Source organism: Myxocyprinus asiaticus, chromosome 12, assembly GCF_019703515.2.
Source record: "Myxocyprinus asiaticus isolate MX2 ecotype Aquarium Trade chromosome 12, UBuf_Myxa_2, whole genome shotgun sequence".
Taxonomy (NCBI): domain Eukaryota; kingdom Metazoa; phylum Chordata; class Actinopteri; order Cypriniformes; family Catostomidae; genus Myxocyprinus; species Myxocyprinus asiaticus.
Genome location: NC_059355.1, coordinates 15,229,507 through 15,373,685, shown reverse-complemented (window position 1 = coordinate 15,373,685; position 144,179 = coordinate 15,229,507).

The following is a 144,179-nucleotide window of genomic DNA, read 5'->3' as shown; positions in this document are numbered from 1 at the left end:
TGTACCTTTTTACAATAAATCTCCAATTTAACTTTCACTTTCAGATGTAAAATTGAAAGTGGAGATTTAGAGTAAAAAAATTACTTTTTGTCTGTTTATCACCCACACCTATCATATCGCTTCTGAAGATATTGATTTAACCACTGGAGTCTTATGGATTACTTCTATGTCTCCTTTATGTGATTTTCCCGTGCTACAAAGGTCTGATTCACTGGCATTGTATGGACCTACAGAGCTGAGATATTCTTCTAAAAATCTTTGTTTGTGTTCTGCTGAAAAAAGAATGTCATACACATCTGGAATTTACTGGGTGAGTAAATGATGAGAGAATTTTCATTTTTGGGTGAACTATCCCTTTAAGGACTGGCCCCATTCACTTCCATTTTAAGTGCCTCACTGTAACCACTTCTTAATAAACAAGGGGTATAACTAAGACTATAATAGAATATTAAGAACTATATCAGACGTTACAAATAAAAAAAGGAATAATTTATTGTTTAGTATTTGCCCCCATATTTTGATGGGCATTTTGTCTTTTGAAGGCATTTTGTCTTAATTTCCCCTTAATTTCTAACCCTGTCTGATAGCATTATATATTACAACTTCTGATTCAAATCACAATAACACCAGAAAATAAGACACAAAAAAGTGCCATTCATTGCCTTTCTATATTCACTTCAAATTCTCGTGTTTGGATAGTGAAATGTGGTTGGAATTTAAAAGTGCACAATAATTGCAGTTGTCTCAAATAATTGTGGTCAGATTAAATAATCGCTATCAAATGATTACTAAATTATCGCAACAGGCTATATCAGAATCTCTTCCTCCACAGACAGACCCTCCCGTCATTGTGATCTGTGATCAAGCCCTTCAAAACCATAACCTCAGCAAACTTCATAATGGAGCTGAAGCCATGAGAGACCACACAGTCAAGTGTGTACAGGAAGAACACCAGCAGGCCTAAAACAGAGCCTTGGGGGACGCCGATGCTGAGTGTGAGGGTCAACGATATTCTTCTGCCCACCCTCACCACCTGGATTCTGCCTTACAGGACGTGTTTAGACACAGGTCCTCTGAGCTCGTTCACAAGCCTGGAAGGAATGATGATGTTTAATACAAAGCTGTAATCAATCAATAACATCCTCACATGGGTCACTGCAGTGCAAAGGCTGGTATGCATGTCAACATTTTTAAACATTCCGTTGTTTGCAGAATGAGATGGTTTGTATACAGTAAATGCCATTTCAGAGCCACACTGGTTAAAGGTGCCAACCTGACATTTCCTGTCTGTGTGTTTGGAATCCTGTTGATTGTATCAGCAGTTTATGTTAGAGTAAAAGAGAAGAAAGTCAGGGGTTTGTTCAGAGTAAACTTCACCATTCCACAGCTGTTTAAAGTTTACCTGCTGTGAATAAACTCTGTTAACACACACATACTCATGTCCTCCTCACTGCGGTACCTATCATTGGCCAGTCGAAGAAAATGCAAGAGGCCGCATGTTCTACATTGTTCAGCAGTGTTTCATTTCTACAGGTCAGATAAGTGTAAAATGTGTGTATGTGTGTGCAGAAAACTTTTTTTGTATGTGTGATGGTAGTGATTATTTTTTGTCTACTTTTCCAGAAACATTTAACATCCTTAAAACAAAATGCATTTACTTGAGAAACAAAATGGCATATTATATTAAGACTTGTTCTCCAAGGAATCTACCAACATTTAGTGAGATGTATTTTTAAAATAAAAAAAACAAAAATAATAATAATAATTGCCAACAGGTTAAGAAAAATTGTTTGTTTTATGGAAGTTTTGATACTTTTACTGGAAATTAAGATGAATACACTGAATAAGAAAATGATGGAGTGTGTTAAGAAATACTTCACCCAAAAATGACAATTCTGACATCATTTACTCACCTTTACATAATTCTTAAGCCCCACAGTCTTATTTCCTTTAAAACACACAAGGTGAAATACCTCGGCTGGTCTTTTTCATATAATGAAAGTTTTGAAAGTCATGTTTTACGTTTGGTCACAAGACAAGTGACTAACAATGATGTTTAAAGACGTTGACATTAAACCTGATGCGGAAGGTGCATATTAGATTAGATATACCTGTGGATAACTCAAATTTCAGTCCATTCTTCATACAAACTAATATATGGAATTTTACACACTTGGATCATAGCACACAAGTTATATAGACCACTTTTATGATATTATTATTATTTTGTTTATTTTTTTATTTTTATTTATTTTATTTTTATTTTTTTGCCAAAATGCACCAAAGCATCCAGGGTATTCTTTCAAAAGTCACATTTATGTGTTATAAGAAATAAAAGACAAATTATGACAGAATTTCCATTTGTGAGTGAACTCTTCCTTAAAAACATATGATACATCAGCAAACTCAGGCAGTGCACTCTGTGTGAGTGAGTGTATGTGTGTTTGTTTGCAGGAGATGAGATTTAGTGATAAGTTATCAGCATAGAAGTATGAAATGTTAATCTGTGTGAGGAACTTAACTGTGACCAATGCAAGTGTTTTTCAAAATTGTTACACAAAGAGTTTAGAGAGTGAGACTTTAACACTCAAATCCCTCAGATAGAGATGAAGAGATCTTTACAGTTTATTTCTGCAGAAGATCTCATCTGATCTATGATCTACAGTCTTGGGATTTTACAATCTTCAAATCCTGTGAAATCTCTTTTTCACACTGAAAACAACTACATAGGTTCATTCAAGTGTTGCAGTACATACACTGCATTGTTTAAAATATTAATTATTCCATTTACAATGGTTGCTACTACTAGAGGTCGACCAATATAATGGCAATGCTGATATTTGATTAGATTTTTAAATTATCAGCATCAGCTGATCAATTTTCCCGTTCGCCTGATTTATTTCTTAAGCTGTGACGGCACCGAGAATCATCTGCTTGCACCTTAAGGAGCCATCTGAGACATGTAAATAACCAATCACAGTTTGTTTTCCAGTTACGTTCTTGTTCCATCGTGTCACTACATAAATAGACCGGTGTGCAGTACAGTCTCATTTAAACGGCCCGCATATCAGAGCAGCGAAAGATGCGTATGAATTGTTTATGGTCTTGTCTGGTCTAATGATAACATGCCAAATATCAATAAAGCTTCTATCAAATACTGCCTGCATGAAACTTGTCCAAATCTGTATTCTTCCATTGGAGCACTTCTTCTTAAGTGCATATTATAATAGCTTGGGTCAAAATGGAGTTTCTTTGTTACATGTTACATGTTTCAAATGTTACATGACAGTCAATCCGTGACACTCCAAGCAGGCAATCCGGGACGAGTTAACTGGAAGTGATAGAGCAATTTTAAAATAAAAACAGTTCATATGCGCTTTAAGTAAGTCATATTCACTGTGCACTGTGAGTGCAATTTGTTTAATTCTGTCTTTTGTTGCTGGACTACTGTTATTTCTTTCTTACTGATATATTACAATTTCTTTGTGTGCAAACAATTACTAAAAGGGAAGGCTAAAAGGAAACCAGGAGAAACTACTAGCTACCATCTAAAACATGTAAAATCTTATTTTTAAAAGTGCTATATGTAAGATTGACAACAAGCATTTGAAATGGGTACTGCAGTCCCAATTCAAAATATTGGAGAGTTGTCTGCCCGCCCCAGACTCGAAGCTCATGCAGGTTGCCAGAATGTTGACATGCAAATTAGCCAACTCAGCGTCCGTTTTAAAGGATTTCTGGGCTTTAAGTAAATATAATGCTAAATATATGTTACTTTATTTTTTAGTTAATGTGTGTATTTGCCATTTAGTATTATATAAAATTGTGTGATATATCGGCATTATATCGGCCACCCTGCTTGCTGGATATCAGCATCGGCCATTAAAAAACCCATATCGGTCGACGTCTAACCATATCAGTAATTATAACAGTGGAAACACTTTTAGAAATTAATTCAGAAGTTCGACCCCCCTCTTCTGAGACATAATTATTATATTTGAAGAGTCTGGTTGTCTTTGCCACATAAAAAGAATGAGAAATGTTGGGAATGCTAACGAATGGTATTTATTCATATTGGTATATTTTCATATTGTTCCTGTGCCACTGAATATACATATAACCAGGGCCATAGTAACACTCCAACCCCCCCCCCCCCCCCCCCATGTAGATGCTTCATGCTGCAACCCTCAATATTGAAGCCAAATCTACGCCCTTGCGTATAAGGCAACATTGTGTAGATGTTTTAATCAGACAGATTAAAAAGATCAGAAGCTTTTTCTCAGGATCATCTATTCCTAACAAGTTCCACAATCTCTTCTAACTCCTCACACACACACACACACAGTACCACCACGACATGAACTCGCTGCATTAACATGCGTGCGTGTGTGTGTGTGTGTGTGTGTGTGAGGAGTTAGAAGAGATTGTGGAACTTGTTAGGAATAGATGATCCTGAGAAAAAGCTTTCCATGGCTCCCTGAAGCCAGAGAATGTCATGGGAATTGTCTCTAAATACAAGAGCTGACCCCCCTCTTAACACACACACACACACACACACACACACACACACACACACACACGAGAGAGAGAGAGAGAGAGAGAGAGAGAGAGAGAGAGAGAGAGAGAGAGACAGTACCACCACGACATGAACTCGCTGCATTAACATAAACAGAATGAGAACAACAGAACACACTGAAAGACCCGCTGTGAGCAAGATGAGAGGAAATGAGCGCAGTGAAGTGTGTGTGGATATGTTCAAGTGTTGAGTACAGCACCATCTACAGGACACATTAATATATGCACACATTTAGATTAAAGGCCTCAATTGCAAACTTGAGATCAATAACAAAAACTTTAACATCATCAGAGTAAAATCAAGAGTTTGAAAAATAATTTAAACACCCAGAAATGAGAAAATAAATCATGCTGTGCTCTGTATAAAGTCAAAATTGGGAAGTACTGTGTATTTTGTTACTGATTGCAAATTTTAAACTTGAGGCTGAACGTCACTAACAAAATGTACCATGGTAATATCATGTTGGAGACTTATCATTGTAGTATCATAGTATTTTTTTAAAGTACAATGTAAATGGATTTACAAAGCTTTTTTAGACACGTACCATGGTGATACCAGGGTTTTGATTTTGAGGCAATTTTTTCTAATATTATCCACTTTAAATTGTACATTTATGTAGCTATTGAGAATCCCTGAAATTATCACATTTATTTTGAGACCAGTTATGTTAAAGGTGATTAAATAAAAAGTTTTTCAATGAAAGGATAGTATTTGGGATAAAAAATTTTATTTATTTTTTATACAATTTGTGACAAGATAAAAGCAAATTTTCTTTGCCTTTAGCCTGGTTGTATAAAGCAACAACTAGAGTACAGGATAGGTCCTGGAACTCTTAAAAACTGAATTATTCTTTTCCATTTTTCAATAAATGTTCAGTGGAAGGAGGTGCTTGAAATTGTTTTTTATTTTTTCATTCGAAAAATGAAAGCACTCAACACTGCAATTTGTGTTGACTTTAAGAAACAAATTATATAAAATAAAAATAAATGTACTTTTTCTGAAAATATTATAAACTGTACTGTTTAAATAGAATTAGACAAATTTTCTTGTCTTTCTGCCTGTAAAAAGTTATGCACACCCTTTAAACATCTCTTAATTTATTTTGTCACTATTTATAAATTAATATATTATTTTTTGCTATTAGTTCCCTTTTTTTTGCTTCCTCCTGTTTTCAATGTCATCCAATTATCATTTTTTTTATTTCTTTCTTTCTTTCAATCTTTCTTTCTCTTCTTTTTTTTTAACTGATTGTTTTGTCTCTGTCATCCTTCCAAAAATTATAAAACAAATAAATAATTGCATCGTGCAGTTACAGGGTTGCATGCAAAATGTGGGACAAAACTCAACTATGTTTTTAGTAATTACAATTATTTAATAATAAATAAATATTTACAACAATGAATTGGGAAGCAACTCAACAGATTTTGTCAAAATTGTGACATTGCTGTATGATTACTATTGATGGTTAGAGAAATTCCTCAGCACTATATTAGGAAACTATATTCATGTTTTAAATGATCTACCTTGTATATAGGTTTATACTACATTGTGGGGACCAAATGTCCCCACAAGGATAGTAAAACCTGAGATCACCTACTTTGTTGGGCCCAGCCAGCGGTCCCCACGAGGGAAATGGCAATTTGTAATTACATACTAAACGTTTTTTTTTTTATTTTATTTTTTTTATGTAAAAATGCAAAAAGGTTTCTGTGAGGGTTAGGTTTAGGGGTAGGGGATAGAAATTATCATTAGATCTGTATAAAATGCATGCAATCTATGGAGAGTCCCCACAGCGATATAAAAAGAAGTTTGTTTATGCTAGGTTCATTTTATGTTAGATAATAGTTTACCTAACATATCTAAGAATTTTCACACCTGAAAATAAGAGACAAAATGTGCTTCTAATGCTTAAAAAAGTGTCCTATTTTTGCTTTGTGGACAATGGCAATTTATAAACTGTAAACCGAGGTCAACACAAAGACAAAACTCTGCAAACACAAATGCTGTGTGTGTATGTGTGAGCGAGCGAGCGAGAGTTGTCTGAGCAGAACTGAGCATTCATTGCAGTCGCTATGCACTTCAGATCAACCTCACTGACACCAAATCAATGCTGCTTTTCCACCTTATCAGTTAATTCACATGTAATTACAACCGTGAACAATCGACTCTGAAATGCCTCCGAGAGGCGGCCGAAGAGGGTTTGGGGGAGTGGCACCTGCAACACCTGATCGGTGTTTGACGCGAGGATCTGCTGCAGGACGAGAGGTCTTATCAGTGCTCTGAACGAGACTTTGGGTGGAAGCCAAAAGGCAAACGCGCGACCCATGAGAGCAGCGCCAAACAGCTGCACTAACCTATTACAGCACATAGAGAATATGCATGTGTGTGTGTGAGTGCGGGAAGCAGATAGGCCAAGCGCAGCGATTATCGGTGCATTACCTGCGTGTCTGTTTACAAACATCAACAATGCAGCTGCACTAATAACCTGCAATCAAACATGACAATTAATACGAGCAGCTAACGTCTACATGAATCAACACCAATGCCATCAAACTTCGCCTGCGTCTGTGCCAGCTCTGCAGACGGGTGCAATGCTGCAAAAGTAATGCGCAGTTTACAGTAGACCAGAGTTTTTCTATCGAGTTCTCTTTCTGGCTCATAAACAATGCTGAATTTTAGATCTCAAGAAATGCAGGAGACTAATATTTACACTTTGGATGCTATTCTAACCCACAAATTAAAATGGTACAATCATTTAGTCACAATCATGTCGTTCCAAACCCGTATGCTGTTGATTTTTTTCTGAGGAGCACAAGAGGAGAATTTCTGAAGAATCTCTACACAGTTTTTTATATAAAAAGACATGATTGTGATTAAATGATTGTACCATTTTAATTTTTGGGTGACCCTGTCGGTTAGTGATGCACCGATATATAAGGCAATTGTTGACCAAATTAAAACCCTCTGTGTATCTGTCTTGAACATGAACATGCCAATATAAAAAAAACATTGTTTATAACGAATAACGTAAATTTACTGCATTGTATAAAGTTTATAATAATTTTTTTCCTACCAAAATAAATGAAATCCAAAAAAAAGCAAAGCATGTCGAATTTCATCTGTGTATTATGATTTTTTATACCACAGGTCTGTTGAATGCTTGATTCTGATTGGTTGACAGACGTTCTAAGGTGTGCAATTATTTTCCAGTAAACGCAGGGCTATGAAGTAGTTCCAGGTCTTGACCGCATAATGGATCCATATCACTTTGCCAAATTATTTCAGTAATTTCAAAGAGTCGTACAGGCAGCAAAATAACCAATTAATACAAAGACACTGGTTAAGTACATACATCGGATAAAGTAAAACTTCCATCTGCGATAAGAATGACAAACAATGTCTGTAATCTAAATTTATTTCAATTTCTGTTGAAAAGCGCCCTCACGCTCCCTCTCTCTCTCTTTTGCAATCATCTCACCCACACTCACACGCGCTGACAATGAAACACATACATACTATATGCGCACACGCACGCCAACACACACACACACACACACACACACACACACACACACACACACACACACACACACACACACACACACACACACACACACACACGTAAATTCACCCGTGCGACTTGATCAATACTACAGTTTCTATCTTATCTGAAATATTTGTAGCACCCTCGTGCTCCCTCTCTCTTTCACTCTTTCACTCTCTCTCACACACACACACACATATACGCATTACTCACACTTACTCGCGGGCAAAAAACAGAGCCGTCATATCAGCGCACACCTGCATCTCGGGTTGAAAACAGTTGTTAAAGTTTACAAAGCTATATACAAAAATGGCGACACTCACTTCTGCTGAGAAGTGTGCTTAAACTTACATCTTGGCGATTTTAAAGTGATGTTACTTTTGACAAGAGCTGCAACAAACAATTTTAATTGCACATGTGATCTTTCTCACTTTGAGTTTCTTTATTTCGATCACTCAAACACAAACTCACACACATACGCACACACACATGCACAAACACACTACCTTGTTACTTCAGTAAGTGCTCCAGTAAAGCAGCGCAATCCTCACAGTCCGTTGCTAGTTTTAAAGTGACATTTTCAAACTTGCAATGAAGGCTGGGACTGTATCAAAGCAAGATGCTGAATCTGTGGCAGAAGAAAGTAGATCCACTCACAAGAGCGTTTTAGGGACGAAATCCAGAAAATGACTTGAGATAAAACCCTGAACGATGTCTTAAGGTGTGGTAACAGTGGTAGAAGTGGAATAATTGACTCCGGCCTGTGGAATTTATGAAAAATACTGCACACCCAAGGTGCTACTCTGCTGTGCATCGTGGCCGCATTACCACCCTAGGTGTGCATTATTTTTTAATAATTCAACGGGCCGGAGTCAATTATTCCTTACATAATGTTCTATCATAATTCGTGAAATATGAGTACAGTATATACTATATACAGTATATATATATATATATATATACATACACTACTGGTCAAAAGTTCTGAAACACTCATTCTTTATTATAATTTGTTTTTTCTCTCATTTTCAAATAATAGTAAAGCCATCAAAACTATGGAATAACATAAATGGAACTATGGAAATTATGTTGTGACTAAATGAAATCCAAAATAAATCAAAACTGTGTTATATTTTAGCATCTTCAAAGTAGTCACCTTTTGCCTAGAATTTGCAGAAATTTACTCGACATTTTCTCAACCAACTTCTTGAGGTATCACCCTGGGGTGCTTTTTAAACAGTATTGAAGGAGTTCCCATCTATGTTGGGCACATATTGGCTGCTTTTCTTTATTATTTGGTCCAAGTCATCAATTTCAAAAACTTTTTTAAATTTTAGTTTTATAATGAAATACATTTATATGGTGGCACAATTATATTTTTGTCTACAAATCTAATTTCAAACATTTAAGCATACGCCTTTAGATCAAACGATTTTTAAGATCATGAGAAACATTTCAGTCAAGTGTTTCAAAACTTTTGTTGGTAGTGTATGAACAAATCTATCAAACTCCAGAAAGGACTTCAAAACACCATAAAATTATCACAATGACTTGTGAGCTATATTCCAAGTCTTTTGAAGTCATTTGATAGGTTTTTGTGAGCAACGACACAACTGCCATGATGTGTTGTGGCAACATTTTTTAATCTGAATGCAAATGAAATTGTAACGTTTTGGTGACAATATTCAGTGAATAGCAAAAACTGAAATTTGGGTCTGTTCCCTATACAAAGGTATATGGATTCAAAAGACTAGGAATATAGTGCACGAGCCTTGTATTCTTTGAAATTTTTCCTTTTGTGTTCCATTGACAAGAGATTGGAATGAAATGAGGATGAGTATATGATGACTAAATTATCATTTTTGGGTGAACTATCCTTTTAAGACATGTTCATGAATGGCCTATAAACAATAGAAAAGATCAATGTATTAATCGTAATTTGATCAGACCTCTAACACTACATATTATATGTTCAGTGTGTGAGTAATGCTAAAGTGTTGGTGCTCCAGACACTAATGATCCCTCAGATCATGTGTCTTGTTGATTAGAGGTGTGCTGTTGCTTTACTAAGAGATCAGACCTACCATGTTATTGTTTGGCGCTTTATACACGCTAAATATGCTTCTCATTTGCAACACAATATTTTCGCAGTGCGATTGAAGAGTGGTTTTCATGCTAGCCATCATGGAACCACTCATGCTGATGATCTGCTCTGCTCTGTATCTCATTGGACATGCGGGGTTCCCTCAATATGCAGTGCAGACCACAAAACTGATGTGACCCATTTGAATTCTTGTGAGAATTTTCTAGTTTAAAGCACTATATAAGTTTCCTCCTGTGTAATATACTGTAGGCATATGTTCTATTTGAATGATGTTTGATATTATATAATAAACTGGATAATAAATATAGAGTCCATCCAGATGCAGTATTATGCTGCAGTAACATTGCAAAATTAAAAGTGTGTGTGTGTGTGTGTGTGTGTGTGTGTGAAGTTATACAGTTGAAATATTTTAACCCTGCTGTTTTTCAAGCTGCCGTTGCCTCATGGACCCTAGAGAGTGGGATAACGCACACATACATCTCCACACCACACTTACACACTTAATTACAATGCACACTTGTTCATATGCATCCACTGCAGTAATATTCCCAGATGGCTTGGTGTGTGTTAGAGAGACAGAGATACAGAGAGAGAGAGAGAGAGAGAGAGAGAGAGAGAGAGAGAGAGAGAGAGAATATGTCTAAAGGATTATAGTCTGTTATACAAAACATGAGCTCATTGATGTCATTAAATCAGTCTGTTTTTTTATTCCAACCATTACTCCTGGCCGGAGTCTTCTGTAAATGTTTATTTCATACGTAGGGTTACGTCCTACCTAAGTTTAATGGTGCAACACTCAAATATTTAGTAGTGCATAAATTGTAACTTAGTGCCCATTTACACCACAACTAGGCTAAGTTATAATTTACGTATGGCTGGTGCAACTGGCCCCAGGGGAGTGAGGTTTACACATACCGCACAGCTATCATGTACCAGCTGGCTTCCGTTACACTCACCCCCCTAAACCTCACTCCCGTCCGGGTCGGCAACATTGTAACCGGTCCTGCTCGACCCGCTCCGAGTGGGATTCGAACCGGCATGGGAGGCAGGCGCACTAACAAGGAGGCTAAAGGCTACAGCCCCTAGTGTCAGTCACTAATGCGCCTCTTGAGGCCAGGAGAGTGAGGTTTACACATACTGCACAGCTATTACGTACCAGCTGGCTCCCGTTACACATGCAACCACCCAAAACACACACATCATGGCAGCGAATTTTGCACAGGTAAGCACATTCACATTCACTCTTCAGAAAATGTAAAATTCTACTTATTATTCAGCCTAATCTCTTGAAAATTACCTGGATGTGGCGGCATTTTTGCAATATGACATATAAGGGAGAGAGAGAGATTTCCGTTGGCAACTGCCAGAAAGAGAGATGAGCTCCTGATATAACATCAAATTTTTTTTTACCAGAGATTATATGTTTTTATGACTCAAACATTGTTTAAATAATTGGATACTACATTAAGAACACTAGAGGCATAAGATAATTAAGATAAGACTTCTAAAAAGTCTAAGACCATCCTAAAAACACCATATATATTCAACAAATCAAGCTAACTGCTAGCCAAGCTAAGATTCCATGGCAGTTAAAACTGTTGTTGACAACAGCCTAAGGCTGAGGCATTTTTCAAAAATGAAGAGGAGTTGGAGATAATTTATCCAGCAGAAGTAAATCTAGTAAAGAAAAGAAGATAAAAGAGATGGTCTTAAGAAAGAACCCAAAGTTGCTTCTCTCTGACTACAGTGGAGCAGAAGACAATAGAGTCCGCTGTAACCTGCTCTTCTTTACTGAAAACCCATAAGCCTGGCACACCACCCTCAGCTCTGCCATGACTTTTAGCAGAAAAGAGGGCAACAGCAAAGACAGACAACCCAATCTGTAATGTGAAAAAGAGATAAAGCTGACTGTGAACCTTTATCACAATGGTACAGTCATGGTCCAGGGGCTAGAGTCCAGCTTTAATGAATTTCAGAGGAATTTCAGACACTTTAACATGGAGGGTCAGAAGCTAAATTCAGATCCTCAGGTGAAGAGTAGTGCAGAAGATGTGCCCAGTGCTACATCATCCACCAGCACCGGCCCCTGCTTGAGCACCCCTCTAGACCGAAGACACACTGACACTCCTGTCTCTCCCAAGATTAAGGCCCTGAGAGACAGCATCACTGAGCTGGAGCAGGATTACTTCCTGTTTAAAGAGGAAACTACCAGCAGCCTCTGCCAGCTCCAAAGCCAGGCTAGCCACCCCAGTATGCAAGTACTTCAGCAGCTCTGCTCTGCTGTCAGACAGCTGGAGGAGACCAACCAAGAACTGCAGCAGGAGTTGAGGAATGTGAAAGAGGAGGTGTTGAGAAGGGAACAGCACAGCCAGGAGTAGAGAGACAGCTGGAGGATATGAGAAACCAGCTACACAAGAACACTACAAACTTCACAAACACAGCACAACATCAGCACTGTGTCAGCACACAAACTCACAGCACCTCCACCCCTGAAACCCCTCAGGCTTCATTGAACCCCAAGAGGAAAGACAGCAGCAGCAGGCAGAGCCATCCACCTACCACAACACCACCCAACAGAGAACTGAGGAGAAAGGACAACATTGTCAACTTCTGTGACTGCAACGGCAACCACCTCGACCAAAGACGACTGTTCCCAGGGAGGACTATGAGGAAATTCTGGTGTTCTACCACCGGCTCCGCTATGAAGCTGCTGAGAGAGGGTGTATTGGGCGCACCCTCTCACATCATACTGCACACCGGGACAAACAACCTCAGCACCAGAAGGGTGGATGTTGCTAAAGCTCTGACAGACATGGTGAAAACAGCTTACAGGATCTACCCCAGTACTAAGGTCATCATCTCTACCCTACTCCCTCGCAGAGACAATCCACAAAAAATAATTAATGCAATTAATACAGAGATAGCTAGTGTTTGTGCACTAATGTAAAATGTGCACATTGCAAATCATCAGCACATCACCCATGAACATCTATATGACCGCCTGCACATTCATCTAGACGGCATTAGACGTTTCTCATGGTAGTTTCCTCTTTGCAAAATCCATCAAGGACGTGGCTCTCAGGAGCCCCCAGAGAACACATCCTGTCAGTGAGGAGAGGGTCACATAGCATCCCGGCAGACAGTCAGACAGCTATGCCACTGTTGTGGCTGGTAGAGGTAGTTCAGACACCAGTGACCTCAGCCAGATATAAAACATGCTGAAAATTATATGTGACAATCTATTAGCTTAATTACCTTCAATGTGAGTTTAGTCAAGCATTTGTAATGAATTTTAATTGATTCACTTTATTTCAAAACAATATTGAGTCACAAAAACATATATTATTCTTTCTGGTAAATAGAACATTTCTCAATGTCTTAATTTAGAATAACATGCTACAACATTCAGGGGATGTTCTCTTCATCTTTTGGAGAGAAAAGCACTAACCCTGATCTTTTCAATATTGTATATATTTCGGATATAATTATATTACTTGAGACATGGAGTCGTTTAGAGTCTCAAACCAACAATCCTTCAAACTACAGAGTTATTTATACCTTCAATCAAAAACCCTCATGTTAAAAGTTGAAGAGATTCAGGAGGAATTATAGTTTGGTTTAAAGAGCATCTTTTCCACTCCACTATATTCAGCCTGTAAAAAATGAGAAAACACATATCTGGATGTAACTTAATAAGGAACTAATGTAACGGGGCCTGGGTAGCTCAGCGAGTATTGAATTCAGGGCATGCTGAGTGACACCAGCCAGGTCTCCTTAGCCAGGGGTTTTCAAACTTTTTAATCCCAAGGACCCCCAAATATGATGATTCCATGCAGGGGACCCCCTTGCCTAAAATATAAATGCAACTATGTATTTTTGAGTAAACAATTTTATATAATGTACAATAAATGTAAATCTGAAATGCTGTTTCAATAACAGTTTTCTTTTATTATTTGGCAACTCACTATAGCCAAAAATAATTCTCACAATTAACAATTTTATATAGCTTCTGTAGTTTTTGTATTTCTGAAAAATGTAAAAATATATTCATTAACTGAACAGGGTGCCTTTTTTCACAGTATTAAGGCACTGGTAGAGGAAAAGTTAAACCTGAAGGGCAGCATTTTGCATTACAAACACGTGAATCAAACCAAACAACACCACATTCACAATATATATATATATATATATATATATATATATATATATATATATTTTTATTTATTTATTTTTTTTCTGTCAAGTTTTTCACAGACCCCCTAGTTCCCTGTTGCGGCCTCCCTCTTGTTTGAAAACCCCTGTCCTAAGCAACCAGTTTGGCCCGGTTGCTAGGGAGGGTAGAGTCACATGGGTTAACCTCCTCGTGGTCGCTATAACGTGTGGTTCTCGCTCTCGGTGAGGCACGTGGTGAGTTGTGTGTGGATGCCACGGAGAATAGCATGGGCCTCCACACGCGCTATGTCTCCACGGTAACATGCTCAACAAGCCATGTGATAAGATGCGCAGATTGACGGACTCAAACGCAGAGGCAACTGAGATTCGTCCTCCGCCACCCAGATTGAGGCGAGTCACTACGCCACCACGAGGACTTAGAGGGCATTGGGAACTGGGCATTTGAAATTGGGGAGAAAAAAAATAAAAAAATAAGGAACTAATTTGTTCAGATGAGGACACTTACCTATGTGCAGTATATATCCCCCCCATATGAGTCCCCATATTATAATGAGGACACCTTATCTACACTACAGTCAGAGATCATTCAGTTTCAGTCTTTAGGCTCTGTACTGGGGGATTTGAATGCAAGGACTGGAAAGCAACCAGACTACTTTAGTTCAGCTGGAGATACATATATTAACAGTACACATATACAGCAGAATCAACTCTATCTAAAGCATGTCAGATCTATGACAACATGATAAACAGACATGTTAATCACGTCCTACAGCTCTGCAAAAGCCTGGGCTTATATATAGATAATGGTAGGACAAGGGGAGATTCTCTGGGTCAGTTTACTTACTGCTCACCTCGAGGCAGCAGCACAGTGGGCTACACTTTTACAGATATAGACCACAATAAGATCAACTACCTCATGGTGATGCCACAGCTTCCTTTCTCAGACAACAGTCACATAGTCATTAGTCTAAACAAGTCAGCAAATCTGCCATCTTCTAATCATAAAATTAAATTGTATTCCCTCCCCACCAAATGGAAAAAATTACTGTCCTGCATGGTATGAAGCTAAGCTCTACAGCATTCATGTTCAGAAAATGCTAGACAAATTTTTCTACACCAAATTTGGGCTAGACAAGAAAAGTATCAATTTGGCAACAGAACAGTTAACTAAAACAATTTATACAGAGGCCAGCAAAGCCCTGAGAAAAAGAAAAATTTACAGAAGTAAAAAAATAAAAAAATAAAAAAAATAATAATAGTTAAAGCTAATTGGTTTGACAAAGCTTGTCAAACATCAAGAAAGGAATTACAATCATTATCAAATTAAAAACACAGAGACCATGCAAACCAGGACACATGAACCACATATCATCAAACCCTATAATGTACAAGTCACTACTAAGAAGGAAAAGAGCTGAACATATGACAGCAAAGCTCAACAAGATCGAGGATGCTGTCAACAAAAATCCCTTTTGGGATTTATGGAATAATTTAGATAAATAAAAAAAAGTCAAATCCATTCCCATTTGTAACCCAAAACTCTGGACAGAACATTTCAGAAACCTCTATTCACAAAATGAACCAAACCTCAACCAAAAACATTTGACATCCCAACAAAATAATCTGGAACACACAATAAAATATCAATTAAACCATTTGGACACCCCCATATCATTAAATGAACTGACTAAAAAGATGAAATCCCTCAAAAATAAAAAGAAATCTTGTGGCTTGGATGGAATATATAATGAGATGCTGAAACATAGCAGCATCTCATTATATGAGCAAGGGGACAAGCACAACCCAAATAACTACAGGGGCATTACAGTAAGCGGCAACCTCGGGAAACTATTCTGTTGCATTATAAATAACAGATTAGTGAATTTCATTCAAGAATACAATGTCAGATTGGATTCATGCCAAAACAGAGAACAACTAATCATATCTACACACTCCACTCACTTATACAGAAATACGTATGTTAATCAAACAAAACAAGGCAAAATATTTGGCTGCTTCAATGACTTTAAAAAGGCCTTTGATTCTGTTTGGCATAACGGACTCTTCCTTAAACTCATCCAGAGTGGAATAGGAGGAAAGACATATGATATCATAAAAGACATGTACAAAGTCAATAAAAGCTGTGTTAAGATTAATGACAAAAGAACCAATTATTTCAATCAGACCAAGGGAGTTCGTCAAGGCTGCAGCCTCAGCCCAACTCTATTTAATATTTATATAAATTAATTGGTCACAACCCTTCAAAAGTCACCTTGCACTGGACTGATCTTAGATGGCAGAGAAATCAAATGCCTCCTTTATGCTGACGACCTCCTGCTGCTGTCACCAAATAAAGTACAGCTACATGAAAGCCTCTCGATTTTAGAAAAATACAGCAGTGATGGGGCCTTACTAATAAACATGAAGAAGTCCAAAGTCATGATTTTTCAGAAAAAACAAAATCGCATTATGAACAATATATTTTTACAATCGGGGAAACAACCCTTCATCATGCCAACTACTACAATTATTTGGGTCTTACAATCTCTGCTTCAGGACAAATTGATTTGGCAATAAAATATCTGACTGACAAAGCCCGTAGGACATATTATAGTATAAGAAAATCATTATTTAAATTCAACCCCCCCATTAAACTGTGGTTAAAAGTCTTTGACAGCATCATCAAACATATACTTCTATATGGCTGTGAAAACTGGGGCCCCAAATATAAATTAAATTATGAATCCTGGGATAAAAGCCCTGTTGAAATTTTCCACCTAGAATTCTGCAAAAACATCCAGGGAATTCACAGAAATGCTCCAAGTCTGGGTTGCAGAGCAGATCTGGGCTCCCTCTCCTCACTGAAATCCAGAAAAGAGCAGCTAATTTCTGGTTTCATTGTCAGATACACCTCCAGATAACTACAATCACTGTGCCTTTTCACACAGGGCTGGAGACCCAGAGAGTGATCCTATGTACTATTTAGTGGAAAAATATAAACTAAATTCATCCATCCAGTTTAGACTGGCAAAACTGAAACAGACAGAAAGAACAACCCAGGAAGAATACATTCATGATTGGCAGCACAAAGTCACACAAGTACATAAATTAAGCTACTTCCACAGAATCAAGACTGAATATAAATTGGCACCATATTTGATCAATTTTAAAGACTGTCGACAAAAAAAGCTACTGTCAAAATATCGTGTGAGTGAGCACAGTCTGTCTGGTCGGTCTGACACAGACAGAACTGGAGGCCCAGAGAGGACAGACTATGTTCACACTGACTGAAGGAGTCGGGGAGGACGAGCTGCACTTCTTCACTCACTGCAGTAAATATGAGACAATTAGAAACACTTACTTTACACAAAATAGCTCAAATTCTACCTAAATTGAGACAAGTTTGTTTATTAGGATAAACCCCTTGAGATGAACCATATCATTTTCGAGGGGTCCTAATATACAACAAAAAACAAAACAATAATTATCATTTCACAGACACAGTACAAATAAGACAATCAACACACAAGTATCAGAAAATGAGTACATTATTAAACACAACCACTAAATGGCCACTGAGAGGCCATGAACATCTACTTGCCCAGCACAATATACATATACATGCAAACATATGTACATAAATACATACACACACACACACACACACACACACACATATATATATATATATATATATATATATATATATATATATATATATATACGCACGTAGAACATTCAGTACATTATATATTATATATGGGCATAGGTATGAATTCAGTTGAAACATGTACAGTGTATCTCAAAATAACAACACAAACCATTTTTAAACATTTGAAATGATGTCAATGAACGTATATTAAAAGGTAAGTTATTCCAGTCAGAGGGAGCCTTAAGCATAAATGCTCTTTTTCCAATTGCTTTTCTGATTGCTGGAGTGAGAAAGAAGTATTATGAAGAATGCCTCAGTTGGTATATCGAAGAATATGGTACCAAAAACTGTTGTAGGTAATGTGGATAGTTGAAGTGTACGCATTTGAAAATGAATTGTAACCAGTGAATGTGTCTTCTTATATTGAGTGGAGGCCAATTAAGTGAGTTGTACAGAGATTGTTATTTGCTCTGTTAAGTGGTAAAAGATTGGTTTTGGATGCAATTTGATAAACTACATCTGCATAATAAAAAATTTGTAAAGTAAGTTGTGAGGCAAGTTTCTATTAAACATTAAGTGTGAAACAGTTTTTAGATCGATATAACACACTAGTTCCATAGTTAATTTTGCGAAGAATGTAATTTTTGTAATTTTATATAAAAATGAGGTTTGAAAGTAAGTTCAGAGTCAAGCCATAAACCCAAATATTTAGTTTGATCAACTATGCATTCCAGAACATAAATGATTTAGACAAACTCTCGTATCTTATGGGAGAGAAAGTAGAGTGGATTCAGCTGGCGGTGCAGTATATGTCCTCCTGTCATCATATGAGGGAGATTGGCTCATGATATTAGAGCTCTATTGAAACTGCTATTTTAAGTTCTTTTTTTCTTCCCTTTCACATTGCTCTCTGTATTTTACTTGTCGTTTATTTGCATTTTATTTTATTATCATTATTATTTATTTATTGTATATACATATATTTTTTATGTTTGTAATATGTTTATTACTCAATGCTTTGGCAACATTGTACATTGTATTCGGTCATGCCAATATAGCTAATTTTCATGTGTGTGTGTGTGTGTGTGTGTGTGTGGTTTTGGTCAGTAGATTCATCTCATCTACAAAATCTCATTTTACACATGGCCTGAACATCACACCAGTTACAAACAGTATTGATCTGTGTGTGTGTGTGTGTGGGCTGGTTTGGGTGGTTTTTATGAGGAAATTTTTTTAGGTTACAAACTGGTAATTACAAGTGTGTTATGCTATAAATGTGGTTTATGAGGACATTTCTAGTGTCCCCATAAGTCAAATCGCTTAAAAAACATACTAAACGATGTTTTATTGAAAATGTAAAAATGCAAAAAGTTTTCAGTGAGGGTTAGGTTTAGGGGTAGGGTTAGGGTTAGGGGATAGAATCTGTAGTTTGTACAGTATAAAAATCATTATATCTATGGAGAGTCTTCATAATGATAGCTGCACCAACATGTGTGTGTGTGTTCATGTGACAGTGTTGTCAGGAGAGATGAGACCAGAGCAGAGTAGCATAGCGTACTTATAAAAATATCTGCCAGCAACACCACACACACACACACAGAGCGAGAGAGAGCGAGAGAGAGCGAGAGAGAGAGAGAGAGAGTCATATCTGTGTATAAGAGCTGCATCACAATAAAAGATTGAATCTCTGATCTGGACGCACGTACTGTATGACCTGACGTGACTGACTCTGTTCACTCTTTGTGTGCTGTGACATACAGTATATTACATTGTGTGAGTGTGCGCGCACGCGTGCGTGCTGGATGCAGCAGTTAATCAGCTTTAGGTGAACACATGGTCCATGCATTAATTAGTAGATGTGTGTGTGTGTTTCAGGTTTCTATGTCTGAGATGCTTCTAACTGTGCCATTATATGGCTTGTCAGAACTAAACCGATATGAAACACAGCACTTTGTGTCACAAATTTTTACATTCAACATAGATCAGAAAAACAGGGCCATCTGTTCGTTGGTGAGGTCAAGTGATGTCATTGTTCCATGAACATTTCCTGCTTGTCAAAACAGAAACCATTTAGCAGAGATGGGCCACTTCTATTAAAATGAATGGAAGAAATTGGAACGCCCAACGGCAGTCAATGGTGTCTTCGTGGGTCCAGGAACGGAGCAGTGAGGGTCTGGCGCGACTTAGATGTGACATGGGATTGGAGCATGCGTCGTGGCCGGGCCGCTTGAGTGAAGCCGGCACCACACGCGCCTTGGACCAATAACATTTTACTGCTCCAATCTTTTTAGTGATTTCGGTCTTTCCCCATTCAAGTAGATAGGAGCTGCACTGTCATGATGCTTGTTTACATAGAAAAATAGCTGACAAACTGAAGAGCGTTCCAAAAACCGAATGGACTGACTTACAGTACCTTGAAAAAAGAGACTTTGTTGAAAGAATCCAGAAAAATTGTTTGGACCATTCTAATTCATATGTTTTTGTTTACATTCTTGAAATGGTCTATACTGGAGAAATTTAGTTACTACTCATACAAGAACTAATGCCATTTTGGTGTCAGGAGCGGAAGATTATCAGTGAATAACACCTTAGATTTAGGTTTATTCTTCACAAAAGCTATTGTATGACTTCAGAGGACTTGAAATGTAGTGCTTGAGTTGTATTATAATACTTATACTTATACTGTATATATACTGTATATATAATACTTCTGTAGTTCCTTTAGGCCATTTTCTTTTTTTTAAATTTTTTTTTAAATCTATTTTAAAGCTTGACAGTCGTGGTCACATTGAACTGGTGTTGTATAGAAAAGAGCTGTGCAGAGATTCTTCAAAAATTCTCCATGTGTTCCACATAAAAAGTATTACAGCATACAGATTTGGATTAACATGAGTGTGAGTAAATAATGACTAAATTATTATTTCTTTATTCTCGCGCACATCCACACTCATTCTCTCTCATCATTTTGAAATGCCCTTTTCCTGCCTTTAATTTCACATCCCGTTCAGGGGAATATATGCCCTGTGTCGCCATGCCGACGGTTTCAGTATCACCATGGGAGCATCTTCTCTCATCCTTCTAATGGAGGTTTGGTTACAAACGTCTGCTGCAACCTGCCCATATTCACCCTCATAAATACTCCACACATTCCCCACAGTGCTGCCTTTAATGAAGCCATTTGCAACGAGAGAGAGAGTGAGAGAGAGTTGTCTGTCTTATTCCCACTGTGTGTTTAATGCATGGACAGAATGCAATGAGTAAAGCTGCACCTGTCAATATCTCTCTCTCAGCTTCAGATGATAATAATTTTATTCCATGCAATTTTAGATCTGTTACTGAAGAAATTCATACATGTGAAAATGTGCAGCTGAGTTATTTCAATGATCTGACTGTTAAACTTTATTGGTGTAATACATGTGACATTTTTGTGATCACATTATTTTCAGGATCCTTAAGCACATTTGATTTTATTCTAAAAATATATATACATTACATTATATTACATTCATATGATATAATATAACATTCATATTATATTATATACCACAAGAATATCATTTCTAGGTTACCTGACAAACCATTATTTACATTTTAATACTATCAACCTTATTTTTTAGTCTTAAATCATCAGTAGAACAGCACAGAAACAGGACAGTATACATACTTTGAAATGTAAGATTGATTTAAAATAATTTGGTTAATTGAGAAATGATATTTTTTTTACATATTTATATATTTATATTTAGCGTATTTATTTATTTATTTATTTATTTTTTACCTATAAAATGTTTAGGTATTATTATTATTATTAATAATATTATTATCATCATCATCATCACTAAACAGCTACTTTATGTTATAAGAATAATGACAAAAGAAGAAAAATTAAGGGAAAAAATCTGGACATTTTTTGCTCTGTAGTATCCTCTGAGAATGTTTTCATTTCTCTTTGATAATTCTGCAGAAAATCAGCCCAGAGAGAGAGAGAGAGAGAGAGAGAGAGAGATAGAAAGCACATCATTAAATGCATCATTCAGTATGCTAAAGATCCAAAACAAATTAATGCAAATGTACCGATCAAAAGTGCTTTCTTACTGGGGGGTGGGGAAGCATCTCTTTTGTTCATTTAATGCCCCTGAAAAAGCTGGTTAAATCTGAGAAATCTGTGTGGTGAGAAGAACTCTAACCATCAGAATGATTCCTGGTGCTTCTCCTTTAGAGGTGAATCTGAGCATTTCTGTTCACTACATTCATACACTCCATGCTGTGAGATGCATTTGAAGAGTTTTGAGCTTTCAGAATCAAAAAGTGCATGATTGGTCTGAGAGACAATGTTGTCTCTGTAAAAAGTGAAAAAGTGCAGTTTTTGCCTTACCTCCCGACATCCCTTCATATTAAATCAAATTTTGGACTTGAATAAAATGAGTTCATTTAGATGTTAAAACATATTTATTATTTATTATAGTATTTGCCATGTATTAATGTAGTTTCTTTTTTAATGTGCTCCTAATTTTCAATGACTGTTACATGCACTATTCAACTTTTTTGTTTGTATATTTTATTTTGTAGATAAGTTCAATCTTAGCTGTGCTATCTATTTATTTAAGGAGTAAAAGGTAAACATTTGGAAATCTCCCTATGACTTACATTGATATACTGTAATATCAGCACTCAAACTCTAATCAATATGATGTCATATTATTTGCATATTGCCATGACGTTTGTACACTGAATTGTAATTGGTCTTTTATTTCTTCCATCTACTGTATTTGAGTATCTATAGCTGCATTTACTCTGCAAAGTCAGTGTTGCATTATATTTTGATTCTTGTGCAAAGATAGAATACAAGACTCTTGCAGAGTGTCATGACATCAACAAAGTGTTTCCAATGCAGAATTTCATGCCAATACCTAAAAAGATCTAAACCATGCATTAAAATGTAAAGCTAAAGTAATTTCTACATCATTTGCATCACCAAACAGAAAATGCTTTCAAACAGATTTCATGAACATCCCCCATCTTACAGTGAAACCCCATTACAGCAGTGCTCACTATTTTTGTATTATTATTATTATTATTAATGACAGGGTAATATACCACAAACTATTACAACACGAATGGCTCACATATAGTTGTCTTTGCATGTTAAGGTGGGATACGAAGAAGTATTTTAACATCCAAAAAAAACTACACACTTCAGCTTTAACATTAGCCTTTTGCATCCTTGCAAGCACTGTTGTTTCCTTACAGGAAATTGAAATCTAATTTTATTTGAATGATTTTGTTCCTATTCTGTAATCATTTGTGTTATATGTCATTTATTGTCATTTATTTCTCTAGCGGTCAGTATGGAGTAGTTAAGTGATCATCTGTGGTCATTCTATGCTGGGAAACAGCCAACCACAACATCTGTCCATCTGAAGTGACCAATAAGTGAGTCATTAACAACAAGATTCAGATGAATGGAGAGCGCTGATGGACACACAAACACACACACATACACACACGATGAAGGTCACCCACCCAACCTCGAGCACTTAGCCAGTGTGGTAATTGTATCTCTTGGACAACTGTTCCATCTGAAGAGTAGAGCGCATCAGCGGTGTGTGTGTGTGCGTGCGTGAGTTCTAACATGATGTGGCATGCAGCGCTGCCATCACAGGTTTTTAATAAATGATTCAAACGTGTCACTCTGAGAGTGGAGGTAATGCGGCTCATTCTGAGCACTCTGATTCACATTCATCTACGCTGCCATCCTCCAGGGGCTGAGAGAGAGGACGCCACGCACAAACACACACACACACGTACACACGCACACACACACACACCGTCCTGACAAATGCATCTGAGAGCTTAGTGATCTTCTCTCAGTCTTTGTGTGATTTTGTGTTTTTAGGTGCGTCTCTGGTGTGCCATGGGGTCTTTTTGAACTTATCCACCCAGAGCAGCTGCGGACAGAGAGCTTTGGTTTAAGGTGGGACTCCTGAAGCGGTTCAGAGTGTGTGCTCTATTAAGAGAAAACAAAATACAAACACACACTGCACTGTGTGCAGGGCTGTTTATTATGCCAAGAGACATGAAAGAGAGAGAAGGTGAGAGAGAGACAGATGTGTCCATATGTAAGTAATAGATTCAGTGTTTTCAGTTGAGGGACACCCAAAAAGAACAAAACTTGAACTTGGGGATCTTGTTCCCTATTACTGAATTGTCAAATTATTGTCCACAATGACACGATTGTTTTTCCAAGTTTTCATAGGTGATCCGAAATTGATTGAAAAAGGAATGTTCTAGACATGGCAAAGTGTGGCATGCACAGTTTAGTGAATCATATAGACACCATTAGGCCACGTCCACACTATTTAATTTTGGTCTGAAAACTTGTAAAAAAGTAATGGAGAGTGTTTTCGAAACATTAAATTTTCAGGGCAAAAATGCTGTTGTAGTGTGGATGAGAGGTGTAAATGTAATGAAATTAATCCATTTTCAGTTTCCTAATGTTGTAATTTTCTAAAGTATGCGTTGATGGAAAGCGTTTTCGAAAGTCTCAGTTTTCGGTGGAGGAATACGCCATTCAAGTATGGATGAAAGGCGTAAATGTAGCAAAATCTATGTTTTCAATCAAAAACACCCACTCGACTTAATCATTTTCCAAAGTATGGTGTAATGGGCAGCATTTTCAAAACGCTCCGTTTTTGGTGGAGGAAAACGCCGTGTGTGGATGAGAGGCGGAAACGTAAGGAAATCAGTGTGTTTTCAAACGAAAAAGAATGAGTGTGGACGTGGCGTAAGAGATATTGAAAAATTCTAACCACCCCAAAGTGCAGCGTTTTCGAAACAACGTAGTTTTAGTGTGGATGAGAGGTGTAAATGTAAAAAAATGAATGCATTTTTAGTTTCCTAACTACCTATTTTTTTTTTTTCCAAAGTATGCAGTAATGGAGTGTTTTTAAAAGTTTCTGTTTTCGGTTAAGGAAAACAGTATTCTAGTGTGTATGAGTGGTGTAAACATAGCAAAATAAACGTTTTTTAAATGGATTAGTGTGGACATAGCCTAACTGAAATCAAAATGTTCTAAACACCCGAAAATGTGTTATGTGCATTTTAGTGAATTGTTAAGACACATTTAGGCCGCATCCACAGTTCTGTTTTCATTTGAAAACTCATTTTTTTAGTTTCCTAACATCATAGTTTCCCAAAGTATGTGGTAATGGAGAGCGTTTTCGAAATGCTCACTTTTCAGTGGGGGGAAATGCTGTTCCAGTGTGGATTTTCATGGCCTGACTGAAATTAAAAAAAAATTCTAAACACAAAAGTGTGGCATGTGCAGTTTAGCCAATCATTTAGGCTATGTTCACACAGGCAGAAAAAATTGTTGGTGGTGTGAAATCTGATTAAAATCATATTTTTGTTAATGCGTCTCAGTCTGTGCACAACAGGTTTTTGTGTCAAGTTTTTCAACTAGAAGACAAGTACTGCTGTCTAAATGGCATAAAATGATGCCTTCACACAGGGTACTTGGAAAAGAACAAAATAATGATGGCCACGCTGTAGGATCGTTACAAACTGAAATTCAATAAAAATTACTTAAAAAGTGATTTCAAAATTAACTTATTACACCTTTTAGCTCTCTGAAAGTGTCACAGTGGAAGGGAAAGTCTTTGAAGGGAATAGGCATGAACACTTATGAATTGAACACACACATATGTCATGAAGGTGTTCAAGACAGCCAAAGCAGTACAAACCTTGTTATAATAATACAGACATTGACTCGAATACAGGACACTTGTGCATGCTGAGCGATTCAGTACAGGAGTTTTATTTTGTTTGTGTTTTTTATTCTGTTCCATTTCCTGCATCGTCATTTTTCAAACTATGCAGTAATTTAGTGTCTTTTGTTACTCTCCATTTTCAGCATTTGAAAAAAGTGAATCCCAAAACAACACCGTTAACATTTAGGATCAAACAAGCATGCTGTTTATTTGTCTTATTTTATTTGTCTGCTATCTATATTTGAGTTTTCAAAGTTTTAAGAGGAAAAAAATAAATACATTTGGAAGACCTTCCGTTGACAACCAAGCAGGAATATGTCTTTACTCTCCGAAAAAGAAAAAAATAAGCCATTTTAAATACGTTTCAAAAGCTTCGCCTGGACCCAAACAACCCAAGCGATCTGGCCCAAACAACATTTCAGTGTCCGAGTTTAAACACTGTGCTGTATTTCAGAGACCATCAGTTCCTCTGATGAATTACTGCTGCAGCCAGCAACACTTCTTTAAGACAACATAAACTCTTTTCATACTCACACAGGAAACATCAGCACAGTATAATGCTATTTTTTTCAGTCGAGATCTAATTAAATCTTAACTAAAGTCCATTAGAGAACATTAGCAGGGTGAGGGAGAAATGTCTCATATGGAAAGTGTTCCTCTGCAGATTCAGGGACGCTCCTCACACACTAATATATCTTCGATGAAGAGGAAATGTCCACTAGTGATTGTAGAATAAACATCAGCATGTGAGATGCTAATGGACTCTTACTGTCCCTTCTGACATCTCTCTGTCTCAAAGATATTGACCTGTGTTCCCCTGTAATTCACTTCAGCACTAAAATGTACTTAATAATGGCCAAATACAAAGAACATCTACCTTATTTAACTCTGTAAACGTACATACTCTACAGGCAATTGACGGGGAACAATTAAGGAAACCATAATATGACCAATCGAGAATTATGGCTCGTTTTAGAAGTGTGCAGTTCTTTCATTCTGTCAGAAATAAAGAAGCTAAAAGAGACACTATTGATTTTATATCCGAATAGTAAATGATCCGTTGTCTCCCGGGACATTTAGGATTTAAGCTTCTGCAAGAAAGAAGACATAATTATTTTGGTAAAAGAGATTTTGGCTTAATACATGTGAGAGATTCATGTTCAAAATTCTTTGCTTCTTGGAGCTGTTTTCAAGCTATGTAACAGTTCACAAGGAAGAGACGCCAAAAGATGTTTCACTTTTTTACTTGTTTTTATCCCTGTGGTTTTATTATCAAAACTAATCACAATGGGAGCATTACTTGTTTCTGTCTGCTGCAAAATGTAATGTATTCGACAAAACACAAAACAGAAGTTAATTTTCGGTTGAAGTTTCAGTTCCAAAATTTACAAGCAGCATTGTTAATGAATAATAAACATTTTCTGTTTTATTTTTTGATTGATTTTGAGTACATATGGTATAAAACAAGAGTTCATTTCAATTCAGCAATATTAAGTACATCTTATTTGTTATCATTACATTGTATCATAGGGTAGAGCAGGGATAACTGTAATTTTTGAAAAATCTTGCACATTTATTTGAACATCAGACTACTAATTTAATGTCTTTAATTGGCATAACATGGCATTATTGTTAAAGGGATAGTTCACCCAAAAATGATAATTCTCTCATCATTTACTCACTCTAATGCCATCCCAGATGTGTATGACTTTCTTTCATCTGCTGAACTCAAATTAAGATTTTTAGAAGAATATCTCTGCTCTTTTGGTCCATACAATGCAAGTAAATAGGTGCCAACATTTTGAAGCTCAAAAAAATCACATTAGTCAGCTTAATAGTAATCCATAAGACTCCAGTGGTTAAATCAATGTATTCATAAGCGATATGATAGATGTGTGTGAGAAAGAGATCACTTTCACATTCTTCATGCATACCGCCCCTTACTGGGCAGGGATAATAATTTCTAGCAAAAAATTACTTAAATATTGATCTGTTTCTCACCAACACCTATCATATCACTTCTGGAGACATGGATTAAAAAAACTCGTATGGAGTACTTTTATGATGCCGTTATGTGCTTTTTGGAGCGTCAATATTTTTGGCACCCATTCACTTGAATTGTATGGACGTACAGAGCTGAAATATTCTTCTAAAAATCATAATTTGTGTTCTGCAGAAGAAAGAAAATCAAACACATCTGGAATGGTATAAGGGTGTGTAAATTGAGTGAAAGGTTGTTTGCCAGGCGCAGTGCGGTAAGTTGCGAGGCACGGGGTGAGCACAAGGCGAAAGTGCCAGTGCGAGGCAACAGTCTGTGTTCCGTGATTGCTACCGGGAGCTTGAATAACATAACGTGTGTGTAAGGGCAGCAGGTGGAGTTTCTGGTGCCCCCCTAGTGTAAGATGGTGCCCAACCCTAGGGAGCTGGTGCCCTATGCAGACTGTGTAATATGCGTATAGGGAGCGGTGGTACTAGCTCCATGCAGCGGAAAGTACCTTAGTGCTATGGATGTTAACACTTTATTAAAAGCATTATTAAAAGCGTTAAACTTTTAAACCAAAAGTTCAATCAGATATTTGGCAATGTTAGAGTGTTAAAAAAAAGTTTCTTTCCAGTTTTATTTTTGGGAATCGTAAAAAACAAAAAAAAGCCTATGATACCGGAGCGGGACAGAATCTTAGTGGAGCGGGACTGAAAAATGTGTGTAGACCTCTACCTGTGGGCTTTTGCAGGTGGGAGCGAGACAAAACGTGAAAGTTGTGGGCAGGAGTGGGACAAAATATGACAAAATATTTTTTTCCTGGAGCGGGACAGAATCTCGTGGGAACGGGTCTGAAAAATTCATCCCGCGCAGACCTCTACATTATAATTCAGGTCCAATATTTCATGAACACCCACAGTGTGATTTTGGGGAGCTGATGTGGAGGGAGAGGGAGATATTTGATAAGAGGGAGACTGTGGTACATTAACAGCAGCAAAATGGTCACTGCACGAGACACCATCAGGCTTCTTTATGGGCACTAAAAACCTATGCATTGCACAAAATGTATTTTATTACCATTGTCGCTCGCGTGACGTCTCTGACTCTGTCTCTGGTTTGCAGCAGCCGCTTCTTGAATGTGTTGTTTTCGGCAAATGACAAAAGTAGAAGAACACTACACATTTCAGGTGCTGTTTTGTGATTGGTTGGGCGGTCTACAGCCCACCCTCAATGTTTGCAACACACAGCCCACCTCCATATTACTTTTAACCAATGCACAAATCAGAAAAAATACAATATTTAGAACCCTTAACTTTTATGGGTGAAAACTGAACTGAACCTGAAAAAAATAAATAAATAAATAATAATAAAAAATAAAAAAAAAATAAATATATATATATATATATATATATATATATATATATAGTTAGTTAGTTGGAAAGTCAAATTTTTTGAGAATGACCCACCTAAAGCACCAAAAACAAATTTTTATAGCTGCACCCGATTCTCGTACAACCTCAATTCTGAAACATTTGGGACCGTATGAAAAATGCTAATAAAAACAAAAAGGAGTGATTTGTAAATTATATTCACCCTTTGCTATATTGAAAGCACTACTACTACACATTATATGATGTTTTTCCTTGTGAATTTCATTGTTTTTTGAAAATGTACAGTCCTTTCAAATCAGATGACTGCAACACACTCCAAAAAAGTTGAGACAGGCAATTTAAGACTAATAACAATTTGATGAGTTGAAATAACAAGACATTGTGAAACAGGAGATGTTAAACAGGTGAGGCAATCGTGTCATAGTATATAGGGAGCCTCCAAGAACAGCCTGGTCCTTCAAGAGCAAGGATCAATCGAGACATGTCAATTTGCCAACAGATGCTTCAGTAAATAATCCAGCACTTTGAGAACAATGTTCCCCAAAGGTTGGAAGGATTTGGGGTATTTCACCCTCTATGTTGCACAATATTGTTAAAAGATTCAAGGAATCTGGTCAAATCTTGGTGCGTAAAGGGCAAGACGAAAACCACTTCTGAATGCTGTCTTAAAAAACGGCATTCATCTGTAATGGATATCATGAATCAAGCCCCATGGCTTGGGATTACTTTAATAAACCTTTGTTAGTCAACACCACTCACCGCTACATCCACAGAAACAAGACTTTACTATGCAAAGCAGAAGCCCTACATCAACACTGTCCAGAAGCGCTGCCGACTTCTCTGGGCTCGGTCTCATTTTAGATGGAAAGTAGAACAGTGGAACTCTGTTTTTTGGTCTGAAGAGTCCACATTTCAAAAAGTTTTGAAAAACAAAGGCATCATTTTATCCAGGCCAAAGAGGAAAAGGGCCATCCAAGTTGTTATTAGCACCAGGTCCAAAAGCCAGTGTCTGTATGGGCCAGGGGTGTGTCAGTGTCCATGGCATGGGTAACTTGCACATCTGTGAGTACACCATGAATGCAGACAGATGTGTACAAATTTTTGAGCATCTTTTTTGAGAATCTTTTCCAGGGATGGCCCTGCATTTTCCAGCAGGACAACTTCAAACCACAAGTGCATGGCTGTGTAAGCAGAGTGTGTGGGTGCTAGATTGGCCTGCCTGCAGTCCTGACCTGTCTCCAACTGAGAATGTGTGGCGCATTATGAAGCACACCATACGGCAACGAATATCCTGTACAATTGTGCAGCTAAATACCTACATAATGGATGATTGGGGGAAAATTCCACTTTCTAAACTTAACAAACTTGTGTCTTCAGTGCCCAAATGCTTAATAAGTGTTATTAGAAGAAATGGTGACGTTTCACAGTGGTAAATACTCGACTGTCCCAACTTTTTGGGAGCGTGTTGCAATCATCTGATTTGAAATGACTGTACATTTTCAAGAAACAATGAAATTCACAAGGTAAAACATAATATAATGTGTAGTAGTAGTGCTTTCAATATAGCAAAGGGTGAATATAATTTACAAATCACTCCTTTTTGTTTTTATTAGCATTTTTCATACTGTCCCAACTTTTTAGGAATTGTGGTTGTACTTCCAGAGTACAGAATTAGATAAATAATTTACATATTGACCATTATAAAGTAGTATAAACACATTCTCAGAAATACTACATTTCCTATGTTGGTATTGACCTTTGACATATAACATACTAACAACACCTGCAAAAACAATTTAACCGGTGTTGATAAGCAAGTACAATTTAACCATAAGTAACATCTTTCTTGGTACATTTTGCACTTACACTTGAAAGAGCTGCCTGACTATTGTTAATCAGCGAAATTATTGACAAAATGTTTATTGACAGATGGTATTTTGATTTCGTAGATTTCAACAAAGACGACAAAAAAAAAAACATGACAAAATTACAGGATTGTAACAAATTGATTTTAATAATCCTCTCAAAGTGTGTTGAGGATTTCCCTGCTTGATCTGCGTGAGCAATGAATCACTTTACTAACAGGTTAATACCTGTGAGTACCTCACTCAAATGCATCCTATATATATATATGAGATTAATCAGCATTATACACAGCATTAACAATGTTACAACTTGACAATGAAGCACAGATAATGAAGTGAATGAACAGGTAAACTTGAACTAAGTTACACTCTAATCAGAATGTAAAACTTGCATTGTGAGTATGCTGTTTCTTTAAAAACACGTCACGTAAGACAAGATCCTAAACTGTTAAAACGCCGAAAATTAAAAACAGTATCTAAAGCAGAAATAATTCATAACACTGTTACTTCTAAACTATTAGCTAATACTTAAGTGTTCTCATTATTACAAGGGCCTAGGTTTCCAAAACAAGGACAGTTGTACATACAGTATGTTGTACATTTTGTTTACATGCAAAAAACTTGTGTGATGCATTTCGAAAAATAGTAATTTTTCAAAATGTTTGAATATTTGGTTAAAGTTTGGTCTTTTTTGCACATTCCACTGCCAGTCCATTCACCTCTGCATGCTGTTGGATTTATGGTGCATTACAGCTGTTTCTCCACCTCGTGCACGGATTGAGTGCAGAGAACACCCCTGGGTGCTTCAACAGCCTAAAAGAGTATATATTCTTGCAAATAAAGAGTATATTATTTCCTCTAAAAGAGTGGCACTGACGGAGAGCGTCTTTTTAAAGATGCCTTTCCGTCTGTGTGTAATTCCTGGATGCGGTCGCTATCTCTCTGCCTCTGACGGCCACGAGCGCCGTCTCACGTGTCTGGGCCATAGTCACATTGAGGTGGCATTCGTGGATGGTTCGTGTCCTCACTGCAAGAATATGACCATGGCAATGTTGCAGTCACAGCTTTCCTTCTTCCGGGGGAAAGCCACTCCAGCCACTACCCTCCCCAGGCCTTCTACCTATGGGTACAAGGCCGGGTCGGTTAGCGCTGGGGCAACTTGGGGACCTCAATGGGAGTGGTTCCACCGGGTAATCCCCCATGGTCCTCCCATTCCCCAGCACGCTCGTTTACCCCGGTCCAGTTCTGGGATGAGACAGGCAACTCACCTCAGGGCGAGTTTAATGTCTCTTTCGGAGCTTGTGATCAGGATGAGCTCTCGATCGCAGCATCGGAGAGCGGGTTGGCGCAGTCGGACACTGAAGACTTGACTGGGCTTCCACCTTCGGGTGTGGCCACCCAGTCTGAGGATGACACAGAGCTGACCGCCATGCTTGCCCAGGCCACCGCGAGTGTCAGGCTGGAGTGGAACCCTCCACCCTGCCCTGAGCCCTCGTGGCTTGATGATTGGTTCCTGGGTTCGAAGCGCCGCTCATGGCTACGCCCTGCACCGGTCCCATTCCTCCCGGAGGTGCACGAAGAACTCATGAAGTCATGGCGGGCACCTTTTACTGTCCGGACCCGATTTCTGAGTTCGTCCGCTCTCAGTATCCTTGACGGTGGGGTGGCCAGGGGGTACACGGAGATTCCTCAGGTGGATAAGGCGGTTGCAGTGCACTTGTGCCCGCAAAACGTCGCCACCTGGTGGAATCACCCGAGACTCCCGTCCAGGGTCTGTAAGTCTACGTCGTCTCTATCAACCAAAGCTTACAGTGCCGCTGGACAGGCCGCCTCCGCCCTGCATGCCATGGCCCTCCTGCAAGTACACCAGGCCAAGGCATTGAAAGAGCTGCACGTAGGTATTCCTGACCCCGAAGTGATGCAGGAGCTGCACTCGGTGACCAATCTCGCTCGGGTGACAGGCGCAGGCACTCGGGCAGGCAATGTCCACCTCGGTGGTCCAGGAGCGCCACCTTTGGCTGAATCTGGTCGAGATGAAGGACGCTGACAAGGTTCTTCAATGCTCCCAGATCGGCCTATTTGGCGACACCATTGAGGACTTCGCCCAGCAGTTCTCAGCGGTGAGAAGCAGACGGAGGCGATTCAACGCATCCTGCCCCGGCGTGGTTCAAGGTCCCGCACCCAATCTGCTCACCTCCAAGGGTGTCCCCCTGCGGCTGCAACTCAGATGGCTCCACCCCAGCCCGAGCCGACTGCTCGGCCCTGGCATAGAGCCCCCCGCAGGAAAAAGATGCCCCCCATCTCACGGTCCAGCGCTAAGAGCCCTAGGAAGGCCCCCAAGAGCCCCTGAGACAGATGACCCAGGGAAGAAGAGGCCTGCTGGAACCCTGGAGCTGGTATCCAGACTACTCCGTCCCCCGGTGGAGGGCCAGGAGGAGAATCCTGTGTTCCCTTTTGTTTTGTTTTCGCCGCACGAACAAGGAGCTGCGGTACCCACATTTTCAAAGAAAGAGCAATTTCTTCACTCCCTGGGTCACACATCTGCTGTTTACGGCCGTCATTATCATGACAGCCAGACACCGAACACTCGCGGCCAGGGCGCTACGAATGCGGGCCCTCCACTGGTGGTGACATGCGGCGAGGGCGCTCAGCCCCCTTCCCCATCGCTGACCAGTCCTATGCTGGGTATACGGAGCAAGGTAAGTGCTTTGATGTTTCCCTCAGCATAGCGGTTCCTGCTCCTCCCCGCTGCGAGGCCCCACCTGCAGGTTCATCAAACGCGGTCATCCCCTTGGTGCCCCTTGCGCGGAGTTTAGAGGCATGGCTAGCGCTCTCCAACCAGGCACGTTGGCTGGCCAGGACGATCCGACTCGGCTATGTGATTTAGTTCGCCTGGTGCCCGCCTGAGTTCAGTGAGGGGCGAGAACGCCGCTACCATCTGTGCAGAGATCGCAACCCTTCTGCGGAAGGATGCGATAGAGCCGGTCCCTCCAGCCGAGATGAAGGGGTTCTACAGCCCCTACTTCATCGTGACAAAGAAAGGTGGTGGGTTGCAGCCAATCTTGGATCTGCGAGTACTGAACCGGGCCCTGCACAGACTCCCATTCAAGACGCTGACTCAGAAACGCATTCTGTCATGCATTCGGCATCAAGATTGGTTCGCGGCGGTAGACCTGAAGGATGCGTACTTCCATGTCTCGGTTTTACCTCTGCACAGACCCTTCCTGCGGTTCACTTTTGAGGGCCGGGCATATCAGTACAAGGTCCTCCCCTTCGGCCTGTCCCTGTCGCGTCTTTACACAAGGAAAAGTTAGTAAGTGATTTTATCACACTAAAATCATGTTTACACACATATTGTTTATGTATAGTGGCTAAACTTTTGAAAAAGTGGGTATTTTAAAGGGTATTTCACTTCCTTTGTAAATGCCTCTCTGGAACCCAGATTTTTGCTTTTTTTTTTTTTTAAGGAAAAGGAGGGACGAGTTACCATTTTTGTGGTAATCAGCATTATGCCACAAATGCTGTCGATTGAGCGTAACTTGTATTGATCTCGGAATATTTCTTTAAGTGATAAAAGCAATGTCTTATAAACATCCATAATATTTTTTTAAAGGTGCATTCAGTAATTTGGGGCTAATTTAAAAAATTGTAAACATTAAAAAATGAAATGTGTTTTTTGAAGAGTGATCTGAATGGTGTACACTCACATGAGATGAAGACTGTACTCATAATAGTTTTCTATAAAAAGTTTTTTTTTATTATACATGGTGCGTGTCACCCCCTTCAATGTGTTTCACCATGTTGAAATGAAATGACCTGCGGACTGGTGTTTCACTAAACGTCGAAGAAGAAAATCCTTGCGCTCATTGGCTGCCACCTATGTAGATCCGCTTGGCTATGCTTAGCGCAGTGTTGTTTGGTGATGCGAAGAGTGAAAAGAACACAATGGAGCATACTTATTATCATGCTTTAGAAGCAGAGACAACAGGAAATTCAGTAGCTGTACTGCCGAAGAAGCAAAAAAGTCCAAAGCAAGAAGACAGAAAGACCGGCAAAGACAAAATACTAGAGTAAACACTGGTACGCCATACACAAGGTGGAAAGATTTGATGAAGTACTGATGCCGATGTTGCTTCTTTTTTATTGGACAGGTACGAAATTATTATCAGTGAAATTTACAGAAAACTCATAAAAGTTTCCTTCGAACTTTTTTTAAATTACGTGTGTAGTCAATGTATGTTAGTAATGGACAGTTTTCAGCAGAGTTTACAAACACAACTGGAAAGCAATGTGTAATTTCTCTTTATTATCACAGTTATAGTAAGGGGGGCACATCTACCTCCACCTCTATAAAATGGTATATGTCTTCATTCGTTTAGTAGCTTGGCACAGCATGACATTGACATGACATTGGTTTGCTTGGAGACAAAATAAGTTCTTCAAATACTGTTTCATAAAGACTGCATATTTGGACATCCTGCTCATTTGAAATAATGTTTTTTGCATCCTATACTGTATATAGTATATATATTCGCATATAGGGTCTATCTTTGCTCTTCCTCTGACTTAGAGTCTGTCTTTAACTCTTGATGTGAATCTTTCCAGCTGACCAGACTGTATTAAACACGTGTTGCAGGTCTGCGGCAGTCTTTCAGAGCTCCCGTGACCCAAACACTTGCCCTCTAAGGTGTCAATTCACCGCCCTGCTGCATTAATGCTGATGAGCTCGCAGCAGCACAACAGAAAGAGCGATTTCAGCTCACACATGCTCATTAACAGCACACTAATGCAGCTTCCTACAGCTACACACACACACACACACACACTGCTATACCGTAACATGCACAACAAATGAGAGAAAGGCCACAGCAACTCATGCAGCGAAATCATGCTGTAGTGTGTGTGTGTGTAGGTTTGCCCTCTCTAAATGTTTGTGAACAGCATGTTAACCTCACCACTGTTGAACTGAAAACTCATCATCATTAACCCCAAACTCTCAAGCTGATAAACACAAACCTCACAACGCTAACACAAACTGTGCATTAAAAATTACGAAGCTCGTTTCTGTAAGAGTTAAAAGTCCAAATCACTATAAATATATGTCATTCCAAACCCACATGGTGTTATCTTTTATCTAAAACATAAAAGGAGAATCTTTACATAGCCCTTTTGTATGGAAGTATTCAATTCACTGCCTGGAGTAATACTGTTTTGCCTTATGCGCTGGATTGGTGTCTATAAACATATACATGGTTGTTTGATTTTTATTAAAACAAACAGATTTCAACTTTCTCTTTATTTTATTTTTATTTTTATTTACTTATTTTATTTTTATGAAGGTCACATAAAAATTGACTTGGAAGTTTTTTACTAGGCCTTCAGCATTTATTTGACTTTTTATATGCATTTTATACATAGATTCTGTTGTTTTATTCTTGTCCCAGACCCATACCTTCAGTATTAAACTACGAAAATCCATCATCAACCCTCTACAGACACGTTGGAGAAAGAATCGCCATTGGCTAGTAATTTTTGTTTTTACTCGCTGGACTTTTGCCAACATATTAGCGTAATGCAAATGAAAACTAAAAAAGATATTAAGAAAACCAAGAAGGGGTCATCATCATATATAATACACCGATCATCCACAACATTATAACCACCTGCCTAATATCGTGAAGGTCACCCTCATGCCCCTCAAGGCATGGACTCCACAAGACCTCTGAAAGTATCCTGTGGTACCTGGCACCAAGATGTTAGCAGCAGATCCTTCAAGTCCTGTAAGTTGCGAGGTGGGACCTCCATGGATCAGACTTGTTGGTCCAGCACATCCCACAGATGCTCAGTCGGATTGAGATCTGGGCAATTTGGAGACCAAGTCAACACCTTGAACTCTCTGTCATGTTCCTCAAACCATTCCTGAACAATTTTTGCAGTGTTGCAAGGCACATTATCCTGCTGAAAGAGGCCACTGCCATCAGGGAATACCGTTGCCATGAAGGGGTAGCACGAAGGGGACCTACACAATATTAGGCAGGTGGTTTTAATGTTGTGGTTGAACAGTGTGTATATATATATACTGTGTGTATATATATATATATATATATATATATACATACACACAATGAACAAATAAATTAGAAATTACTAATTAAAAATTAGGAAAAACTGAGTACGGTCACAAAAAACTCATTTGTGCATGGAACTACTTTCTTACGCGACGGTGTGCGTGTGTGTTTGTGTGTGTGTGAGAGAGAGAGAGAGAGAGTGTCAGGGTTTGTGCAGGGAAGAGGCGAGAGAGTGAGGATTCAAATGCAGAACTTTAATAATAAACAAAAGAAGAGAATACAACTATGAAGATATCATATGAAGAAGGTAACACAAACACAACAGCAGTATGCTAGCTATTAATGCACTACATGCAAACAACAACTGACAAAGGAACAAGAAGGAAGGGAGCGGGGTCCGGAGGTCTTGGAGGAGGCCTGGGTTGCGGAACATCCAGATACCAAGATGGAACTGATGGAGGAACAGGAGGTGGAGGCTCAGGTGGCTGAGCTGTAGGAAGTTCAGGGGACAGTGCCGCAGGAGGCTCAAGAGGCAGAACAGCTGGAAGTTCAGGGGGTGATGTCGCAGAAGGCGGTGAAGGTAGATACTCCGAGGGCAGAGCTGCCAGGGATGGATGCTCAGGAGATGGAGCTGCGGGAGGCAAGGGCTCAGGGGGCGAAGCCTCAAGAGGTGGAGGCCAAGAGGCTGAGCAGGGTATTCCTCCCTATTTTGCAGTAGCCGGTGCGGAGTAATTCACTATAGAAACCGCAATGTTCTCCGCCATTTTGAGCAGTATGTCCTCCCCAATGTGGAAACTCCGGTAAGAGGTAAGTGTGTAATTAATCACTGTTGTGTCGCTCAGCTGAGATGAGCTTTAATGCTGAAGTTGTTAGTTTAAAGCTATTTTCCAGCTTTAGTAGTGTAATAGTAATCCGTGAAATCATGGAGTGCCGATGAATGAAAATACTGACTGACTGGCGAAGTATGTCTGCTCAGCTGACTCATTTACACACAAAAATAGTCTTTTGCTGCCACCTGCTGGCTAAAATCTGCAATGTCAAAAATACATGTAAAGTTACACATCTAGCTTTTTACACACCTGCACCGCTCTTACACTTTAGTTTAGACTGCCATGAACACAAGCAGAGTAATACAAACAGTGAAGCATCCAAGTGCTGATGTTCTGAGACATCAGTACTCATGGAACGTCTCTCAATCAGATTCGAGGACCGGAACTAACTGTTGTGTGTTTATATAGATGGATGGATGGATGGATAGAAATATTAGTTTTCATATATATAATTTCACGCAATAAAGTATTTATATAGAATATATACTGTATATATATTATCAGTGTTGGGGAGTAATGGAATACATGTAACGGGATTACGTATTTAAAATACAAATACTGTATTCCACTACAGTTACAATTTAAATAATTGGTAATTAGAATAGTTACATTCAAAAAGTATTTTGATTACTGAAGAGATTACTTTGCATTTTATTGTCATTTGTTTCATTTAATATTTAGTCATTTCAGATGGAAAAGATTTATACATATAAATGATGCGATCCAATGTGCATTTGAACAGCAGTGAAACACTTTCTTATGATGTGTTACATTCATACGAGCAGACAGAGAAGTAAGTTTGAAGTAAGTTTGGAGCAGAAGAAATAGAAATAAACCTCGTGTAAATTGTCAGCTTTACACTAAGCTAAAATGCAATATCTAGTAATTTTACATGCACGTTACCAGGCACAATCATATTTTTTTTTTTCAAGAAAATTCATGTTGGATCATAATTCTTTTTTTCTAGTAAGACCTTTGATATTAGGGCCAAAATCATATTCTTGATAATTGTTGTATTGTTTTCCTGTAAAAATATCTAAAAATCCTTAAAGCAAGATCAATTAGATTTATCTTGTTTTAGAAACAACACTGCATAAGATATTTAGGTTTTTCAGAGAATGTATTTTTAATGTGTATTTTGTCTTACTTTACTGGCAGAGTTTTTATGGTCAAAACAAGTGAAAAAAATCTACCAGTGCTGAAGAAGTAATCCAAAGTATTTAGAATATGTTACTGACCTTGAGTAATCAATGGAATACGTTACAAATTACATTTTACAGCATGTATTCTGTAATCTGTAGTGCAATATTTTTTTTTTTTTTAAAAAGTAACCCTTCCAACCCTGTATATTATAGCCTATATATAGTGTAGAACATTTTCATATTTTGCTTTTGATCCTTTTAATCACATTTTAGCTTGTGTACAAATGTACCATTTTCAAATTCTCTCAATTTACATGATGCCATGAAATCATGGACTAAAAACAAAATGTTTTTCATATCGGTTCGTTCTGAGCAAAAACTGTTTTTCGTTCCAGTTCAGAAGTTCCACAGCCTCCTTTCCAAAAGTTACTGGTTCTCAAAATAAAAGCACGGTTAAAAAAAGTTTTTTTTTTTTTTTTTTAAATGACAGAACTCTGCGCTAAGGGGTGGGTGAAATACCAATTGCAGTGTTGCCAGATCTCAAAAGAGAAACAAGCAACATGGTCTGGAAAAAACAAGCCTAAAATAAGCGAAAATAAGCACACAAAAAAATATTTTTTTTTCTGTGTGGTGGATTTAACAGCATAGAAATCATAACAAACATACCGTTAATTAACAGTTAAGTACTTTATTTACAAATCTGCTTCTGAGTCAAAACCCTGCAGTATCAAATCTGTATTAATGTATCATATCTAACAATAATTCAAGACTTGGAAACTTTTTACCTCTAATAATGTTTTCCTTGTACCTGGATTGGCTGAGCATGTACAGTAATTATACATAGTTGTTAAAAAGGTCTTCATTCAGTGAATGCAACATCCACAACGGGCAGTTAGGCAAAGAAATGTCTGATGCAGAAGTTTCCTTCAGGATCAAAGCGCATGTTTATTTTTTTCAAACAATATGAAATGGTGTAGATCCAAACATTTACTGTGATAAACCCTTTGGCTTCATGAAAAACTATCGGAACAAAATTAACTGGTTATAACCAGTTACCAACATTTAAAAATAACGTTTTCACTCCAGAACAACTGAAAATCATGTTATTCCGTTTTTTGGTTACGTTCTGTTTTTCATTCGTTTTCATTCCTTGTACTGTTTTTAGACCCTACATGAAATTGCATTTTTATTAATGATTACATGCAGTGTTTTAACAAAATATTCACAAGGTTGGAACCTAATGAAAATAGATATAATTATATTATAAAAATAATAATTTAAGTGCTACTATATCAAAAATTACCAGCCCTTGCATAGATGCAGCACAAGCCTATTTGTTAAATTATTTCATATTTAGTGTTACTGAAGTTAAAATATTTCACAGTGTATGATTGTGCCTTTTAAATATTATGTATTTACACATTTATTACACTTACTACATTACTACATTTTGTAACATGTTTGTTTATATGCACTTGTGCGATTTACATTGAGTTTATATTGATATGTATAACAAGTGCTAAATTGATACTGTCTCTTTAAGAGAATGGCTGCTCCAGGAGCAAGTGTTTATGGTTGATGGCAGTGCACGATAGAGCGCAACAGTGACCGCCCACTTTTTCAGCCATCTGGGTTCAGGAAATATTCATGTCTAACATAGACTTTTTTATACAATCCTTCATAAAAGAGTTATAAGCCATGAACCAAGCCAACTAGCTCAGAGGAGAATCACAACATCACAAACTTTGTTTTAAGACTAAAATATATTTGGAATTCGGACAAAAGACAAGGGTACAAGGCTGTGTACTTATCGTCTTTCATGAGGGCACGGACTACAATCCCATGAAGCACTGTGAATGATGTCACTGAGTAAAAAACGATGGGAATATATAAAACTATTGATTTTAGGTTGTTGATTATAAGTATAGAAACAATATATATTATCTTATTGCAAAATATTCCCATATGTACAAATATATAAATAGTTTAGGGTGAAGGGAGATCGACTCGATTACGTCATTCACAGTGCATCATGGGAGCGCGCGGTCGCTCCGAACAACGTTTCGGGGGTTTCCTTGGCCGGGGTCCTGATTGGTGGATCTTTCTCGGCTGTACCATGGGTAATGTAGTTATTTACCATGAATTCCACTATCAAACATGATCTTTAAACAGTGAAGTTGAAATAATGCAGACGGATGGCTTCGATGGAAGCATATACCATCGGTGAACAGTGGAACATTTTTTAAAGGTTTATCATTTATCACTGAAAATCAATTAGTCTATGGGATAAATTAATGCAATTTTTACTTCCAGAACCAGACTGTTGCACTCTATAACAAGAGAGAAGTTGCACTGTGGTTTTTCCCTCACCTGTGCAATGTAGAAATAATGTTTCTTTTTAACTTTTTGATCACCAACTGACAGTAAATAACAGAAAGGATATTAAAAGAGACATGAAATGAAAATGGGGTGTATGGGACATGTCTTTGGATACAAAAAAACACAGAACGAAGCAAAAGTAAACTTTTACTTGTATAATGTGTATGTCTTGCTTGTACAATAAATATTTGTACAAGTTCTCAAATTCAAATCTACAAACTCCCTTACAAAAAAAGTTTTGCAACACTTTCACCTTCAAACAGAAGTCTAACAGGTGCATTACTGGTCTGTAACCATGCTTTAAAATGGAGAATGTTGTGAAAACAGTCGGGGAAAAGTTTGTCATGTCAGTGCCATTTCACGGCTGAACTATAGCGATGGTGACAGCGTGATCGCCTCTTTCGGAGGTGTTCAGCATACTGAGAACACTGTAAAATTTGACATATTCAGTTTACTTAAAAAAAAATAAAATAAAAAAAAAAAGGAAATCAATTGCCTTATTTTTGCAAAGCAAACTTACAAGCTAAAATTAAGTTATATTAATGTTCCTATATAAGTAATGTGAACTTGTTATTCTTAATTAAACTAAATAGTAAATGTCAAGTTAATTTAAATTTTTGTTAATTTACTATAAATTAATTAGTAACCTTACTAATTATTTATTAGTAAGATTACTCAATTAAGTCAAATAAATTAGCATTACTACAATTCATTCACTTTACATCTGAAATAGCACTAATCTCAACATGAGTTTACTGTTTCACTTTAAGTTATGGACACTTAAAATATTATGTGCAATCAGTTTCCACATTCTCTTAAAGTAAACTGAACATAATTTTACTAGTTCAAATACTATGGAACACACTTAACAAGTTTGAAATTCTCAACTGTTTATTTGTGTAATAAACAGCTAAAACTCTTTAAGAACAATACAATAATAAAACTATGCCTTTAAAACATCTGTTCTTAAGACTTACACCTCTTGCAGCACTCTGCCCCATGACAACATAATATCTGGACCTAAAACAAGGTACAGAGCATTTGCAGAACAGGCACTGTGCAAATTCCAAAAAAGTTAAAAAAATAAAAAATAAAATAAAATAAAAAAAATGCCTTTACAATTTTGAGAAACCTGCATCTGGCTTTGGAAAGATTCTAAAACTGAACTGCAATTACAGCAAAATATTCCAGAAACAAGTTCAGCTTAAAAGCTGATTTTTAAGGGTTTGGAGTTTGGGTTTGAGATTCTTTCCTCCCAAAGACAGAAATACCCGCTGAATACAATCAAATGTGTTCCTCATTGTCTTTGGGTAGTCTAAATTTAGAGCATAGATCAAAGCAAAGAGGAGACATACAGCATGTGGCAAATTTGGGACATCATCCATGACAATTCTTCCCTCCAGAATGATTGCCCTCATTGCGTCCATGTTGAGGGCATGTGGACGTTTGGCAGGCATGCCTTCAGGTAAAACTGTGAGCAGTCCAACATCTACTTCACTGAAGTCTGCATCTACACCTGAATCCTATAAAAGAAAGAAAAATAGGAAAAGTGTGAATTTCTTATTCATTGCAACAGTACTGGAAATATTCTAGTGACCAGGGGCTGTTCATTAACAAAAAAATTTAAACTTCAGTCTTTTGCAATGCTTGATTCATTTTATTGTAGGGCTTTACTGGTTGTTTAGATCAGTGTTATTATCAGAAATAATTAATAATTATTTCTTTAGTTATTAATTAAAATTTAAATTAAATAATAGAATCTAACTCATTAAAACATCATATGGGGCTCCAGTAAATGTAGTGTGCTACGTTTAGGAGCAGGTTTGGTTATTAGCAATAAATCAATAATTATCAAAGATAATTAATTATTAAAAATCAATAGAACATTGATGAGAATCAGTGTTAGCTTTTTTTAAACCTTTAAATCAACAATTATCAAAGATAATCACTAATCATTAACATCAATGAAACATTAATTAAAATTAACACTAGCTTATTGATCCTTCAAATTCAACAATCATCAAAGATAATTATCAATTATCAAAAATCAATAGAATATTAATAAGGATTAATATTGCCGGGGCACCAACCTGGAATCAGGGACTAATCACCAGATAGTATAACAGTCTCAATATTAGATTGTTTTCTTAGGAAAATCGACATCCGAAGAATATCGATTTTCGAAAAAAAAAAAAAAAACAATGAAGGAAGGCTTGAATCCGAGCACTGACATCCCATCAGCATGTGACACAGGTGTATGCAAAACAAACCAAAACACTTCTCTTTGAAATATAAACAAAGTTTATTTATGCAGTAATATCAATTAATAATTAATACAATGCAGTCAATAAACTTCCGACTTACAACTACAAACTAAACAGTGATATGATTCGATATGGAAATCAAAATAATCCTATAACACATGAGGGTGTGTGTGTGAGAGAGAGTGTGTGTGTGTGTGTGTGTAAGGAGGGACATGCACAAAATGGCAGATACTCTCGTGGAGAGTATGTCACGCGAGACTTCCAGCCAGAGAATATGGCTGCGAATGTGGGCAGAGAGAAACCAGTCAATGGCGTCTACCAGTTTACAGTGTGTATCTGCTTGTACGATAGCTTAGGGACGAAGCTATCTACTAGCCAAAAATGTGTGCGAGAATGTTTGTGAGGGGTCTTGCGTGCGTGTGTGGTTAGTACGAGAGAGAGAGAATAAAGTGACGGCCCCAAAGCCGATTTCGTGGTCGTGGGAGAGAAAGCAGCTGTTAGTTTATCACTCAGAGATGCGGTGGACGGCTCGTAAACCGTCCCGCGGCCTTTGATTCTTTAATGGATAAACTCAGTGTGCCGGTCTCACCCACAATGGCGGAAATGCACAACAGTCCAATGTGGTTGGACTACAACAAAGCAGATCTCATTCGTGATAATTAATACCTTGAGTATAAGCCGCAATAAGAGGACTCGGTGGTCCGTAAAGTGTACAAGCAATAACCTTGATACACAAGAATAACACACTATTATATTCTATCTCTGCCCAGACTAAAACCTCTTACTTGAATCGCATGAGGACACAGACGAATGTGTGTCCATCCGTCTTTTAACTCCAACTCGGTTCCTCGAGGCTCGGGTGATAATGGGAGGCCGTTTCCTCGCTCTGTCGGTGGGCGGTACGGCTGCTGATTCTCGGCAGGCTGGCGGAGAAATCAGCGACGCCGACTTGATTGAAGATGGAAGGGAAATCTGTTATCTCTTCACTTCTACAGGCAAATGGATGAAGATGTGGATTGCTCAGCGGTCTCCTTCGGATCGAGTGTTCGGTGGAACACAGAGTAATCTCAACTCGTCCAGCAAGATGGAGATTGAATGGCCACAGTTTCAAGTTGGACGTTACTTCCTTGTGCCACGAGGCTACACCTAAAAGCTGCGATGAGCCAGTTGCTGGAAGCAAATCCCAGAAGCATCTCAGAGGTATTTCTACTCCTGATGATGTCATGGTTGAGGGGCGTTGTCATGTGCCTCATCCAATAGGAGATGAGAGTTAGATAATTTAGTGAGCAAGGCTTCATGGGATTTGTAGTCTGTTTTGGACTCCCTTTGTTTGATTTTGGCATGGTTTTTATCAGTAAGATTTATGACTTGGTATGTGGGCCTGAGTTAGGTTTTATGACTGTGTTAGGCCTGCCTTTGTCTTCTATCTGAATACATGAGGCCCAACATTAATGACCACAGCAGGTGTACAGTGATCAAAGCAAACATCAAGCACAAGGAAATGTAATCGAGCTTTAAATCATGAGAGAGATGACAAGATTTATAGAGTTACAAAACAGAACATAAGGTTTCAGAAGACATGGATTAAATCACTCAGCATAAGGGTGAATTATAATTTTTGGGTGAACTATTCCTTTAAAGAGCACCTATTATGGTTTTTAAACATGCCTAATTTTGTTTTAAAGGTTTCATACAATAGATTTGCATGCATCCAAGGTCAAAAAATACTTTAATTTGCTCATAATTTAAATTGCAGCATTACCTTTTTTCCCAGTGTCAAAAACGACTCCTTCAATGATCCGTTCTAAAGGATTCATTCTAAACTCCTCCTTTCAGTGAGCCTACTCTGTCTGATTGGTCAGATGTCCCAGTCTGTTGTGATTGGTCTACCGCTTAGTGAGTGTTTGAGGGCGGGTCAAAGCTGTTCGCGAACAGCCATTTGTTACCAAATTACGTAGTGTAGTACAGGAAGTAAGTCTGGAATTACTAATGACTCGTTTCAGGTGTTCATAATCGGTTCTTTCTTTTGGGAGTCAATAACTCCATTTGTCGTGCACTTTGATTTTTGAAACTTTGCAGACTTTTTTACATTCACAAACAGCTATATAACACACTACATGCAAGGTAATATTTGAAAAACCATAATAGGTGCTCTTTAAATTTTGTTTTCTATTTTACTGTAACATAATGCATGTCTTCAGAAGACTTGGAATATCACAAATTCAGTGGAATACTTTATTGTACTTTTATGTTGTTCTGAATTATTAAGAACATAGAATTGAATTTACAGTATATTTCATTGCATCAGTTTAAGGAATTCAAATCACCAAATGTCACAAATCAGAATTTTCACAGGGACAAATACAGTATCGACTGTAAAAGTATACCCAGAACTTTTTCATAACCTGATCTATAATATCATGGAATAAAGCAAATTGACAATTTAAGAAAGCATAAACAGCGATAAAAATACTTACGAAGCTCATCCTGAAAAATTCCTCTGGGTCATCCCCCAGGAGGAATGGAAGACCCTGAAGTACTGCGGTGCGAACATATGTTAGATCAGATGACTATGAAAAAGTTGAGTCAACATAATGCAAAATTTCATCAAGTGTTCTTGCCTGATTTCCTCCTTTTTTGCAAAAAAATTTCAATCAAACGTGCAGAGTGCGTGTCCAACGCTGCGTAGAACTCAGATCTCAGATTTTTCCCAGATATACGATTGAATTCTGCAAAGACCTAAGCAAAAATATGGAGTGGTTATTAACATTCAAATACACAATTCATAGAAAAAAAAAAGTAACTCTGGGTTTTGAAGAAGAGGAAAAATACCTGGCTTTCTGTGAAAAGTGCTGGCCACTTCTCCAAGGTCTCGCAGACAGGAGGTTCAGAGTGGATGACTTCCATCCTTCTCAAGGCAAAAGTTCTGTCCATCTTCTGGCCAATCAGGCTCATGTTTGGGGGCCTCTTTTTCATTTCTTCGACAAATTGTATTCTTGTGCATTCTTGACTTTCTTCATCTTCCCCATTAGGAAAGTTTGGCAAGAAATTTAATTCAAATCGCCTGGGTTTTTTAATGCTGGACTTCATTGCCATTGTTGCACCTCTCTTTCCCTCAACAGCAACATCACTACAGCCATATTTACGCAGTTTTGTTCTATAGTTGGCCATTTTAAATTTCAGGCTGTTTTTCCAACCAGCTGAGCCTGTTGGGGAGCCCTGTTCAGTCAAACAGGGATGTGCTTTGATTAAAGCTGCTGCAACTTGGGCAAAGTCTACATCTCTTGGATATGCCTTAAAAGCATACATGGCCCCGGCAAGTGCTTCCAGTATGTCATGTTTTATGTCTCTTCCAACATTAAGACTTGTACCATCTTTCATAAAAGCAAGGTTTCCCTGAAGGAGACGGTACTCAACATTAACAGAGAATTTGGGTATTTCAGAATCCTCCATTCACACTATCGTTCAGCAGACAACTAATCTGATGTATCAGAACCCGAGAGAACTACAGTGTCAGCTTGACTGGAGGAGGGAGATGTGTGTAGAGGAATTATTTCAGGGTTGCCCTCTCTGGCAAATCATTAATGTCATTGACATTACATAATGCATGATTAAAGTCAGGATCTTCATATTGGACACTGAATGAGTATGTGAGCTGGAGCTTATCTTGTAGCACATGTTTCAAGGCATCAACATCAGCTGGTTTTTCAGGAATGATTACTTTTCGAATGTCACTGTCATGCACAATAATGCGAAGTGTCATCGACATGGCGAACTGAAATTACAAAACAAAGAAAAAAGCAGAAGTCAAACGTAACAGCAATAATACAATGCAATGTCATTTAGCAGCAGATATAATACTTCAATGTGACAAAAAACTGTCCTTGGATATTATAAGCTGCCAAAGGGAAGGGGTCATTTAGTTCAGAAGGCTGAACAACTTGCAGTGAATGCAAACAGCACAACTCATAAGAGCGCAAATGCTCAACGTACCATGCAGTCTGTGGTTTGCAGAGGAACATTATGTCAGTGTTGATTGCCAAGATTTTCTCAATCCGGGCAAATCTGAACAAGATCCAACTGAAACCACCATGTCTGGGTAGTACTTAATGCCATCAATGTAAACACTGGATGAAACGAGCACGGTATTACAATTAGGACTCCGCAGCTGCAGATATTCCTGAACATTGACAGGAAAGGCTGTGACAAGTGAACTACACACCCTGTCCATTTGTACTCTTGGCTTGAAGAAAGAAATGGCATCCATGTGATAGGCAACTGCCATTTGATGCTTCTTGGCCAGCATTAACCAAGGGACATTGTTGAAATTTTGTGCATCACGGATCACTTTCTTGAAGAACTTATGTTTCCCCTCAAATCTGATTGTCCATAGATTCCTCAACGGCCCATACATTCTGATCAGTTGTGGATAATGCTCCATGTAGTGATGCTTTGGATGCAGCACAAAGTTTGGAAACACTTCTTGAAGCAAAGCTCTGTGTTCTGAGATCTTGCAATTCAAGAACTCCACAGTGTCATCAGAAAAGTGCAGAGACAAACCCAATTCGACGATATTTTTTAACAACATTAGAATTTCCCAGATATGATCATTCTCTCCCACTTTATGGTCAATCAACTAATTGAGTGGGAGGAGCCTTAAGAGGGCCCAATTCTCATGGCCATTTCCCCCTATTGTTCGCTTACTTGCGTACGATTTTGGAATTGGCCGTGGCTGGTCAGTCCTGTCTGAAAATTTGTAAGGGAATTGTTTAATGGCACCATTTAAGAAATCCAGGGAAAAGTAATGTTTCCCAATTAAGTCCTGTAAACAAAACACTATCTCTACAGGAACAACACCCTCCAAGAGATCATGCAAGAGATCTGGGGGGATCCACCTATTGCATGAAAGTGTTTCAAACTGTCACTCAATGGACAGCTACTCTTCATGCCATACTGTGCCACCAAAGTACTATCCTGTAAAACATCTTGAACATGCTGTTGGTGTTTTTCTTTTGTCCTCATTTCAAAAGAGCCTGACCTAACTTCCTTGACTTGAATGTCCTGCATTGTTGCCATGCAAAATCTACAAGGGAGATTCACTCTAAAGCTCTCCTGAAAGCCTGCCAATGAATGGGCACCCAGATTATCCACCAGGACATGCAGAACAGATCCCCTTACACATGATCCCAACTGCTCAACATATACTCCCTGCTCTTCAAGACATTTCAGGTCTTCAATTAGTGGGTGTTGTATTTTTGAGTAGCCATGTTGCTTAACTACATTTGTTTTACACAAAAGAGATAGCTGAATGGTGTGCAAAGATGATGTGTGTTTAGGTGGTAAGTTCGCAAGAACCCAGTAGATGGCACACAATGTGGTTTTTTTTTCGGGATGTTCCAAGTGGATTGGCCACTTCAAAATCATCTATGTAGAGGTTAAGGTATATTTTGCAATCACCTTCTGCAAAAAATGAATTATCCCTATAATGTGTACCATCCCTGTAACTACTGTATCCCCTTGAGGTCTCGCCTGCAGCCAGCACCTCATCAACAACTACTTTTTTATTTAGCAATTTCTGCAACATTTGAATAATTGGAATATACACATAATATTGATCTTCTGATTGTGGAAAGAGGACCTCATTCATTTGTACAATGTAACAGCACACTGCTGTCAGTAACTGCCCTAACAAGGTCTTTCACAACTGTACTGTCTGCCTCACCATAGTGCTTAGCAATAGTCTGCTGAACTGTGCTATATAACAGTGGCTCTGATAATAAAATAATTTGATTCAACTGTTAGATAATTTCTTGTTTCGCGCTATCAGAAATATGCAAGATTGTCTGCATTTTCAGAAAAAGTGATGCCAAATTGTGTTCCAGCTTTTGTTCTGTGTCATCCAAATTGCCTTGTTCCTCTGCCGTATTACATTCATCTTCACTGCCTGAGCTGTCAATAAGCAGAGGAGCTGTATCTTCATCTGTGTGACTAGATTGAGTACTTGACACAACCCCCAATTTAAAATGTTCCTGGCAGTGGTGCTGGTGTGCCTTACTTTTATGGGCATTAAATGTGGAGTACACATTTGTCTCAAAAGAACAGTCTTTGAAAGGACACTGAACTTTTTCGTTATTCCTCAAATGAGTACGCAAATGGGCAAAATAATCTGACTCACTAAATTGCTCAGTAAAGTCACAAATATGGCACTTGTAACATACCAAAGCATGACCAGGTTGGAAATGGATTTTTGATAAATGTACTTTTAATGCATTGAATGACTTAAAGGTACATGGACACACCAAATGGAGACATGGTATTGGAACAATTCGAGAATATGTTCCATGGCTTATGTGATAGTGCTTAAGAAGTTGTGCCCTCTTTTCAGATGTATAAGTGCAGAACTTACATTTCCACTGCATAGCAGGTCATCAACTGGTACTCTTAAAAAAAAAAAAAAAAATTGATCCATCACTCAAAAGTAAATGAAGAAACAACAAAATCAGATGCATACATTTCTTCAAATTGTGGGCCACTTACAATGTTGGACAATTGCTTAAACTGAAACCGGCTTGACTGGAGTTCACTACACATCTTTGCATTTTTAATGTGGCGTATCAAATTAAAAAGAGTTACTTTAAAAGAACCAGGGTCAAAATGTCGCGGTCTGTTACATCCATTTGTACTTTGTCTGGATTGTGCTCTCTCCAGAGTAAATACATCCATGTCTGTCTACGCTGCCTCGTTCTAAAAAGTGGCACGCCCAGCACTCCTGAGTATATGTTGAGTGATGCAGAAAACTATTCCATAACAATCACAAGTAAAAAAAGTTCCAAATTTTACAGAGTTGTCAACGAATTTCAAATTCTGTAAGAAGTCACGTATCGCATAATCATGACCAGTCATCAGTTCAAACTACTCCAGTATTCCCATACTTGTGGCCATCACAAAATATACATATCTAAATGATTTAATATGCAACCAGTCAGCTAATGTTACAGATATGACGTGGGCAAAGACTAGTTTTAACAGAAATGCCTTCAAATAATGCGCAGTGAATAACGTGTTTAAGTTCTTAACATGAGCTAATACGTTACACAAAACAGCATGAAAACAACAAAGTGCAAAAAATCTAACGATTATTAAGTGTATCAAACAAAATAAAGCGAAAATGATGTTTAAATTAAAAAATATTACCTTGCATTTACCGAAGAAGAACGTCGGATCCTCAGTCCATATGCTTCTGCGCTGTGTGGGGGAGGGGAAATTGCTGTCCAGTGCGCATGCCTAACAGCACATCTTGAACATTGAGTAATTTTACTTAAATTACGTTAGTTATAGGAGCTATGTGTTCGAAAATGTCAGCAATAATTAAACATTTCTAGTAAACTCAAAACTTTGGTTAAATTCAAATAAACATACTAATATTTTTTAAGTAAGGAATACTATTACATTTTACAGTGAACCAATGAGCTGCTGACATTGAGCATGCGATTAAGGGGTGAAATGTCTGTTTCAGGTGTATTTTGCTGAACAACAGAAAGAATAACAAATAAAACATACTGGAAATATGTTTATGACTTGATTGTATTACCGTTTTATCAACGTATGAAGATGATCCAGTCTACAGTTCTTGAGCCAACAGTACACTGATCCCGGGACAGCAGCTCTCACGTCAACAGTACATCAAGTCAATCACAGAAGTTCGCGAGTCACCAGCACACTGAACTGAGAATCGCCTCTTTCGGACATTATACTGAGAACTGCTGATCAGAGAGTTGCTGATGAGCATGCGTGAACCGTGGACTAGAATGAGGGGTGAAACGTTTCAATCGAGATATGTCAATGAACTTTACTATTGAGTATTGTGCATGTAGATTATATCTGAAGTTATTATGAGCTGAATCATGGTTTCGGTAAATAAAGGGTGAGTTGATTATGACTACTTTAATCACTTTATATGCTTTTGACATGTGTAGAACATCCGTGTTTGTATATCACTGTCAGCACTGGGTGCTTTAGGTGCAAAACTTTAATATAGGATGGATTGTAAGATCACTGAATGAAACACTGAAGACAATAAACACATATCACCCTGCAGCTCTCGCCTGATTGCTCACTAAAGCGAAGCAGGGTTGAGCCTGGCCAGTACCTGGATGGGAGATCTCCTGGGGAAAACTAAGGTTGCTACTGGAAGTGGTATTAAGGAAGCCAGCAGGGGGGTGCTCACCCTGTGGTCCGTGTGGGTCCTAATGCCCCATTATAGGTGATGGGGACACTATACTGCAAAAAAGCACCATCTTTCAGATGAGACGATAAACCGAGGTCCTGACTCTCTGTAGCCACTAAAAATCCCAGGGCACGGATGAGCAGAAATTTTTCATTAATCAAGCAAAAATTGCCAAATTATGCAAAAAGTGTGAAAATATTATTTATTTGTGTGTATTTAGGATATTATGATTATTTTTTAGCTATGGGATAAGCTTTAGCAAGACAAGAGTTGGTAATTTTATTTAAAATACATAAATGTCATTTCCATCAGCGTCAGGGAATTTTCATGACAAAAATGACATAATTCTCCTGTGATGCATGTACATACACTGTTGGACATTGTTAGTAGGCAAATTAAATAAACTGGTGACTTTTTTTTTTTTTTTTTACAGGATTCTACTTTCTAGGAAAACACAGGAAATTCATACAATGAATTACACTTTCATGATGTTTTATTTTATTTATTTAGCCTTTGTGGTCTCTGATGCTTTTAATGAAGTAATATTTATCACAGCAGTCACGAGGAATAATGATGCTTGCATTAGAGAAGATCATAATAAGAGTAATCATCCCTCGTCAAATTCACCTTTACACTGGTAATGTTCAATAAAACACAGAGTATTGTACATAGATCAATAGCATGAGACATGAGTGTGTGCGACTCTCCTAATTTATTATTAACCTCATCAAGAGAAATGACACTGAGCGCAGAGACTATGAAATACATGTAAATTGGAGAGAATGGTAACAGAGTGAAAGAGGAATTCTTATGGCAGATTTATTCTGCAAAAAACCTCAAACTGTAATAGAACTCAAAAAACTGCTCAACTGCTCAAAATCTCTGATCCTGTATCATTTTAATGGCTCCAAAGTATCAACCCAGATTAAAGGAACACTTCACCCCAAAATAAAAATTGTCATTATTTACTCACCCCCATGCTGCTCCAAACCTGAATGAGATGAACATTTTGTGATTAACAGAATCAAAGTTATTCACTATCAAATCAAATATGGTGGCCACATTGTCTTGTGACCAAACGTCATGATGTTATGTCGCAAGAACCAGTGAGGTTATTGATGTAGCTGCCATATTTGATTGTATTTAAGAGAGAAAATCTGCTTACATTTCAAACTCTTCATCACACAAAAGTATCAAATGGCTTCAAAAGACTTGGAATATAGTGCACGTATAGGTTAGTTTTACTGTTTTATGTTGTTTTTTTGTCCTTTTCCAAACTTAATATAGTGCAGTCACTGTTCACTTTTGTATTTCCAATATGGCAAATAAATGCTGTTAATGCTTTTTAAAAATTCACCTTTCATGATGTATGAGGAAAGAAAGTCAAATGGGATTTTAGCAACATTAGGGTGAGTAAATAACACAAATTCTACAGTTTTGGTTGAACTATTTGTTTAAATAATTACATTTACAGAACCAGAAAGACTGACTAGCTAACCCAGTGGCAGGATTAAGTATTGCAGTATTTGCTGAAAGTGTTCTGGTTAGTTAAGTTGGGATGCTACAGTACCCAAAACACTCCTCTTGTCAGATATTCAGACGTGTCCCTGTGGCCAGTTATTCTCACATAGAGTAAACTAGCGCACATGCCAAAAGCAGTAGAATTGGGAGGTTTTGTAAAGAGCTGGCAAAAAGTCTCTTGGATGTTTGTTATGAAAATTAACGAAAACTTCCAAAAGCTGTGGACGAAGACAGACAGACAAAGAGATTGTGTAATGTACTGTAGAAATCTGGCTCGCTTGCAGCAGAAGTGAATTATTCCACGGCCTGTTTAAAGTCTGCATTCATTTTCATTTGAAGAACACATCTGTGCCAAAAGAAACTATCAAGTTTGTGTTGGCAAGTCCAAAACATTCACTAAAAAGTAAAATCCTAAAAAGTTAGCATTTACTAGAAATATTTAAAACAAATAAATTATTATTTTTTTTATCAAAATAAAAGTTCTTTAATACACAATATTAAAGAGTTTCTCATATACCTTTCTCTATAAGAAAGGATCACAAACAAATAATCCTTCACAAGCAATAGATCTGAATAGAACCTGTCATGAAAAAGTTTGTGAAAGTGTATATATATATTTTTAATTTATTTGTCATAAATATTATAATCACATTTCCATTTAAAAAAAAATATATATTCTACATTCTATCAATTAAAATTATATCATGAAATTGTAGTGTTTACTTATAATTATGATATGAGCTGTTTCGGTTTTATTAATGCAGTAATAAATTAATAACATTAAGTTTAATTTAATTTGTATAAAACACACTATAATCGTACTGCCATTTAAAGAGTTCAACGTGCATCTCACAATGTTCTGGTTTATTAATGAGAGAGAAGCCTCTCGGTTTGTTTATCACATCTGTGCTATGTGTGATTAAAATTAATATTCCTTTCTACTTTTTTATCTGACTGTAAAGAACAGAAAGGATATTAAAAGTCATTATTCAATGAAAGTGGAGTGCGGGATCTCTTCTTTGACTTTTCAGCATATCCTAAACCATATACTTATGCACTATTTTACACCATTTTCTAGTGTACTTTAAGTATCCGGATGATGCACCTTTTCAACCGTCAAAACGGAGTGTGGAATGTTGGACACTTCATGCACTCAGCGCATGCGGCTTGCCAAACATAATGGAAGGGGAGGAGTTACCTACTGCTGGTCTGAAAAAACAGTTTTAAAATAGAAAAGTTCATAGGTAAAAGCTTTGAGTTTGGCTTGAAAAAGCCTAGACTGAAAGTTTAAAATAGTTTTAAAAGTTGTTTATACAGACATTACAGTTCGCAAGTGTTGCTAGGAATTGCTAACATGTTTTAGCATGTTGCTAGGCATTGCTAATGGCAACACATCACGTGTGCTTGAAATGTCACTTCCATCAGCTGTTAAACGGCGAATGCTTCCGTGTAGTAAAAAAAAAGTTTGTGTTCAATGTGTCGTTTGGGACACAGCTAAGGGGATTTTCCAGGTATTCCAATACTTTCTAAAAGCTAAATTCAGCTCTTTAAGCACTTCAAGGACCTTATGTGAACCCTGTGAATGGTGTAGATAAATAAAAAGCTATGAAAAAGTTGCAAATTTCAAAATATCGAGTTTTGTCTATTAGGTTTGTCATTTTTTGGTTCACAATATGTAGAAATTAGATATATCGTCCAATCCTTATATGCCAGTGTTAAGAAACATGCTTTTCAGATTTAAACTTCAGTTGTACAACTGGGGGATAGAGTTGGTAAGTTCAATTCATTTCTATGAATCAATTCAAAACGTTTCAGTGAATTGATTTAAATCTCGGTTATCATTGGTTAGACATTCGATCAATCTGTCTGTTCAACAGGTCTCGTGACAAGTCATAATAATTAGTATGAGATGGCAGAATTGTAAGAAACTTTTACTTCCATGGAGAAAAAAAACAAAACCGTGAACAATAATATTATGATTTTTCCTAAGTTTAACCCCAAACCTGATTTCAAAATAACTTTTGTGTACCATGGGAAAAGAAAACAGGGTTTTGAACGAGACGAGAGAAGCGTATTACAGGTTGAAATACATTTGAAGTTGAAGTAATTTGTATTGCATAAATAAATATAAAATAAGCAACCAAATTTGTTCACAGACATATCCTTTCATAAAATACAGTGATGGACAGGAGGCTAGCTAAAAATTTGATGCCCTAGTGTATCGATTTGAATAAGTATTTGTTGATTGGTTGACTCTATGGGAATATAAGTCGTACCTGAGCCAAGTTCTCTAACAAATTTCAAGTTGTCATGAGACTCTGTTGGTTTCTCCGAGCAAGTCGCATCTAGGCGGTTGTTCATCTTTATTAGGTAACTCATCTCATTTTAGGGGCACTTGTATAATTATCATTAACTATGTTTTCAAGAGGGAGCAATCAGTGTGTTTCTCTCCTGAGGGGCGATTAAATGATTCTCTGATGGACAAAATGTGCATCTCCGTCCCGAGCTCCAGTGAAGAGCTTATTTTCTCACTTTGAAAAATTCATTCAGATTTCCTGATCAGGGAAAACAAGCCACAAAACACTAAATCAGGGCTTTTAAAAGTCTTAAAACTTATGAGATGGCACCCTCAGTTTCATTTTTGATACTGTATAGTACACAAATACATGAGATGGCAAACAATTTATTTGTTCCACTGAAATACAGCAGAATGCTGCACTAACCATTTCAAGTGTTTCCAGGTCTTGTGAATTGTCTTCTGCTGCTATTTTCAGCCTGATCTAAAAAAATTAGCATATTGGTGAGGGAAAACAATCCCATTAGAATTTAGATAGTATATTTATTTGACATTGAATTGCTTGTAACTATTGCAGTCTAGTTTTAAAAAAAAAAACTTTCATATTAGTGTAGTATGCGCCTATGCTAATTTTAATGCTATGCTAATAAATAATGATAAAAATAAAATATTGGTTAAATGCACACAGAAGGTCACAAGAATTATACAAAGCATAAGAATTTAGTTTGCAACGTACTCCAATAATAGTAAAATATACCTATACTTGTGTATAATATACACTGGCGACCAAAAGTTTAGAATAATGTACAGATTTTGCAGTTTCTGAAAGAAATTGGTACTTTCACCAAAGTGGCATTCAACTGATCAAAGTATAGTCAGGACTTTACAGATGTTTTAAAAAAAGAAAAAAGCACAATCACTATTTGAAAAGTGATTTGATCAAATCTAGACAGGCCCCATTTCCAGCAGCCATCACTCAAACACCTTATCCTTGAGTAATCATGCTAAATCAGTACTAGAATATCACTTGCCATTATATCAAACTTGGTTCGTTAAATGAAGCCAAGATGTTTTTTAGTTGCCACAGTATGCAATAGACTGGCATGTCTTAAGGCCAATATTAGGTCAAAAACAGCAACAAAAAAAAAAAAAAAAAGAAAAAAACCCTCTAGAAACTCATTGTTTGTAACGACACCAACGGGGGAGCTGTGATGAACCCAGATGCAAGAGTTTATTTCAAGAGAACAAAAGGTGAAACAGGTAAGTAGTGTATTCAGAATAATCACAGGATAGGCATAAAGTCTAAGACAAATAATCTTCAGTTAAACACAGGACAATGGCAGTAGACACAGATCCAATATAGAAAATATACACAGCACTTGCTGAAACAAGGAACTTAAGCTTCAAGCTAGCATAAAGGGGAGTTTCTTCTTTCAACAGGGGAGCTGGTTTGCATCACAAGGCTAGAGGTTCACACAGTGTTAAGTCACATATCCAGCACTGACACAGCAGGTGAAGTATTACAAGGAAGTGACACTCAGGCAAGGAGTCATTCATAAATGAATATGTAGGAAACACTCAGGTTTCACGTGTTAATCTCGTGAGAATGGTGCAGTTCATCGAAACACAAGTGGGGTAAGTACTAGTAAATTGGCATACCATACACTCCATATATTCAAAGTCACTTAGCTTGAGAATACTGAACAGAGCATCGGTGAACAGATTGGCAACATGCAGAGGTGCCGCAAGTCACATTGTCAGAGCAGAGAGAGAGACCATGGTGCCCACAACAAGGCTAGACGCTGACTGAGGGTGAGAGTGCAGTTTAAGTGTGTGTCCAAACGAGGTGAAGATGAGCTGCAGGTGTGAGTGATTAGAACGCAGGCGAGTGAGAGCGAGTGACTGACGGTGAGGGAGAGCCCGGTGCCATCATGACAGTTTTGAGGAATGAAGGCTATGCAATGCTTGAAACCTTTGAAAGATTTCATTCAAAGTTGTACACTACAGTCTTCAAAAACAAAGGACAACTGGCTCTAACAAGGACAGAAAAAGATGTGGAAGGCCCAGGTACAACTAAAAAGGATAAGTACATCAGAGTCTCTAGTTTGAGAAATAGATGCCTCACATCCTCAGCTGACAGCTTCATTGAATTCTACCTGCTCAACACCAGTTTCATGTACAACAGTAAAGAGAAGACTCAGGGGTGCAGGCCTTATGGGAAGAATTGCAAAGAAAAAGCCACTTTTGAAACAGAAAAACAAAAAGAAAAGGTTAGAGTGGGCAATGAAACAAACACTTGTCAACAGATAATTGGAAAAGAGTGTTATGGATCTTAAACCCATTGAGCTTTTGTGGGATCAGCTAGACTGTAAGGTGTGTGAGAAGTGCCCGACAAGACAACCACATCTATGGCAAGTGCTACATGAAGTGTGGGGTGAAATGTCAACTGAGTATCTGGACAAACTGACAGCTAGATGCCAAGGATCTGCAAAGCTATCATTGCTGCACGTGGAGGATTTTTTTGATGAGAACTCTTTGAAGTAGTTTAAGAATTTCTGAACATTTTTTTCAAATTGTAATAGTAATTTTTCACGTTATTAATGTCCTGACTATACATTGTGATCAGTTGAATGCCACTTTCGTGAATAAAAGTACCAATTTCTTTCCATAAGAGCAAAATCTGTACATTATTCCAAACTTTGGCCACCAGTGTAAATATTAAAAAACATATTGGTTAAATACGCACACAGAAGGCTGTTTTCTCGGTGCGGGATAAAAGTTGCTAGTGTGATATTTCTCTCGTAAATCTTTAATATGTCAGCGAAAACAAATACAAGAAAAAAAAAACAGTTCGCAACACACTTAACAGCATCTCTCTACTGAATCTGATTATGGCAAAGCAGCAGTTTCAAATGTGTCTGAAGGCTGTTGGGAATTAAAGAGACATTTAAATGAGGTCACGTGACGCCATGCAAGAAGCAGACATGTGAACGACGAGCTCTGTGCACTTTGCTAAATTTATTATTATTCTCATGTTATAATCTGGTGAAATTCGATACACCCAATTACACATTTGCTCTTTGAGGTAAAACATGGCAAAGAAGTCAAAATCATCGGGCTCTGGAGACATTAAAAGACACTTACGTGTTCAGGATGAAAGCCCCGACAGGCCTACAGACCGGGATTTGATTTGGATGGCATGGCGGGAGAAGGAATCCAGCGTCAGTTGTCCAACATATCGGTGATGATGACGAAGGTTTTTGCTGACTTGGAGGATCTCGCTGTAATACGTCGATCGATTACGGTGATGGAAATACAATTCTCTGAGTTAGTTACAAGAGTGTCGGATGCTGAGAAACAAATCGATTATTTGGAGTCTTCGGAGAGGGAATTAACCACTAATCCGCCCGCGACCAAAGTTGATCTGGAACGTATTCTTGAAAAGCTTGAAGATCTTGAGAATAGAAGCCGCAGGAATAACGTCAGAATTGTTGGAATTCCTGAGCATGAGGAGGGCAGAGATATGGTGAAATTCCTAGACAAGCTCTTCCCAAGTCTGCTCGACATAACAGGCCACAAGCTGGAATCGAGCGAGCTCACAGAGTCCCTGCAAGGAGATCTGCTGAGGGAGATAGGCCCCCAATCGATTCTGGCCAAATTTCTAAGGTCATCTGATAAAGATCTCGTGTTGCGCCAGGCGAGGAGCAAAGGGAAGCTTTCTTGGAGGAATCATAATATTTTCTTGTTCCCGGACTTTGCGAGTTCGACAAGAGAGAAACACGATCGGTTCAAGGAATGCAAGAAACTCTTACATCAGCGAAAGATCACTTTTGCTCTGATGTTCCCGGCCAAACTGAGAATAGAAACGAAGGACGGTCACAAAGTATTTACATGTCCCAATCAGGCAATATCTTTTATTGAATCAATGGGTGAGTAAACCATTGGATGTTTCTCATGTGAGTGGGTCGACTCGCTGAACTTACTCTGGCTTTTGAGGAAGCTGGGCGTCATTTTGGTTTCTTTTTGCATTGGCTCCGCCTAGCAGCTGGAGTTTGTTTTGTGAATAACACTTTCCTTAAAGAAGCTTTTGCATTGACGGAAGATTACATTTGCATGGAAGTTCCCGGCCACTTTGAGAGTGGACACTATGGATGGCCACAAAATATCTACATGCTCACACAAAGGATGTCTTTTATAAAGTTGACGGATTGAGTAAGTCATGGTATATACTTTTATGCTGCCTCCGAGTGAATTGACTTGACCATCCGGGGAACCGGGATGTCGGTTTTGTTTCTTTTTGCATTGGCTCTGCCTAGCGGCTGGAGCTTGTGCCATTTACAGGACACTGGAATGATTACGTCATCCACTGATCTCATAACAGCTGGCTCAATGAACATTTGTTTGTCTATCCGTGAAACTGAACGGTTTTATATCAGCTGAAATTTGTTTTGTGGAAGATCACATCTTTAAAACAGTTCTGTGAATTAATCTACATGTTCTTTGTGTTCATTCTTCCTTTTGGCTGGGGGTTATTTTACAAAGTGTTTTCTGTTATGTAATTTTGCTTCACAAATTTGTGAGGCAAAATTGTGCAATCCGATGGCAAAGTTGTCAAGGGGGCTCGTGGGCGTTCACGGACCTTTCGAGTTTAAAGGGATTGTCGCTGGTTGGCGCTCTCATACGCGGGGTTCATGCGCACGTTTTTCTTTTTTCTGTTTGTTTTGTTCAGGGGGAAGTTCGGGGTTTTATTGTTTAACTAATGGGGAATGTGGTCTGTATAATATTGTTTTTGACACACAGTTTTTTTATTTTTTTTATTATATCAGTATGTCAGTTGTTAATATGAGTGTACTATCTCTCTCCACATGGAATGTGAATGGGTTGGGACACCCCCTAAAAAGAAGGAAGATTATTACTTTTCTTAAATGTAAGAAATATGATATAGTGTTTCTTCAAGAAACACACCTTTCTCTGCAGGAAGCGGAAAAATTTGGGTAATTAAACATCTACAATTCAAATGCCTCAAACAGATTAAAGATAAATTAGGAAGAGTCATTATTGTTTAAGCTGAAATTCAGGGGCAAAGGTTGATTTTGGCTAATATTTATGCGCATAACGCTGATGATCAGGGCTTTTTTATAGATCTTGAAGGGATGTTGCAAACCGATGGCACCCCTCATGATATAATATTGTGAGGAGACTTTAATCTTTTGACGTATTCAGTCCTTGATCATAGTGAAGCAAATGTGTGTAAGCCCCCAAGAGCAACACTGACGCTTCACAGGATGTGTAAAAATCTTGGTCTTACAGATATTTGGAGACTTTTGAACCCATCTGATAGAGACTATTCATTTTTTTCATCAGTCCACAATATTTATTCTAGAAATGATTTTTTATTTTTTTATATCCAAGTCCCTCATTTCATCTGTTGTGGATTGCTCAATTGGAAATATCTTAGTCTCAGATCATGCCCTGGTGAGTTTAGAGGTGTTGCCACATACGGAGAAAAAGAAATCATATAGTTGGCACCTTAATGTGTCCCTTTTGCAAAATCCTGAATTCCAACAAATGTTAAAGACTGAAATCAATGTTTATATGGAGACCAATTGGTCCTCAGTATCCACTGTGGGTGTGGCTTGGGAAGCACTTTAGGCGGTTCTTAGAGGCCGGATCATACAGTATGTCTCATTCATCAAAAAATCCAAAGCATGAGAACTTGTGGAGTTGGAAGGAAATATTAAAAATGCCGAAGCAGTGCTGAAGCGCCGTTTGTCATCCAATGGCCTCAGAGAATTGACTCGATTGAAATACAGATATAATACTATTTTGTCACGGAAAGTGGAGTTTTTCCTATTCAAGGCAAGACAGTCATACTTTGAGTCAGGGGACAAAGCAGGAAAACTTTTGGCTAGATATATAAAGTTTTCATTCTCCGTCTGAGGTAAAACCGGTAAAGTGTCAAACAGCGATGGCAGTTGCGATAACCATGTGATGAAGAGATACTATTCCATGTTTTCGTTGCATATTTCAGAAGACGAAAGACAAGCAGAGCTGATTTGCTTGACAATGTTTCCACAGGCCAGCTCCATTGACAGGAGTGTGTCCGTCACGAGCTGTATTCGTCCAATCATTGTTGTTGACACACTGCATTTATGCAAATAAGAACGTTAACCTGGGGTTTACTAATGTACAGTGTGAAATCTCAGAACATGAATACCCAGGATTAATTATTAACCCAGGGTAAGGTGAATAATGGCTTAAATTTCAGTTTGTTCCTCACACAATGTTATTTATTATATGGCTTCAGAAGACTTATACAGATAAGTAGTGCACAGGTTGTGAAGACTTTCTTTTTTTTTTTTTTTTTTTTGCTTTGGTAATTGTATGCTGTTTGTGTGGTGTTTTTCTCTTTTTAGGAGCTGAACAGTCGTAGTCATTATAAACTGTCCTTTTATGGAAAAGGGCTGCTTGAAAATTCTGCTTAACTTTTTGTTGCTAAACTTTTTGTTTTCCACAGAAAAGTCAAACAGGTTTGGAACGACATGAGAGTGACTAAATAATGCCATACTTGTATATTTGGGTGAACCATTCCTTTAAGGTCAGACAGTAATATTAATATCACACTGGGTGTCAGACTGTTTGATATTCAGTTTATTTCTAAAGAAATGTGAAATATCCCCTCCACTGGTCAGTCATAGAAGTAGATTAAACTTGTGTTTATCCTGTTAAATCTCTCCTGAACATCAGTGTTGTCACTGCTGTCTGATTAGTATTCACACACCTCACTCCTCATCGCTTTGCTTTTGTTCACTAATTATTGTCTGATTGCTCATTAGATGTTGTATTTTCGTGTCTGTTTTCTGTAAACAAGCTCGCTGCATCTGCTTGTACCAAATCAGACTCTATAATGTCAACGAGCAGTGAATACTGAGTGTGTGTGTGTGTGTTTGGAAAATCTGCTTTAATAGACATTCAATAGACAATACAGACCTAAACACTAATGACTACATAAACATACAAATAGACACAGACACACAAATATCTAGCATTATTTGCAGTTGAAGTCAGAAGTTTACATACACCTTAGCCAAATACATTTAAACTCAGTTTTTCACAAGTCCTGACATTTAATCTTAGAAAACATTGCCTGTCTTAGGTCAGTTAGGGTCACTACTTTATTTTAAGAATGTGAAATGTCAGGATAATAGTAGAGAGAATTATTTATTTCAGCTTTTATTTCTTTCATCACATTCCCTGAGGGTAAGAAGTTTACATACACTTTGTTAGTACTTGGTAGCATTGCCTTTAAATTGTTTATCTTTGGTCAAACTTGCTGGAATTTTAGCCCATTCCTCCAGACAGAACTGGTGTAACTGAGTCAGGTTTGTAGGCCTCCTTGCTTGCATACGCTTTTTCAGTTCTGCCCACAAATTTTCTATTGGATTGAGGTCAGGGCTTTGTTATGGCCACTCCAATACCTGGACTTTGTTGTCCTTAAGCCATTTTGCCACAACTTTGTAGGTATGCTTGGGGTCATTGTCCATTTGGAAGACCCATTTGCGACCGAGCTTTAACTTCATGGCTGATGTCTTAAGATGTTGCTTCAATATATCCACATAATTTTCCTTCCTCATGATGTCATCTATTCTGTGAAGTGCACCAGTCCTTCCTGCAGCAAAGCACCCCCACAACATGATGCTGCCACCCCCATGCTTCATGGTTGGGATGGTGTTCTTCTGCTTGCAAGCCTCACCCTTTTTCCTCCAAACATAAAGATGGTCTTATGACCAAAAAGTTCGATTAGTAGTCTGGCTTTTTTATGGCGGTTTTGGAGAATTGGCTTCTTCCTTGCTGAGCAGTTTTTCAGGTTATGTCAATATAGGACTCGTTTTACTGTGGATATAGATGCATGTCAACCTGTTTCCTCCAGCATCTTCACAAGGTCCTTTGCTCTTATTCTGGAATTGAGTTGCACTTTTCACACCAAACCACGTTCATCTCAAAGAGACAGAATGCATCTCCTTCCTGAGCGGTATGATGGCTGCGTGGACCCATGGTGTTTATACTTGCAAACTATTGTTTCTACAGATGAACATGATACCTTCAGGTGTTTGGAAATTAAATTGCTCCCAAGGATGACCACAGTTTATTTTTTCTTGGCTGATTTCTTTTGATTTCCTCATGATGTCAAGCAAAGGGTCACTGAGTATGAAGGTAGGCCTTAAAATACATACACAGGTACACCTCCAATTTACTCCAATTAGCCAATTAGACTATCAGAAGCTAATTGGCTAATTGCCTAAAGGCTTGACATTATTTTCTGGAATTTTCCAAGCTGCTTAAAGGCACAGTTAACTTAGTGAATGTAAACTTCTGACCCACTGGAATTGTGATATAGTCAATTAAAAGTGAAACAATCTGTCTGTAAACAATTGTTGGAAAAATTACTCATGTCATGCACAAAGTAGATGTCCTAAACGACTTGCCAAAACTATAGTTTGCTAATATGAAATCTGTGGAATGGTTAAAAAATTAGTTTTAATGACTTCAACCTAAGTGTATGTAAACTTCTGACTTCAACTGTACATGCAGTATACATAAATTTAATATTTTCCACGACCCCTCACCCAAAACACACATAATCTTAATGTAAGCCAATTATAATTATTATAAAACAGATCATTCCATTCCTGGATGCTGACTGGTTAATATAATGTTCCATTCATGTTGAATACACAATATAATATCAGCTATGATGTACAACAGCTGCTGTGTAAATCACTGCACAACACCCATATTCATATTCAACATGAAAAGTTCACAATCCATTTTATTTTTGTAACATCACATAGGCCTGGGTAGTGATAAGCCCAGTTTCGATTTGATTTGATATGATATTGATTAATTTGGGTATATTTAAGTTATAATGTCCACTTTACTTACTTACGAAAATTATACATGGAAACTTTTAACTAGGTAAGTTACGAAACTATATATTTTAATTATTACATTTTATTGTTTTTTTCATCATTTTGGTCACATTTTTGCTTTTTAAATGGACAAATCTATGTATTTCAATAAACATCAATAAATATGATATTATATTGCATATATTATTTTTTGTTCCATGTTTACTGTTTAATTGTATCATTTGTACTATTTACAAGTATTTACATTGATTTGTTGAACACATGCTAAAAACTGGTACTGTCTCTTTAAGAAAACCGGCAGTTCTGTAAAGAGAGTCTGTAAATGAGCGCATATCAATGAGAGAGACTCGAATGGCTTTATCTCATCTGTGCTATGCATGATTAAAATTTAATGTTTCTTTTGGATCAACAACTGACTCTAAAGAACAGAAAGGGCATTAAAAGAGACATTATTCAATGACAAATGGGTCGCGTGGGATCTCGTCTTTGGACACGCATTACAAGGGACATCTTTTACTCTTAACACACAATAAAAGGATCTTGGTGCTGTACACTTCACCACTATAATACACAATTACTGGTGAGTGAAATCTGAAAAGTTTCGAGCCAGTTGCCAAATATATACATTTTAATTGTATAGCGGGAAATTTGGTTGCAAATGTGAGTGATTTCCTCTCATTGTTCACAATCCATTTTTGGATTTGGATTATGGGTTGCACATAGAGTAAAAGATTGATCTTGGGATTTAAGAATCGATATCCAGATCATTCAAATGAAGATTATGATGAATCAGAAAATCGATATTTTAACCACCCCTAACGTTATGTATTTCTAAGTGAACTAGGGTATTCAATCAGGAAAAAATGTAGGATGGGAATCAATTGGATGGTGAAAAGTGGTCTCTTTATGACAGGAGGTTGAAGTGAAAGAGGGAATTGTCACATCAGCCTAAAAGGAAGCTCGCTTTAGAGGCTAAGCAAGAAAACCTATATTTTCATAACAGATTATTTAACTGGTATAATAACCTGTATATTCCAAACATGTTTTAGAGTGAAAAGAAAGTAAACCCAGAGCGTATTGTGTTCACAAAGCACATTAAAGGCTAGCCATTCTGTCGTCTGAGATTTGGAGTATTCACATACAAGACAAACTTTTCACAAACTGCCCTATATTTAATTAACTAACCCAAATCCTAACCCTTGAAGACAACTTTTATATTATCACAAAAAACATGATTTGATTTGCTTCTCAATATTTTTTTTTTTTTTTTTTTTTTTAATTGAAGACATCCTTGAATGTCTCAAAAGGGAAGTTTTGTTATATTTCATTATGGGGGACAAATTTGTCCTCAAACTATAGCAATGTAAACTCACAGAAACTCACATTCTATCTCAGTTCAAGTGAACACCATTGCTTTTGATGAAAGTGCACTCCTGCACACACACACACACACACACACACACACACACACTTGCTCTCTTACAGCTATGATGTGGCTATGAGCAGTAATAAGTGGATACTCCGATTTGAAGGGCCTGGCTCATGACAATCCCATTTTCTGTGTAATTTCATGCTTGTCTCCTTGAACGAAGATATTGGCTGCTGTGAGGCGTTAAGGTCAGAGGCAGCCTCTCGCTGCACTGCAGTGCGCACCGTGTTTCCTGAGTCTTGATGAAAAGTAATTCATCATTTACACCCCTGAATTCTGCCACTTTTTCCTTGCTGTATTCCTGTCTCTCTTGTAACAACTTCCCGGCTCAGGGCGGGTCCCTGCGGCCCGGGTGAGAAGGGGGTTTGGGTGAAAGAGATAAATAGGTTTATTCCAGCAATGGTGTGGCGGAGCAGGTTTGGGATTCCTGTTGACCTGTACACACCACATGCTGGCCCTGCTCCTGATGGAGTTTGTCACCCCTTTACCTCTGGAGACAGACCTTCTGACCGCTCGGGGAGAGACTGTGGCGGCCGGTGAGGCGTGAGAGCAGCAAAATTGATTTTTTTTCTTCGAGTTTGAGATCTGCTGAGCTCTCCAGGGACATTTGTGACAGCTCGAGCCGATCAGCCAATCAAAACCTGGAGTTAGTTTGAACAGACTTCAGGGTGCGGGGGAAGGTCCCACCCTGTGAACAGTCCACAGGGTTCTGATGCAATGAGACAGAGGGGCTGTTGCTTAGAGACTGACCGGTCCAGATGAACCTCACACACTGAACCTGACCTGTGATCTATACAACTCAAATCAAATATACACCTATCAAACACACATACACACACACACAAACTTTATAGTTTGCATTTGCAGAAGTGATTTCTCATGGTAACTCTGTGTATACTGAATAGCCACTTTTCCACCATCAGCCGAACAGTTCTCGTTGCAAAACCATACCATTCCGTGCCGATACGGGCCAGTTGGCATGGTTACGTTTTCTTTTTCCACTGTGGTGTGGTAAAATCAGGAGAATATACATAAAAGATGTGTCTTTTGGCAATGGCATGAGAGGTAAACATTGGAACAAACATTGTCCTAAGACCGCTTTTTCCTTGGTTTTACTCTGCTAATACACAGGAAAAACACGGCAAAGAGAAAAAGGTGAGAGGTTTACCCTCATGTTCTGAGGGCTTGTGTATGCCACTGGACACGAACACACAACTGTAAAATTTCCCAGACTAGCTAAAAAGGATATTTATTGACAAATTATAATATAAGTATTACATGAAAATAGCATATGAGAATATATTGATACATTTTGAATTTTAATACTTCCCTGACGAAAAAGGCGTGTAGAAAAATAAACCATCATCATGAAATCATGTAGATACACAAAACAAACACTTTTTTATTGACTTTTATTAACTTCAGCCACATATTAGCAAACTTGGCAAGCGAGAAACAACTAAAAGTGCTATTAGTTACCTTGGCGTTGGCAAATTGATAATCCTGAGTCGGCACGTACTAAAGCCATTCCACCAGCACATTTAAGTACAGTTAGCTTGCCGAGAATTCCAGGCTGAGAACGGTTTAAAATTGTGCCAATGCAAACCATGCTTAAGTGGAAATGCACTGTAACTGTTACGTACCATGCACAGAACTGTTCACCACATTTAACCTACAACACAAACTATACTAATCACAACACTAACTACACTTAACACCACACTAACCAAACAAACCACAACACAACCTACAACACTAACCACATTCACCACAAAAACCTAAACACAAACCACCACACTACCCAGAGGCCTGTTTTTTTAGGACATTTTGAGGACATTTTTTTAGGTTGTAAACTGGTAATTGCAAGGGTATTATCAGAGGTCGGTAGAGTAGCCAAAAACTGTACTCAAGTAAAAGTACAATTACTTTTAAAAAATTATTACTCAAGTAGAAGTAAAAGTACTAACATAAATAATTACATGAGTAAGAGTAAGAATATATTCAATTAAAAGAGTACTCAAGTAGTGAGTAACTCGTTACTTTCACAATTGACAAAATGGATGTTTACTCCCCTATATTCCATTACATAATACACACTGAACATGTATTACAGAATTATTATTATTATTAATTAAAATTCTGTCATCATTCACCATCATGTTGTTCCAAACCTGTATGACTTTCTGTCTTCCATGCAACACAATTAGGAGATATTAGACAGAATTTTTGCTTTCAGTGAATGTTTTTTGTTCTCCATATTTTGAAAGTGAATGGTGAGCGAGACTGTTAGTCTCTAACATTCTGTCTAACATCTTTTGTGTTCCACATAATACAAAGCGTCACACTGGTTTGGAACAACATGTGGGTAGGGAAATTATGACAGAATATTAAATTATAAATTATCACTTTAAAGAGATAGTTTACCCAAAAATAAAAATTCTCTCATCATTTACTCACCCTCATGCCATCCCAGATGTGTTTGACTTCCTTTCTTCTGCAGAACATAAATTATGATTTTTAGAAGAATATTTTAGCTCTGTAGGCCAAAATTGTGATGCTCCAAAAAGCACATAAAGGCAGCATAAAAGTAATCCATAATACTGGGTGGCAACATTTTAAAGCTAAAACAAAATCAAATAAATCTGCATTAAAGTAATCCATAAGACTCCAGTGGTTAAATCCATATCTTCAGAAGTGATGTGATAGGTGTGGGTGAGAAACAATATTTGTCATTTTTTGCTAGACAGCAGGGGGCGATATGCAGAGAATAATGTGAATCACCAAAAACACAAGAAGAATGAGAAAGCGATCTGTTTCTCATCCACACCTATCACATTGCTTCTGAAGATATTGATTTAACCACTGGAGTCTTATGGATTACTTTTATGCAGATTTATTTGGTTTTGTTTTAGCTTTAAAATGTTGCCACCCATTCACTTGCATTGTATGGACCTACAGAGCTGAGGAATTTTTCTAAAAATCTTCATTTGAGTTCAGCAGATGAAAGAAAGTCATACACATCTGGGGTGGCATGAGGGTGAGTAAATAATGAGAATTGTAATTTTTGGGTGAACTATCCCTTTAAGGGCTCTTGTCAGATCTGGATGAATTTGTTAATAAGAGAGGTTTGGAAACATTTCTAGTAATTATTACAGTGAAAACGTGAATATGTCCCACAAGGACATTATATATAATGCTGAAATATAAACCAAAGCAAGATCATGTTTTATTAATGCCTACTTTTGCTATTTCATAGCTTTTAAAGTCCTGTGTGGATTCTTATTTCAGTGTAGTTACAGTTTTCAGAGTCGAAAGAATTTAGATCATTAGTTCTGTACAGCAGTACCACCGCTCTCTAAATGCATATACACAGCCTAGTGCGTAGGGCACCAACCCCGGTCACGGAACACCCGCTGTGTCTGAAACCGCCCCCTATCCACTATATAGTGCACTATTTTGGGTGTCCGCCATTTTGTAGGACTGTCTGAATTCGGAGTGAGCCACTCATTCCCTACTTTTGTTCACTCATTATTACCCAAAATGCACTCTAATTTCGAGTGTACATTTGATGTACACTCGACGATGGTTAACTGCCCACAATCCTCCACGGGGAAGACGTACCAGCTGGAAGTTTACTGCTTCCTTCACTCCTGCAATGTTTTATTTCATGATGAATATAGTAAATTACTTTTTGACAAATCATTACTTGATTAACATAATAACATATAGAGAGGCAAAACATACAGGTACATTTTAAAATGTACTCTTTATTTGATAAAATGTGTTTACTCTTTATATTAACACACAGTATATATTAAAAATGACAAACAGAATGAAGAGTTATTGTATTAATATATTATTTAATAAGAATAACAAGTAAGGCCCAAGTATTTTAAAATGTTATATGTGATGTTGTTTCTGCAACAGCCCCAGAACTCCGACACTCGGTGTATAAGTCAGCGCCCACATCACTCATTTCGTTCACTTACTGCTGAGATATAGTGCACTAACTGCCATTCACTATATAGGAAATAGTGAATGATTGAACAGTTTCGGACACAGCCAGTATCTCTTCGCCATATGATCGCCTCGCGCCCGCACATCTCTCACGCACGCCCCATGCCCCTCGCTGTGCATGCACAGAAATGCTGTTTGTTCGTGCTCCAGTTGTCAATCAGAAGTTGTCAATTACGTGAATGGCAGAGCAAAAGGCTTTTATTTGCACTTAACTTGGATGTTTACATGGATTTATATTTAATCCGCCTGAAGTAGCTGCAATAGTTTCCAGTGCCTCCGCAAGGGCGCATGGTAAATGCGTAAATACTGCTCATGACATGCGGGACATTGGACAAAGCGCACTGATATATTTTTCACTGATTTAAAAATGTACACTTAAAAACTGGTGTCATAAGAGCCCAGTTACATTATCACCCTGAAAATGACCATCACCATGACACAGAAAAGCCCACATTAGGATTAGAGCCAAAATTTACCTCAGCTGCTGCCTTAAGTTGGAGCTGTGATTTTAATCTTGAAATATCCGCTTGTCTTGGTGTTAAATGAAGGCATTGCATGATGAAACTGTTCTTTTTTTCACTATGCAGAGCGAAAAAAGTGTTTCACTTTGAAGAGTTTGATGCTGCAGCAGTGATTGAGTGACAGTCTGTGACAGTGGCTCAGCGCGCGCAGCTGTATGAACTTCCGCTCTCATAAAAGTCCCATTCAATAATTTCTCAATAAATTACACATTAATTAAAATGAAACCCAGTAATGTAACGACAGGAACGCCACCCATTGTAAAAAACATTCATTAGAAATGTACTTGAGTGAGAATATAAAGTACCCACTTTTAAACCTACTCTAAAAGTAATTTTTTTCTCCAAAAGTTACTCAAGTAAATGTAACGGAGTAAATGTAGCGCGTTACTACCCACCTCTGGGTATTATGCTATAAATGTGGTTTATTTTGTTATTTTTTTTAATGTAAAGATGCAGAAAGTTTTTTTGTGAGGGTTAGGTTTAGGGGTAGGGATAGGGGATAGAATCTATAGTTCGTACAGTATAAAAATCATTATGTCTATGGGGAGTCCTAATAAGGATAGCCGCACCAATATGTGTGTGTGTATGTGTGTGTGTGTGTGTGTGCATGTGTGTGTTCTCTGAAAGAAGGCTGGAGGGGCGCTTAAAGATGCAATAACAATATCCTCAAATGACCTGCACAAGGGAGTTTAACTAAAGACTCTGAGGCCAGTCATAAGCAGGCCACCGTTTCTCTCTCAAATGTAATTAATATGATATAATATCAATATAATATGTCATTTTTTTCTTTCTTTTTTTTCCACAGTGACATTTCCAGCACATTTCAATTTCTGTATTGTGTTTAATAGAATTCTGTGCTGGAAATTATGCTGGTGGAAATGACACTTTTATATATTTTTTGAATAAAACGGCTTTGTCTTGCTGAGGCTAATTTCATAGCTGACATTTTTTTGTATCCTAAATACACACAAATAACATTTTCACACTTTTGCATAATTTGCCAGAATTACAGCTTGATTAATAAAATGTTTGCTCACAAGTGATATTTCTTTGTTTTGTCTCATATTTCATGTCAAGCATTCTCTTGACACTTTTGTCCACTTGGTTAACAAGTACACTAACTTTTGAACACATTTTATTAGGGGCCAAATTGTTTGGTGTGGTGGAAATGACGCTACAACTGTGGGACAGTCGTAATTTTTGAAAAATGGGTCTATATAATTGTCAGTATTGAAATGGATTGCTTAGATGATCATAGTTTTAAACAATAATTTGTGTTTCTATAATGGATTTTCATAGTTTAATAATCAAAGTCTTAGTTTGGGACAATAATAAAATGGTCAAATCTATACATAAAAGGCATTTGCAAAAGTAGCAAAAATAAATGATAAAGGCAGTTTTAATGTGACCTTGATATAGCAAAAAGGTTTTAATAAAAATCAACCCATGGGACATTAAATTGCCCTGTTGATGACACATCTATATATTTTGGACTTTATTTTCTTTAATGAAAATCTATAAAACTTATTTTATTATTTAAATTGCATGCAGATATCATGGTAGTATGTGTTGTACTGCTTTAATGCTGAATTTTATAAATATTACTGTAATATTTATTTATTTATTTATTGCTGTTTTTTATTTTAATTTTTTTTACTAAATTTGACTTTTGTGCTTTATTAATTACTGTAATCTTTACATATATACAGATTACAGTAATTTAATAAAGCACATCAGTTAATTTTAGTAAAAAAAAAAAAAGAAATCAGCTAAAAAATGGTATTATAATTTTTTTATATGATTTTATTTATTTATCACACATTTGCACATATACAGTGAAATTCTTTTTTTCACATATCCCAGCAAAGCTGGGGTCATAGTGCAGGGTCAGCCATGATACGGTGCCCCTGGAGCAGATATGGTCAAGGGCCTTGCTCAAGGGCCCAACAGTGGCATCTTGAACCCCTGATCTTCTGATCAGTAACCCAGAGCCTTAACCGCTGAGCCACATTTTCTTAATGCAAATATCTTATTTTTTATTTGTTAGATGTTTTTTGAAAATGAAGCAGACATGTAGATTATGCTCCTACTTTTCATTGTATCTTCATGTATCGGTACATTAAACAGATACGCAGTTTTTGATTTACTCCTGGATTTACGAGAGAACTTGTGCATTTCACCTCACCTTAACTTCACTGTGGTAATAGATTTATTTTTTAATCCAGGGTGCAGTTTTTTTTTTTTTTTTTTTATCACAAGCTGCTGCTTTATAAGCTGCTGGGAATCTGTGCACAATAACTCACAGTGAGCTGCAGTTAGCGGACTCCACCAAGACCTGGAAATCAAGTTACCATGCAAGCGGGCCATCAGACATGCAAAATCAAACCAAATAACAGATTGTTCAACTCGGTAATTCCGCATAAATTTTCACTTGATATTTTTAGAATTTCTCTTCCATATGCAGTTGTTTAGCGGTTAATGCACGTTGCAGTGTGTTTACTAGTTTCGCCTGGAGATCAAAATGTGAAAATTCCTTTTGAAATGCATTAATCTGTGAATGTTTGTGTGTTTTCTCCCTGGCACTATAAATAAAAACCCCTCACTGTGTGTGTGTGTGTGCGTGCGTGCATGCGTGCGTGTGTGTACAGGTTTAACCTCCATTGTGGAGACCAAATGTCCCCACAAGGATAGTAAAACCTGAGATCACCTACATTGTGGGGACCAGCCAGCGTTCCCCACGAGGGAAATGGCTTAGTAAATATTCTAATCAATGTTTTTTTTAAAATGTAAAAATGCAAAAAGGTTTCTGTGAGGGTTAGGTTTAGGGGTAGGGTTAGGTACTGTATTAGTCAGTTCGTAACCAGTCTGGACATTCTCTGTTGACCTCTGTCATCAACAAGGCGTTTCCATCCACAGAACTGCTGCTCACTGGATGTTTTTTTGTTTTTGGCACCATTTGGAGCAAATTCTAGAGACTGTTGTGTATGAAAATCCCAGGAGATCAGCAGTTACAGAAATACACAAACCTGCCCGTCTGGCACCAACAATCATCCATGCGATTATCTAATCAGCCAATCATGTGTCAGCAGTGCAGTGCATAAAATCATGCAGATACGGTTCAGGAGCTTCAGTTAATGTTCACATCAACCATCAGAATGGGGGGAAAATGTGATGGCATGATTGGACCTTGGCATGATTGTTGGTGCCAGAAGGGCTGGTTTGAGTATTTCTGTAACTGCTGATCTGGGATTTTCATGCACAACAGTCTTTAGAGTTTACTCAGAATGGTGCCAAAAAAAAAAAAACATCCAGTGAGTGGCAGTTCTGTGTACAGAAATGCCTTGTTGATGAGAGAGGTCAACAGAGCATGGCCAGACTGGTTCGAACTGACAAAGTCTACGGCAACTCAGATAACCGCTCTTCTGGTGAGAAGAATAGCATCTCAGAATGCTATTCTGAGATGTGGGTTGGTGCTGTTTTGGCAGCACGAGGGGGCCCTACATAATATTAGGCAGGTGGTTTTAATGTTGTGGATGATCGGTGTATCACAAAAGGGTCGCTGTGTGTACGCGTATTTTTAAAGACATAATTCCGCAAGTGTTCCAAGCGGCACATCCAGTCGTCAGATGGTCATGAGAGCCGTGTTCATTGCTTGGCCCATGGCCACTCTGAAGCAGCTCTTATGGAGACAGATTACCCTCACTGTGAGAGCATGAGCCTCAAGATGCTTCACTCTCGGATCGACCTCATTCTGAGGGAAGATTCCGAAGTATGCGCTCTCCCACTTGCCCACTTGAGTATTGTGCACAAGCGCTTCCCGGTGGCGAGTGGAGCTCATTCTCATCTAGTGAGCGAGCCGACGTGCCCGTTATCCCCGCTCCGTGGATGCTTGACGGGTCCACATGGCTACACAATTCAGTTTGTACATCAGCCACCTCGCTCTCAGTTTGAAATGAATCTTCCCTCCCAAATTCACTAGTTGGGGAAATTAATCATTATTATTAATCACATTTTAGGTGTGTATTAATGAATACTGTGCACAGCCGCTTCCCAGTGGCATGCGGCACTCAGTCTCATCTAGCGAGCGAACGGACGTGCCTGTTATCCCGCTCTGCGGATGCACGTGGACTACACGATTTAGTTTGTACGCCGGCCACCTCGCTCTCAGTTTAAAATTAATCTTCCCTACCAAATTCACTAGGTGGGGAAATTTATAATTACAAATTCCACTTGAGGTGTGTATATTGAATGCTGTTACCACCCTGTGTGGTCTGTGACATCCTGATTATTTCCTTCCTCATTACTAATCACACTTTCAGGCATGTATTGAATACTGTGCACAACTGCTTCCCGGTGGTGAGCGGCGCTCAGTCTCATCCAGCAAGTTAGCCAACACACCGTTTTCCCCCTCTGTGGATGAAGTGAAGGCCCTCACGGCCGTGTCCGAATGGGTTTTAAAGATCGTCGGACATGGCTGCACGATTCAGTTCATACACTGGTCACCTTGCTCTCAGTTTGATGATAATCTTCCCTCCCGAATTCACTAAGTAGGGAAATTAATCATTACTCATCACACTTGAGGTGTGTATTGGATGCTATCACTGCCCTGTTTGGTCTGTGACATCCTAATTATTTTCCTTCCACGGGACTGGGATGTTACTCAAAATGTTGTTTCTGTGTATTGCTTTCAATAAGAACATTCTCACAAAATAGCAAAGCACTCATTGCATGAATTGCACACACATTCTGCTACACGCTCCAATATGCAACGCCAAGAGGGTCATATTTCACCAATGGTGTCCTATCATCCACAGTCCCATTAAAAAGTGGGGTGTGATGGTGCAGTGTGCAGAAAATTCACAATCACCTCGTAGAAGCGTGATAGGGATTGTTTAGAACTGCAATGCTACATGCTCCAATATGGAACGCCAAAAGGGTCATATTTCACCAATGGTGTCCTGTCATCCACAGCCCCATTATAAATGGGCTGTGATGGTGTGGTGTGCATAAAATTCACAATCTCTTCATAGAAAACGTGATAGAGATTGTTTAGAACTGTAATACCCTGTGGTCTGTCCCTAGCTCCTCACATGTTCACAAAGTGCATCAATGCAGCACTTGCCCCTCTGAAACTGAGCGGCGTGCGCATTTTGAACTACCTCGACAATGGGCTATTACTGGCCCAATCAGAGGCTCTGTTATGCCAGCACAGAGACTTATTGCTCCAACATCTAAACAGCCTGGGCCTCAGTGTCAACTGAGTGAAGAGCACGTTCTCCCCCAGCCAACAAATCTCCTTTTTGGGAGTCTCTTTTCAATCTGAAATAGCGAATTGTCATGTTCTGTTTCGCTCGGACAACATGACAGTTGTGGCATACACAAACCGCCAGGGCGGAATTTTTTCCCTTCCAATGATGAGACTGACGCGTCACCTCCTCCTGTGGAGCGAGCACCATCTCCTCTCCTTGCGGGCAACATATGTCCCAGGCCGTCTGAATTACAGTGCGGACCTATTTCACACCAAGGAGCGATGCCGGGTGAATGGAGACTTCATCCTTAGATTGTCCTGAGGATTTGTGAAATATTCGGCAAACCGGAACGCCAACTGTACCCTCTGGTACTCCAAGTCCCAAGCTCTGCTAGGAGTGGACACAATGGCCCACAAATGGCCTGTGAAAGACAAATACACGTTTCTCCCGGTGTGCCTCCTTCACGCTGTCATATGCAAAGTCCGAGAGGACAAGGAAATGATTCTATTTGCTCTCCATGGGAGGGATCTCCTCTCTCAAGCGCAGGACACTGTCTGCATCCCCAGCCCAAGCTGTGAAACCTGCATGTGTGGCCCCTGAATGGAACACGCTAAATTTCGGTTATGAATACCATTTCGCAGGCTAGAGCACCATCTACGAGACACCTTTATGCACTGAAATGGAATGTGTTCACTAATTGGTGCTTTTCACATGGAAAAGACCCAGTGAACTGCCCTATACCTGAAATGCTTACATTTCTTCAAAAGCGATTGGACGCAGGGCTCACTTCGTCAACGCTCAAAGTTTATGTGGTGACTATATCTACATATCATGTACCTGAAGCCAGCACCTCTATAGGCAAACATGATTTAATCATAAAGTTCCTTAGGGGAGCGAGGCAGCTAAAACCCCCTCACCAGGCTACATTCCTGACTTGGGACCTAACTTTGGTCCTAAAAGCACTCGTGGGGCTCCCCTTCAAGCTTCTGGACTCTGTTGATTTGCGTGTGCTTTCTCTTAAGACCACTTTATTGCTGCTTTGGCCTCAGTAAAATTGGTCAGTGATTTGCAAGCACTGTCAGTTGACAGTTCATGTCTGGAGTTTGGTTCGGGTCTTTCAAGAGCCACTGTCAAACCCAGAAAAGGCTATGTGCCTAAGGTTTAACCACGCCCTTCGGAGCGCTGGTGGTTCACCTTCAAGCCTTTTCCCTCCATGTAATTCAGATGAGGAACAGTCCTTGCATTTGTTATGCCCTGTGCGAGCTCTTCACACATACGTTGAGCGCACCCACCAGTTCAGAATGTCTGACCAGCTCTTTGTGTGCTATGGAGGATGCACGAAAAGGAATGTCCCTCTCCAAGCAGAGACTTTCTCAATTAATCTTTGATGTGATCACCCTGGCTTACGTGTCGCAGTGGGCGAATTGCCCAATTAGTGTTAAAGTACACTCAACTAAAGCATGACCTCTTCATGGACATGGACGAATGGTGTGCCCTTACAAAACAGATGTTTTGCAGCAGGATGGTCTTCTCAAAACACATTCGCAAGGTTTTACAACCTAGATGTAACGTCTCTCTCATCGCAGGTTCTCTCTATAGCACTTGTTATTTCGTTGGCTAAACATATACTTATGCCCCTCCTTTTAAGTATGGGCTCCCCATCATTTTACACAACCGCCTGCATTCAGGCTGTTGTAATTTACCATAAGTCATAGCACCAACTGGATTCGTGAAGGGGTTTATTCATACTATATGACTATAGTTCATATATCCATTCCCCCCTCCTGACTCACCATGAGGTTCATTCACTTGCGGCATACTCATGTCGGTCGCTGTCCTGCGAGACTGCGGCATCATGTTTTCCTCTCTGGGAGGGTTATGTTGTGTAGTGTGCGTGATGGGAATCTGTTCCCTATAGCGTCAGCTTAGTGACGCAATGTCAAGTGAACTGAATTGTAAGGGAACATCTCGGTTACGTATGTAACCTCAGTTCCTTGAGATGAAGGGAACAAGACATTGTGTAAGCTGGCCACACTACAGACTCAGTTTTTTTAGGTGCGAGTGATGCGCTCTTTGTCCCTCAGTCAGAAAATTCGGAGGAATGGTGTTTGTGCGCCCGCTTTTATAATGGACAGCTTCATGCCTAAAAGGGCGTGGCTTAAACACCATAGCCAATCTTAGAATTGCCGTTATTGTAGAAGGGTTTCAACTAGGTAGTGTTGAAGGACACTCCCCATAGCATCAGCTTAGTGACACATGTCTCGTTCCCTTCATCTCAGGGAACCGAGGTTACGTACGTAACCAAGATGTTTCATTTGAAGTCAATGTGAAACTTTGTTCACACCCCATTTTACTTCTGTAATCTGACATACAGTATTTCCCAGTAAAGGAGGACATTTAACAAATGTAGAAAAAGTAATGTAGCAAAGGACTTGAATTTATTCATGAGGAATTGATTGGACATTTAAAAGTGTTCGCTATCGTAGTATTATTTTTTCTTCTTCTTTGGAATAACATGCAACAATGAATTTGTGTTATGGATGCACCAATATGGAATTTTCAGGCCGGTACTGATAACCAATTATTTATTTTTGAGTTTTAACCCTTTAAAATGGAGCTGCTAGCTAATTACTTAAAAACTACTCACTTGAACAGCACATACTGTATGATGGAATTACAGATGTTCTGCTGTTTGAATGAGAGGAACCGAGAGGAAAAAATTGTCGTGACTTGTCATAAATATAGTTCTGTACATGCAAAGTGTATCTGCTTTGTAGAAACTGGTCAGTACAAATTAAACTCAGGTTTAGAACCAGCAGAGCAGATCAGATTAATGCCACATCAGCTCTCTATGCCTACAGTATGAGACTAAGATTATTTTAGACACTTGCTTGGTAAAGAGAGAGTTAATGTTTAAGGCTTGAGGTGAGATTTAAATGTTATTAAGTGATGAGGTGTCGTTATGAAGAAATAGGTCAGATGAGGCTGACAGCTGAGCATATGTTTATGTGATAACACATGGGAATCCTTTGCCTTAATATATCCTTATATGATATGGTATAATTGCTATGAAAATAATGTTACAGTGCATCCATGTTTCTAAAAATAGGTTTAATTTTCTTTAAGTGAAATTCAGTTTCTTAATTCATTAAATATACAATTTTTTTTAAATCAATTTTTATTAAATAAATAAAAAAAATCTTTTTTTTCTGTCTACAAAAATTCATGTTACACTCAAATCACAATCGCACAATATCTGCACTGCTTTGTCATGTCGCTCTTGGTGTGAATTGGTCTTGGTGTGATATAAATAACAAAGCTGGTCTGAATTTAAAAGTTATACTTTGAGTGTGTCTGAGGTGTCAAACTTGACTTGTCTCTGTGTGCTTATAGGAACATTATAGGAACCCGCCCCCTCATCTCTGATTTCTGCCCCTCTGTGCTGCAGGCGGGAACTCGCAGCCTTCAGTCACACTGATAAAAAAAAGCATTTCTCATTCTCCACAGCCGCTTTCATCATTCATCAAAAATTAGTTTCTAATGCAATGAGTAACTGCAATCATGTCAGGCCCTGCATAAATCTGATGCTATCATAATTACAGTTAGATTACACTAATGCAATCAGAGAAAAGGGATTGTTAAGAGAAGGAAAATAAATTGCTTTAGTTTTGTAAGTACTGAGCAAGCAAAAATTTGAATTAATCTCCATTTATTCATTGTTTGTGTGTATCTCTCTCTGAGAACTTCAGGCTTCTTTCTTGCAGCCAGTCGGGTTGAATTAAAACAGATGTAGAACATTTCTTGAGCTCTGAAAGTTCAGTACTGTAATCAGGGTTCCCACTTGTAAAAAGGGGTACAAAGCCAAACTATTTGTTCCGATGTCAGATTCCAATAGAATGGCCCCTGAAGGTCTCTGCTTTGTTCTGTCTTTTTTGAGCACTGAAGTAAAGCAATTATTGTTAATTTACACTTTACAAATTGATTCCGTTATTCATTTTATCTGACTCCAATTTTATATTAATCTGACTCCAATTTAAGTTGACCTCTAATTTAGATTACAGCTCTAATTAACTTCTGATCATTCTTTTAATTTGATCTTTTTAAGTTATTGATTACTCTGAATCATCCTAACTTTCATTATCCTTTCATTCGGGTCCCGATTGTCGCTTAGAGTCATATGCCGGCCGATTAATTGCATAGATCTCACGGACACAAAATCGCCAGCCCGTTCATAGTCAGAGGTTGCAGGTTTACTAATATCATCTGGTTCGGCCGCCTACTGCTTGCTCATAACCAGATGATAGTTTTATTTAGTCACGTTTCATACAACTTGCTAAGATGGTGATAAGCAGTGACTGGTAGTCTTACATGGTTTTCTCCTATTCATAAGCTCCAGTAATGATCATTATCCTGGACATAAGTTTGCAGTAACAAAAGGCATCCCTCGAATATACCGGTGATAAATGATTTCGGATGAATACAGAATAAATCAAAAAGTAACAATTTATTTGCCAGGTAGGATTTAAAACGTAAGTTACAAAATCAAAGCCAATTTCACATATGATCAGAATAAATAAACATTTCTAAAAATAAAATACAAGTCAAAGAAACATACCTGACATAACTACATGCAGCGGTACAGCATGGGAGGTCTGCTTACAGATTCCCAGAGCTTCTTGCCAACTTTCCTTAAATACCCAGACAGAATAAACATTGTGTACCAAATGGTATTATCCTTTGAACAATGAGAATTTGGGGGTGAATGTGTTCTTGACTTCCTGGGGTTTAACCTTGTTAACATACAGGAGATCATTTAAATTGTAGGTCAAGGAGGGAGATTGACCTCCAGAATATGCAGTATTTGGAAAAGACCTTATGTCTTTGTTACCATTAGTTTTATCAAGGGAAAGAGACCACTATACCAGTCGCACAGAGACCTCTTAAATGATATCAAACACATACAGTTGCATTCTTTGTTTTCATGGTATTTGTTATATTTTTTACATATAAATCTTGTGTCTTTGTATTGGTCCTGAGCTGTTCAAGGGGAGAAGGGGGAGAGAGAAGAGGGGGCAGCAAGGTGATTTGCAATTTATCACACTGTGGTGATATTCAGGTGAAGATTTCAGCTTTGTAAAACAATGCAAAGGCAATTTGCAATTTATCACACGTGGTGATATTCAGGTCTTTGACCGGAAATGGCACCTTTTGGGTGTACACATCCTGGTGCCAGCCTTACACGCCCTTTTCAAGGCACAAATTTCCAGGACATTTCCGGGATATTTTATGCACCCAACAAGTGTAATATTTAAGCAAACACACATGCGTCCATTTAAATGAAGCTTTTATTTTGCCGTTTCTGTGTGTTTTGATGGTAGTTTCTCACCTCCAGATAAGCAGTTTGCTCCATGTCCCATTGTGATTATTAATCCCTGTAAATCTGTGATTTATTTAAATAAATACATAGTCTGTATGTGCTGTGCACTTCAGAATGCTCTCTGTCTCTCATCTCACACATAAGAGTGCGCATGATGATCATGATGAGGTGTTTTCAGTGTATGAGCGGCCATCTCTACACATTCATTTTGAAGCGCGCATCACTTGCAGATTATTTAATTAAATCAGATACTTTTTTAGTTTAATTATCACCCTAGGACATATAACAATTTTAATTTGATTAATTGTACATTCAAACATTTTGCATACATCATTCATTGATGACTTGTTTAAAATAAATAAAGGTAATTAGAACTGAGAAAAAAAAAATGTATGGCATAATTTGAAGATGTTCAGTGACATATGTGCTAACAGAGAAATATTTGACTGTTTACAAATGATAACGAAAGTCTCTACCATGTGATAAAACATATGTGTGTTGGCACAGAAACTTACATGCAAAGTCACGCTTTTCAGTCTAAACTGGATCTGAGTGACACAACCGACCCAGAAAAACACAATCTTTCCAAATTTAACGTTTTTTCAAGTCATTTATAGCAATAATGAAAACATGGACTGGTACATGTCTACATTATTACAGGTAAATATTACAGATAAAAGTGAAATTCATAATTGTTCTTCAGTTGTCTCCACGGAATGATTATAAGGCTACTGTAGATTTGATACATTAATAGGCTACTAATTTAATGCTATCAGACTTTGGGTCTGTAAATTAAAATGAGCAATTTCTCATCCTAATTTTGTGTTCAGTTTTAAAGGGCATATTAATTTATCCAGAAAAGAGCAGTGAATGTTTTTCTCTTTTTCAGTATTGTTGCTTAATTAATAGCCTATTCCCTTCAATTTTATATGTAGGAATTGTATGTAATCTAAAGGACCGTGGTTATTTATATAATTATTATTATATTAGTAGATACCATGTGCCCCCTTTGTTTTTCTTTGATATTTTGAAAGCAGCATAAAATAAATCTGGACTTCATATGCGTCAAAAGATCATGTGTTGTGCATGCGCTCTTTATATGTACAGCAGGTTTTAACCATGGATTTAACAAATAAAAAATATTTGTCCTGCATAAAGTGAGATTTTGTCCAATACTGTGTATATTAGATTCAATCATGTTTAATGATCCCAAATATATATATATATATATATATATATATATATATATATATATATAATTCACGAATTACACTGCATTCATTTAAGAAAAGTTTTTTTTTTTTTTTTTTTTTTTAATGTAGGCTAGAATCATTTATGGCTTTTTTCTCTGCGATTGACTGCAGCAAGCAATGTCAGAAGATGTTATCCACAAACACTAATCTAGTGACAATGTTGTTGTTTTTTTGTTGTTGTTGTTGTTGTTTTATGTTTCACTAATCGTTAAAATGTGGATTTGGCTTTGGGAAACTGACCAGCAGTTATGTATCACTTTATCCTGGAGCAGAAATCGAAAGCAACAGGCGGTCGATCGTTATGAAATTCTCTATGCAAGAGCAGAAATCTTTACCAAAAATGCTCAGTTGTACAATGGAGGCATGAAAGCAGAATGCTCTGCCTGCAAATTAGGACACAATGATCCACAAGATCATACATGTTTATTAGTTTTGATGCAGGGATTTGTTTGTGTGTGTTCTCAGGGATTCAAGGAAATATGTTTTGCCAATGTACAGTATTATTAAGCTTACATATTCAATTGAGGGTGCTCTAACATTCGCACCCCCGCAGAGCCTGGCCTGCATCTAGCTGGCAGCTGCACTGTCATGATTGGTAGTGTAGCCTACTAGCTTACTAGCTCACCTTTTGCTGTGCTAATCATGTTCGCGTGGGCGTTTTCACACCTGGCTCGTTTGGAGCGTTTGTTTTTCGGAACCTAACGCGTTTTCTCCCTTAGTTCGGTTTGTTTAGGCATATATGAACACAGCAATCGCACTCGGATCCACACCAAAACAATCAGTCTGAGACCGCCTGAACGAGATGGCCTCGGACCGATTGCAAATGAACTCTGTAGCGGTTCGTTTGTGGTGAGAATGCAAACCGACCCAATGGACCAACGAACCAAACAATATCCCTATACAAACCATGAACATAACTGAGGGATCTTTGGAGAAGACATCTGTAGATCAGCACTTCTCTGTAATTCATCATCAAAATGTGGATACAGCCTTTTGGCAACTATATTAGACATAATTGCATGTTTAAAATAGGAGCTGTTTTATAATTCCTAAAAGCAACTAATGACAGATAAAAATATCCATGATGGAAACTTTACAACTCATATCCATCTGAGTGACAGATAATTTGTATTTGGAGCACAACCTCTAACTGGCGACGCTCGAAAATTCTCTAACATTTGTAAAGGTTGACAAATTTTTTAAAGGCATATAATTTTAACCGGTATATCAATGGATGAGCTTAATCCTGGGACAGCGAACAAACATAGTGACCAATAAGGGGACAGCTTGCTCACATGTGACTTTTATTGACATAGTTTTGGTCCATTTTGAAATGTTTGTGAAAGTGAACGAACCAAGAAGAAAATGCAACATTGTGTAGGGCTTTACTGGTTGTTTAGATCAGTGTTACTATCAGAAATAATGAATAATTATTTATTTAGTTATTAATTAATATTTAAATTCTAACTCATTATCAACCTCATTAAAACCTCATATGGGGCTCCAGTAAATGTAGTGCGCTACGTTTGGGAGCGGGTTTGGTTATTAGCAATAATCAATAATTACCAAAGATAATTATTAATTATTAAAATCAATAGAACATTGATGAGAATCAATGTTAGCTTTTTTAATCCTTTAAATCAACAATTATCAAAGATAATCACTAATCATTAACATCGATGAAACATTAATTAAAATTAACACTAGCTTATTGATCCTTCAAATTCAACAATCATCAAAGATAATTATCAGTTATCAAAAATCAATAGAATGTTAATAAGGATTAATATTGCCGGGGCACCACCCTGGAATCAGGGACTAATAACCAGATAGTATAACAGTCTCAATATTAGATTGTTTTCTTAGGAAAATCGACATCCGAACAATATCGATTTTCGGAAAAAAAAAAACAAATGAAGGCTTGAATCCAAGCACTGACATCCCGTCAGCATGTGACACAGGTGTATGCAAAACAAATCAAAACACTTCTCTTTGAAATATAATAAAGTTTATTTATGCAGTAATATCAATTAATAATTAATACAATGCAGTCAATAAACCTCCGACTTACAACTACAAACTAAACAGTGATATGATTAGATATGGAAACCAAAATAATCCTATAACACATGAGGAAGGTGTGTGTGTGTGTAAGGAGGGACGTGCACAAAATGGCGGACATGACTCTCATGGAGAGTATGTCACGTGAGACTTCCGGCCAGAGAATATGGCCGCGAATGTGGGCGGAGAGAAACCAGTCAATGGCGTCTACCAGTTTACCGTGTGTATCCGCTTGTATGATAGCTTAGGTACAAAGCTGAGCTTTATCACGAAGCTATCTACTAGCCAAAAATGTGTGCGAGAATGTTTGTGAGGGGTCGCATGTGTGTGTGTGGTTAGTACGAGAGAGAGAGAGAATTAAGTGACGGCCCCAAAGATGGTTTCGGAGAGAAAGCAGCTGTTGGTTTATCACTCAGAGACGCGGTGGACGGCTCGTAAACCGTCCCGCGGTCTTTGGTTCTTTAATGGATAAACTCAGTTTGCCGGTCTCACCCATTCGTGATAATTAATACCCTGAGTATTAATCGCAATGAGCGGACATGGCTGTCCGTAAACTGTACAAGCAATAATGTTGATACACAAGAATAACACACTATAATATTCTATCTCTGCCCAGATGTAAACCTCTTACTTGAATCGCATGAGGACACAGGTAGAATGTGTGTTCATCCGTCCTTTAACTCCGACTTGGTTCCTTGAGGCTCGGGTGATGACAGGAGGCCGTTTCCTCGCTCTGTCAGCGGGCAGTATGGCTGCTGATTCTCGGTGGGCTGGCGGAGAAATCAGCGATGTCGACTTGATTGAAGATGGAAGAGAAATCTTTTATCTCTTCACTTCTGCAGGCAAACGGATGAAGATGCGGATTGCTCAGTGGTCTCCTTCAGATCCGTTAGAGTGTTCGGTGGAACACAGAGTAATCTCAACTCATCCAGCGAGATGGAGATTTTATGGCCACAGTTTCAAGTCGTACATTACTTCTTTGTGCCACGAGGCTACACCTGAGAGCAGCGATGAGCTGCGTCTACACACGGTGAGCAAAGTTGCTGGAAGCAAATCCCGGAAGCATTTCAGAGGTATTTCTACTCCTGATGATGTCATGGTTGAGGTGTGTTCTGTTGTGTGCCTCATCCAATAGGAGTTGAGAGTTCGATCCTTTAGTGAGCAAGGCTTCATGGGATTTGTAGTCTGTTTTGGACTCCCTTTGTTTGATTTTGATGCGGTTTTTATCAGTAAGATTTATGACTTGGTATGTGGGCCTGAGTTAGGTTTTATGACTGTGTTAGGCCTGCCTTTGTCTTCTATCTGAATACATGAGGCTCAACAATTGTTACAATTTAGTCCCTGTTTCAGAACAAAGCAAACAGTCTATAGGTCTGAAAACGCCCTTAACTCTCACAGTCTCTCCATTTCGATTTCTTCTCCTTCGTCGTTCTTAGCTTTGATTTTTACTTTGCATTTATGAATAAGGTTTGCAACTCCACTAAAACAATGTTTGAGCTCCATAACCTCAGGCCTATTGCTTATTTCGCAGATTCCCAAACCAGCATATCACAAAGCGCATTCTGGGTTGAGCGAGCAGCACTGAGCGGACTGAGCAAGCGGAGTGGAATTTTCAAAAAGGTGCTCTCTGCTCAGATGAAATGATCAATGCTCCACTCACATGCTCTGACTCCGATCATTGAATTTTTGAAAATGAATTCACATCCCAAAGTATTAAGGCCGAATCACCATGCTACCAACCCAGTATTATTATTATTTTTTAAAAATGTTTAAATGTATAAATGTTAAAGTTTATAACTCACAGGGATGCAAATTCATGAGGGTCAAAAAAGTAAAAAAAAACAATTCACAAACATGTTTTCTAAGGGTTATTTTTTTTTTTTGAAGAAGAAGCTAAAAGCACCAACTTTTAATGATTCAAGTATAGAAAATTATCTGCACAATTGTCAACGAAACTTTAATTACATAAATGAACTTAAACAAACAAACACACACACACACACACACACACATCCGCTGCATGTCACTCTCTCTCTCTCTCTCTCGAACTGGCGTCCCTGGCTCCTCTTTATCCCTCTCACACTGATTGGGCTGATTCAGCACCGTGCATCCATCATTACAGCCCAGCCACGCCCTCCTCCTCATCAAACTTCTCCGCCACTTGATTCAGGCCGGGGAAACCGCCGGCATGACATACTCCCCGCCCCTCCCTTCCTGGAGGTGTTGCCCTTCCAGCTGTGCTTTTGCCGGTAGGTCTTCCCTGCCTCTCTGGAGCCCTGAGAGAAATGAGAGGAGGGAGAGGGGAGAGGGAAAGAGCGAGGGGGAGAGACAGAGAGGAGAGAGAGAGAAAAACACGCCGTCGCCTGGTCCTCAGCCACTCCTCCGCCCTCTGGCGGACGACAGCCGCTCCTCCTCTGGCAGACAGCAGCGAGTCCTCCAACCCTTGGTGGACGGAATGGCTCCTCCCCTTCCTGGTGGATGGCAGCGGTTCCTCCCCTTGTGGATGGTAGCAGCAAGGACTACAGCGCATCCCTCCTCCTTGCCGGGTTTCAGCACCAATGTAACGGGTAAAGGATGGGCAAGGAGGAGACATGAACCGGCTGAGCAGTCAACAAAACTTTAATTACATAAATGAACTTAAACAAACATAAACACACACACACAGTAGCTGCGTGTGTCTCTTTCTCTCTCTCTAACTGGTGTCCCTGGCTCCTCTTTATCCCTCTCCTGCTGATTGGGCTGATTCAGAGCCGGGCGTCCATCGTTACAGCCCGGCCACGCCCTCCTCCTCGTCACACTACTGACTTCAGTAGAATGTTTAAGCATTATAAGTAAAAAGCAGATCTACTGTATCATTTTCCTACAGTATTTAAACTGCTGAGCATGACTTTTATCAGAAAAGACAACAGTAATAGCTTAATAATAATAATTTTTAGTTTAAATAATGTCCTTTCGTCATTTTAAAGCACATTTGACATGAGTCGAGGCGTCAACGCTCTGTTCAACGCCAGCATCAAGTGCCGCATTGCCCTCCACATGACAAGTGTTGCAGAAAGAGTCACGGAGGGGTGAATTTACGAGCTTGCCACGCAAGAAAACGGGAGGTGTGCACAATAAACATTGAAAACATTTATTTGGAAGAGAATAAAATAGAAATTGCTTTGATTGCAGACAGTAAAAAGAGGACTCATTTATGTTTAGGTCCTATGTTTTTTTTGGGGGGGTGGGGGGGGGGTGTGAATGTAATTACTGTAGTTCAATAACTGGGGTCTCTGGATACTCGGAAGAGATATGGTAATAATTAATTAAAATAAATTCAATACATTCAATATCAATATTTAGTGTAGCTTTGTACTCTCAAAGATATCATTTGTGAGGCAAAAACGTGTGTGAAAAACACCGAGCCGAGCTTGCACTGACGCGTCACTTCATAGACTTCAATGTATTTGGCAGCACTGATGCGAGTCATGTGAAAGCCCCTCAGCATGTATAAACATCAGTCACTTTTATGCATTAATAGCTCTTCTGTCCGTGATGAACATGATAAACTCGCATTCCGATGCTGAATTAAATGAACAACATGCCCTTCTCATTCAGTTGGTCGGTACATGTACCAGGTCATTCAGTTTGTTTATGAATGAGAAGTTTCACGAATGCCGCTTCCATCTCCATTTTGCAGGTGCTGCTGTAGTCAAACACGCAATTGGCCATAGCTGTCACCAATCAAGCAATCTGCCTCAGTTGGACCGCAGTTTTCAAGCACACGATTGGTTGCTGCTGTAATCATTCATGCAGGTGTAAGCGCCCTTAACTGTTGATGTTGTTTCACTATGCGCAGTTGCCGACAGTAACAAAACGATATGAATTTGTGTATTTGACTATTCCGAGTCCCGATTGTTAACGGAAACCTTGCTAGCAACACAGTCAAACTGTTTTATGATACTGAAATATTTTCCAGGACAAATAATTATTTTCCAGGACATTTAGGTATTTTTCAAATTTTCCATGACTTTTCCATGACTGGAAAACTGCATTGCCAAATTCCAGGTTTTCCAGGACACCTGGGATCACTGGTAATGTCTCAATTCTTCTGGAGCTTCCTGACAGAAAATTAATTAGCATGCTCAAAAACTCCTCCATGAATGTCCCCATGTATGTATAACCTTACAAAAATGAACCATGGCCACCATAGTTTCTGACCAAATAGCTATGGAACAGTAATTGCTAATGCACCCTTAAAATTAAAGGGTTATTTCATGTCAAATCAATACATTTTCAGAAACATAAAATTCTTGAAAAAAAACTTTTCCAAATTCACAATCAAAAATTTGATTTTGTTCATACTTTTTTCTTGGGGGAAAATGCATCAATTATAATGCAAGCCAAAATATCAAATGCCATGGATAAACGGCATGGATAAAAAAAAAAAAAAATTGTTGCGAGGGGTTAAAATGTCAATTTTCACCTATGATTTTGGAGCAAAACTACAGGTAAAAAAATTACCATGGAAAGGTGTCAGCGTTATTTTTAAATAAATATAGGTAGGTCCATGTGACAAGGAGGAGGGCGTGGCCAGGCCGGGCTGTGAGGATGCACGCCCAGCACTGAATTGTCCTAATCAGCCGGGAGGGGGATAAAGACGTGCCAGAGATGCCCGTTCGAGAGAGAGAGACATGCGGTTGCTGTGTGTGTGCACGTGTCTGTGTGTTTTCTGTTATGTTTCAGTTTCTTTATGTCATTAAAGTTATGTTGACTCTTCTGCTGGTTCCCGTCTCCTCCTTGCCCATTGTAAGAACCCTGTTACACTGGTGCTGAAACCCGGGAAGGAGGAGGGATGCGCTGTCAAGGAGTCCTCGCTGCTGCTGTCCACCGGGAAGCAGAGGAGCCACAGCCGTCCACCAGGGGACGGAGGAGTCGCTGCCGGAGTTTTCTCCAGCCTGAATCGGGTGGTGGAGGAGTGTGACGAGGAGGAGGGTGTGGCCGGGCCGTGAGGATGCACGCCCGGCACTGAATTGTCCTAATCAGCCGGGATTGGGATAAAGACGAGCCCGAGGCACCAGTTCGAGAGACAGAGAGAGAGACAAGCTGTGTGTGTGAGTGTCTTGTGTTTTATGTTATGTTTCAGTTTCTTTATGTCATTAAAGTTATCGTTGACTGTTCTGCTGGTTCCCACCTCCTCCTTGCTCATCGTAAGAAACCTGTTACAGTCTATTACTAAAATCAGTTGACTTCTGCAGTGCAAGAAGCATTATTTGCCAATGGTGTGAATCCAAAATGTTGAAAAAGCACTTTTTTGTGTAATTTGTTCAAAGTTGGTGTGTCTATAACTCCAGAAGTATTAAAGATATCTTAATATAATTTTATATTCTGGTTCAGAAAAAAAGTTAGTGCAATACCTATATCTAGTTTGATTGGATCTTGGTTTTCAGAAAAATACAGTATAGCTTCATTATCTTTGGTGCTTGGATAGGTTCTTGAGTTGTTATATGGTTCTTTGGTGATTGATAAAGTTCATGATGTTTCACTGTAGGCTCTTCAGATCAGTTTTGTTGTCTGTGTTCTTTAAATCACCAGCGTATGGTGAATATTTACACACCTAGTATGTGAGATCTTGGAGCAATCCGGCATTGATGAGATTTGAAGGACATTTTTGCAGGTGGATTAAAAACACCAATTTGGTTTATTTAAAATTATATATGATTATTCTACTGTTCTTTGATGACTCAGACAGTCACTCTAATTCTGCTTTTGTCCCTTAATTTTTCTCTCTTTCATCAATTACCTGCTAAATTTTTTGAATTTTGAAGATGCTCTGGGAGATAAATATTAGAGTTGGGGTACTCGAGTCCAATTTTAACAGACTTAGATTTGTCACAGTCTCGGATGTATTTTAACTCTGACGTGACTCGGACTCGAGGCATTCGGACTTGGGATTTTTTTGGGAGTCCGGACGAGTCCATGGCATTTGTGATGCAATGAAAAACAAACAAACAAAATAAAGTAATATAGGGTGACCATATGTCCTCTTTTCTCCAGACATGTCCTCTTTTTCAGACCTGAAAAAAGCATCCGGCCGGAATTTCAAAATTGCCTCTAAATGTCTGGAATTTGGCCTTTTCTTTGTAGCGAAGATGCCGGGGCAGTAGTGTTAAGATCCATGTGCAGTTTAATAAGGCAAATAAATAGTAAAAACAAAGTAACAAAACAAAGAGCAAAAACAAAGGCAGGCAAGGGATCGGTACACAGATAGGCAGTCCAGAAAGGCAAACAAAGTAAGTCCGATAGGCAGAGGGGTAATCCAATAAACAGGCAGTAAATCCAAAACACTCACAAGAAGGCTGGGGAATTCGGAGAATAGGCAGGAGTCAAACACAGGGTAATCAATGATAGCAATAACGCTCAGAATTGTAGACTAGGCAAACAAGACTTCGCGTTGAATGCTTGGAAACTGGGAATTTAAATAGACAGGGTTAAATGTGATACAGGTGGAAGAGTAATCAGTCTGACTGGAGGATTATGGGAAATGTAGTTTGTGAAATGTTAAAACTCGGTGATGGCGACCTTTGGTGGCATTCGGGGGAGATGGCAGGCGCTGCGGGTGTAACAGTCTTCATATTGATGTGCTGTCTACAGTAAGTACTATCATACATTCTGTGTATTTGATACTGCGCATCAGTTTTCACGCATATATGTCCTAACATGTGATTATTCTGGCTGAGAGCAGCAGCGTGCACTCTTTCAAAGTACTTTTTTAAATCTCTCGCCCGTGCGCCTGTGCTGTATGTGTGTGCAGGAAAGAGATCGCCCTTCGGCAGACATGCTCTGCCGCTCTCATCCAGAAATATCTATAACGTAATTTCTTTAACACTTTAAAAAGTATGTTCCCTAACTCTGCAAATTATTACATAGAACACGTGTTTTATCAGACTCACGCTTACAATGCAAAGTCATTTAAAACGGAAAAAGTTGACTATATCGAGACAAAATCAAATTTACTATGTATCAGGGACATTTAAACTAATATGACAAATGAAATAGACCATGATGGAAATTGTACAACTCAGTCTATTACATATTTCTAGCATAACCTCTGTGTGTTACCTGTAAAGCTGGCACTTGCGTTTCAGTGGCAAAAAGTCAGAAAATACAATGAAGAACATAAGTGAGGGGAGAAGTCCCTATTCACCTATTATCCATACTAAATATAATGTGAAAAGAATGAAACGTCAGCCCAAGGTGAGTTTGATCTTGACTTTAGGGAAGTAGGCTACACCTGGACACAGCAGGAACACTGAAAAGTGTGAAGTGTAGTACTGTAGTATATAAATATTTGTTTTTTTTCTTTTCTGTTTTTATTTATGTTGTTGTATTACATTTTATGGGCATTATAAATGTTTTAATATTACCATTTATTAAATGTATTAAACACATTAAATGTATTTAATGAATTACATTAAATGTATTTCACCCATAATTTTAGATAAAACTAAAATGAATGAACAAATTGAAATAAAAGTAGAAATAAAAACTAAATTAAAATTTGAAATAATAATAATTCTGGTTGTAATGCAGCTTTCACTTTCTTTGGTGTATGTTTGAGTGGAGGGGAAAAGCAACAAATAATTGAAATGTCAAACCATTGACACACACGAGAGAGAGAGAGAGAGAGAGAATTAAAGAATATACAATGATTATGATACTCTTCATTTAAGCTCTGAAACTCTCTCTATCTCCATTATCATCATCATCTCTACTGTGCTGATGGCATTTTCTGAGTTATAAGCATACACTTTTAGAATAAAACAACAACAACACTATTTAATTTATTTATGAATAATTTTCCCAGATGTCCTCAAAGAAAGGTTTTGTCATAAAGTAAATCCACATGAGGCAGTTTGCTCAGCTCTAAATCTGTGGGTGTAATGCAATGTAAAATATACTGCAACATTTTTCTTGTGCTACATTGATACTTATTGGAAAAAGTACAGCTTGATCTCATGTAAATTACATTATGGTGGCATTTTTGTAGAATGATAGGGCTGTTCAGGTTTTAGTCAAAAACCCAGAGGATAATTAACATTTTGGACCCATGGGTTCCTTCAGGAATTTCGTATTGGTTTTTATAATGCAGTTTTACGTCTATGAGTAAAATAAGGTCTGTGGTTAATAAACTTTCAATTGACTTTAATGTTTTGTTCTAAAACCTAAATAACACACAGTCATACCTGAAACGTTATTTTTTAAGCTACTGTGATTTAAAAAAAAAAAAAATGCATGTTGCTATCACAATGCTAACTGAGGACCACAGCTCTCATCAGCATGTGAGCTATGTGCTCTATGAAATAGACTGTTGTAGTCCATATTTAGCAACATGCATTTTTAAAAGGCACGACGACTTCAAATCCACAAATGAGGTATAACTGTGTGTAATTTATGTTTTAGAACAGATCATGAAAGTCTGTTCAAGTAATCATGATCACCAATGAGACTGTTGTCAAGATATTTTGTGAAAAAGGAGTAATATTTTGGTCTGTTCTCGCCCAAAACCGATTGCATTGCTTCAGAGGACATTGATTACCCCACTGTTTTATGGATTACTTTAATGCTGCCTTTATGTGCTTTTTGGAGTTTCAAAGGTCTGGTCACCATTCACTTGCATTGTATGGACCTACAGAGCTGAGATATTCTTCTAAAAATCTTAATTTGTGTTCAGTAGAAGAAAGTCTGGGAAGGCATGGGGTAAGTAAATGATGAGAGAATTAAAATTTTTGGGTGAACTATTAATATAAAGTTCTGTTAAGTTTTAAACCAACCTCCCTACCATAAACCTTAAACCTAAACCCAACCGATAGTGTCAGAAAAAGCAAATGTGAGATGAACAAAATAACCACGTCATTTTGTGGTGCTTCAGGACTCGTACCCCGGTCCTTTACATCACAAGTATAATGCAATCACAGTTGAGCTTCCGCACAATTTGATCACACTCGAACAATCTTGTAAATGTAGTTGCTTCTGTAATGTAAACATTAAAATATGTCATGCACTATAGTAAAAGTGTTTAGTTGTCATAAGATGGCATTGTGTGAAGAACAGGGCGAAAATTAAGTTTATGAACTGATAATCTGTCATTTTACTTGTAATTTGTGTGAAAGTGAATAAAAGTAGTTCTTGTAGCGCCTCTAGTGTTCATTTCAAGAGGAAACTGACGCGATACGTACAACGATACACGAAAAAGTAATTTGGAAAACATTTAGGTAAAGTAACGTGATTCTTTGAGACCATGTTGAAAAAGTATCTTGTTAATAGAAAAGCAACACGGTTTTGAAAACAGCTGTGAAACTGTCATGCTACTGAAAAATGTAGTTAAATTAGTAGCTTCACTAGATTACATGCAGCAGATACAGAGGAGAAATCCTGATCGGTCTTAAACATTTAGGTATGTGAGTGTGTCATGATCGCATCACTTCCTGCTGTTTAACTTCTCAGCACCTCTTAACGTGTGTGTGTTCTTCTCTTCTTACTCTGTCATTGTCGTTGAGCAGGTTTGTGTTGTAAGCTTAAAGACACACATATTCTCTCTTCACGGGCTGATGAAAGTTAACAGAGCTCGTGATTAATGTGTCACATATTAGTGCTACTTGTTTTCAGTAAATCCCGTCCTTCAGGATTTGAGCCTGTACATGTATTAGGTCACAGAATAATCCCGATTGATTTAAGGAGTCGAGTGGAAACGTGAAGATCTCTGGCAGGTCCTGGAGAAATTCCATCTGCCTGGTAGGTGAGAAAAATCTCGAGTGAAACCTCTCAGAGCGAGATCAGACAGAGAGAGAGAAAGATTAAAAACTACCTTCTCTTGGACTATTCTCAATAAAGTACTCCAACTTTAACCACACTTTCCTACACAAATCACATCCCTCCCGGCTACTATCATAATTCTAAGATTAAGCTGATATGCATTTTCTATCTTAAGGACTAGTTCAGCCAAACATGAAAATTTTCTTTGATTCAATTAACTCTTTAAGTGTGCATTATTATACTTTTGCAAGAATACTTTTTGCCCATGAAAAATAAAAAATAGTTTACTCTGCGCTTTTTATCTCTCAAATAAGTCATTATTTTTTGTCGACTGCTCCTCAAAGTCACCACCAGACAACAAGCCTCTGCATTCACAGACCCAGAATAACGATTTTATACAAAGCAGACTTACAGTTCTGTCTGGAATAATACACCAACCACAACATATTTTCAATCAGCATGCCTCAGAAAAATAAACTCTGGAGTGGAGAAATCATGAGAGAGAGAGTGAGAGAGATGGTAGTTAGGCTGGGATTGACCCAAGAAAACAGTCAACAGTAAACAGTCTCTACTGAGCAGTGATGTTGGGAAAGACACTTTGAAAATTTTGGCCATATTTTCCAAAGCTACTTGCAATTTAAGAAGTTTAAATGTAGTCAGGCTATACTTTAAGAAGTAGTAAGCTACACCAAGTTACTTACAAAAATCAGCTACTGTGACTACTTTGAAGCTATATAATGAGGCAGGTTTATATATATATATATATATATATATATATATATATATATATATATATATATATATATATATATATATACATGGTTGAGGAGTAATGGAATACATGTAATGGATTACATATTTAAAATACAAAATATGAGTAACTGTATTCCATACAGTTACAATTTATATCATTGGTAATTAGAATACAGTTACATTCAAAAAGTAACGGTATTCCCTGATGGCAGTGGCCTCTTTCAGCAGGATAATGCGCCCTACAACACTGCAAAAATTGTTCAGGAATGGTTTGAGGAACATGACAAAGAGTTCAAGATATTGACTTGGTCTCCACATTCTCCAGATCTCTATCCGATTGAGCATCTATGAGATGTGCTGGACCAACAAGTCCGATCCATGGAGGCCCCACCTCGCAACTTACGGGACTTCAAGGATCTGCTGCTAATGTCTTGGTGCCAGAGATCACAGGACACCTTCTGAGGTCTTGTGGAGTCTATGCCTCAACAGGTCAGAGCTGTTTTGGTGGCATGATGGGGACCTACACGATATTAGGCAGGTGGTTTTAATGTTGTGGCTGATTGGTGTATAGTATATACAAATAATTAACAAATAAACAATATAATATTTATATGTTGGGGCGGCTGTGGCTCAGGTGGTAGAGCAGGTTGGCAACTAATCGCAGGGTTGGCAGTTTGATTCCTGGCCCACATGAGTCCACATGTCAAAGTGTCCTTGTGCAAGAACCCCAAGTTGTTCCCAGTGGCAGGCTAGCACCTTGCATGGCAGCTCTGCTGTCATTGGTGTGTGTGTGTGTGTGTGTGTGAATGGATGAATGAGTCACAATGTGAACCACTAAGGTAAAAAGGCACTATATATGTGCAGACCATATATAATTTTATTTTTACATATACTGTATATATCTATATATTATATAAATCAGTATACACACACACACACACACACACACACACACACACATTGTGTGTGTGTGTGTGTGTGTGTGTGTATGACGAGGAGGAGGGCATGGCCGGGCTGTGAGGACGCACGCCTGATGCTGAATTGTCCTAATCAGCTGGGAGGGGGATAAAGACAAGCCAGAGGTGCCAGTTTGAGAGAGAGAGAGAGAGAGAGAGAGAGAGAGATGCAGCCGCTGTGTGTGTCTGTGCGTTTATGTTTAAGTTGTCTTATATCATTAAAGTTATGTTGACTGTTCTGCCAGTTCCCGCCTCCTCCTTGCCAATCCTTGAAACACGTTACAATATGAATTATGGTGACTGTACTAAACTTGAACAGATACATTTATACTAAATATAACAACAACAAAAACAGTAAACATGTTAATTTCTACAACCGACTGATGAATATATTTATCTTTTTTTTTTTTTCAAAAGCTTCACTACATTTAAAAAGCTACTCAGGGCCACAAAAAAAAAAATTAAAAAAAAAAAAAAAGTGCACAGACTTTGTTGAATCTGTAAGTACTTTATTTAATCGATAAATTGTTTAATTGCATAAGTCATTCAAAGTCATTCAAACTAACTTATTTTCTGGAAAGCAGGAACTAACTAAGCCACCGGAACTATAAAGCCACATTAAATTGAACAAGCTACTATTAAGCTACTGAAATGTAGTAAAGGTAGTACTTATTTTAATTAGTGACTATTCAATTTATGAATTATAACAATAGAACTGCTTATCTGAATTATGGTGACTACAAAATGTGAACCTAATTATAATAAATAAATAAAAACAACAACAACAAAAAAACATGGAAAACAAGCAAATTTATCTAACTGACTCGAAAATATAAGGAACAGCAGTATTTAACAACAAAAAAATTTCATAGACTTAGTGAATCTTTTAATCGTTTATTTAATTGGTAAATTGTTTAATTGCATGAGTCATCCAAACAAACCAACTTACTTCCCAATGCTACTTAATAGAAAAGCTGGAACTATACCTATTAAGCTACTGGAAGCTAAACTATATAAAAAAAGCTACTGTCACACTACTGAAAAAGTAATTAAGTTAATTACTCCCCAACACTGCTGGGCAATAAAACGTCTTGGTTACTGTCGTAACCTCCATTCCCTGATGGAGGGAACGAGACATTGTATCGATGTAGTGACACTAGGGGTCCCTCTTGGGAGCCCCAAACACCTCTGATCTTTGAAAAAAGGCCAATTGGAATTGGCCAAGTGGAATTTGCACGCCACTCCCCCGGACATACGGGTATAAAAGAATCTGGCTCGCAACCACTCATTCAGGTTTTGCGCTGAGGAGCCGAGACAGGGTCCCGGCCATTTCAGCGGGTAGCTCAGCGTTGTGGCAAGAGGGACCTATCTGTCACTCACTTGACATTGTGTCGATGTAGTGACACTAGGGGTCCCTATAAGAAACGCCACAATCAGCTGAACTGTGTTACGTGGACTGGCGGTGCAGGTGCGGGCAGACCACTGCGTGCCTCGTAGAAAGTGCACCTGGCCACCTCCCCCAATGCCCCACGAATGTCGTACGGCCCCTCGCACTTTGGGGACAAGACAAACTCATAGTGGGGACAGGTTGCACCAGCCGTGGCTCTGCCCAAGGGAGACCCGGATTTACCAACTGGGAAACCGTACCCCGGAAAATACATCACAAGGGGTTACTACAGGTAACTAACACATGTGGAGCACCTACCCCAGTACAGGGCACACTAGCACACATACTGGGCCCGGCTACGAATTCCTCCACCAAATTCGCCTGCCACAGGGCTAGGGAGGAAAGATATCCAGGGTTCACCATCTTGTGAACTCGCATGGGGGGAAAAGCACACGTCTTCCCCTCCGGGAGGGGAAAGGCACTGTACGCAAGCAGTAAACCCGGCCAGCTGCCGCACATACTTACCTGTTTGTACCTGACAACACACGGAATGAAACCGGCACAACCCGGAGATTATAAAATCTCACGAAGGAACTGGGTGTTGCCCAACCCGCTGCTGTACAGATGTCTGCTGGAGAGGCGCCGTTGGCTAGTGCCCAGGAGGATGCCACACTCCTCGTCGAGGTGCTCGTAATCCCAAAAGGGAGGGCACACCCTGGGCCTGGTATGCCAAAACGATGGCATCCACGATCTAGTGGGCAAGCCTCTGTTTGGAGACAGCATTCCCTTTCTGCTGTCCACCAAAGCAGACAAAGAGCTGATCAAAGCGTCTAAAGCTCTGTGTGCAGTCCAAATAGATGCACAAAGCACGCACCAGACACAGCAATGACAAGGCTGGGTCTGCCTCCTCCCAGGGCAGTGCTTGGAGGCTCACCACCTGATCCCTAAAAGGGGTCGTGGGAACCTTGGGAACATAGCCCCGTCGGGGTCTCAAGACCACATGAGAGTACTCCGGACCGAACTCTAGGCAGGTGTCACTGACAGAGAATGCCTGCTGGTCCTAAACCCTCTTGATGGATGTGAGCGCAGTCAGGAGGGCAGTCTTCAATGAAACAGCCTTTAGCTCAACTGACTCTAGGGGCTCAAACGGGGCTCTCCGCAGGCCCAGCATGACCACAGAGAGATCCCACGAGGGAATGATGTGTGGCCTAGGAGGATTCAGCCTTCTCGCACCTCTAATGAACCTGATAATCAGGTTGTGCTTCCCGAGGGACTTACCGTCCACCGCATCGTGGTGCGCCGCTATAGAGGAAACATACACCTTCAAGGTGGAGGGGGACAGCCGCCCCTCCAACCTCTCCTGCAGGAAGAAAAGCACCAACCCGACTGCGCATCTCTGGGGGTCTTCACCTCGGGAAGAACACCAATTTGGTGGTGTTAAATTTGGGGCTCTTAGCGCCAGACCGTGAGACGGGGACATCAGCTTCGTGCAGAGGGCTCTACGCCGGGACTGGGCAGTCGGCCCAGGCTGCGGCGGAGCCAGTGTCGTCACTGCAGGGGGATGCCCTTGGTGACGAGCAGACGGGGTGTGGGACCTTGAGCCATGCCGGGGCAGGATGTGTTGTATAGCCTCCATCTGCTTCTTGACCGCTGAGAACTGCTGGGCAAAGTCCTCGATGGTGTCGCCGAACAGGCCAGCCTGGGAGATGTCAAGGAAGTGTACCTTGTCAGCATCCTTCATCTCGACCAAGTTAAGCCACAGGTGGCGCTCCTGGACCACCAAGGTGGACATCGCCTGCCCGAGAACCCTCACCGTGACCTTCGTCACCTGGAGGGTGAGATTGCATCCTGCATCACTCCCGGGTGGGGACTACCCTCATGCAGCTCTTTCAGCACCTTGGCCTGGTGCACTTGTAGGAGGGCTATGGCATGCAGGGCGGAGGCGGCCTGTCCAGCAGCACTGCAAGCTTTGGTCGCCAAGGACAACGTGGACTTACAGGCCTTGGACAGGAGTCTCGGGCGATTCCGCCAGGTGGTGGCATTTTGCGGGCACAGGTGCACCGCAACCACCTTGTCCACCTGGGGAATCGCCGTGTACCCACTGGCCACCCCAATGGAACCAGGGTGGGGCACGGCAGTGAGCAGCGCTCTGAGCCCAGGAACCAATCATCAAGACGCGAGGGCTCAGGGCAGGGTGGAGGGTTCCACTCAAGCCCGATGCTCGCGGCAACCCGGGTAAGCATGGCCGCCAGCTCCGGCCTCAGACCACACCCGAAGGTGGGAGCCCAGTCGAGTCCTCCATGTCCGATTGGATCAGCCCGCACTCCGATGCTACGATCGAGAGCTCATCCTGCTCTCAAGTCCCGAATGAGACATCAAAATCGCACTGGGGCGAGCCGCCTGTCTCATCACAGAACTGAGCAGAACAAACGAGCGTACTGGGGAATGGGAGGTCCGTGGAGGATTACCCGGCAGAACCACTCCCATTGGGGTCCCCAAATCACCCCCCAGCACAAACCGACGCGACCTCGTACCCGTAGGTAGAAGGACCGGGGCAGGGAGCAGCTGGAGTGGCTTTCCCCTTTAAGAAGGAAAGCCGCAACGTTGCCATGGTCACGCTCTCGTAGTGAGAGCATGAGCAATCCACGAACGTGGTCTCAGCGTGGCTGTAGCCCAGACACGTGAGGCAACGATTGTGGCCGTTAGAGGCGGAGAGGTAACGACTGCAACCAGGAAATATACACAGATGGAAAGTCATCTTTAAAAAGATGCTCTCTGTCAGTGCCACTCTTTTAGAGGAAAATATACTCCTTTATTATTAGAATATATACTCTCTTTTAGCTGTCGAAGCACCCAGGGGCGTTTTCTGTAATTATTCGTGCACAAGGGGGAGAAACCGCTGAAATGCGCCGTATATCCAACAGCATACGCAGAGGTGAATGAAATGGCAGTGGAATTCAGTGAATGAATTCAATGAATGAACACCACTCAGCTCCGAAGAAAAAATCTGAATGAGTGGTTGCGAACCAGCTCCTTTTATACCCGTATGTCCGGGGGAGTGGCATGCAAATTCCACTCACCAATTTCCATTGGCCTTTTCTCAAAGATCAGAGGTGTTTGGGGCTCCCAAGAGGGACCCCTAGTGTCACTACATCGACACAACGTCAAGTGAGTGACAGATAGGGAACAGATGTATCTGCTACTAAATTTCAGCTTAAAAATCTTCAGTCACACACAGACACATAGAGTCTAAGCACAGATGAGTCATTTCTCGAGGACAAATGAGGGTTTGAGTTCATTGTACATATGGTGCTCTCTGACCCCAGGCTACAGAGAGAGAGAGAGAGAGAGAGAGAGAGAGAGAGAGAGAGAGAGATATCCGCTGAATGCTTGTACACCCCACAGTTCTTCATAAGCAACTGAATCTGACTAATTTTCATTTGGCTCTTTTATCGACGGAAGAATACACTCCTGTGGTGCTCAATGTAGCTCATGTAATTAGGCCTATCAGATAAATATCTCACGAAGAACATGTATTATTTTCAGGTTCATACACATGATAGCTTCACATTCACTTTAACTATCTATAGTTCACCCAAAAATAAAAAATTCTGTCATTTGCTCACCCTCATGTCATATCAAGCCAGATGACTTTCTTTTTCTTGGTAAAACACACACAGATGTATGTTTAGCACAAAGATAACATGTAAAAATAAAGAAAATCATAGAGGTTTGGAAAGACATGCAAGCAAGTTAACAATGACAGTGTTACTATCTTTTACTCAGTTAATACATGTTGAAATGTATTGAATTTAATGTGCATGACTTGAATCATAATAATCTGACATTTGAGGTTTGTAATCAGCTGAATTTTGAATCTGAGCACCTGAATGTGTCTTCTCTGTTTAAGGAGATATTTGTCTACAGCAGTGAATAGGAAGGTGGAGGAAACCAGTTTAGAGAAACATTCATGCGATTTATTAAATTTACATCAGGCAAAGCCGAGCTGAAATAATAATGAGCAGATCTAGTGGAATGGTAAATGCAGACGTTACACCTGCTTCGGAGAATTTACACCTGCTTTAGAGAATTAAGCCAAACCCTTTATGAATGTTTAAACATGTCGAACATGGCAGATAAACCTGCTGTCAGGCTTGCCGCTTAATTCCGACTGAAGGAATCCCACACCTGCACACAAACGTGTAACAGAGAGAGGAATGGAGGAGGATAAGCCTGGGCTTTGAGCTCAGTGTAGGTTACACGCATAATATGTAGTAGAAATCTGTCAACCAGTAGATATTATGTGTTTATAATTATTTATCATTACTTATATTTCCGCTGCTGTCAGTGGTTGGCAATGCTTTACTTTTTCCACATTTAGGAGCAACAAACTAAATGTCCCAAACAAGTCAAGCTGAGGAAGAATGTTTTATTAAGGAAAGCAAGTCTCATAGAATTGTGTTACTATACCCACACTGTTGCAAAAATGAAGGATGGATGGATTTTATAAGGGAATGCAAAACTTTGTAAGGGAACAAAAAACGTGTCAAGAGGGAATGGAAACGATTGCTAGGAACATAAAACGATTGTGAGGGAATGCAATCAATAGCTAGGGAATACAAAAAAATAAAAAAATAAAATAGAGGTAACACAAAACATTTTTTAAGGGAATGCAAAACTTGTTGAAAGAGAACACAAATAATTTTGAAGGAATGCAAAACTATGTAAGGGAACGTAAAACGTATTCAGAGGGAACCCAAACAATTACGAGGGAACAAAACTTTTTGTAAAGGAATGTAAAACGATTTCAAGGGAATGTGAAAAAGTGTTAGAGAACGCAAATGATTGTGAGGGAATGCAAACCTTTGTAAGGATGGATGGATGGATGGATGGACGGACAGATGGATGGACAGATGGATGAACGGATAGATGGACGGACAGAGGGAGGGACGGATGGATGGATGGACAGGTAGATGGATGGGTGGAGGGATGGATGAATGGCTAGATGGATGGCTAGATGGATGGATGAAAAGCCCATAAAAGCACAGATTTTGTTTTGGTGGTGTTCCATTGTAACAACTTACCCCATTTAACAGTGTGACAATGCGCCCTACTATTGGATCAACGTGTTTTCAATGAACTGTATCTTTTTTTCCTGGGCATTAATGGTGAAATTTCAATAAATGTATGTGTTGCCAAGACTTGTAGCTATGCAGAAATTGACATTCAAAAATAAAACTACCCTGAGAAAGAAGTGACAACTAGCCCCACTCCTATACTGTTAACATGATATAAAGCTGACTTACACTATGATATAAGCACTGTTGTGTAAGTTACTCTAAAAAAGTAATTAATTATTAACTACTAATTACATCTTCTACAGTGTAATTAGATTACTGTACTAATTACTCTGCCTGAAAAGTAATTGCATTACTTACTATTAATTATTTTCTAAAACCCTTATCAACCTCGCCCAGATGAAAAATACAAGGATAGACATGAAACTGTTCTTTTAATTCTTTCAAATAAATCATATAAAATCAAATAAATTATTCATGAACTGGCCAAAGAATTTAAGGGGTCAGCATTAAATTAGAAAACATATATTTTAACATTAGATGTTAAATTTCGATTTTAAATTCAGTATTGTTTTATATAGAATTGTTCTATAGTCTATATAGTACTTAACGCAATTACATCAGAAGTAACTGTAATTAAATAACTGAAAAAATAGAATAACCCCATACTTTACTTTTTCAATGAAAAAGTAATTTAATTACAGTAATTAATTAATGCATTACACCCAACACTGGATATAAGACTACCTAATGTGGAGTAATTAAACATCAAGACGAGGTCCTGCTCTCTCGATTTACACAGTCAAACAAATCCACCTTCATCCCTTTACCACGATCACCTCTCCTTCTCCAAACACCTCCCTCTCTCTGTCTCTCTCGTGTGTGTTTAGCAGCGTCAGATGGCGAATGATGAAACTGCGGTTCTGAAGACAGTTAAGCGGATGTTAACTTCCCACTCAGAGAATTTCTCCAGGTCGAATGGAGAAACATTCCACTAATTATCTACGGCAGCAAAATACCAGCTGCGGCCCGTGCAGGATTATCATTCTCATAGACCTCTCACCACGCTTTTAGCTAAATGAAAAATCTGCTGTAGCCTGGGGAGAGACGCTGGCTGATAAGAGTGAGCGCTGTTTACGCAGACGCTGTGACGGAGAACTCCGAACAGGTTTTTCTTCTGCTGATTTGTGAGAAAACATGAAGACACCATTAGCTTGAAGAAGGGAGGGGGAAACGGAAGAAAAGACGAGAGAAAAAGATCAATGGATTTACATGTTTCATTTGCGGCGAATTGGCATGGGCTCATTAATTTAACATTTCCTTCCACCTTCTGTGCCAGAGTAATGCCCCGCCTCTCCAAACTCTGATGAACAATCTACAAAACTTCACACTCATCGACTGTGTGGTAAACCACTCAAAATTAAACAACCACACATCTCAACATTCACACTGAGCGTCAGTCAAGAATGTAAATGTGAATTAATGTTAACTCCAAATGTTAAAGATAAATTATAAATTTCTTCACTTCCTGGGTGATCTCATTCTTCTTTGTCAATATTCGCATGTAAAGTGTACACATATTTTTGTATGTTTGAATAGACACTGAAATGTAAAATATCAACAAATTGACAGCATGTAAAATATTTTGTGAATGGACAACTTTCTGAATGCACTATTTTAAATAAATATTCTGACAACTGTTCTGAACTGCATTTTAATAATCTTTGCGAGGGTTCTGCTGGCAGGGCTAGGTGACAGAGTTCTGCGTTAACTGCGTTGGAAAAATATAATGCCTTTAAGCATTTCTAATTAATCTCATATTTTATAAATACAATAAAAGCAATGTTTAAATTCCATGAATTCAATGTTCTATTCAAAGGATTTGCAACATTTGTATTTGTGTTCCCTCACAAAAATTTTGTGTTCCACAAAATACCTTAGTTTAACTGCAGTATAGTTACTGTAGAAAACCATGGATTGTTTAACTACAATACCATAGTTCAACTATTATTACTGCAGTAAACCCATAGTTTATTTTTGAAAGAAACTGATTAAGGTATTGCGAGAGAAGCCAAAATAATTGTAAGGGAACGCTAAACGTTTTGTAAGGAAACGCAAAACTTGTGATGCAATGTAAACGATTGCTAGAGAATGCAAAAAAAGGTGTGCGAGAATGCGAAACTTTGTAAGGGAACAAAAAATTATTGTGAAAGAATGCAACACTTTTTGTAAGGCTATGTAAAACGTATTGAGAGGGAACGCAAACAATTACGAGGGATGGCAAAACTTATTGTAAGGGAACCTAAAACTTATTGAGAGGGAATGCAAACAATTACAATGGAATACAAACCATTGCGAGGGAGCGCAAAACAATTTCCAGGGAATGCAAACGATTGCTAGGGAATGCGAAAAATTACAGGGGAACATCAAACTTTTGTAAGAGAACAAACGTTTTGTAAGGGAAAAAAATTGCGAGGGAACACAACATTTTGGAACGCAAAAGCGATTGTGAAGGAATGCAAACTATTGCCAGGGATGAATGAATAATATAAGGAAATGCAAAACATTTTGTAAGGGAACACAAAAACAATTGTGAAGGAATGTAAACGATTGCAAGGGATGCATTAATAATATGAGGTAATGCAAAACTTTTTGTAAGGGAATGCACATTTTATTGCAAAGGAAGGCAAAACTTCTTTATAAGGGATCGCAAAACAATTGCGAGGGAACACAAAGGATTGCGAGGGAATTCAAAACTTTTTGTAGGGAACGCAAAACTTACTCTGAGGGGAGGAGGGTGGGGGGTGGGGGGGGGGTGGTGGGTGTTGGAATCTAATTCCTTTGCTCCCCATTTCAACATTGTTCAACAAATTCACACATTTCACCTCACGGATACAGATTATCCTGTTGGTTATGGTCAATCTCTCCAGCAAACAATCATCAGACCACAGTGGCACATTTAGTCGGCGGTTTACGCCGCATGCCATTCGCAGCACATATAAAAGCACTTATCTTTTTGACAGGTCTCTCCTAATGCTATAAATGGGGCTGATAAAAGTAGCTGCGAGCCGGACGCGTATTTACTGTCAAACATGGCTGTGCGGAGCCCAGGGCACAGGAGTTTAATCCAACTGGCATTGGAGCCAAACTGGTAAAGTAATCTATGCTTTAGTTTAGCTGGCAGCAGCAGCTCAGCTCTCCCCGAGAGTCGGACCGAGTGCCGCTCAACGGCGTTTTGCAGCGGTGATAAGCACGAGAGAGAGAGAGAGAGAGAGAGAGAGAGAGAGAGAGAGAGAGAGAGAGAGAGGGAGGGAGAGGGGGGGGGCACTTTAGCTTATTTTTTTCCCTTAACATTTGCTCTAATTCTGTACTGTTATCGCGGTACCTGTCTCTCAGACCTATTAAAAGATTATGGTCACCAGGAAGGAGAATCTTCTCAGTGATTTATGCACTTTTAAAATTCATTAGTGAAGAAGCTTATGCTTTCTTTGTAGGAGTCCTTATAACAATGATAATTCTAATATTTAATATCGGAATAGCTGACAGAGACATTTTCCAGCGGTTGCGTTTGACCCTGTCAGAGGGGAAAACTTGCTGGCTTTGACAAGCCAAAGAAAGTCGCGCTGAAAACGCGGACAGCCAGATGGACACATCTCACAGATATTTCGCTCATACACTTCCATCTTTGAATGGAACATCTCATCCCATCTCCGCTGCTCTCTGAACGCGGGACTATAAATCTGTTATTAATATGTGCACAGACGCACCACACAGTCATTTTTACAGCTTAACTTAATATATTTATTTATGTGAATTAGAATATTCAGAGACCTAATCTTAAAGATCTTGTAGAGGGTTTTTTGAACATTTTGCAAGAGGAGAAAGCAGAGGTGCTTGGATACAAAAACGGTGGGGAGTGGAAACAGTGACACCCAGGACAGAGAGATGCCACGACCTAGGTGGGCGCACGTTAAGTCTCCTGTGTGTTGCTGTTGTACAGAGACTGTTCCACCTCTAAAACACGAAATTGTGCCCAAGACAAAAAATGACCAAAACGGCGATTGCGAGTGGGGTGGCAAATGTGGTGGCCAATCTTCAGTCCATGGTGGCCACGGCCTCCCCTGGCCACCCCCAAGCTCCGCACTGTCACAATGGGAACCTGCCATTAAATAGTATATTATAGGCTTTTCAGCAAACTGTAAACAATTATGAAACCAAGCAAATGATTAAAAAGCAAAAATAAAATACCAATACATTGCTTGAAAATTAACATCCAAAAACCACTGTAAGAGAAAGTGCACCTGTGTTTGTGTAACTGACTCTGACTCAGAACCTCATAGTTCCTGAGATATACATGAACCCTTTTGACAACTTCCCCATGTGAAAACTAGCCCTGGTCTCGCCTATGTAGGTCAAAAATAGACAAACAAATCCTAAAGAAAGACATTTGTACTGGGTTCCTACTGGAATATTTATTTCCTATTATCTTAGATTACTTAATATCTTAACAGATCTTTGAAGAAATTATCTTACAGAATTAAATACATCACAAAACGGAAACGAAATATTTTAGAACACCCAAATAAATTCCAATAAGACTATTATGTTACTTATCGGCTAAAATGTCTATCTAATGTAGACCAGAAAAGGAATTTAATGAAATATTTTAGGATTTTTAAATGCCTATAGCTCTATATTTGTGATTTTTTTTTTTTAAAGTGCAGAAATTAGATATTGTTTCAAGCCAATCCAAATAGGAATGTGTTACATATGGAATAGGATTCTAGGAATCAAATAAGATCCTACTGGAAAAACTAAAATTCTTGCATGATTTTTGACTAGGTATACTGTATAAAATATATATTGTTATAACTACTTATTTTCATGTCTAAAGGTGAAGTCATTCTCATATGTATTCTGTATGAGACTCTTGAGGAGGAATGGAGATGTTGGTGTTGATCAGAGTTGAACATATGGTCCCGGCACTAATGGTCCCCTGTGTTCAGGAGGAACCGCAGGTTAAACAGGAGCTGATCACCAGAATTCATCAGACTGCATGCTGACTCATCTGCACACATCTGCCACACTGAAACACATCTCTGAACATTCTATCAAACTGTTGTTCAGGAACAGGAGAAATCTTTTGGGGATTTTAAGAAAATAATAATTTACAGAGTTAACTATAAACGCGCTATCAAAACACTGAGCATCCCAACCAGCCCAACATAACTTTGGCTGAACCAGTGGCGTGAGTTTGGGGTGGGACTATCTTTTTGTCCAACCAATGGTAGATGGGGGAGCGTTCAAGAAGACTGTTTGAAAACAATCATTATTTTTGCAATTTTGTGTGGTCACAGTAGTAGCTGTGTTCTGTTAGAACCAGAAGGAACAATACATTTTTCACCCAAAACTACTCATAGTATTTAAAATATTAAGAAGTGAATTTATCAGATAATGCTGGGCACTGTTTACTGAATATAATACATAAATAAATTATATATATATATAATTTTTTTCACATTTTAGAATAATAGTAAAGTCATCAAAACTATGGAATAACTTAAATGGAACTATGGGAATTATGTTTTGACTAAACAAATCCAAAATAAATCAAAACTGTGTTATATTTTAGCATCTTCAAAGTAGTCACCCTATGCCTAGAATTTGCAGACATGTACTCTTGACATTTTCTCAACCAACTTCTTGAGGTATCACCATGGGATGCTTTTTAAACAGTATTGAAGCAGTTCCCATCTATGTTGGGCACTTATTGGCTGCTTTTCTTTATTATTTGGTCCAAGTCATCAATTTAAAAAAATTTTTTTTTTTAAATTACATTTCATTTTATAATGAAATAAATTAATATGGTGCCACAATTGTATTTTTGTCTACAAAACTAATTTCAAACATTTAAGCATACATCTTCAGATCAAAAGATTTTTAAGATCATGAGAAACATTTCAGTCAAGTGTTTCAAAACTTTTGACCGGTAGTGTATATACTGATATTTAAAGAGTTCCAAAAATAGAGCTTTGAGCGAGTAGTGCTACTCAAAAGAATATGATCAAACCTCTCTGTAACAGTCGATTAATCGCTGGAATTACAAATCATTAATCACTTTACACCATAAACATTTCTTTAAACTGAATCTGTGTTTATCAGGTCTGCAGATTAATTCTCATGCTTTTGAAACACCGACATCCTTAAACCTTAAAAGGTTTTTGTACCCTGAGGAATACAAACATTAAAGAGGCTGGGGAGAGGAGCAATGAGTGAGTTGGTCAAATGTTTGTGAAAAATATTAAAAAGGGGGTCCCTGCAAATACAGAGGACATACAACATTGTATATCATGTCTGCCATCAACTCACAATCTTTATGTAGAATTAAAAATACAGCATTTTTTGAGAAGGCAGCTGACCTCGAGGTGAATGCTTCTATCTTTTCAATGTTATTTTCATGATTTCTACCAGCTATTAAATTGAAAATAAAAGCAATATTTTAGAAACAACATTGAAATGTATAATGTGGCCCCTAATGTTTTGGAAAATAGCAATTAATTCATTTTCAGGGATGTGTTTTGCCCTTTTTAGGGTTAAAATTCTTACCATTGAAGAACTATATCAGACGTTTTTTGATTTCCCTTTATCAGTTTTCACCAAGCAGAAATCAGACCTTTTGCTTTTCAAAAAAAAAAAAAAAAATCATATGGTTGTAATTCTTAGTGGCTTAAAAAATAACTACAATTATTTTGTGAATGCATAGCATTAAATAATGTGTATAAACACTGCAACATGTGTGTGTGTGTGTGTGTGTGTGTGCGCGCGCGTGCGTGTGTGTGTGTGTGTGTGTTTACACTGGAAGTTTCTGTGTGATCAGATACACACAGCGCTGGAGTCTGACAAATGAAGTTTTCAGCAGACCACAGCAAACGTTTGGCTGTGAGGGACAGAACTGGACAAAGACTCTCTCCTCAATAACAGAGTCTCATACAGAAGTCAGATCTGAAGTCAAACACAACTGCCTTGTTGCCTTTTACATGCACACACTGTATAAAGTGAACTTAAGCTGTGGCTACCTTAAGGGAGCATTTCAACCTGACTGGACTCTTTAAAATTATTTTGTTGGTGTAACCTACTGTGGTCAGGTTTGTTTAGTCATTTTAAATAATATTTTTAATTTGAATTAACCTAAACAAATATTTTAATGTTACCACATAAAGTATGTTTTTAAGTGACTTTGCCGTAAATAACCAAGGTCTGTTCGAATACTCGATTCTCGTTGGCTGGAATTAGTGCGTTAAAACCGTTTAATGCACAGGTAGTTCTAGTCAGTTTTAATTACCGTTCTATATAAATACACCTACTCTGCTGTCCTCCATAATGAGATGATTTGAATTGCAATATTATAAACATCATTTAATAATTATGTTGGCTTGAAAAAGCCAACATACTGATCTACTACGTAAGCTTATTATTATTATGTTGGCTTGAGAAAGCCAACATATTGTTATACTATTTAAACTTATTTTTATTATTATTATTATTATGTTGGCTTGACAAAGCCAACATACTGTTATATTATTTAAACTTATTCTTCTGAGACTAAAATTTTCAGTGTCTCTGACAATGCGCAAGCCCCGATGCAAGATCACTTTCGCTTGCTTCACGAAGGTTTGTCAATTATATGTGTTTTAAGGCTTGTCAGTTTGAACATTCATGTGATTTTACACCATTCAAGCACAACAACATGCAAAGCAACTCACTTCAGTGCTCGCGAGCTGTTTTGTGTGACACAGAGACCCGAGCTGTGTCGTGTCTCTGACAACGCTCGAGCCCCGATGCCGGATCATTGCGTCTTCGTAAAAGTTTGTCAATTGTATGTGTTTTAAGGCTTGCCAGTTTGAACATTCAAGCGATTTTACACCATTCAAGTGCATCAACAGGCAAAACAACTCAATTCAGTGCTCACGAGCTGTTTTGTGTGACACAGAGTGCACGTCGCGTCTCAGACAACGCACGTGCCCCGAAGAGAGATCACTTTCGCTTTTTCTTGCGTTCGGGTGATTGCATGTTTTACACAGTTTATTGTACAAGTACTGAACATTTACTCCCAAAAGCAAGCCTTGTGCTATATGAAGAATACTATTCTGTGTGTTTTACAGTTGATTTTATGTCTCTAGGTCAAACGGTCATTGAGTTTAATAGATTTATAGGGATACAAATATTTTTATAAAAAGTACTGAACATTTACTCCCAAAAACAAGTTTTGTGCTATATGAAGAATAATATTCTGAGTGTTTTACATTTGGTTTTATGTCTCTAGGTCAAATGGTCATTGAGTTTAATGGAATTAGAATATTACAAACATTTACACCACTATATTTATTTGAAAACATATAGAATGTAAATTCCACAAACAGGGCAGACTTGTGTCATGAAAGGAATATTTTTAAGAACATTTAATATTTTTTGTGATATCATAATTTCAAATGGTTAAATTGTTTAATTGATTTATATGGCTAATAAAATTGATATGAAAATATATATATATATATATATATATATATCTTTTTTTAAAAAAATCAGCTTTGTGCTAGGCAAAGAAAACCTATTCATGCATGTCCAAGTTGGTTTGGCTTGAAAATGTTATAGGCACGGAGAGTTTAATGGGTATTGTCACCCATGTCAAATATAAAACTAACTTTACCGCACTGAGCCAAGCCACGTCTCAGACAACGCACGCGCCCCAAAGAGAGATCACTTTCGCTTCTCCTTGCGTTTGAACAGACAAATACATACAACATGATGTCAAAATACATGATATCTTGGTGAGTTTGTTATGTCTCAAGCAGGGCCGGAGTGGCAATCGGGAAGATCGGGAGAATTCCCGCTGGACCGGTCAAAAATTTTGCCGGTTAGTTCTGAATGTTGATTGACAAACTTTCATCTTAAAGTAAATGAATATAGATGCAACAGCACGACACAGTACGGAAATAATGAGACTTTACAGCTCTCAAAAGATTGAACTCAACGAAACAAACTGCAGTGAGTGCCTTCAATGTGGTATCATGCGATAAAACCCTCTTAAAGAGACAGTAACCATTTTGCCTTTGTCCTGAACATTTACATTCTAAGTAAAAGAAAAGTACAAATGTGTTATTTGTAGTCTTTTATTTCACTCTTACGTTGTAAAATGGCACATTTATGAATGGCATGTAAAATTTTAAAAACAATCACTCTACCATCATTGTTTCAGTGGATCTGTTGCTATTTTAATTATCTAAAATACAAAGCACTGACCATTTAAAGTGTGAGCCTGTACATCTTGAAAGAGTTATAAACAGTTACAGTTCTACAGTGTTATTATGTGCCTAGATAGTCTTTCAAATAAACTTAGTTTACCCCAAAATGAAATTTCTCTCATAATTTATTCACCCTCATTCCATCCCAGATGTTTGTGACTTTCTTTCATCTGCTGAACACAAATTAAGCTTTTTAGAAGAATATCTCAGTGCTGTTGGTCCTTTCAATGCACATGAATGGTGATCAGAACTCAAAACACATAACTGCAGCATAAAAGTAATCCATACAACTTCAGTGGTTTAATCTATGTCTTCAGAAGCGATATCATAGGTGTGGGTGAGAAACAGATCAATACTTACGTTTTTTTACTATAAATTCTCCTCCCTGCCCAGTAGGGGGCGATATGCTTATGTAAATCACCAAAAACAGAAGAAGAACTCTTAAGAGAGAAGAGTGCTTATGAAAGTGAAAGTGGAGATTTATAGTAAAAATTTAAAGTGACTTAATTATTGATCTGTTTCTCACAGCTTCTCATTTACTTGCATTGAATGGACCAACAGAGCTGAGATATTCTTCTAAACATCTTCATTCATGTTCTGCAGAAGAAAGTCATACACATCTGGGATGGCATGAGGGTGAGGAAATGATCAAATATCCCTTTAACATTCACTTATTAAGATAACATAACATAAGTCTTATGACAAAGTGAAAATCTTAGTGAATGCCGTATGTGGTATAATGACATGGAGAGCTTAAATAATTTTCAAGTGATTGCATATATTTCATATTTTTGCTGTGATCTTGTTTTATTGTTATCATCGAGTTCCAGTCCCGGTTCAAGGTTCGGGCTTTCTCAAGCCAACATCAAAGTTTGTTCACAAACTTTAGCTTCTAGTTATTATGTTGGCTTGATTAAGCCAACATACTGATCTACTACATAAGCTTATTATTATTATTATTATTCTGGGACCCAAAAATTTCCAAGAGTATCTCCTCCTAGAGCTTTCGAGCTACAAACACCAAACTCGCCACAGACCTCGGATTGCTGTATCTTTACTAACTGATCGGACTTCCGGTATTCCCATATCGGACTTCCGAACAGGACTGATTTTAAATTGACTCCCATTCAAGGTGTGAAAACTTTTCCTTGTAATAACTCCTTTAGAGGATTAAATCTACTTCCTATCACTCCACCACTCATACTTTCTATCTATCACTCCATCACTCTCTTTTCTGTCTTTCCATCACTCCACACTTTTTATTCTTTCTTTCACTCCATCACTTTAACACCCTAGCAAATGCATACAACCTAGCAACCATTTAGTGCACCCTAGCAACCAAACCCCATTGACTTCCATTTAAAATCGCTTAGATGGGTATCTCTGATCAGAATGTCGTAGAGACTTCATTGTTGGCTTGTATGACTCAGAACAGCAAGCAGCCTTCTTGGTATCACACTGGCAACTGCCTAGCAACCACATGGGCTTACCCTAGCAACCAAGTAGCAAAACACATATCTCTGCACCAGAACATTTTAGAAACTTCCTGTTTGGCACGTTTGACTTAGTCTCATGTTAGCATCACCTAGTGAAGTGTTAAAAACATTCAAAAAACATTCTAGCATCATGCTAGCAATGCCTAGCGAAGTGCTAAAACATTCTAAAAACATGCTAGCATTGTGCTAACACATGCTAGCAACGCCTTGCGATGTGCAAAAACGTGCTAAAAACATGCTAGCATCATGCTAACACACGCTAGCAACGTCTAAAAACATGATAGCATCATGCTAACACATGCTAACATCATGCTAACATTATTAGTATTATTATTATTATTATTATTATTAGTATTATACAATTATTATTTAAAAAATATTATTTTATTCTTTTTTTTCCTACTATATGAAGATGAATTTGTAGGCTGCATTAATTGTGGAATGTGTTGTGGTTTCTCCTGGTATTTCAGATATTAATAAATGCATGAAACAGAATTTTCGTTTGTCTGTGCATGTATAACAACATTATTCTGGAGGCAAGAGATGTCAAGCAAAATGTGAAATGTCAAGCACACATTTTGTAGTGAATAATAAATACAAATTCAAACATTAAAAGAAATTACTATTAAATCAATATAGCCTACAAACAGGTGAAGTCCTGTATGTCTATCAGGAATTTTTATGATAGGACACCATTATTTAATTTAATAATAATAATAATGTTACATTTATATAGTGCCTTACCAGAGTTCAAGGACACTGAACATTTTCAAATTTAGCACAGTTTAAAGAAGAAGAAGAAGAAGAAGAAGAAGAAGAAGAAGAAGGAAAAAAAGACATGTTTCAGTTTCTTCGTTTTACATAAGGAGGAATATTCCTAATAGATGAATGGAGCATTTAAACCTTTATGGAGCATTTTAACTTTTTTCAGAATAAAGTCATAACCAGTTAATAACCTTAATCGCTGATGTGGATATAAATGTGTTCCACTTTAAAAGACGGAAAGACGAGCTCTGACGTGAAATCATCAATTGCGCTCAGGTTTTTCAGCAGACCACAGCAAATGTAAATACACGAGAATCACGTGTGTATCGTGTGAAACATTAACATTAACATTTCAAGAAGTGGAAAATGTATATGATGTTGTATCTTAATGTTACACTTGATAAGCTCCAGATGTGCACAATTATCAGAGACCACACCCATCCAAACTGAAATCACAACAACCACATTTTCATTCATAAGGTTGACACTTTAGAAATATTGGCTGCACAGGTTCATAAATTCACTGTAATTTTGGATGTTTATTTAAAATGTCACTTTATCCTTGTGCTTTTTGGATAATCAGTCATTCAAATATCAGTATATTATTCGGATGAATCCGTTATTCATTTTTAAGTCATTATTCGTGCCTTTCCGAATAAGGTATTTGGCTTCGGGCACATCCCTATCACAGAGTTTTACAATTTGTGTGGTTTCCAAAAAACTAATCTTAATTTTTCCAATTATTTGTACAGCTTTTTAAATAAATGTAATATTATCATACTACTTTTTCTCTGTATCTAGTTTAGAATGGGCAGAACTCTAGATCTAACAATATAAAGATAAGGTTAACTATCATTTATATTATTCCAGTCTGTATTTGTGTGGGATTTCCTAGAACTTTGTTCAGAATCAATGACAGCTGTAACGAATCAGTGCTGACAAGTGACCAATGATTTAAGCGGGATAGTCCATGTCTAGGTGTGCATTAAACGATTTGAATGTGCTTTACATAGGGCGGATCTTCGCCTCCATGTTGTGCATTAAAATTGTTTAATGCACACCTAACCGTGGATTATCTCTCACACATTTATATGTATATTGTGTGTGTATATATATCAGAATCAGATCAGAATCAGAATGAGCTTTATTGCCAAGTATGCTTACACATACAAGGAATTTGTCTTGGTGACAGGAGCTTCCAGTGTACAACAATACAAAAACAATACAAAAACAGCAGCAAGACGTAGATAATAATAAAAAAAAATAATAATTATACACATACGTACAGACACACACATACATACATACACACATACACATGGGTAGTGCAAATCTAATACAATCTGTTATGTATAGTGCAAATACAAATCTGTTATGTACAGTGCAAATTTTTTATTTTATTTTTTTTCAGAGGAATGAAATGGCAGAAGAGGTTGGATGCGTTGGATAAATATAAGAAAGACTAAACTGTGTATTGCACATAGTTATTGCTTAATGGGGCAATTTAACTGTTCATGAGATGGATAGCCTGAGGGAAAAAACTGTTCCTGTGCCTGATGGTTCTGGTGCTCAGAGCTCTGAAGCGTCAGCCAGAAGGCAACAGTTCAAAAAGTTAGTGGGCAGGGTGAGTGGGGTCCAGAGTGATTTTTCCAGCCTTTTTCCTCACTCTGGAAGTGTACAGTTCTTGAAGGGGGGGCAGGGGGCAACCAATAATCCTCTCAGCAGTCCGAACTGTCCTTTGTAGTCTTCTGATGTCTGATTTCATAGCTGAACCAAACCAGACAGTTATTGAAGTGCAGAGGACAGACTCAATGACTGCTGAGTAGAAATGTATCAGCAGCGCCTGTGGCAGGTTGAATTTCCTCAGCTGGCGAAGGAAGTACTACCTCTGCTGGGCCTTTTTCACAATGGAGTCAATGTGGGTCTCCCACTTCAGGTCCTGTGAGATGGTAGTGCCCAGGAACCTGAATGACTCCACTGCTGCCACAGTGCTGTTTAGAACGGTGAGGGGGTCAGTGTTGGGGTGTTCCTCCTAAAGTCCACAATCATCTCCACTGTTTTGAGCATATTCAGCTCAAGGTTGTTTTGACTGCACCAGACAGCCAGCTGTTTAACCTCCCTTCTGTATGCAGACTCATCGTCATCTCGGATGAGGCCGATGACATCTTCAAACTTCAGGAGCTTGACAGAGGGGTCCTTGGTGATGCAGTCATTGGTGTAGAGGAAGAAGAGTAGTGGGGAGAGCACACATCCCTGGGGGGCACCAGTGCTGATTGTACAGGAGCTGGAAGTGAATTTCCCCTGTCTCACAAGCTGCTGCCTGTCCATAAGATAGCTGGTAATCCACTGACAGATAGACATGGGAACAGAGAGTTGGTGTAATTTATTCTGGGATGATGATGTTGAAAGCTGAACTGAAGTCCACAAAAAGGATCCTTGCATATGTCCCTGGCCTGTCCAGATGTTACAGGATATGATGCAATCCCATGTTGACTGCATCATCCACAGACCTGTTTGCTCGATAAGCAAATTGAAGGGTATCTAGAAAGGGTCCAGTGATGTTTTTCAGGTGGGCCAACACCAGTCTCTCAAATGATTTCATGACCACAGACGTCAGGGTGACAGGTCTGTAGTCATTAAATCCTGTGACTTTTGGTTTCTTTGGGATGGGGATGATAGTGGAATGTTTGAAGCAGCATGGGACTTCACACTGCTCCAGTGATCTATTGAAGATCTGTGTGAAGATGGGAGCCAGCTGGTTAGCACAGGATCTAAGACATGCAGGTGAAACGCCATCTGGGCCCTGTGCTTTCCTTATCCTTTGTTGTCGAAAGACACGGCTCACATCATCTTCACAGATCTTAAGTGCAGGTTGAGTAGCAGGAGGGGGGAGGAGGGGGGTTGCAGGAGGTGTTGGTGTTTGTGTGAAGTGAAGGTCAGAGTGGGTGTGGGGTGTGAGATTGGGCCTTTCAAATCTGCAGTAGAACACATTCAGGTCGTCAGCAAGTTGTTGGTCCACCACAGGGTTGGGGGCAGGAGTCCTGTAATTCGTAAGTTGTTTCATGCCACTCCACACTGATGCAGGGTCGTTAGCTGAAAACTTGTTTTTCAGCTTCTCAGAGTATCTTCTTTTAGCCACTCTGATTCCCTTATTCAGTGTGTTCATGGCCTGATTGTACAAGACTTTATCCCCAACTCTGTAAGCATCCTCTTTGGCGTGATGAAGCTGCCTGAGTTCCACTGTAAACCATGGTTTTTCATTGTTAAATGTTAAATAAGTCCTAGTAGGAATGCACATATCCTCACAAAAACTGATATATGATGTAACAGTATCTGTGAGCTCATCCAGATTGGTGTCTGCAGCCTCAAAAACACTCCAATCAGTGCAGTCAAAGCTGGCTTGTAGTTCCAGCTCTGCTTCGTTGGTCCATCTCTTTACAGTCCTTAATACAGGCTTAGCAGATTTTAATTTCTGTGTGTAGGCTGGAAGAAGATGAACCAGACAGTGATCAGATAATCCCAAAGCTGCTCTAGGGAGAGCGATATACATCCTTTATTGTTGTGTTGCAATGATCCAGTATATTTCTGTCTCTGGTGGGGCATGTAATGTGCTGTTTGTATTTGGGCAGTTCACGTGTGAGGTTTGCTTTGTTAAAATCCCCAAGAATAATAATAACTGAGTCCGGGTATTGTTGTTCTGTGTCTGTGATTTGATCAGCCAGCTGTTGCAGCACGGCATTCAAACACGCGTTTGGCGTGATATACACACTCACCAAAATAAACGAGGAAAACTCCCGCGGTGAGTAGAAAGGCTTACAGTTAATAAAGAGCGCTTCCAAATTAGGACAGCACATCCTCTTTAACGTTGTTAAATCTGTACACCAACTTTCATTGATGTAAAAGCATGTTCCACCGCCTCTCGTTTTCCACGTTAACTCCGTGATGCAATCCGCTCTGAACAGCTGAAAGCCCGGCAGACATTATACGCTGTCCAGAATGGCTTCACTCAGCCAGGTTTCTGTGAAGCACAAGGCAGCAAAGGTTGAAAAGTCCTTGTTTGTGCGGGTGAGGAGATGTAGTTCGTCCGTTTTGTTAGGGAGAGAGCGGAGATTCGCAAGGTGAATGCTCGGCAGCATTGTTCGAAAGCCCCGCCATCGGAGTTTGACCAGCGTGCCTGCTCGTCTCCCGTGCCTGCATCTCATAGCGCGTTTAAACAACACAGCCACGCCTCTGACTAAAATGTCAAAGAAAACGTCCGAATATTCAAAATCCGGGAAAAGATTGACTGGTATATGCTGTCGAATGTTCAGCAGTTTGTCTCTGGTAAAACTGACTAAACACAGGACAAACAAACAAAAATAACAAAACAATAGAAGCGCTCCACACTGAGGTGTCCATCCGCGGCGCCATCATGATGTATATATATATATATATATATATATATATATGTAAAATGGATGTTTCTTCAACTTTAACTTTAACATTGTTTTTTTTTTTTTTTTTTTTTTTGGTGTGGTGGAATCGACGCCACAATTGTGGGACAGTCATCATTTTCAAAAAAATTATAGAAATAATTTTCGCACAATAAATATTGAAATGGTTTATGTTTATTTATTTCACTCTTTGTTTAGATGATCATAGTTTTAAACATGTAATCATTTGTATTTTTATGATGGATTTCGTCCTGGTTACTTGCGTAACCTCCGTTCCCTGATGGAGGGAACGAGACGTTGTGTCAATGTAGTGACACTAGGGGTCACTCTTGAGAGCCCGAGACACCTCTGGTCTTTGATAAAAGGCCAATGAAAATTGGCAAGTGGTATTTGCATACCACTCCCCCGGACATATGGGTATAAAAGGAGCTGGTATGCAACCACTCATTCAGGTTTTGTGCTGAGGAGCCGAGACAAGGTCCTGGCCATTTCAGCGGGTAGTTCAGCTTTGTGGCAGGAGGGACACAAAGTCTTGTTCCCTCCATCAGGGAAAGGAGGTTATGCAAGTAACCAGGACGTTCCCTATCTGTCACTCACTCGACGTTGTGTCGATGTAGTGACACTAGGGGTCCCTATATGAAATGCCACAACTGGCTGAACTGTGTTATGTGAACTGGTGGTGTGTGACGGGCAGACCACTGTGTGCCTCATAGCCAGCGCACCAGGCCGACACGTAACCTCCCCCAACACTGTTATGAGTGTCGAACGGCCCTTTGAGGACAAGTCGACTACCCAAAAGATAGAGACGAGCTAGCCCAGTTGTGGCCTCTTATCCCCCTTTTTTTCCCTCTCCCCCAATAAAACGGGAATTAACTGACTGGGGCCACCAGGTCTAGTCAGGGGGGTGTCCCTCCCAAGGGGAAAACACCGTGGAGACCACACCCCGCCCAGAGAGGGGGGGTATTTAAGTAGAAATATGTCACATGGTCTTGCCGAGCATTGTCGGAAGTATGCCATGTGGAGAAGTCCCATGGTAGGTCCTACCCTACGGGGGAGGAGTTACTGCAAGCATGGTGACTGGGGCAGAGGGGCCTCTGCCCAAGGAAGATGCAGTTTACCAACAGGGAAACAAATTAGCAGAAGATATACATTGCATGGGGTTACCTACGGGGAACCACCACATGCGGAACACCTACCCGAGTACAGGGCTTAGTTAGCATGTGTACTGAGCCGGCAGCGAGTTTCTCCGCAAACTCGTCTGTGCCTGCCACTACACGGGACGAAACCAGTTCCACCCGGAGATTGTAGAAACTCGCAAGGTGTTGGGTGTTGCCTACCCCGCTGCTCTGCAAATGTCTGTTAGAGAGGCACCACTGGTCAAGGCCCAGGAGGCCGCTGCACCCCTGGTAGAATGGGCTTGTTGCCCTACCGGGGGCAGCACGTCCTGGGTATGATATGCCATAGTTATGGCATCAATGAGCCAGTGGGCGATCCTCTGCTTGGAGACAGCGCTTCCTTTCTGCTGTCCACCAAAGCAGACAAAGAGCTGCTCAGAGATTCTAAAGCTCTGTGTGTGATCCAAATAGATGCGTAAAGCATGCACCGGACATAGCAATGTCAGGGCTGGGTCTGCCTCCTACTGGGGCAGCGCTTGCAGGTTCATCACCTGGTCCCTAAAAGGGGCCATGGGAACCTTTATCACATAGCCCGGTTGGGGGCTCAGGATCACGTGAGAGTAGCCCGGACCAAACTCCAGGCACGTTTCGCTGACAGAGAACGCTTGCAGGTCTCCTACCCTCTTGATGGAAGTGAGCGCAGTCAGGCAGGCAGTCTTCAAAGAGAGTGCCTTAAGCTCAGCTGACTGCAAGGGCTCAAAGGGGGCTCTCTGTAGACCCTGAAGAACTACAGAGAGGTCCCATGAGGGAACGAGGCGTGGTCTGAAGGGATTCAACCTCCTGGTGCCTCTCAGGAACCTGATGATCAGGTCATGCTTCCCTAAGGACTTACTGTCCACTGTGTCGTGGTGTGCCACTATAGCGAATACATACACCTTCAAGGTGGAGGGGGACAGCCGCCCTTCCAACCTCTCCTGCAGGAAGGAAAGCACTGATCCGACTGCGCATCTCTGGGGGTCTTTGCATCGGGAAGATCAACACTTAGCGAACAGACGCCACTTAAGGCATACAGGCGCCTCGTAGAGGGGGCCCTAGCCTGAGTGATCATGTCTACCACTGTGGGTGGTAGACATGTCCCAACCGTGTCCATGTCCCATCCAGGGGCCAGACATGGAGATTCCAGAGGTGTGGTCGTGGGTGCCAGATGGTGCCTCGTCCCTGAGAAAGAAGGTCCTTCCTCAGGGGAATTTGCTGGGGGGGGGGGGGGGGTTGTCGCAAGGAGCATGAGGTTTCGAGAACCATGTCCGGGTGGGCCAGTACGGTATTACCAGGATGACCTGCACCTCGTCCTCCCTGACCTTGCACAGGGTCTGTGCAAGTTGGCTCACTGGGGGAAGTCCAGGGGGCCAGCTGTGTGCCAGCGCGTGTATACCGAGAGGTGCCTTGGTCAGGGCATACCAGAGCGGGCAGTGGAAGGATTCTTGGGAGGTGAACAGGTCTACCTGTGCCTGCCCGAATCAACTCCAAATCAGCTGGACCACCTGAGGGTGGAGTCTCCACTCTCCCCTGAGGGTAACCTGCCGTGACAGCGCATCCGCTGCAGTGTTGAGGTCGCTGGGATGTGAGTGGCTCGCAGCGACTGGAGGTGCTGCTGACTCCAGAGGAGGAGACGGCGGGCGAGTTGTGACATACAACAGACCGCCTTGACGGTTGACATATGCTACCGTTGCCATGTTGTCTGTCCAAACTAACACATGCTTGCCCCGGATCAATGGCCGAAACCTCAGCAGGACCAGAATTGCCAGCAACTCGAGGCAGTTGATGTGCCAACGCAGCCACGGGCCCGTCCATAAGCCGGCAGCTGCGTGCCCGTTGTATACAGCACCCCAGCCCGTTTTGGAGGCATCTGTCGTAACCAAAACGCGCCTGGAGACCTGCTCTAGGGGAATGCCTGCCCGTAGAAACGTGAGGTCGGTCCAAGGGCTGAAGAGGCGGTGACAGATCGGTGTGATGGCCACACAATGTGTCCCGCGGCGCCATGCCCATCTCGGAACTCGAGTCTGAAGCCAGTGCTGAAGCGGTCTCATATGCATCAACCTGAGCGGAGTGGCCACCACTGAGAATGCCATATGCCCCAGGAGCCTCTGAAAGAGTTTCAGTGGAACTGCTGTTTTCTGTCTGAACGCCTTCAAACAGGTCAGCACCGACTGTGCACGCTCGTTCGTGAGGCGCATCGCCAACGAGACTGAGTCCAACTACAAACCGAGAAAAGAGATGCTCTGAACATGGAGGAGCTTGCTCTTTTCCCAGTTGACCCGAAGCCCTAGTCGGCTGAGGTGCGAGAGCACCAGGTCCCTGTGTGCACACAACACATCCCGAGAGTGAGCTAGGATTAGCCAATCATCGAGATAGTTGAGGATGCGAATGCCCACTTCCCTTAGCGGGGCAAGGGCTGCCTCTGCGACCTTCATGAAGACGTGAGGGGACAAGGACAGACCGAAAGGGAGGACCTTGTACTGATGCAAAGCATCACACACACACACACACACACACAAACTGGAGTGGTCTATATTCAATTTCAAAAACAGACACTAAAACACCTGTATTGTGTACAGCAATCAAAAAATAAATGTCTTTCTTATAGTACTGTCATAAAAATGGATTGTTGTTAGTGTGTTGCTAGGACACCTCTAGGGTGTTTTAAATGGTGGCTAGGCAGTTGATAAGGTGTTGCTAGGTGGTTTCTGGGCACTGATAGATATTCTTATCGGTATTTTTTGTATTCTTAGTTAAGTGTGATTTTAGCATCAATTTACGTTTGCATAGACATGTACAACATTGGCATATTGACAGCATTTTAAATGAACATAATTTTACATATGAACAACATTAGAGGTGTACAAATGTTTACAAATCCTTACTGAATCTATGAACATTGACTTTCATGGAATTAATCGGTTAATTTTATTGTATTTATAATCTCTGAGATTTAATTAAATGTTAAATGCATCACATTTATTTAACATTGTTGACACATTTACCTAATTTGACATTATAATGGTTTCATTCTGTTCTATGTGATTTATGGTGCAGATTAAACATGCTGCGGCTAAAAAAAACACATAAAATAGATAGATAGATAGATAGATAGATAGATAGATAGATAGAAAATGTGACAGACACACACAGACATTCCAGTTCAGAAGTTCTACAGCCTCCTTTCCAAAAGGTTACCGGTTAGAACAAAATAAAAGAACAGTTAATAACGTTCTTTTTAAAATTACAGTACTCTGCACTAAGGGGTGGGTGAAATATCAGTTGCAGTGTTGCCAGATCTTGCAAGAGAAACAAGCAACATGGCCTGGAAAAACAAGCCCAAAATAAGCCACTTGCCTCAGCAAAATTTTTTGTTTTGTATTTTGTTTTTATTTATTTTTTTGTGTGGTGGATTCATTGGCATAGAAATCATAACAAGCAGTTAATTAACAGTTAAGTATAATTTTAATTACAGATCTGCTTCTGAGTCAATACCCAGCAGCATCAAATCTGTATTAATGCATCATATTTAACAATAATTCAATGCAGATTTGGAAAAAACTGAGAAATGTACTTTTTTACCTCTAATAATGTTTTCCTTGCACCTGGATTAGCCATACATGTTCAGTACATGTAGTAATTATACATAGTTGTTAAAAGGTCTTCATTCACAGAATGCGACATACACAACGGGCGATAAGGCAAAGAAATGTGGGATGCAGCAGTTTCCTTCAGGATCAAAGCACATTTCATTTTTTTTTTTTCGGGCAACATGAAGTGGTTTAATTCCAAAAATGTACTGTGATAAACCCTTTGGCCTTTGGTTTCATGAAAAAAATTATCGGAACAAAATTAACCGTTTTCCAGCATTTAAAAATAATGTTTTCACTCCAGAACAACTGAAAATCACTTTGCTCCAGTTTTCGGTTACATTCTGCTAAAAATGTTGTTAGTTTTCGGTTTTCGTTCTTTGAACCATTTTTAGTCCCTGATTTAAATTGTATCTTTCTACATTTTATCTACGTAAATCTAAAACATAAAATAATATTAATAAAGTTTTCTCTCTCTCTGTCTCCAGTTTGACTTTGTGTTTTGTATGAATTTTGTTTCTCCAGTGTTTCATGTGTTCTCGCTTAGCAAGGTGCCATGAAGCCTGAAAGAGCATTTGACACGTGAAAAGTTCTGATTACTCTATAAAGCCTTAAGAAGCACAAACAGCAGCCGCTTCAACCCTCAGGAGCATAATTATATCAAAGACATAAAATCTAGTTAAAGCATATACATGAAAACACATCAGTCTTTTCAAGGTTCTGTTTGACAGTGAGAAGATATAAATGAAGAAAACAAAAAAGACTGAGAGTTGTGCGGCCACACACAGTTCTGAGAGTGAAACATGAGCTGTCAGAATATTTTGATTATACACTCTGCTGCCATCAGGACACATCAGGGTGAAATAAAGTGACCTGCCTGACACGGACGAATACAAACGACACAAGAAAATGTGGAAGAGAATAAAAGACAGCAGAAGAGAGAACAGTAGCTACAAAGGTAAAGCCGTATGTATCCCTCCGGCTATTCTATTGACAGTGATGACAACGGTCCCCTGGTAGACCATTATCCAGGACGAGACTGCACACATCAAACCTTCCCTGACACACACAGAAAGAGAAAAAAACCAGAGCTGAGAATGCATCGCCACACGCCTTCACCTTGCTTTGTCAAAACATAGACTTATTCAGAGAGTACACAAGCCTGCAGGGGATTCGCGTTTCAAACACAAGAAAGAAAGCTAGAAAAGATGAAGGAGCGGGAAAGACACGGACCGCGGCCTATTTCTGCATCTGTTTACGTAAACCTTTCCTTGCTAAGATGGAACCCGTGATTCTTTGAAGAGAGAAGATAAATCGTGGCTTGACTCTTCAGAGCGTTGCCACTCTAATCTCGCAATAATTGATAAACAAGTTTGCGCTTTCTTATAAGGTCCATGACAGTCGGTACCGCTGTGGGGTCTTTGTGCAGCCCCTGAGAGAGGCCACTGCAGCAATCGCGACGCATGCATCTCTCTCTTTTAATAAAATGCATTGTATCAAATTAAAAGGTCTTGGCTTCAGGCACTGGTTGTAACCAACTGCCTTACAAAATATTTACACTGTGCTGGGAAAGCAAGTCATGGAAAGTCTTTTGAAAAATGAGGAGTGTTGTGTGCAAAAGGGCATCTTTGAAAGGCTTGTGAAAACCACTGACTTTTTGCGTTTATATGGACCGCAGACTCCAGCAAACAACTTCAGACACTCTGATTAGGCCTGAATTCATTTCTAACTGGGACACAAAAATCTGTGACACTGCAGACGGGCTTTTTTAGGAAGTCATCGATGTGAATGCAACCTCTCATCTCTTAATTCTCAACATATTTTGGTTATAGTTATTTAAATGTAACATGTCTCAAATTACACAGGTATCAAGTAAATATAAATGTGGCACGTTATTAAATGTCCTTTAACTTGATGTGTCATCGTTGTTGATTGCATTTTTGTGCCATTAGGGGACAAAAATCTTTATGTTTCATTTAGGTTTCAACTTTGTCTCATGTGTTCAACTAAAATACCTTGGGAGAATTAAAACTAGACATTTGTTGGCAAACAGTAAGAGCATAGTGCAGTAAAACAAACGTTTGTCACCATTTGCCATGTTCAAATAAATGTGCTCATCCTAATCTGAACTGGCAAAATATTTCAATTAACTATTTAGATTTACCTAATTTTTTTGAAAACCCCTTGTATGTATATTAAGGAACTCCGTAGTTAAGAGTAATTAAGTATTCAGCAATAATTAAGTGGGAAAATAACCTTGTCAATAAGGGGCCATTCACAAATGCATTCTTGCATTCTGTTTGCTTTTTAGTTTTTTTTTTTTTTTTACCTTTTCTATGTAAACATGTTAGACAGGCATTTTTTTATTCGCCTCGCGCTATGAGCTCTACCATTTCGAAAGGTTCACCTACTGCACCTAAACATAAACAAGAACTATGCTGTATGTGATAAAAATATATGTTTCTTTTTTGAGCGGTTCTGTCAGATTACTGAAACACAGCTGTGGTCAGTATTGCAGGGGTGCAGGTGTCTCAGACAGGAGTCAGGCCGTAAGACTCGCCTGCAGATCTCTCATGCTGTATCTATGCAAATATATTCAGGTTTGACTGTATTCAGGCATTCATTTTGGTTTCATGAGTGGCCAATCACACACACTCCTCTGTCTGAGAGATGTAGGTGTGGCCCCGGGCCCCTGGGCAGCGCAGGAGTCTCCTCTCACAGGAAAACATTCCTCTCTAGCCCACACATGGGCCGTTCACTCTGTGCGTCACCTCCAGGCCTGAGTTCTTTCGAGATGTTTAAAGCTTGTCTTTTAAAGAGTCCAGCGGCCCACAGCAGACCTTAACAGTAAATCTTACCCAAAATCCTATTAGAACAAACACAGCTGTCTGACACGGCAGCAACATCAGGGTTTCCAAACAGAATCGACTGTGTACACACTTCTCGATATTACTGATACAGTAGTGCAGTGGTTCTCAACATGTCTTATTTTACTCCAAAATTGAAAGGAACATATAATTTTTTTATGTTGCATATACACTACCATTCAAAAGTTTTGAAACACTTGACCGAAATTTTCCCATGATCTTAAAAATCTTTTGATCTGAAGGCGTATGCTTAAATGTTTGAAATTTGTTTTGTAGACAAAAATATAATTGTGCCACCATATTAATTTATTTCATTATAAATCTAAAATTTAATAAAATAAAAAAAAATATTTTTTTTTTAAATTGATGACTTGGACCAAATAATAAAGAAAAGCATCCAATAAGTGCCCAGCATATAGATGGGAACTCCTTCAATACTGTTTAAAAAGCATCCCAGGGTGATACCTCAAGAAGTTGGTTGAGAAAATGTCAAGAGTACATTTCTGAAAATTCTAGGCAAAAGGTGACTACTTTGAAGATGCTAAAATATAACACAGTTCCATTTATGTTATTCCATAGTTTTAATGACTTTACTATTATTCTAAAATGTGAAGAAAAAAAAATTATAATAAAGAATGAGTGTTTCAAAACTTTTGACCGGTAGTGTAGAAAATGAGGGTTTAGGGCCATTAAGATTCTTGATATTTTAACATTATTTTCATGACAGTTTCACACATTTAACCCCCCAGTTCTCATTACCGCAGTGCAAAAAAAAAAAAAAAAAAAGATGGTCATTATGATATTCTCAATGTCGCAACCTGAATTTTTTTTATTATTATTTCAATAGTAAAATATTTAAACATACCATAATTTTCAATAATTTTAACTTTAAAAAATCATTGTACAACAGGATCATTTTACTTGGTAACAGTAATGAAAATCATCATTAAAAGCAATGGGAATAGTAAAAGTAAAATGTTGAGACGATGTATATATATATATATATATATATATATATATATATATATATATATATATATATATATATATATATATATACAAAAATGTTCCTTAAACCGAACATTAATATGAATATGAATAATATAGGCCCAACAGTAATGCAAATTTATTTGACACAAATGCCAAACAGGAAAACTGACAATTTTTGTTTATAAATGTCTCTTGAATGTTGTTTGTTTCATGCTCTCACTAGGCAATAATTCACTATACAAAACACATTGTGGTTGACTAACTATATTCTTGTTGTGAATGAACTCATTTTTAATGCAGTCGAGGTTTTATTCATGGTATTTGACTATTTTGACTATGGCCTATTTATTTTGCCATCCTAATTATTCACATTTATTATTAGTTGCATTTTATTCTAGCATTGTTTTCCTCTGCTGTCTGTGATCATATAAGAACAGACTTGTGACCCACCAGTTATGTTTCTCTCAAGTCAAGTCATTTTCATACCGGTTTTGGTTGAAACATGTGGTGTGTCACAAGCCCCTTGACCAAGTTTAGCTTTTCAGTCACATGAAATCAGGCATGTAATGGCTGCTTAGAGCAGAATCTGTCAGAGCCACTGATTTGATAATATGTAATAAGTTTAGATTCGTATTGAAGCCAAAATATTCTGCCAATCACCCAATGATAATGAATCTGAGAGCGGAAATATTGGCAGCAGAGATCAGGAGGCGATGAATAAGGACTGAAGGATTCGAGACTCACTGACTGCTAGACTTAAAATACATCGAAAAAAGCAACACACAACTCATACAAAATTAACTCATGACCCAAACTAAAACTTAAAGTCAACATGATTTTGACCCCGTTTACAGTAGTTTCTTAATACTCATTGTAAAAAAGTGAAAATGTCCAGTTGTTACCCAAAAGCTGAAGTAAATAAAATTACAGCATAGCTCACTGAAGACAATCTATTTATGCTGATACAGTGATATATGCAGAATTTCTACTGTGTTGGCTTGCAGCATTATAACACTGATCACTTATGAAACAACTGTATGAAGACCATAAATTAAATTACAATGAGAAATATTGAGAAAGAACACAATATAATAATGCTTTTAATATTAGCGGTCTAGAATCCTTTTAGTATATTTTTTGGTAATAAAAAAGGATGGAAGAAAAACTTCAGATTTTAGAACTTGTCATTTGATTTGGCTCGATCTGTAAAATCAACACAGATTGAATGTCTTTCACTTACTAACATATTCAACTAATTATCAGCCTTAAAGAAATATTCAGGGTCCAAAACTCAGTCGACAGCATTTGTGGCATAATGTTGATTACCTCAAAAATGATTTCGACTTGTCCCTCCTTTTCTTAAAAAGAAAAAAAAGAAAGAAAAAATAGAGTTTACAGTGAAGCACTTACTTAATGGAAGTGAATGGGGCCAATTTTGGAGGGTTTAAAGTCAGAAATGTGAAGCTTATACATTTATAAAAGCACTTACATTAAAATATGTGTATTATTTGAGCTGTAAAGTTGTTACATTTGTCTTTTAAAAGTCACCATGGCAACAAAGTAGTAAAATTGTATATAACATTAAACAGAAAATGTCAGTAATTGATTATATCACACTAAAATCGTGTTAACACACATATTGTTTACATCTTGTGGCTATACTTTTGAAACATAAGTTTATGGATTGTCCCCATTGACTTCCATTGTAAGTGTCTCACTGGAACCCAGATTTTTGCTTTTTTAAAGAAAAGGACAGTCAAGTCTTAATAATTTTTGTTGGAATCAACGTTATGCCACAAATGCTTCTAATTGAGCTGAACTTGGATTGAAACTGGAATATGCCTTTAAGAGGGGAACATTGTCTGAATCGGCAGAAAGCAGGTGCAGCTTCACTGTCTGCTGCAAGGGTTGAATTCTTATCCTGAGGAAATCAGTCCCACTGCTCCTTCATCTTGAGTTTAAAAAAGACAGACAGATGAATAACTTACTCTGGTCTACTTTCCCAACATGAAAACGTATCAGATTGGATCAGCAAACCTAAACTGTTTAACTGATTGGCTGTGAATACTGGATTTCATTATTTTATTTTTTTGTCTTCCGTATGCGGTAAGGCAGTGTTTTTTATAGTGTTGCACGAGTGTTTCTCGAACTGCGATAAATCCTACACACAAAGTCAATGGGCATGGCAATTAAGTTTTGGTATTTTCGTGCAAGTATAGACACAAGCGGGTTTGGCAAAATTGCTCACACAAAGCGCTAATGGGCTGGGTCAAGTGCAATTTAATTTGGAGGTTCTTCTCCGGTTATTGCGCCATCTTCGTCCTATTATTTTGTCCATTCCCTGTCAAGCACCAGTGATATAAACAACGTTAGCACATTCATAAGAAGGTGGTAGTGTAAATGGACTGTATGCAATGAATTAGAAGAATAGAAATATGGACTTACATTCTTTTGTGCATTAACTTGTTATTAACCTTGTTGAATATCAGTCAGTGACACGCTCCTTTTGTATGCATGGAAAATGTGATTCTCATCAGGATTTGGATGTAGCTCCGTTAAATTGTGAACGTAAGAATGTAAGTATTATTAATAATTTTCATCTACTGACACACAAATCATGGCTAGTATTAACAGTGAACAGTCAGGTCAGGTTGTGGATTTTTACACGCACTTCACTTCTACTGGTTGATTTTGCTTTAAAAAATCAATTAATTTATTGAAACACAAGAAACTTCAACCAAAAGTATTTCTTAACTCAAATTACACTTCAAATTAAATGAAAATATAATCAAAATAATGAAATGGTCAATCAAACATTGATTGAATCCTTGTAAAATCCAAACATTTTACTCTCTCCAAATTCTTTCACCGGCTCATTTTTGCAGTGACTTAAAAATCACTCTATGACAACAGGTGGAAAAATTGTAATACAAATTACATCATAAATAAATAGTCTGTATTTTTTTACTTTTGGACCAACAGAAATTCTGATCACAAATGCTTTTCACATTGTCCACTGTTTTGTATCTTTGTATTCTGTTGCGTCAATTATTTGAGATAACTCCACCCCTAAATGGCGCGTAAAAACAAAAACTGTGGTCACTTTAAGGGTCGTTCACACCAAATGTGTTTTTGTGTCCGTGCTGTTTTTTTTTCAATCTTCCATTTTTCACGTAGACTTTTAAAAACGTGCTTCAAGACACCTGTGTTCTGTCATATGCATTGCATGAACACGTTCCGTTTGAACGGCCTCTCACATGTCAGTCAGATGGTCTCTTCCCATCTAAGTGGGTGATTCTTGGCCAGAATAAGCTGCAATGTAGACAAGACTTTATACTGAGTGGGATGAACAGAAATGAATCATCTCCAAATACAGCATCCCCAAAATCAGTGTTTAGCACAAACTTTGTTCAATTTCCCCTCTAGCATTTTTTTGCTTGCAGGGAGCAGCCACAGTAATCCTCATTCCTGTGTAAAATGAGTTTGAGTCTCCATAATTCTGCTCTCACACATTGAATACTGTAAAGACAGACCGTTCATCCTGTTTAAGGCCTTTTAAGCTGCTCTTTGACTCCTGACCGGCCTGATTCTCCATTCACATGCTAAAATCTGAGGAACACAAGTATAATTATGCTTTACAGCCAATGGTTTATCTGCGGTGTCCGAGCTCTGCCTTTCTATCTCAGATTCAATAGCAGCGTAAAGCACTTTACAGTGCGGACGTGACAGAATCACACGATCACACAAGTTTGGGTTGTGGCCCTTATTCACAGCATCTTCAGTCCGCACCATTTATCAGAGAGTGTAACCATGGTTCAGTTTTTGTAAATATTGGGTATAAATGCTGTATTTTTTAGCTGGTTCACTGTGTGAATGCAGTGGATTAGTGTCTTACAGAAAGCAAGAGAGCTCAACAGATTATCATCCATTATGAGAATAAAATTTAAACCCATAGAACAGTTTTATGTGCACTTTAGAGATCTGACTTACAATGAACAATTTATGCTCTGATAATAAATGTTTTACTTTGTACAACAAAATTGCAAAGCTAACAATATGTGATGCTCTACTAAGCAACAAATACACTTCACACACAAATATTGGATAAAATACTACATTTTTAAATTTAGTTTTATTAACAAGGTTCGGGAGGAGCAAGTTCATTTAATCCGACCAATCACACAGTCAGAGTATATAAGCAGCTGCTTACCTCTACATAGCTCTGAGAGTTTCCGGCATCCCACCACCTCCCCATCTCCTCCTATCTATTCCATCAATACTAATCCAGTCCAGGGGTGTATTCGAACTCGGGTCAAGTCTCAAGCCTCGAGCCCTTCGCCCTGGACAGCGAGCCACACATGTTTACACTATCCTTAATACAGGATTACATTAACTGTGAACTACTGAATTAGATTAAACTGTTTTATTTATACTTTTTAGCGATAAAATTAATTTTAGTATTGAAAAGTAATCATAATTTCTCTCACCTCACCTGCCATCTTTTTTTAGTCTAATCTGACAGTGAAATCAGAAACAGTAGACTGACTTTTCTTTAGCTGAAATCGGGAGGTGTTTACCGAAATGAGAAACACTGGCCCCAGTGGCCAAAGCAGTAAGTGTCATTGGGCGTATGGGCATGTGTGAGCTCCATTTTCCAGGTGTAATGTCCACAGAGGGGCACCAAAACCGAGTTGTGAAGTGAGTTGTTTTCAGCTGTACAGGCTGTAATATAGTGAAGATGAATGCATATTTATAAAGTGTACCCACTAACCCAAACCCCAAACCTAAACCTAATCATCAGTAGAGTAAAAATGTTAATGTTAGAGGGCAAAATTCAAACCATCGAATTGCGCTCGTCACTGATAATGCAAAAGCGATTGCTTCCTAATTTCAATCCGGGACCCAAACCAGGTCTCCCACGCTGCTGACACAATGCGTTTCCGGTCGCACCACAGGGGATGGTAAACATGCTGGAGCCGATGTCTGTAAGAGATGCCGCTTGTCAGTGAGTCGGCATAATGTGCCCGACCCTAAGGTACTGGAACTATCGGAAACAACATGCAGACTTCCCGTGTGATCATGTTGCTTTTTTGCTCAAGTAAGAAATTATTGCAATGCATTCTAGGATTCCTTCACTGCAAGGATACATGCGATAGAGGTCTGCAACACGACCTATTTTTTCCTTCTGCTCTGGTGTGCTGAGGGACTGCCATGCCTTGTTTAAACTGTGTACGTTTACTGTTACAATACTGCCACGAATATGATGCATACAAAAATACATCCTAATGCAACAGTACTTGCTAGGAGAAGAAATTATAAAGAGATTGAGCAATTTCGGGTTCGGGATTAAAATCCTACGGTAGCATTCGGGCTGGGTAGGGTAGTGCCACACAGTCTCGGATACGGGCTGGATTCGGGTTTCATTTTAAGGCCCATGCAGACTTCTAACATGCAATACTTCCTTACATTTTGGCCAGAACAATGCATGTTATTAGCGTAATTATGTGGCCTAGGTTTTGGAACAGCCTTTACTTTGAAAACGCACAGATAGGTTCGTTTTAAAATGCTGTCTGTGTAGGCAGCTCACTAGGTTTTGGACCAAAGCAATAGAGTTCTGATGTTGTGCGATTGTGTAGATGTGAATTATGCAAATTATTTTACATATTGTGGAAAAGGATATGGGGTAAAAGCTTAGATCCCTTCAGTCTTTTGAAGTGATTGCAAAGATTATCTGTAGAGTTTGTACTCATACACAATCAACAGATCCAGTGCTTTCTATGAAATCTGTATAGACTATATGATGTAATTTAGGTGTACTAACATGAACAAGAAACCTGTTAGTCAGGTAATACTGAACATTTCACGCTACTATACCTACATTTTTTGCTAAATGAATTTTAATTTACATTCTTAGTTTCGCTGCAGTTTACTAGAGGCACAACAACAAAAACCAGTTTTATTAACTTTCACTCAAATCACAAATAAAACATCTTATGACATCTAAACACTTATTATAACACATCATTTCAAAGGCAACACATTTTAATGCTTGTATTACATAACCAACTACATTTACAAGCTTATTCGGGCGTGACTAAGTTGCATGGTGGCTGTGGTGACTGTTGGACTTAGATTGCAAAGACCCGAGCCAACACATGAGCAGAAAGTGATATAGAAGTGCAACAAAATGATGTGGTTGCTTAAGCTATTGCGTTTTTTATCTCACATTTGCTTTCATTACACTTTCGGTTAGGTTTAGGTGTGGGGTTTAGGGTGGGGATATCAGTTTTTATTCATTAAAAAAAAAAGAAAATCAGGAAACTTCAGGTTTGGTGCTTTTAAGGAATAGTTCACCCAAAAAAAAGGAAAGATCTGGCATTATTTACTTAGCCTTATACCTTTCCAAACCCATATGCTATTATTTTCCAGAGATTCTGAAGAACCTTCATGCAGCTTTTCCATACAAGAACAGTTTGATAAGTTGTTAATCACTTATTCTGTTTAATGTTCCATAAATCAGGGTAGGATTGCAGCATAATTATCATAATTTCACCTGATCAGTGATCCGGGGTCTCACTGTCCCTGCAATTCATATCCTGTGCATAAACTCGCATGAAAAGTGACCAGCAACATGTATTTAACAATTGATAAACACCTCATTGCTTCAGAGTAAACACTTGTTTTATTTCTTTGTGTTTAGCAGGTCTGATGTTTTTGCGTGCTTATTTATTTATTTATTTATTCATTTATTTATTTTTCATTTACAACAGCACACCAAAACTGAGTGAAACAGAATTTATTCAGTAATCTATTCATATTTCAAAGGAATAATCCGGGTTCAATACAAGTTAAGCTCAATCGACAGCATTTGTGGCATAATGATGATAACCACAAAATATATATATATATATATATATATATATATATATATATATATATATATATATATATATATATATATATATATATATATTCACATGTCCCTCCTTTTCTTTAAAAAAAGCAAAGATCTGGGTTACAGTGAGGCACATACAATGGAAGTGAATGGGATCACTTTTTGGAAGATTCACTCTAAAAAATGCTGGGTTAAAAACAACCCATATTTGGTTTTGGTTTTTTTTTATCCCAACTGCTGTTAAAATATGGGACAGAACACATGTTGGGCTAATCTAACCCAGCAAGTCGTTCATTTTAAAACAGTAAAATGGGTTGATAATTTTTACAGGAATGCTAGGTTAATATTCTCAAGTTGTTTTATCCTTTAAAAATATTTTTGCAAAATTAACCATGCATAAAGAAATGTGTGAGCATGCTACCTTCTTTATTTTGAACTACAATTTAAATTTATATTTAAACTACATTTATACTAAAACAATAAATAAAACAATAAACATTTAAAACTAATGTAAATTACATTAGGCATTAAAAACATTAAGCATTCATTGTATTATTAGTGTTACTTACAGTATAATTCCAGTGTCTATTACTAGAAAACTATTCATGTAAGAACTGAATAAAAATCCAGAAAATAACATTTACATTTATTTATTTTTTATATAATCTAAGTGCAGGCCTATATTGCTGAGTGTAGGATAAAGCCTAGACATCAGCCTGTTGGAGGTACTCCACCATATTTTTTCCAAACTATAAAAAGACAGACATAATGAAAGCAAAGGAAAAAGGTTGAACAAAGAAAGGTATCAACCCAAAATGTTAGCAGTCATCAGAATACAGGAAGCATGGGTAATATATTTGTCGACAATAACAAGTCGAACTTTGCACCAGTTTGTGATTTATTTACACAAGCGTTTGCCTCACTAATGATGGTTTTTCAAGTACAATGCAACAAGAAAGAAAGAAAAACTCAGACAATATTGAAGATACGATATTGAATGTCTCATCATTTCTTTTTATTCATTAATAGTTACCATACTGTTTCCAAGCATCCAAAGACTTAAGTTATTTCATTTAAACTCATCTCAAGCATCCCAGGACGTTCAATGACTGGTCTTTAATACTTTCTTCAATGAATGTATCAAATTCCTACAATTTGTATTTTTCTACTCTAAACACAAAACATGTCTTTGATTAAAACAAAACATTTGCTTTGATGTTTGTTTCTGTGTGTGTGTGTGTGTGTGTGTGTGTGTGTGTGTGTGTGTGTGTGTGTGTGTGTGTGATGGTCCAAACTCTGCATGATGCTTGTGTTGAGCAGTGTATTGAAGCCATGAAGCCTACACTGTGAGCATCTGGTGATGCACCGCTTGCATCTGGTATAGACAAGGTGTATAGGCTTTGAAATAAATGAATCACGTAGGTGATATATTTTAAATCCAGAATGGCAAATTTCACTGAAAGGAGACGTTTCAATCACTCAGAAATCAGAAAATGTGAATAGCAAACTTATTCACGAGCCAGTGGGCATTCAAGGCTATCAAAGCCAAAGCTAACGAAGAGAGCATGACATCTTATAGGCCTAACCGTAATGTCATATGAGCTTTCCTGTTCTTATTATGGAACGGTATTTTTGTAATTTCTAGCATACAGTAATGATTTTATAAATAAAAACACATACAATACAAATGTTATTTCACCAAATAAATCCACCAATTTGGTCCGCGATGAGAAACGCTCACTACTGAAGATGACACAAACAGCCCGCATAATGTAACTCACTGGCTGGGTTGTTGTGGAACAGCAGCTGGGTTGTTTTATTGGAGAAACTTGAGGTGAAAGAGGAGGGCTGCATGTGTTTCAACCCAACGAGACTAACACAAAAATTACCCAACACTGAGAATATTACCCAATAAAATTACCCAACAGGCACAACCCTGCATTTGGGTTAAAAAAAAATTACTTAGCATTTTTTAGTGTGTTTAAAGGCAGAAATGTAAAGTTTATAATTTTATAAAAACACTTACATTAATTCTTCTGTAAACACTTGTGTATTATTTGAGCGATAAAGATGTTTACATCTAAATATTTATAGACGTTTCAGGGTTTATGGTGTTATGTCTAACTCTGTGTAACTCTATGTATGTCCATGTTAGTAAGCGATTTTATCACACTAAAATCACGTAAACACACATATTAATTGTGCCGTGTGGCTAAAAATCGTGAGGCACTTACAATGAAAGTGAATGTGGCCAATTTTTGGAGGGTTTAAAAGCAGAAATGTGAAGCTTATAATTTTATAAAAGCATTTACATACATTTTATTTATGTATTATTTGAGCTAAGTTGTTTAAATTTAACTTTTTACTGTAATTTAGGGTTTGTTGACATTACAGCGTCATGGCAACAAAGTTGTAAAATTGGCTAAAACTTTACACAGAAAAGGTAAGTAAGCGATTTTATCACGTTAAAATCACGTTAACACACATTTTGGTTAAGCCGTGTGGCTATAATTTTGAAACAGTGAGTATTTTAACATTTACAGATTGGCCCCATTCACTTCCATTGAAAGCGTCTCACTGTAACCCAGATAAAGAAAAGGAGGGATGAGTCAAAATATATATATATATATATATATATATATATATATATATATATATATATATATATATATATATATATATATATATATTTTTTTTTTTTTTTTTTTTTTTTTTGTGGTAATCAACATCATGCCACAAATATAAATAAAACCCAGGGACATGACAAATATGGAAAGTGGTCAAATTATATAAAATTAGCCCCCTATGTTCACTTAATTGCTATAATTAATGTTTTCCATCCAACGTATAATGGTGACAAATGCAATGTATAGTAGAAATTACCCAGGAACCATTTCATACAGAGGCACATTGATGAATTTTCAGTAACTATCAAGAGAGTGACTAGTGATTTTAATGTGCAGTGTTAAACATGACAATTCCTTAATCCAGGGTATAATATATTAAACCATTAAGCTCTCAGACATATCAGTGTCTCGTGTACAACTCTACAGTACACTATCTCTTCCATTGAGCACTTGCATGTACACATTACAGCATAGCTCATTAAGATAACAGTAAATTAATGCAGCCTTCACTCATGCACACACACATACCGTGGTAATCCTGGAGTAACCATTTAAAGTGTGAAGTGAAGGTATCAGTAGTGTTATTCAGATCAGAACATGAGGATGATGATGATAGAAATTACTTTGCAAACACACACACTGACACATGCATGTCTTGGTGATATTTACAGCCTGACTGATTTGCAATAGACTTGATTGTGCGGAATGTAATTACTGGGACACAATGGCCACACATCATAGTGTTTTCACTTCTTGCATTTGCCGACAGGCCCGTGCACACACACACACACGTACATTGGGCAGAGAGTAAATGAGGTGAAGAGTACTGGTGCGATGTGTGTCGACACTTGCACTGTGCTCTTACAAAAACATACAACAATGATAAACCCGCACAAAGGAATACATTCTGAATTTTATTAATGATGGTGGGACAGTGTGCAAAACATCAAAGGTCCACACAAGAGATTAATGACCCTCAGCAAGACTGTTTAATTACTACTGGCTAATTAGATTCTTGACAAAATTTTTTATATCTGCATTCCCCTCCAACACTGCGTTCAGATCTCACCATTTATCAATCTCGGAGAAAAATGCTTGAGTGTGCGACTTTTCCGAACGCTGAATTAGATCCACACTGCTGAGGTCATAACGCATGAGATGTGTCAGTTGCATTTTCACACTGTTTTACTTGTCTTATATGAATGACATTAAACTGCACCATAAACATTAATGCATTTAAGTATGTGTGTGTAGTTAAAGTTGTGTTTGTTCGCTGAATGAACTTTGAAATGTCTGTTCTGAAATATTCTTCATTATTTACTCACCCTCATGTTTTTACGAATCGGCTTTCTGTCTTTCATTGAATGCAAAAGGAGATGTTTGGCAGAATGACAGGGACTGACAGCCTTAGTCACTATTCACTTTCACTGAAGGATGACTGAGACAAACAATCTGCCTAACATCTTTTGTGTTCCACAGAAAAAGAAAGTTATACAGATTTGAGTGTACATGAGTGTGAGTATATGATGACAGAATTTTTATTTTATTTTGGGGTAAACTATCCCTTTAAGACAATGAAATGCGAAAACTAGAATTTGTAGTCAGTAGAGTTTGTAAAAATATACATTTTGGTAGAAGTGGTCAGAAAACCACAGCACCATCTACTGTCATGCCACAATCAACTCACACATGCGCAAGCCTTTACTTATCTGTTTAAATGAGGACATATCATAGACTCTTTATTGTTATTTTATATAAAGCTAATTATAATTACAATAGGCTATCCGTAACCCACACCCTTAACCTTAAAACAATTTGCAATTTTAGAAAATAAAATTATTATTATTATTATTATTATTATTATTAAATTAATTTATGGATCATGTTTACAAGTGAGGATGTGCCTAAATGTCTTCAAAGGGAGGTTTTGTCAGATTTAGCTCATATTTGGATTTATATATTCAAATTTACAACCATATATTCAGATTTATAACAACAAATTCTGGATTTATAACTATAAATTCAGATTTACAGATATATATTCAGATTTATCTATTCAGATTTATGACTATATATTCAGAATTATAGCTACATATTAAGATTGAACTATATTTGGAGTTACAACTATATATTCAGATTTATAATTACATATTTAGATTTACAACTATGTATATGGATTTATATATTCATATTTACAACTATATATTCAGAATTATATCTACAAATTCAGGATTTATAACTATAAATTCAGATTTACAACTGTATTCAGATTTACAACTACATACTCAGATTTATAACTACAGTATATATTTGGATTTACAACTATATATTCAGATTTATAACTACAAATTCAGATTTATAACTACACATCCAGGATTTATAACTATATATTCAAATGTACAATTACTGTATATATTCAGATGTATAACTGTATTTTCAGATTTAAAACTATTCATTCAGATTTATAAGTATATATTAATAATTTATAACGATATATTCAGATGAAGAAGAATTCAGATTTATATTAATAGATTTCGTATATATAAATTACTATGTTTTCAGATTTGCAAGTATATATTTTCAGATTTATAACTATATATATTCAGAGGTTTAGATTTATATATTCAGATTTTTGATGCTATATTAATCATTAACAATAACCATATATTTGTATTTACAATATATTTAATATATAAAGTTATGTATTTTATAACTTTATTTTCAGATTTATAATAATTTACATTATGATGACAGTGCAGTCACTAAAAAGAAAAAGCAATATTTAATTTATTTATGAATCATGTGTCCAGTTTGTCCCCAAAATATCACTAAAACCAGACTCACACATTTACCTATCATACTTCAATAGTTCTTATATAACACTTGCTGGATTATAGTGAATAACCCTACAAGAAAATGTTATAAAAAATATTTACTTATTCATGAATAATTTATTATTATTTTTACATTTGAGAATGTCCCCAAAGGGAGGTTTCATCAGATTTAGCTAACTTCTGAGGACAATTTTGTCACCCAAATATACTAAGTAAATTCACACACACAAATCCACTTATGATTCAGTGTAACAGCTAACGGCACTTTTTAGAGGAAATACTGAATACTGTCTGAATAGATTTTCAGTGTGGCATAGCTGAGATATCGCAATGTTTTTATTATAATTCCATGTTCTTACATGTTCTGCAGAATGAACATGGATGAATTTCTTCCTGCTGGGCTTTTATTCGCAGCAGTTAAATGAATTTTCAACCCACAGGACTCAAAAACACAACAGTGTGTTTCTCTAAATGAACCGGAGTTGCGGCTTTCATTCACACACAATACATCTCCCATCAAAGCAAAGAGGCACAACTATTATTTTAACAATATAAAACAATTAAAAATAATCTCTGAGTGAGTGCAAGAACAAACTTAATTACTGCTTCATCTCTCTGATGGTGTTTTCCAAAAGACAAGAGATAATTTTTGTGATACATTTGTAAGGCCACTGTAACTAAAACACAAGTGAACCATCTGCTGTGTGTGTGTGTGTGTGTGTGTGTGTGTGTGTGTGCGCGTGCAAACAAAAGTGTTGTGCTTCTGTGTTCTATCTCACCACCATTTAAATCAAAGACATTCCTTTTTTATTGTAGGTGTGTAAAGAGACAGGCTCAGAGAGTAAGGCTGGGATATATTGTGTGGTGTTGTGGAGAAATAAGGGTCGTCAGTGTTAAATATGTGAGACTCCATATGCAGGATTCTGGTGGATTTGCTCTGTGTTTCATGAGCATCACACAATTTCTTGAGAATTACAAATACATCAGATCATCTTGACACAATACACACACACACACACACACACACACACACACACACACCTCGCAGCACTCACAACCTCTGCCTTCCACTTATTCATTATCATCATCTTCATTTTGAACAGTCTGTGGCTTCAGAAGCCAGTGAACTATGACAACATCATCAGGCCATCATAACAAGATCGCATCATCACAATACCATCACATCAGCATTACACCACCATCACATGGAATCACATCAGCATACCATCACAACAAAACCACACTATCACATCAAAATAACTTCATTGCATCATCACAATGCCACTGAATTATAACCTCATAATTAAATCATCATAACACATCACGTGAAAATCACATCACACCATTAAAATAACACTACACTTTTAAATCATCACAATATCACATCAAAATCCCTTCATCACACCTTTACACACTCACCATACTCTCACAATACAACCACATCATCACCACACCATCACATCACCATTACACTATCACTGTACCATCACAATGCAGCTACATCATCTTCACCACACAATCAGATGACATCCTAAAATCCCAGTACCAACACAACACAAAATCACCACAGCAATGCACAATCACAGCACCATCACAATACATCTACGTCTCCATCATCACATTATCACATGTCCATCACACATTCGCAGTACCATCACAACCACATCATCACCACACCATCACATCATCACCACACTATCACATGACCATCACAACACACACATCATCACACCACCACATCACCATCATAGTCACCATGCTATCACAATACAACTGCATCATCACCATCTCCACACTATCACATGACATGGACAAAATCTCAGTACCATCACAACCACATCATCACCAAACCAAACCATCACATCAATATCACACTATCACTGTACCATCACAATATAACTACATCATCACCATCACCACACTATCACGACATCACACAATATCACTATCATCGCAACCACATCATCATCACACCCTTACATCACCATATCACATTCACTGCACCATAACAACACAACTACATCATCATCTTCATCACAGTATCACAAAATCCACAGTACCATCACAACACATCTACATCTTTATTACCACACTATCACATGACCATCACACAATCTCAGTACCATCACAACCACATCATCACCACACCATCACATCAACATCACACTATCATTGTACCATCACAATACAACTACATCATCATCTTCACCACACTATCGCATGACCATCATACAATCACTCTACCATCTCAATATAATCATCATCACACAATCACATGACCATCACAGTACCATCACAACATAACCACATCATCACCACATCATCACCATCATACTTTCTCAGTACATCACAATACCATTACCATCACACAATTTCAGTACCATCACAATACAACTACATAATTATGACCACAATATCACATGACCATCACACAATCATAGTACCATGACAACACAACCATATCATCACTAAATCTCCCATCACCATCATACAATCACAGTACCATCAGCACCTCATTCATATCACCACACCATTACATCACCATCACACAATCACAGTACCACAACAGTATCACAGTACCATCACAATACAACTAAATCATCATCACCACCACCACCACACAACCACATCACTATCACACTATCAAAACACACCATCCCACCATTACCACACCATCACAACATTATCATAACATTATCGCAATGCAAAATCAAAGACAATGACAGAAATAAGGTAAATTTCAAAGCGCTTGACCCCTCTCTTTGACCCGATCAGTCCAGTGTTTCTCTTTTTTTTCCTCAGGAAGTTTTACTGGAAAGCATCAGGAACAAACTGCTATCCATCAAAAAGGAAACAGTTATTGTTATTATTTTATCTTTTCTTGCCCATCCTTTTCTCCATTTATCCCTATAAAAATGAAGTAGATCTTAAAAGCAAATCTTTGTAAGTGAAATGGGTTTGGTGCCTGTGGTGATTCCTGTGTATTTTATCAAACGGAAGCCTTGGATATTGATTCATGATAATAAATGAATGCATTGTCCATCTTAAGTGCTGCTTACAAAATTTCTTGAGAGCACACCAGAAATGGAATAAGCAGATCACTCTCGGACTCTCTCAACTCAAAGTTGATGTCTATCACATGTGATTATATCTGTGACATCCACATATCCATTTGTCCATCTCTTCCTCTCTGTCTCTTACTGTCACTTACAGCTGTAGTAGGAAAGTAGAAAAATTGCACTTTAAACTTTGTGTCTTCTCTGATAGGAATAAATGTAATAATGTTCAATGTAATTTTGAGTTGAGTGACATCTTTAAGTTAATCGTTTTAGTTCATAAAGATCATGCCCTGTTTCTTTAAGCCACTTTAGAGTCTCCAGTTTTCTTGTGCTTCTTTCTGTGAACAACAAGACAATTATGATTGTGTAGATTTTGTGTAAAGGAGCAGTTCATATTCTTTGAACACATTGTAAGACTTGGTCAATACACTAATTTACCATAATATTAATATTAATATATATGCTGTAAATACTAGTAAAAGTAATATAAATGTGCATAGGCTTTTGTACAGTGACTATGTGAAACATTTTTCTGTTTCTTCAAACCACCTGAAATCACAAATATGGCAAAATATGGTGTGTGTATTGTGAGTTTGGAGTGCAACTGTCTGTTTGGAAGGAGGTCTGTTTGATGAAAACAGTCTGAAAACTGTTTGTGTGTGTGTGTGTGTGTGTGGGCAGGTTTAAGTGGTTTATGAGGGCTTTTTTGTAGGTTGCAAACTGGTAATTACAAGGGTATTATGCTATAAATGTGGGTTATGAGGACGTGTCTAGTGTCCCCATAATTTAAATTGCTTAAAAAACATACTAAATGATATTTTATTAAAAATGTAAAAATGCAGAAAGTTTTATGTGAGGGTTAGGTTTAGGGGTAGGGTTAGGGTTAGGGTTAGGGATAGGGGATAGAATCTATAGTTTGTACAGTATAAAAATAATTATGTCTATGGAGAGTCCTCATAATGATAGCTGCACCAACATGAGTGTGTGTGTGTGTGTGTGTGTGTGTGTGTGTGTGTGTGTGTGTGTGTGTGTGTGTGTGTAATATTACATACAAAAAATAAAAAATATGACAGTCAGGCAGGTTTGATAGAGTTGATGGACGGACAGACCGCTGGACGGATAGACAGGTGAGGGGGAGTAAATGTGTGATTTGGGGGGAGGAGCTGTACAGATCGGCCTCATGATTAATGTTTAACTGGCGTCTCCGTGCTGCCATGCATGACCATGTGAGGTGTCTGCTGTCCTTCATTATGAAAATCACGCAGGTAATTGTCACGCTGTTTGAAGAGTCATCTTTAATAAAACGACCAATTCATCTTCCAGCAGTAAAGAATAAAACAGGTTGATGTATTACAGAATACCACAAACCTGATCATTCAGCTCTCTTTATGAAAATCAAGGTGTTTGTTTAAAAATAAAAAATAAAAAAACAGAAGAAAACACGGCATAGATAGTTCACACAGACATTCTGCAAAGTCGACAACAGAAACGAGCGAGCGATATGGTGTCTAGTACATTACTGTTATTGATGTATTTTACATGTGACATGTGGTACTGACAGAGATCGCTGACTGTTTTTCTC